General features: G+C 54.8%; 8 protein-coding genes across 9 annotated transcripts in view; 2 read left to right on the top strand and 6 right to left on the bottom strand.

Annotated features, from left to right (window-relative positions):
- SLC25A41 (solute carrier family 25 member 41) overlaps nt 1-571 on the bottom strand; it is an 8,943-nt gene extending 8,372 nt beyond the window's left edge. Inside the window, exon 1 of the mRNA XM_004619477.2 lies at nt 396-571. The gene's annotated coding sequence lies outside the window, so the exon portion shown is untranslated. The remainder of the gene's footprint in view (nt 1-395) is intronic.
- A 2,239-nt stretch (nt 572-2,810) lies between these two features.
- Nucleotides 2,811-16,289, bottom strand: SLC25A23 (solute carrier family 25 member 23). 2 transcript variants are annotated; one of them, XM_055127060.1, is made up of 10 exons: nt 15,972-16,289; nt 13,976-14,099; nt 12,330-12,417; nt 11,752-11,863; nt 11,469-11,627; nt 11,006-11,158; nt 10,784-10,891; nt 9,338-9,505; nt 6,706-6,856; nt 2,811-4,703 (listed from the first exon to the last, which is right to left on the bottom strand). In XM_055127060.1, the coding sequence occupies exons 1-10, from the start codon at nt 16,125-16,127 to the stop codon at nt 4,519-4,521; spliced, it is 1,404 nt and encodes a 467-aa protein (XP_054983035.1). In that variant the 5' UTR covers nt 16,128-16,289; the 3' UTR covers nt 2,811-4,518. The 2 variants fall into 2 exon arrangements, with proteins under 2 accessions (XP_054983035.1, XP_054983036.1); XM_055127061.1 differs by lacking the exon at nt 13,976-14,099 and having other exon boundaries at nt 15,972-16,110.
- A 4,039-nt stretch (nt 16,290-20,328) lies between these two features.
- CRB3 (crumbs cell polarity complex component 3) lies at nt 20,329-25,562 on the top strand. Its single transcript, XM_004619475.2, has 5 exons — nt 20,329-20,435; nt 20,715-20,906; nt 22,655-22,728; nt 24,537-24,680; nt 25,022-25,562. The coding sequence occupies exons 2-5, from the start codon at nt 20,825-20,827 to the stop codon at nt 25,091-25,093; spliced, it is 372 nt and encodes a 123-aa protein (XP_004619532.1). The 5' UTR covers nt 20,329-20,435; nt 20,715-20,824; the 3' UTR covers nt 25,094-25,562.
- A 36-nt stretch (nt 25,563-25,598) lies between these two features.
- DENND1C (DENN domain containing 1C) lies at nt 25,599-39,858 on the bottom strand. Its single transcript, XM_055127618.1, has 22 exons — nt 39,743-39,858; nt 38,255-38,452; nt 38,099-38,148; nt 37,575-37,694; nt 37,424-37,493; nt 37,160-37,240; nt 36,994-37,059; nt 36,822-36,875; nt 36,473-36,583; nt 34,184-34,284; nt 34,043-34,088; nt 33,841-33,942; nt 33,625-33,750; nt 32,070-32,174; nt 29,736-29,826; nt 29,621-29,661; nt 29,445-29,516; nt 28,350-28,394; nt 28,168-28,275; nt 27,619-27,689; nt 26,879-27,086; nt 25,599-26,799 (listed from the first exon to the last, which is right to left on the bottom strand). Exons 3-22 carry the CDS (start codon nt 38,140-38,142, stop codon nt 26,206-26,208), a joined length of 2,256 nt encoding a protein of 751 aa, XP_054983593.1. The 5' UTR covers nt 38,143-38,148; nt 38,255-38,452; nt 39,743-39,858; the 3' UTR covers nt 25,599-26,205.
- A 1,685-nt stretch (nt 39,859-41,543) lies between these two features.
- Nucleotides 41,544-48,891, bottom strand: TUBB4A (tubulin beta 4A class IVa). The gene is made up of 4 exons (XM_004619395.2): nt 48,714-48,891; nt 47,967-48,075; nt 47,714-47,824; nt 41,544-42,973 (listed from the first exon to the last, which is right to left on the bottom strand). Exons 1-4 carry the CDS (start codon nt 48,768-48,770, stop codon nt 41,916-41,918), a joined length of 1,335 nt encoding a protein of 444 aa, XP_004619452.1. The 5' UTR covers nt 48,771-48,891; the 3' UTR covers nt 41,544-41,915.
- Nucleotides 48,892-65,786: 16,895 nt separating this feature from the next.
- TNFSF9 (TNF superfamily member 9) lies at nt 65,787-70,551 on the top strand. The gene is made up of 3 exons (XM_055125501.1): nt 65,787-67,342; nt 68,302-68,332; nt 69,714-70,551. The coding sequence occupies exons 1-3, from the start codon at nt 67,109-67,111 to the stop codon at nt 70,169-70,171; spliced, it is 723 nt and encodes a 240-aa protein (XP_054981476.1). The 5' UTR covers nt 65,787-67,108; the 3' UTR covers nt 70,172-70,551.
- A 5,605-nt stretch (nt 70,552-76,156) lies between these two features.
- CD70 (CD70 molecule) lies at nt 76,157-78,706 on the bottom strand. Its single transcript, XM_004619473.1, has 3 exons — nt 78,563-78,706; nt 77,774-77,813; nt 76,157-76,548 (listed from the first exon to the last, which is right to left on the bottom strand). The coding sequence occupies exons 1-3, from the start codon at nt 78,704-78,706 to the stop codon at nt 76,157-76,159; spliced, it is 576 nt and encodes a 191-aa protein (XP_004619530.1).
- An 18,290-nt stretch (nt 78,707-96,996) lies between these two features.
- On the bottom strand, nt 96,997-101,879 carry TNFSF14 (TNF superfamily member 14). The gene is made up of 4 exons (XM_004619472.2): nt 101,580-101,879; nt 100,210-100,249; nt 99,893-99,937; nt 96,997-97,415 (listed from the first exon to the last, which is right to left on the bottom strand). Exons 1-4 carry the CDS (start codon nt 101,781-101,783, stop codon nt 96,997-96,999), a joined length of 708 nt encoding a protein of 235 aa, XP_004619529.1. The 5' UTR covers nt 101,784-101,879.
- Between the last annotated feature and the right edge of the window lie 6,594 nt (nt 101,880-108,473).

Genomic DNA, 108,473 nt, shown 5'->3' on the forward strand with positions numbered 1-108,473 from the left:
TGAACCCCTGGGAGCTGGAGTGATAGCACAGTGGATAGGGCGTTTGCCTTGCACACAGCCGACCTGGATTCGATTCCCAGCATCCCATATGGTCTCCTGAGCACCGCCAGGGGTAATTCCTGAGTGCAGAGCCAGGAATAACCCCTGTGCATCGCCAGGTGTGACCCAAAAAGCAAAAAAAAAAAAAAAAAAAAAGAATCCCTGATAATTCCTGTTTTTTTTTTTTGTTTTTTTTTGGGGGGGGACACACCCAGCCATGCTCAGGGCTAACTCCTGCTCTGTGTTCATGGATTCTCCTGATGGGGCTTGAGGGATTGAACCTGTATCAGCTGTGTGCAAGACACGTGCCCTTCCTGCTGTGCTATTCCTCCGACCCCACCCATGATAGTTCTTACCTTGGGAACTTACAGTTTGACCTCTCTGAATGTCATCAAGGAAACTGGAAGTTGGACGGTTTGGGGGCCACTCTGACTCTGTGCTTGAGGGGGTATCTCTGGGCAGTGATTAGGGGGAACCCATGAGGTGTCCGGATTGACCTGGAATCAGCTGTGTACAAGGCAAGTGCTTTATTTATTTACTCCCTTCCTCCCCCCCCCCGCTTTTGGGGGGGACCCTATGGGATGCTGGGGATTGAACTCGGGTCAGCCACATGCAAGGCAAAAGCCCTCCGCGCTGTAGTATCACTCCAGCCCTATTTACTTTTTTCGCTTTTCGGGTCACATCTGGCGATGTTCAGGGGTTACTCCTGGCTCTGCACTCAGCACTTACTCCTGGAGGTGCTTGGGGGACCTACAGGGTGCCGGGGATCAAACCTGGGTCAGCTGTGTGCAAGACCCTACCCTCTGGACTATCACTCTGCCCCCAAGCAAGTGTTTTAATCCCCTGTATTATCTCTCTTTTTTTTTTTTTTTGCTTTTTGGGTCACACCCAGCAATGCACAGGGGTCATTCCTGGCTCATGCACTCAGGAATCACCTCTGGCGGTGCTCAGGGGACCATATGGGATGCTGGGATTTGAACCCGGGTCGGATGCGTGCAAGGCAAACACCCTACCCACTGTGCTATCACTCCAGCCCCCCCTGTATTATCTCTTCATCACTGTATCACTGTCACTGTCATCCCATTGCTCATCGATTTGCTCGAGCGGGCACCAGTAACATCTCCATGGTGAGACTTGATGTTACTGTTTTTGGCATATCGAATCCACCACGGGTAGCTTGCCAGGCTCTGCTGTGCGGGCTGGATACTCTCGGTAGCTTGCCGGGCTCTCTGAGAGGGACAGAGGAATCAAACCCGGGTCGGCCGCGAGAAAGGCAAACACCCTACCCACTGTGCTATCGCTCCAGCCCAGCAAATATTATCTCTTCATATTTATTTATTTATTTATCGGCTTTTGGGGTCACACCCAGCGATGCTCAGGGCTTACCCCTGGATCTTCACTCCTGAAGTGGTGGTGCTTGGGGGACCCTATGGGGTGCCGGGGAATCAAACCTGGGTTGGCTGCGGGCAAGGCAAACCACCCTTCTCTCTGTAGTATCACCCAGGCCAGAGAATAAATCTTGTAGGGCCCTTCATAGAGGCTGGTCGGCCTTCGGGGAGAGTATTCTGGGTGCCCTGGGTGGTTCCGGCGTCAGTTCCTAAATCCTAAAATGGGGAAGCAGATGCGATCTCATGGTTTTGGGGTTTGGGAAGCCACACCTGGCCCTACTCAGGCCATTACTCGGGCCGTGCCCAGCTCTGCAGCTCTGGGGTGCAGGGAAGGGGGAAGCCCCCCACACGGCACGTGCTCATCTATACCCCCTTTAGCTGCAGCTGAGTGCATCCCTGGCCCGTGCCCTGGGCCACCCCAATCGCTCCCCACTCTACTGGGCACATCCCGCTATCCCTTCTAATCCCACTCTCATCCCTACCGTCTGCTTTTTCCGCCCAGCGGCCACCAGAGGGCGCGCTGAGCTCCCGCGTCAGGCCCCGCCCCCCGCTATTGGCAGCCCTGGGGGCGCCCTTCTCCTTCAGGGCAAAGTGCAAAGTTCTCCCTCTGCCCTCTTGGACGGGCACACCGTGGTCTCTCCTCCTCTCTCGATCCCGTCCGCCTCCCGCTCTAGCCTTCTCTCTCTGCTTCTCTCATTTGATGGGCTTTGTCCTGCCTCCGGACCTTTGCACAGGCCAGACCCTCTACCTGGAAATGTTCCCACCGCCCATCACCACGTTCCCATGGCTCCATCCTGCACCGCCTTGTCTGTAAACTTGTATTCAAACGCCACTTTCTCCACGAGGCCTTCCCTGACCCCCAGTTAAATTTTAAACTCTGTGGCCGCAGGGGCAGAGATTCCGACTGGGTAGACCTGGGGCCCTGGGTTCCATCACCAGCAAAATAAACTTTTTTAAAAAAACTCTCGCTGGTGATATTTCTTTTTTGTTTGTTTGTGGGCCACACCGGCAGTGCTCAGGAATCACGCATGGCTGGGGGACCCTATGCAATGCTGGGGATTGAACCGGGATTGGCCGCATACAAGGCAAGCGTACTATCACGCTGGATGCAATTTGGCTAATTTTTAATTTTCTTTTTGTGGGGGGGGGTTAAACCCGGCAATGCTCAGAGGTCACTCCTGGCTCTGCATTCGGGAATTGCTCCCGGTGGTGCTCGGGGGACCCTATGGCATGCTGGGGATCGAACCGGGGTCGTTGTGTACAAGGCAAGCCTTGCTCAATGTTCCCTTCTGCTCCCCCTACAGCGGGGGACACAGGCTTGGGAGGGCGTCGTTTACGGAGGCTCCCACACCCAACTCCCCCTTCAGTCAGCACCACAAGGAACAAGCTTAGAAAAATGTATTTCTTTTGATCTCTTAGTTTGAAATAACACACACAGGGGCGAGGTGGAGGGGTGGGGGAAGTCTTGGGGGGGGTCCTCCAGTCTCCCAAACATTCAGCTCCTCTTCTGTGGCCTTTTAATGGGGCTCCCCCCCCAGATGTAAGAAACGGGTCCCCCAGTGATCCTAAGCTCAGGATCCAACTCTAAAGTGCAAAATGGATCAGGATGGGGGTGAGGGGTGGGGGGTGGGGAGGCAGGGTGCTGGGGGGTGGAGCAGGTGTGGGGGGGTACTTCTCTCATAGAAAAATAGGCCTGGAGTTAAGGGGGGGCATTTGGCTTGTGCGTGCCTGTGTTTACATTGTTGGGAGCTTGGGGTGACTGGGAGGTGGTCTGGACCCTCTTGATCCTGGCACCTGGGGGGGAGCCGGCAGTGCTGGGCGGGGGGGAGGGGGTTCCCCTCCACAAATCATCTCAGAGGACTTCCCCGCTGGTCCCAAAGAATGGGCGGCACCCGAATCCTTCAGAGGGACCCAGGCTGTAAGGTGGGGAGGGGGCGGGGAACTCTTATCCCCTCCACTAAAAAATTGTGAATTGGGGGGAGCTGCTTTTACACAGCGCCGGGAGGCAGGGGGTCACCTGGGGACCCGCGCCCTGTCCCCTGGAATGTCTGGAGGACGAGGAGGCCAGCACCCGGCTTCCCTGCAGGCCCCTTAGGACCTGGGGGTGCGCCTCACTATGGCGGTGGGTGTGCTGGGGGGACGCTCTGTGGGTTGGATTCATTGGGATCTAGGTGTGGGGTCTGCGTGCGTGGGATCCGGTGCCGGGTGGGGGAGGTGATCGATCAGGGTGGGAACCAGGGGTTGGATGGGAAATCCGGTGCCTGGAAACGTCCCTGTTGGCCTCCTTGGCGGTGAGGCCCCGAGAGCTACCAGGATCCACGAGCTCTGTTACTGGACTCTTCTTGTAGTGGTTTTAGGAGCCAGGAGCCAGTGGGTTGGTACCTGGCAACCTGGGATCCAGTGGGCTGAAATCCGGGGATCTGGGATCATGGGATCCGGGACCCAGTGGGTTGGGACCGGGGGATCTGGGATCTAGTGGGTCAGGAAGAGGATTGGAATGTAGGGATCTGGTGATTTGTAGCGGAAGGCTCCAGGAAGCAGTGTCAAGGCAAAGGACTCTGGGGATCCAGTGGGCGAGGTCAGGGGATCTGGGATCCAGTGTCATGGGGGAGGGACACCCCCAGATCTAGGCATTGCATTGATCCAGTGACTGAGGTCTCTTGAGCGTCCAAAATCCAGTGGCTGAGCTTGGAAATCCAAGGGCGGGAAGCATGAGGGAATCTAGAATCCACCAGTGGGGTGGGGATCTGGGATCTAGGGTGGCATGAAGACACCGGATGGAGGTGTGGGGCTGCTGGGCGCTTGGCTACGAGAGGCGGTGTGCTCCTGTGGTGAGGGTCTCGGGACCCCTGAGAGGGTTTGGGTGGTTAAGACACGGTCATCTGGGACCCGCTGGGCAGGGCAGGGCGACGTGAGATCCAGGGGCTGGAATGTGAAGACGCAGGTGCCCCTCGCTGGCCTGCGGGGATCCTGCCGGCTGAGTGTGTGTGCGTGTGTGTGTGTGTGTGTGTGTGTGTGGAGGGGGGGGGCGCTGGGGCTCCCCTGGTCGTGCAGTGACTGGGGTGGGCGGCGGGGGTCAGGCTCCGGTCCCTCACCTGGACGTGACCCCCAGCGCCTGCTTCATGTTCTCGTAGACCACGTAGGAGATGCTCACGGCCGGGATGACCTTCATGAAGTTGGGGGCAATGCCCCGGTAGAGGCCCCGCACGCCCTCCTGGGCCAGGATGTGGCGCAGCAGCCCCAGCATGGATGACTGCGGGGCGCCCTCAACGGAAGCTGCAGGGAGCGGGGGCGGGGCGGAGGTCCGGTCAGGTCCAAGGTCCCCGCACCCGAGACCTCATTTCCCGCTCAGCCCCCACCGCCCACGCCGAGGCTGGCCCAGGGGATCTCCGCAGTGGGAAGGCGTGAGCTGGTGAGACTAACATAGGCACCTGCTGATCAGTCACTCTTTTTTTTTTTTTCCTTTTTGGGTCCCATTCCTGACTCTGTGCTCAGGAATTACTCTCGGCGGTGCTCTGTGCTCAGAATTACTCTCATCTGGGGCACTAGATGGGATGCCGGGGATTGAACACGGGTCAGTCGTGTGCAAGGCAAACACCCTCCCCGCTGGACTATCGCTCCGGCCTGGATCAGTCACTGTTTATGGCCTTGAACTTGGCTACTCACCTTTCTCCCAGTGGGAACGGCGGGGTTTGGAAGGAGCAGAGGACAAGCAGGCAGGCACGAGTGGCGCATGCATGCGTGCGTGCGTGCGTGCGTGTGTGTGTGTGTGTGTGTGTGTACACATGCGCGCCCGTGCACGCGCATAAAGTGATTTTTTCCTTCCTGGAATCAGACTCCATCCTCTTCTCCAGCTCATCCCTGTCCATACTGAAGTTCACGCTTGGGGGAATCCCTGGGGGCTCGGGGATGTCTCCTCTTCCACCCCACCCTATAAAACCAGACCTTTCTTCCTTCTTTCTTTCTTTCTTTCTTTCTTTCTTTCTTTCTTTCTTTCTTTCTTTCTTTCTTTCTTTCTTTCTTTCTTTCTTTCTTTCTTTCTTTTTTTAAACCTAGTGATACTCAGGGGTTACTCCTGGTTCTGCACTCAGGAATTATTCCCGGCAGTGCTCAGGGGAATGTATAGGATGATGCTGGGGATCAAACCGGTGTCAGCAAGGCAAACGCACCCAACCTGTTGTGCTATCATTCCGGCCCGACCTACATTTACTGTTCAACATTTCCACCCTTCCAAAACGAGAAAGGGGGGGAACCTTTAGTTTTTTTTTTTTTTTGCGGGTGGGGGTGGTGGTGAGAGCCCACAGCTGGAGATGCTCAGGAGGGTTATTCCTGGCTCTGTGCTCAGGGATCACTCCTGGCAGTGCTCAGCGGATCACATGGGATGCCAGGGAATGAACCCCAGAAGGCCACGTGCAAAGCAAGTGCCTTACCAACTGTACTATTGCTCTAGGCACCCCATCCCCTACCCACCTTCCTCCCTGCACCCACAAACTTCGCCAACTAAAAGCCAACATTTTGGAGAATCTTCAAAGAGATTCAGGTAAGAGGGGCTGGAGCGATAGCACAGCGGGGAGGGCGTTTGCCTTGCATGCTGCCGACCCGGGTTCGATTCCCAGCATCCCATAGGGTCCTCTGAGCACTGCCAGGAGTGATTCCTGAGTGCAGAGCCAGGAGTCACCCCTGTGCATCGCCGGGTGTGACCCAAAAAGCAAAAATAAATAAAAAGGAAAAAAAAAGAGATTCAGGGAAGAGGAAAAAAGGGAGGAAAAGAAATTCATAGGTGTGGGAGGGGCATGGAGCGACAGTATAGCAGGGAGGGCATTTGCCTTGCGGCCACCTGGGTTCAATCCCTGCATCCCATAGGGTACCCCAAGCAACCCCAGGAGTGAATCCTGAGTGCAGAGCCAGGAGACAGCATGAAACTAACACATAAAGAGGTTCAACGGGGCTGGAGCGATAGTACAGCGGGGAGGGCATTTGCCTTCCATGCAGCCGACCCAGGTTCGATTCCCAGCATCCCATAGGGTCCCCTGAGCACCGCCAGGGGGTAGTTCCTGAGTGCAGAGCCAGGAGTGACCCCTGTGCATCGCCGGGTGTGACCCAAATAAAAAAAAAAATGGGGGGTTCAAGTTGCCAGCCTGAAAGAGGGCCTGTGTGCTGTGACCAAGGGTCGCATGAAAGGGGACGGAAAGCCCCACTGTCCAACGCTGAAGCCTGGGGGTGGCCCTCACACCCCAACCTCACCCCCTCCAGGGTCCTCTGCTCCGCCCAGCCTCACCTTGCGCCTGCATCCGGGTACGGACCAGGGCCAGCGGGTAGCTGGCAATCTGACCACACGTGCTGGACACGGTGCCGCAGGCCAGCAGGACCAGGATCCCGGGGTTCGCAGACTCGTGGCTGTACTGCTGGAGCCAGTGATTCTTCAGGGTCTGGTGGGGCGGGGGGGGCATGAAGAAGGGAGGAAGGTTAGAGGGACATGTCGGGGCCCGAGCCGTAGGATAGTGGGGAGGGCATAGGCCTTGCTCGTGGCAGACCCGAGTTCAATCCCAGGAACCTCATTGGGTCCTCCGAGCACCGCCAGGAGTGATTCCCGAGTGCAAAGCCAGGAGTTAGCCCTGAGCATGGTGGCCTGGTGGCCGGGTGGGAGAGTGCAGCCGGGGAAAGTGCTGTCCTTGCACCAGGCGGATCGGGTTCGATCCCCAGCATCTCTCTGAGCCGTACCAGGAGTGATCCCTGAGCACAGAGCTGGGGGGTAAGGCTGTGTGGAGCCACCCCCAAACCAACCAGAAGAATTAGGAGCCTGGGTGGGCGCTGGCCTTGCATGTGGCCAACCCAGGTTCGATTCCTGGCATCCCATAGGGTCCTCTCTGAGCACTGCCCGGAGTAATTCCTGAGTGCAAAGCTAGGAGGAAGCCCTGAGCATGGCTGGATGTGACCCAAAAACCAAAACCAACAAACAAAGACCAAAACAGGAGCCTGGTTTCAGCAATGCACCTGCTAGTTGAGGGAGGGAGAGAGAGAGAGTGAGAGTGAGAGCGAGAAAGAGAGAGAGAGAGAGAGACAGACAGACAGACAGACAGACAGACAGACAGAGAGTGCAAGCTTAAGCTGCTGAGGTGTTGAGTGCAGGCTTTGCATGCAAGATACCCGGGTTCGGTCCCTGGTACCCTCCAGGATCCCTTGAGCCCCACCAGGAATAATTCCCGAGCACAGAACCAGGAGTAAAACCTGAACGCAGCTAGGTGTGGCCCCAAAACAACAAAACAAAAAGCCTTCCTCCCCCTCCTCTTCCTTCTCTCCTCTCCTCTCCACCTCTTTCTGACCTTTGCCTCCATGGGGCCTCTGCTTGGTTCATATCTGCTCCCCACAAACTGGAACTGAACAACTTGCTCTAATGTCATTTTTTTTTCTTTTTGGGTCACACCCGGCGATGCACAGAGGTTACTCCTGGTTCTACACTCAGGAATTACTCCTGGCGGTGCTCAGGGGACCATATGGGATGCTGGGATTCGAACCCGGGTTGGCCACATGCAAGGCAAACGCCCTACCCGCTATGCTATCGCTCCAGCCCCCTATTGTCATTTTTTTTTTCTTTTTGGGTCACACCCGGCGATGCACATGGGTTACTCCTGGCTCATGCACTCAGGAATTACTCCTGGCGGTGCTTGGGGGAACCTATGGGATGCTGGGAATCGAACCCAGGTCGGCCACGTGCAAGGCAGATGCTGTCCCCGCTGTGCTCTCGCTCCAGCCCCTCTAATGTAATTTTTTTTCTTTTTCTTTTTTCTTTTGTTTTCTCTAATGTAATTTTTGAAGCCCTCGCTACTCGCTACTCGCCCCCAGTGCCTCGGTCACAGTCAGGGACAACATATTCCTTGAACTTCTGAGAAACTGAGACAATTTTATTTGCTTCTTGACCAGCTTTCCTGTTCACTGCATGAGTGGGGGACTGTTCCCCCGTTGTTCTCCTTCCCCACTGTTCTCTGCAGCCCCTCTTCTTGAAGTTGTTTTTGGTTTTGCTTTTTGGGTCACACTCAGCGGTGCTCAGGGCTTCCTCCAGCTCTGCACTCAGGAATCACTCCTGGCAGTTCTCGGGGGACCCTATGGGATGCCGGGGATCGAATCCGGGTCTGCTGCCTGCAAGGCAAACACCCGCCCTGCTGTCCTAACGCTCAGGCATGAACAAATTGGTGCCAATTTTCTTTAGTTGTTTTTGTTTTGGGGCCACACCCGGTGATGCTCAGGGCTTCTTCCCAGCTCTGCACTCAACAGTCACTCTGGCGGGGCTCGGGGGACCCCATGGGACGCTGGGGATCTAACCTGGTTGACCACTTGCGCCTTCCCCACTGGACTCTCCCTCCTGCTTCCCCAGGAGTCAAAAAGTTCTGGGGTCGGAGCGATAGTCCAGTAGGGAGTGCATTTGCCTTGCACGACGTTGACCAGGGTTCAATTCCTGGCATCCTGTAGGGTCCCCACGCACCGGCAGGAGTAATTCCTGAATGCAGAGTCAGGAGTAAACCCTGAGCATCGCTGGGTGTGATGCTAAAAAAAAAAAAAAAAAAAAAAAAAAGTCCAGGGTGCTCCACGGTGCTTCTCCACCCTCCTGCGATGCCCCACCCCAACCCCCACTTAAACACGTTCTTCTGGGGCTGGAAAGATAGCACAGTGGGGTGGGCGTTTGCCTTGCACGCGGCCAACCCGGGATTGATTCCCAGTATCCCATAGGGTCCCCTGAGCACCGCCAGGAGTAATTCTTGAGTGCATGAACCAGGAGTAACCCCTGTGCATTGCCGGATGTGACCCAATAAAGAAAAAAACAAAAACTAAAAAACACCACGTTCTTCTGTTTCCACGTCTCAAGGACTGGAAGTGTCCCAAGCCAGAGGCGGGAGGGTGGGATAACCACTGACCTCATAGACGGCCAGGTCGATGCCCGCGTAGGGGACGATGCCCAGCATGTTGGGCAGGTAGCCGCGGTAGAAGGCGTGTGGGCCCTCGCGCTCCAGGATCCGCCGCGCACAGTCCAGGAGGCCCCGGTACTGGCCCGATCGGCGCAGGGTCAGCCGAGTCTTCAGCACCTGGGGAGAACCCGGGGAACCCCTGAATCAAAACTGCCTGCATGAGCACATTGGGAATACAGGGGTTTGGGAACACGGACTCGGGGGCAGGAGATAACGGGGAACAACTAGTCCCCACCCGATGGCCCCAAGCTGGGAAATGCTCTGAGCGTCCCCACGTGAGATTATGGCTCTGCCGGAAATGGGGGGGCGTGGAAGAACAACCTGGGTGGGGAGCATCTGGGGCACCCGAGACCATGTGATTCAGCCTGCTGGGACCCCCCATCGTGGATGCAGCTCCCTGGCTTTTGTTTGGGGGCCACACCCGGCAGTGCTCAGGGCTGACTCCTGGCTCTGCACCGGGCATCACTCCTGGTGGTACTCTGGGGTTCCTATGGCATGCTGGAGATTGTACTCGGGTCAGCTTCATGCAAGGCAAATGCCCTCCCCCGATGTCCGAATCCCTGAATTAAACACACACACACACACACACACACACACACACACTTTTGCCTTTTGAGACTGGAGCGATCGAACAGCAGGAAGGGCTCTTGCCTTGCATGCTGCCCACCCAGGTTTGGTCTCTGGCATCCCATGAGGGCCCCTGAGCTCACTAGGGGGCCTAGAAGTTGGCCTTGAGCATAGCTGGGTGTCGCCCCCAAACCAAAAAGAAATAGTGAAAATAAAAGCACACATTTGGGCAGGGAGATGGCTCACAGGGCTGCCAGTCCTGGCACCACATGGCCCCCGAGCAAGGTCAAGAGTGTCTCCCAAAGACTTCCAAAATAAACAATAAAGCACTTCTTCTAGAATCTTCTGCTCTCCCCAAACTCCATATCCAGATACAGTTACATGTATCAGAGCTGCATGTGGCAGCTATTGCTGCATCTCAGTATGTGCTACCTTTGCTCTGAGTTACAGAAACTAGAACCTTCAGCCTACATAATCCTCCAAAACGAAAGATTCCATGTTAAGGGTGTGGCCAAGACAGCAGAAGAACATCAAATGCCAATTCCAGAAAACATGCGAAAAAAATAAAGTCAGGAAGGAGGTATTCCTTCATCTGCTATTCCTTCTCAGCTACAAGGTGGATGCGATGACTGGTGTCCAGGCAGCTATTTTGGGCCTATGAGGTCACTTCTATGTTCTCTGAAGCCCACAGGAAGGAATTCCAGTTCTTTCTCCTTCCCCCCCAACCCAGAACCTGAAAACACTTGGCCCTCAAAAAAATTTGTACCAGGGACCAAGTATTCCCAAGAATCCCTTTCTGTCCAAGAGGTGGCTCCCTGCCAGGCTCACCTCCATGGGGTAAATGATGGTTTGGGCCGTGGCACCGGCCAGGGAACCCGCCACGAAGCGCTCCTGCACCCGGAGGGTCTCCTGCTGTCCACGGATGGTCCGCTTTATCTGAGGGAAGGCGGAGACACGCGAGTGGGCGGGGACTCGGGGCAGAGCCTAGTTGGGCCCGCCCCTGGGCGCGGTCTCTGCCTGACCACGCCCCACCCAGCGCCCCTGGGCTACCTGCTCATAGGCCATGAACTTGATGGCGGACTCTGGGGCGATCTTGAGCACGTTGATGCCGTTTCCTCGCCACAGGGAGCGCACGCCCCCTTCCTGGATCATGCTGCGGAGCCCCCCCAGGATGTTGAGCTTGTTGGTCTTGGAGGCATGAACCTGGGCAGGGAGACAAAGCATTATTTTCTAGGTTTCTGTGTTCTGCTATTTTTTTTTTGGGGGGGTGGGGGCTGCACCCCGCAATGCTCAGGGGCTGACTCCTGGCTCTGCACTCAGGGATCCCTCCTGGCGAGGCGCAGGGAGGGCAATGTGGGGTGCTGCGGATGGCACCCAGGCCTGCTGCCAGCGAGGCACAGGAAATGCCCTACCTGCTCCGCGTTTTTAAAATTGTAAATATATATATTTTTCAATTGGGGGGGAGGGGTCACTTTCTGCGAATAGAGGGACATGTCACTCCCGGACTCCTCACCTGCATGAAAACCTTGAGACGGTCCAGAGGCGCAGTGCCCGTTCGGGACACGGCCCCCGCCACCGCGCCGGACACCAGCTGCTTCCACCACATGCCTGTCATCTTCTCCTGCTCGGAAAACTCATCGGGGACCGTCAGGCACTCCCCGATGTCCAGCACCTGTGGACGGAGGGCGGGGCTGTGAAACCGTGGGGGAAGGGTGGGACAGGGAGCAGGGGGAGGGGAGGTGGCTCTGCTCCCCTCTTCCCCCATCCATCCCCGGCCCAGGGCACCCCCACCTCACCGTGGAATGTTTCCAGAAGTGGAGCACGTCTTCCACATTCTCCAGCGAATGCAACAAGAAGTGGTCCCTCCACTCCTGCCAATCAATGGTCATCGTCCCATCTCGGTCCATGCTGGGGGGAAGGCGGGGAAGCGCAGTGGGGAGACAGAATCAAGCCCTCGGGCAGGGCCTGGGTAGGTGCCTGTCTCTGCTGGGTTTGAAGGCTAAAGAGAAATGCCTCCCTTTGTTTGGGGGGGGGCGAAAAGGGGTGCTAGCGGTGCTTGGGACTATTCCTGGTTCTGTGCTCAGGAGCGCCCCTTGTTGGTGTTCGGGGGGCTAATCTTGGCGCTGTGCTAAGGAGCGCCCCCTAGCGGTGCTTGGGGGGATCCCATGAGGTGCTGGCGGATGGCTGCATGTAAGGCCAGCACCTTCAGCTCTGTACTATCTTCCGCCAGAGGCGCCTCCCTTTTACAGGGTGGGGGAAACAGGCGCATGGAGGCTCCAGTGAAGTCCAACTTCTCAACAACACCCACATGCCAGGGCTGGGTGGGAGTCCTAGGGCTGGGGGGTGAGGGACCCCCCCATGCCTTCTGACTCACCTGTGTAGAATTTTCTCAGCTTGCTCCAAGGTGATGGAAATGCCCAATGCTCGGAAGCTCTGCTGGATCTCAGAGACATCGATATGACCTGCAGAGGGGACAGGGCGAGGGGTCCCATGGCATGTGGAACAGGAGAGGAAAGATGGCTGATACGCGTTCAATCCCCAGCATCCCATTGGGTGGGTCCCCCAAGCACCACGAGGAGTAACTCCTGAGTGCAGAGCTAGCAGGAAGCCCTGAGCACTGCTGCTGTGACCCTTAAGCATCTCCAGGTATACCCCCCCACAATCATCATCATCATCATCATCTCATCATCATCATCATCATCCTGTAACATCTCCATCCGTCCTAGCCCTGAGATTTTAGAAGCCTCTCTTTACTTGTCCTTCCCAATGATGCTGCATTGGAGGCTCTTTCAGGGTCAGGGGAATGAGACCCACCATTGTTACTGGTTTTGGCATATAAATACACCACGGGGAATTTGCCAGGCTCTCCCATGCAGGCAGGAAACGCTCAGTAGCTTGCCAGGTTTCCCGAGAGGGAGAACTAGGCTATAAAATGTCATGCAACAATAACAACAAAAATAGACCCAGGATCCTGGGACTCAGATGAGGTGTACAGCAGAGAGGGGTCTCCTGTCACCCCCACTCTGGGCTCAGAGAGAAGGGGGTAGGACAATTCTCTTCCATGAAAGAATAAATGAGGGAATGGAGTGATAACATAAGAGGAAGGCATTTTCCAGCTTTGATCCCTGGCATCGCAAAAGATGCCCAAATCTCCTCCGGGAGTGATCCCTGAGCACAGAATCTGGACTCGGCCCTGAGCACCACCAGATGTGACCTGCAACCCTACCCTCCTCCCCGCCACACACACACACACACACACACACACACACACACACACAGAATAAATAAATCCAGGAGTATGGAAATGGGTTTCTATGCCTGGGGAATCAAGAAGTGATCAGAGGAGGTAGAACCACAGGACAGCGAGGAGGGCGCTGGTCTTGCACACGGCAGACCTGAGTTTGATCCCTGGCACCCCATGGGGTCTCTCAAGCCCTGCCAGAAGTGATCCCTGAGTGCAGAGCCAAGAGGAAGCCCTAAGCAGGGCTGCTGTGACCCCCAAACAAAAGATCGGTGCAATAAATAAATAAAAGAGGTCAGGGAGTGGGCATAGAAGATGCGATGGGAGAGGCTGGAGTGGTAGCACAGCAGGTAGGGCGTTTGCCCTTGCACGCTGCCAACCTGGGTTCGATGCCCAGTATCTTGTATAGTCCCCCGAGCACCGCCAGGAGTAATTCCTGAGTGCAGAGCCAGGAGTAACCCCTGTGCATCGCCGGGTGTGACCCAAAAAGCAAAAAAAAAAAAAAAAGAAGCTGTGATGGGAGAGAGGGGTGGGATGGAGGAGCAATGGAAGAAGGGGGCAGACCAAGATTAGGGGTCCCAGTCTGAAAGGAAAAAGCAGGTGGGCTGGAGCGGTTGGGCCTCGAACCACCTAAGGGGGTGATGAGGGCTCCTGAAATAGTCTCTGAGTCACCCGGGAGAAGCGGCCGTGCCCCTCCTCCTCACGCTGCCATTCCCAGTGCCACTGGGGGTGCGGTGGGGGTGGCGGGGAGCAGCCTGGAGCCCGGCCCCACGCCTTACCGTCCTGGTTGCGGTCCAGGCTGTGGAAGAGCAGAAGCAGGCGCTGCTCGCGCTCCTGCAGGTAGCTGATAAACTCCTCCAGGTCCAGCCCCACGTTGGCATCGCTGCCCTCTGCAGAGATGCCCTGGGGACAGGAAGGGGGCAGACACAGGGGTCTCCGTGACGAACGGTGGCGGGATACAGGACTTGCCCTGCACTACCCCAGAGCCCAGCGCTGGGAGAACAGGGATAGAGGCCCAAGGTCCCCAGGATGGTTGGAAGAGTGTGATGGGGAGGGCAAACTGAGGCTGCTCAAGGTCAGGGCCCACCTTCAAGGTCATAGGGCTTCGATCTCAAGTAGCTCCCACGCCTTGAAAACCTCTCTTTCTTTCCTTTCCTTCCTTCTTTCCATCTTTCTCACTTTCTCTTTCTCTCTCTTTCTCCCTTTCTCTTTCTTTCTTTCTTCTTTCTTTCTTTCTTTCTTTCTTTCTTTCTTTCTTTCTTTCTTTCTTTCTTTCTTTCTTTCTTTCTTTCTTTCTTTCTTGTATTTTCTATTTCTTTCCTTCTTCCTTCCTCCCTTCCTTCCTTCCCTCCTTCCTTCCTTCCCTCCCTCCCTCCCTCCTTCCTTCCCTCCCTCCCTCCTTCCTTCCTTCCTTCCTTCCTTCCTTCCTTCCTTCCTTCCTTCCTTCCTTCCTTCCTTCTTTCCTTCCCCCGCTTTCTTTTTGGAGGGTGACCCACATCTAGCTATGCTCAGGGCTGACTCCTGGCTCTGCGGTCAGGGATCCTTCCTAGTGGGGCTCAGGGAACCCTATGGGGTGCTAACGATCGAACCCGGTTGACCTCATGAGAGGCAAGCACCCTCCCCCCCCACCTATACTACGACTCTGATCCCTCTCTCTCCTTCTCTTTTGGGCCAGGGCCTCCCCCGGCACCCCCACACACAGTGCTCCCCTCTGAGCTGCAACATCCCCTGCTCTCTTGCGTGCTTCTCTCTTTTTTGGGAGGGAGGGGGCACACCTGGCAATGCTCAGGGCTTACTCCTGTTTCTGTGCTCATGGCTTACTTCCATCAGGGTTTGGGGGGCCCTCTGGGACCCCAAGGATAGAACTCGGCAAGTGCCTTTTCTGCTGTACTATCTCTCGCTATTCCTCTCTCCACTTTCTTCCCCCTCTCTCTTTAGGTTTTGAGTCACACCCAGTAGTGCTCAGGTCTTACTCCTGGCTCTGTGCTCAAGGATCACTCCTGGCAGGGCTTGGGGGACCCTATGGGATGTGGGGGATCGAACCCAGAGCCACGTGCAAGGCAAGCACCTTCCCAGCCGGCCTATCTTCCACCCCGCTCTCTCACCACCTATAAAATTTTGTTCGCCTGGAGGCGGTAACAGCCCAGGCCCAGGTGCCCTCCGATCCCCCGACAGGGACCAGCTCCAGCAGCCTCTGTTTTCCCATCTGGGAAATGGGAGGTGGAACACCCTGGGTGACCCTAGGAGAGGCCACCACGAGTAGAGGCCATCTCAGGCTGGACAGGCCCCAGGACTGGGTCCCTGGCAAAGGGCAGGTGGGGGCTGGGGGGTGGATTGTAAACAGGCTGAGGGCAGTCGGGAAACAGTGCCTCCCAGAGGGGGTGCAGGCTGGTCTGAAGCTGTGCAGAGTTCAACCGAAGGTGTGTCCAGTTCAGGACAGTGGACCCGGTTCCATGGCCTGGCGGACATCCCGGCGCGGGAGGCGGGGGCAGGAGCGAACGGGACCGGGTGTTGGCAGCCGAATTGCAGGCGAAGGGCTTGGGGTGGCAGGAATCTCTGGAGAGATTCCTTTGGGCTCAGACGCGGGTGCACAGGGCAAAAGGGGCCAGAGATGCCCCGGCTGGACACAAGTAGGAGCGTCCGGCCAGCCGTGCAGGGACGCTTCATTGAGGGGTTCGGGTTACAGAGCGCAGCGCTGGGCCCCAGCGCGGGGTGCCAGGTGGACTGGGTGGGGGTGGAGGGGCGGTCTGGGCTGGGGGTCCTGGAGGTGGGTACCTGTTGGGCGCCGCGGTCCGGGTCGCCCGCGCCCAGCCGGGCCAGCCCCTGGCGCAACTCGTGCATATCCACGCGGCCATCCTTGTTACTGTCCAGCTCCTCAAAGAGGCGACCCCAACGCTGCCGCCTCTCCGCGTCGCCCGGGCCCCCCCGCATGGCGCCCGCCCGCACAGGGGGGGAGGGGAGGCCCGGCCGCGGCGGCCTCAGCGGGGGCTTCGCGGCTCCCCCTCCCCCCCGGGGCCCCGCAGGGCCAGCACCGCGGCCACCGCCACCGCAGACTCCGTGCTGCCCGCCTGCCTCTGGCACCCGCAGGAGGCGGTGACTGGTAGCCGTCGCCGCCCGCGCCAGAACTTGCGTCTCCTCCCCCCACTCCCGCACACCTCGGCCAGCTTTGGAGGTGGGGGGCGGGGAAGGGGCCGGGGGCGGAGCTGGGGGTGTGGGGAGGGAGGTCAGGGATATTCCGGTATTGCACCTGCCGACGGGGGTGCAGGGTTCATTCCGGGGAGGAGACAGTTCCAAAGTGTTAGTTCTGGGGGGCTGGAGCGATCATACAGCGGGGAGGCCGCTTGCCTTGCACGCAGCTGACCCGGTTCAAGCCTTGGCACCTGTTAGGGTGCCCCGGAGCATTGCCAGGAGCGATGCCTGAATGCAGAGCCAAGCCTTGAGCATTGCCGGGTGTGGACCAACACTCCCTACACCCTTTAAAAAAAAAACGTCAGCTCTGGGTTCCGAGTTTCGCCTCGGGCTCTACGTGCCTCAATTCACCTCCGGAGGGTGGGGGCGAAGCAGGATGCCTGCCGCCAGGGATCGGATGTCATCTTTCCTTTTTTACTCGACCTCCACCCGTACGATTCCGTTCCAGGAACCCAAGTTCTCGCTCTCCCCAGAAAAGACTCAAGAACCAAGTCTGCACCATCTGCCCGCCCGCCCGCTTCACGGTCCCGGCTCGGCCACAGACGCAGAAGATCAAGATGCGGGGCTCAGCCTCCGCGCCTTCATCTCGCCCGCGCGCATCTTTTCAGACGGGGAAACGTAAAATCAACCAACGGCGCTGCGGCAAAGTCTGCTTCCTATTGGTCAGAGTCTCCTGGGCTGCGCCCGCTCGCCCCGCCTCTCCCGCCCACTGGGGCGGGGCTTCCTCGTTGACCCGAAGCTGCCTCGTGCCGCGCCGCCGAGAGGCGTGGCTCGGTGTCTTAAAGAGGCCGCAGCCTAATGCAGCGTCCTGACCGTCAGCTGTCTCCGTCTCTGCCCGAGCTTCTTAAGGTTCCCGGCCCGTCCGGGGACAAAGACCCAGTAGCTGAGCGCTGAATGGAGCAGGGCCCCAGCCTGTCGCGCAAGCTGCACCTGCTGAACGTCCCACCCACTAGTTTCGGACGCAGTTTCTCCTTTCACCATTAGGGGGAGGGGCACCCTCCCGCTTGACAGTAAATAATGACAAAAGCTAACGTTGATTCTGTGCGTGCACATGCCAGGCCTTTTACTCACCTCTCTCGTGCTTTTCTCGCCAGAACCCTATAAGGTAGGTGAGGGGAAAAGGAAGTTCAGCCACTCTGGCCGGTCGACGTGCCCTGTCGACGTGCCCCGTCGACGTGCCCCGTAAGAGGAAGAGCAAACAATCTGGACTTAAAAAAAAAAACACAACTTTTTAATCTTTAAAAATTTTGAGCCATACCCCACTATGTCCAGGGGTTCCTTCTGGATGTGCACTCAGGGATCACTCCTGGCTCGGGAGCCCTATGGGGTGCCGAGGACTGAGGTTGGCTGCGTGCAAGACAAGCAAAGGCCTTCCCCAGACTCTTATTTCTCCCGGCCCCATCCTAGGCTTCTTACCCCTTACTCTAGTTCAGAAGTGACCTATTCTCCCTACACCCAAAGTCCCCAGTGGATGTCATCTCACTATCACCATTCTTTATTCAATGAAACAGCTAGGCAGGCTCATTGTATGTTTATGCCACTTCTACTTAGACAGGTGTAACCCTCTAGGGGTATCCCAGACAAATGAGCCCCTTAAAGAGGAGCCCCTAGCAGATATTTTCATCCCCAGGGGATTTTTGCAGGTGCCTTACAACCTGAAAGCTGAGGAATTGGGACACAAGTGTTTGCCCACCTGCCCCAAACAGGTGCTGTCTCACAGGTGTCTGATTGGACAGATGTGTGTCTGTCCACATCGTGAGCCTGAAGTTCTCAAACACCCCCCCACACACCCCACACATCTCTCTGGCTCACAGTTTCTTCCTTCCTTCTTTCTTCCTTTCCTTCCTTCCTCTTTCTTTCTTTCTTTCTTTCTTTCTTTCTTTCTTTCTTTCTTTCTTTCTTTCTTTCTTTCTTTCTTTCTTTCTTTCTCTCTCTCTTTCTTTCTATCTCCTTCCTTTTTTTTTTTTTTGCTTCTTTGGGTCACACCCGGCGATGCTCAGGGGTTACTCCTGACTCTACACTCAAGAATTGCTCCTGGCGGTGGGCTGAAGTGATAGCACAGCAGGTAGGGTGTTTGCCTTGCATGTGCCGACCCGGGTTTGATTCCCAGCATCCCATATGGTCCCCTGAGCACTGCCAGGGTAATTCCTGAATGCAGAGCCAGGAGTGATTCCTGTGCATTGCCGAAGTGACCCAAAAAGCAAAAAAAAAAAAAAAAAAAGACTCCTGGCAGTGCTCAGGGGACCATGTAGGATGCTGGGAATCAAACCTGGGTTGGCCACATGCAAGGCAAACACCCTACCTGCTGGGCTATCACTCCAGCCCCACATCTCTCTCCTTTTTGAGCCATACCCAATTATACTTCTCAGGGCTGACTCCTGACTGGGCTCTCAGGAATCACTTCTGGGACTTAGGGAACCATGTGGAGTTCTGGGGATCAAAGCCAGGTCAGCCGCATGCAAGGCAAATGCCCTGTTCACTTGTACTATCTCTCCAGCCCATGGGTGAGTTTCTTGTGGAGAGGAAACTTGGGGCCACACCAGCAATGCTCAGCAGTTACCCCTGGCTCTGCACTCAATAATCACTCCTGTTGTGTTGAAATATTGAATGTAACCAAAGTAAACAGAATGTAAAATGAAACTTACTTATCAGTTACAAGGTAGGGGGTGGGGGGGCGGGATGGGAGGTGTACTGTGTGGGTTTTTTTTTTTTTGTGGTGGTATATGGGCACTGGTGAAGGGATGGTTGTTTCAGCATTGTATAACTGAGACCTAAGCCCGAAAGCATTGTAATCTTCCACACGGTGATTTAATAAAATAAAATAAAATTAAAAAAAAATAATCACTCCTGGTGGTCCTCAGGGGATCCTATGGGATGCTGGGGATGGAACCCAGGTCGGCATGTACAAGTCAAACGCCCTTTTCGCTGTATTATGCTTTGGCTCCCCATGTGTTGGTAAACCTATGTTCCTCCACCCATGGATACATTCTACAGATGTCCCCTCTCCTTCCTCAGCGGAGTCCCACACAGGGGTCCTTTAAGGCAGGTGTATGTCCTCTAGATGTTCCCAGTACATTCCCGCGCCAAAATCCTATTAGCAACATTCATTTCACAGGTCACTCAAGCAGATGCCTTTCCAAATCAGGGATCCCCAAGGGGCTGGAGCGATAGTACAGAAGGTTGGGCGCTTTCTTTGCAAGTGGCAGACCCGACTGGATGCCTGGTACCCCAATCTTTCCCCTAAGCCACTCCAGGAGGCAGCCCTGAGCACCCCAGTGAGGCCCCAAATCAAAACAAATCAAAACAAAACAAGCGAAGCAGGAATTACCCCGCCCCTCGCGTGAGCGCGCTGCAGTCCTCAGGAGTTCCTCCTAATGCTGTGTTCTGCACAGGTGCACAGATGTCTGCAGTCCAGGTGTGCACGCGTGTAGGCGCAGACTCCGTTTCATTCATCAGAGGTTCCCCATCGGATGACCGCCCCAAGGACCTGAGAACCTTCAGACACTAGAGTCTCAGGACCCACCTTCCCTAAAATCTCTTAAGTGGTGAGAGCGGTAGTCCAGAAGGTATTCGCTTGCCTTGCACGTTGCCACCTGGGTTTGATTCCCACCATCCCAGAGCCCCGCCAGGAGTGATGCCTGAGGGCAAAGCCAGGAGTAACCCCAGAGCATCGCGGGGTGTGTCCCCCACAACAAAACTAATAATAATAATAATAATAATAATAATAATAATAATATGCCACAGCGCTGCCCGCAACCCAGGTGGGCGGTCCCCCCTGCACCTGCGCGCCCCGCCCCTCGAGTCCCTGCCGCGGCCCGGGATTGGTTTCCCGTTACAGGTGCGCCGCGCCGGGCTCCGCCCTCTCTGCCGAGCTCAGGTGCATGAGCCGGAAGTGGCGCGCCCCTCCCAGGTAAGTGACTAAACTTTCCGGGTCACGTGAGCGGGCGGAGCGGCCGGAGTGGGACCGGGCGATCGGCGGCGGCGGCCCGGGCGGGTTCGAGCCAGGGGTCGATCTCGGGAACCGGAGCAAAGTCGAGCGTCCCGGGCCAGGTAGGGAGGCGGGCCCGCGGGGTTCCGCCCTGCGTCCCCTCCGCCTCCTCCACCTCCTCCTCCTCCTCCTCCTCTTTCCCTTTTTCAGTTTTTTTTTCCCTCCCCAGTCCTGGAACGCGCCGTCCGGCCGAGTTAATCTTTAATCTCTGACCTCGAGCGTTGGCGGCGGGGCGGGAATGCGGGGTGCCCTAGCCCGGATCGCCCCTCCCCTGGGCCTGCGCCCTGCTTGCAGCCCCCTCCCCCACGCCCGGGACTTTTCTTCCTTCTTGCCATCCCCAGGTGCCGGGGCGCAGGTACCCCCCAACCCCGACCGTCCCGCGATGCGGTAGGAGCGGCAAGCGCGCGCCCTGCCCGGTGCCCGGTGCCAGCCGCCGCCTGTCGCCGGGTCCATGGCGAGTCCCGGCTGGGGGTTGCTCCTGGCGTTCGGCCTCCCGCTGCTGCCCGCCCGATGGGGCGGGGTCTGGGTCCAAGGTAGGTACCGGTGCAGCGCTCCGGGCGAGGGGTGGGGTGGGGGGCGGCGGCGGGCGGGGCTTCGAGGCTAGGGGAGCGATCGGGACCTCAACTGGGGTCGCGGGGACCTCAGCTCTCCAGGGAACGGGTTTGGGGACGATCGGGTCGATGTTTAGGGACTTTGCCGGCGGGGAGGGGGGCGGAGACGGGAGAGGAATTGTGAGTTGAGTTTTGAAAGGGGAGGCTGGTCCGGGTTTTTGAGCTAAGGTGGGTCGGGCTGGTCCTAGGTGAGGACTGACTTGGAGCCGGCCGCCTGGGGGTGGGGGGTGGGGGGAAGGTATGAGTCAGAGCACTATCGGCCTCGAGGGACCCGCCCAGCTCCTTCTGGCTGGGAGTAGGTCTGGAGAGGTGTGGGGGAGGGCGGGGGAGGGTCGGGCTTCCAGACACTTCTAATAGCCCCCAACTTGGCTCTGTGCCCCAGTGGGACCTGGGAAGGGGGAAGGACAGAAGAAGAAAAAGAATTTTTTTTTTTTTTCGTTTTGGGTCAACCCGAGTTCGATTCCTCTGCCCCTCAGAGAGCCCGGCAAAGCCTGGCAAGCTCCCCGGGGGGTACTCGATATGCCAAAAGCAGTAACAAGTCTCACAATGGAGACGTTACTGGTGCCCGCTCTAGCAAATTGATGAACAACGGTATGACAGTGACAGTGCATTTTGGGTCACACCCAGCAATGCACAGGGGTTCCTCCTGGCTCTGCACTCAGGAATTACTCCTGGCAGTGCTTCGGGGGACCCTATGGGATGCTAGGAATCGAACCTGGGTCGGCCGCATGCAAAGTAGACGCCCTACCCGCTTGTACTATTCGCTTCAGCCCCGAGGGAAAAGAATTTTAAAAAATATAAAGAGAAGGCAAACCACCCATGGAGCTGGGGAGAGAGAGAGAGTACAGTGGGTTTAGGTTCTTGCTTTGTATGCAGCCACCGGAGTTTCGATTCCTGGCACCACACTGGGTCCCCTGAGCCCGCCAAGAAAGATTTCTGAGCACAGAGATAAGAGTCTGTTCTGAGCACTTACTCAGGGCCGCAGTGCAAAAGCAAACAAACTGAAAGGGCCAGAGAGATAGTACAGGGGTTAAGGTCACTTGGCTGCATGTGGCTCACCTGGGTTTTGATCCCTGGCATGCCACAGGATTCCCTGAGCCCCACCTGGTGTGGCCCCCAAGCCAAAAATAAATACACTTTAAAGAATAAATGCACTAGTACAGAGGGGAGGGCATTTTCCTTGCATATGGCTGGCCTGAGTTTAATCCCCGGCATCCTATCTGGTACCCCAAGCATTGCCAGGAGTAATTCCTCAGTGCAGAGCCAGTAGTAATCTCTGGGTGTGACCCAAAAAGCCAAAAAGAAGTTAAAAATAAACAGCTGGGCTCCCCCCAGCATGTCTGGAACCCACAATCTGTCCATTTGGAAGACTCAGACAGTTCTAAAGAGTGTGTTTGGGGGCTCCAAGGATAGCACAGCAGGTAGGTCGTTTGCCTTGCACGTGGCCGACCCAGGTTCGATTCCCAGCATCCCATAGGGTCCCCCGAGCACCACCAGGAGTGATTTCTGTGTGCAGAGCCAGGAGTAATCCCTGAGCATCACCGGGTGTGATCCAAAAACAAACAAACAAAACAAAACAAAACAAAAAGTGTGTTTGGGGGTTGTGGGGGAGGGGATTGTGGTGATGGGAAGGAGAAATGGGGTTTATTGATCTTCTCTGCCCTCCCCAGCACTGGAGCTTGTTACGAATGAGACCGGTAACAACACGACCAGCCAGCCAGAAGAACCTAGCTCTGGTGGCTTGGTGAGTTGGGGTTCTCTGGAAGTTGGGGTTCTCCTTCAGTTCTTCTAAGAGTAGACCGGTGGGGGGGCCAGAGCATCAGAGGTCAGTGTGGATGGGGTGGAGGTGGCTCATTGGAGACCCATATGTGTGTGACCCAAGTCCTAACGCAGCCAATGGGGGAACAAGACCCAGGGACCAAGAACCCAGGGGGCGGGGTGGGGTGTGGGGGCGGTGGTTGAGCTCGCATGGCAGGTGAGGGGGGGTTGTCAGGAGCCCGTGTGGGGGAGGCCAGGGGGAAGTGGGAACTGGGGAGCGGGTTCCAGACAGGGCAGGTGAGGGTGCTAGAACATAGAAGGGGGGCAACCCCAAACACAAAAACATTCATCCAAAATGATTTAGATACACAACTGTGTTTATTGCTGCATTTAGTACAATAGTGAAGATAGGAAAATAACCCAAGGGGCTGGAGCGATAGTACAGCAGTAGGGCGTTTGCCTTGCACGCGGCTGACCCCGGTTCTATTCCCAGCATTCCATATGGTCCCCGAGCACTGCCAGGAGTGATTCCTGAGTGCAGAGCCAAGAATAACCCCTGTGCATTGCTGGGTATGACTCAAAAAGGAAAGGAAGAAAGAAAGAAAGAAAGAAAGAAAGAAAGAAAGAAAGAAAGAAAGAAAGAAAGAAAGAAAGAAAGAAAGAAAGAGAGAGAGAAAGAAAGAAACCTAAATGCCTAGTTATCAATGGGTGGGTTGAGAAGTTGTGGTCTCTACATGCAGTGGAATACTATGCAGCCCTGAGAGGGGGGAAACCCAAATTTTGTAATATGTAGCACCCTGTATGGACCTAGAGGGAATCATGCTGAGTGAAGTCAGTCAGAGGAAAGGAGCAGATACAGAATATGCTTGCTCATAGGTGGGGCTTAAAGATACACAGCAAGAGGGTAACAAGGACCAAAGGATTAATCCATGCCACTGAGTTGAGACTTGAGAACCAGGTGGATCCACTGGTGAAGGGTGTGGAGTTGGAATTATATGCGTGAGAAACCATTATTAATAATATTGTGGGGGCCAGAACAATAGTACAGCAGGTAGGGTGTTTGCCTTGTACACAGCCAACCCGGGTTCGATCCCCAGCATCCCATAGGGTCCCCCAAGCACCACCAGGAGTGATTCCTGAGTGCAAAGCCAGGAGTCACCCTTAAGCATCGCTGGGTGTGATCCCAAAAGCAAAAATAATAATAATAATAGCAATAGTAATAGTAATAATGTGGGGCCAGAGTAATAGTTCAGTGGGGAGCGCACTCGCCTTGCAGGCAACTAACCCAGATTTGATCCCCAGCACTTTATAGGGTCTCCTGAGCCCCACCAGGAGTGATCTCTGAGCACAGAGCCAGGAGTCAGCCCTGAGCACCACTGGGGTGACCCCCTCCCCCTCAAAAAAAACAGTATCATAAGCCATAGAATCTCAATCAATTAAAGCAATGTTTTTCAAATGAATCTGGAGTGACAGTACAGCGGGGAAGGCATTTGCCTTGTATGCCACTGACCCGGATTGGATTCCCCCCGCATACCTATGGCCCCCTAAGCACTGACAGAATAATTCCTGAGCGCAGAGACAGCAGTCAGCCCTGAGCATCACTAGATGTGGCTCCAATTCCCCCCCCCCATAAATAAAAGTCAGGGATGTGTGTGCGTGTGCGTGTGCATGTGAGCGCGTCTGCGTGCGTGCGCAAGCGCGCATGCGTGCATGTGTGCCTGGCTATGGGGCAGTGTATTCCTAGCTGGGCGCTGTGTCCCTGCAGTTGCGTCACCCTTGTCCTCTCTCCCTCAGTCCAAGGAGGCCATCACCGCCATCATCGTCGTCTTCTCCCTCCTGGCCGCTCTGCTGGTGGCCGTGGGGCTGACACTGCTGGTGCGGAAACTTCGCGAGAAGCGGCAGACGGAGGGTACCTACCGGCCCAGCAGTGAGGAGCAGGTGGGTGCCCGTGCGCCCCCGCCCCCCAACCTCAAGCTGCCTCCCGAGGAGCGGCTCATCTGACAGCACGGGGGGGCCAGCCAAGCATCGCCGTGACCGCTGCCCCGGACTGCCCGGCGCCTGGACATCTGCCTCGGATGACCCCGGAGGACTTGGGAGGGCCTTGGGGCACCTCTCGGGCGGGCTCCGCCAAGCATGCCACCTCCGCTTGATTCCGCCTGCACTTTGGGGCGCCGGGGCTGGGGACCCCCCCTGTCCCCCTCGCTTGCCGCCCCCCCCCCCGTCCGTCTCGGATGTGGTTCTCAGGATCCGACAACACCCCCCTCTTCCTTTCCTTTCAGTTCTCGCACGCAGCCGAGGCCGGGGCTCCCCAGGACTCCAAGGAGAAGGTGCGGGGATGCCTGCCCATCTAGGTCCCCCCCTCCCAACGTGCACCCCCCTTCCCTGCTGTGGGACTTTAAGGGGAGGCGGACGCCTCTCTGCCCAATGCCTAAAGACGTAAGGGAAGAAGGTGCTTCACAGACCGGCCTCCAGGGGGCGCCGCCCTTAGCGATAAGCAGTTCCTCCGACGCCCGTGGGAATAAAATGTTTCGTGGAGTTGGTGGCGGGGCGGGATGCAGCTATTCTAGCGGGGGAAGCCACGGAGGGTCCCTCGGCTGTTGAGGCGTGAGCTGTAAAGCTCCAGGCGATCCCGGGGGCTCGGAGGGCTTCCTGAAAATGGGGGGACTTTTTTGCGGAGACCAAGAGCCAACTGGAAGTGGGGGACACTTCTCCAAAGAATAAGAATCGTGCTTCCATGTAACGCAAAAGATTACGCTTCCAGGACGGACGGTGGGAAGGGTCTCTGAGCCGACAGTGGCCCCCCTCCCGCCACAGATAAACTCACCGGAAAACACCGAGGTGGGGCAAGTCTTTTGTGTTTTTATTGAATATCCAATGTGATGGAGATACGGGGTCTCCTATGCATCCCAACTCTTCGTGTGTGTATGTGAATTGGGCCACACCCAACAGTGCTCGGGGCTGACTCCTGGCTCTGCTCAGAGATCACTCCTGGCAGGGCTCAGGGAACCCTCTGGTGCTGGGGATCAAACTTGGGAGGAGGGTGTCAGTTACATGCAAGGCAAATGCTTTCCCCACGGTCCTATCTCTGTAGTCCACCTCTAATTTATATTTTTTTTGGGGGGAAGGGTCACAGCTGATGGTGTTCAGAACTTACTCCTGTTTCTGAGCTCAGGGATCACTCCCGGCAGGGTTTGGGGGACCCTGTATGGTGCCAGGGACAGAATCTGGGTTGGCTACGTGGAAAGCAAGAGGCTTACTGTCCTATCACTCCAGCCCCCAACCCTGATTCTTCCTGTTTGTTGTGGGGTTACTCCGGGCAGTGCTCAGGGTTTTTTCCTGCCCCTGCACTCAGGGATCACTCCTGGCGGTGCTCAGGAGACTTCACAGGATGCCGGGGATCGAAACCTGTCGGCCGTGTGCCAAGCGAGCACCTGCTGCACCATCGCACCAACCCCCCCACCCCTTAACTTTCAAAACATTTTTTAAGCTCTGCCACTCTGGGGTGACCCCTGGTCTGGGTCTCCTGCCTGCCACTGGCAGTGGTACTCAGGAACTGGGGTGCTCTCTGCTCCTGCAGGGGTTGCGGGGGGCTGTGATCTACTTGCAGCACCCCAGAATACAGCTGGGTTCTCTCGGGAGAACCGGAATCCAAGGCCGGGGCATTCACGCTGGGCTCTATAGGGACCCCACGCTGGGGGCTCCCCGGGGGGCTGGGGGGCTGTTCCGGAGCCGTGCTGGGAGGGGAAGGGGGCCTCTCCTGGGCTCTGGGCTCATCGGCCATCTGCTGGGGAGGCGAGAGATGGAGGATGAGGGGCTGGGGCTCGGAGAGAGGGGGTTCAGGGGCCCCACAGCTGCGCGGCTCTGCTTCAACTCGGGCGGGTGGGCTTGAGGACATGGTTTCCGGGCTGGCTTCGACGGGCGGCTGGGCAGGGGTGGTGTCCTGAGGCGAGGCCGGTGGCGGACATGGCGAGTGGGCAGGCAGGCACGGGGGCTGCGATTTCGATGGGTCCTCGTCCTCATCCTCCAGCGACCACTGGGGACTTCCTGGGATGTCGGGCTGGACGGGGCAGTGGGAAGTGAGCACATGGCCGGCAGTGTGTGGCTGGGAAGGGGTGCAGCTGGGAGGGGCCCCTCACCAGGCTGGAGCAGCTGTCCAGAACCCCCAGGTGACAACAGTCCAAGCTCTGGCTGGGCCGGAGGCTGCCAGTCCTGGTTGCGCTGGTGCTGAGACTGTCCAGAATCTCACTCAGTAAATCCAGCTCCTCCCCGGACCCCAGGAAGCTGCCATCCAGTGTGTCCTCGTCCCTGGGGTCCTGGGCATCCTCGGGGTCCAGAGGGGGAGTCCTGCATGAGGAGGGGGAACCTCAGTCATCAAAGACACTCTCCAGCCTGCTGCTCCCGAGACTGCCCTCGGGGTCAGGACCACTCTCCCTCCCCATTAATTCTTTTTTTTTTTTTTTTTTTTGCTTTATGGGTCACAGCTGGCAATGCACAGGGGTTACTCCTGGTTCTGCACTCAGGAATCACCCCTGGCGGTGCTCAGAGGACCATATGGGATACTGGGAATCGAACCCAGGTCGGCACGTGTAAGGCAAACACTCTCCCCACTGTACTGCTCCAGCACCACATTAATTTTTTTTTCTTTTGGGTCACACCCAGAGATGCACAGAGGTTACTCCTGGCTCACACACTCAGGAATTACTCCTGGCGGTGCTCGGGAGTCCATATGGGATGCTGGGAATCGAACCCGGATCGTCCGCGTGCAAGGCAAACACCCTACCCGCTGCTCTATCGCTCCAGCACCTCCCCCCCACACCATTAATCCTTACCTCCCACCCTCCCACGTTTTTGCCCCTTCCCTGCCTTCCAGCCTTACCATTCCCTGAGGGGCCCCCCAGAAGGACCCTCTTGCAGCCGGAATCTCCTGCTGGGGCGCAGCGGCCGATTCTGCAAAAATCAAGTTCGGTTTGGGGCCACATCTGGCAGGACTCAGGGCCCCTGGCTCTTTGCTCAGGATTCACTCTTGGTGGGGCTTGTGGGAACCTGAGTGAGTGCAGTGTCCCCCACCAGGATCAGATTTGAGGGGCAGGGGGCTGCGGGGGTATCTCAAGAGTTATGAGAGGGGCTGGAGCGATAGGACAGCGGGGAGGGCATTTGCCTTCCATGTGGTCGGCCTGGGTTTGATCCCCAGCATCCCATAGGGGTCTCCCGAGCACCACCAGGAGTCATTTCTGAGTAGGGAGCCAGGAGTAATCCCTAAGTATTGCCAGGGATGACCCAAAAAGGGGAAAAAATTAAGTTATGAGGGTGAAGGGTTCTGGGCAAGAGGGAGGGAGCACTGGGTAATGTGAGCACTGAATTCTGGGCTGGGCACCAGAGACTGGGGAGTGGGTGAGAGTTGGGGTGCCTTGGGCTGGGGTCTTACGCGTCCAAAGTGCTGGGTGATGGGCAGACGTTGCTGCAGGCGGTCTGAGCGGCTGGCGGGGGTGGGGACCCTCAGGGAGCCCCCTCTCTGCATGCATGAGACTGCATCCTAGGAAAGTGGGGAGGGGGTGAACAGGGGCCCCTCTACCCGCCTCCCACCCGGCCCCAGGCCCTTGATCTTGCCTTGTACATAAGAAGGTTTTGCATGCCCTTCAAGCTGCTCTTGGCCTGGGGTTGAACAAAGAAACGAATGAGACTGGAGAGTGATTTTCTCCATCGACGTTCACGGCTGTATTTTGGGCAGATGCGCACAATTCCCTGTGCACCCCCTAAGGGGCCTATCTGAATTGCCACCCCTTCACTCACACATAAGAAAACCTGGAAAAAGGACTGGAGCAATAGCACAGAGGGTAGGGCGTTTGCCTTGCAAGCGGCCGACCTGGGTTCGATTCCCAGCATCCCATATGGTCCCCCCAAGCCCTGCCAGGAGTAATTCCTGAGTGCAGAGCCAGGAGTAACCCCTGAGCATCACTGGGTGTGACTCAAAAAGGAAAAAAAAAAAGAAAACCTGGAAGAAACTACATCGCCCCCATTACTCCCCTCCTCCCAAAATGCTAAGAGGCAGAAGCAACATGGTAAAATTGTATCTGCAGAACAGGAAGCGATAGGACAGCAGGTGGGGGGAGGGTGAGGAGGTAGGGGAGGACCTTGCATGCAACTGACCCAAAGGAGCCCTGCGAGGGGGCACCCTCCTGCCCCGAAACTAAACAAAACAGCAAAGAGTTTGAACAACTGGAGCTATAGAACTTTGGGCTCGGGAGCAAAGCCCAGTTTGGGGGCTCAGGAGCAAAACCGAAGGACAGAGGCTGACATGGAACAGCTAAGAAGGAGCAACAAGGTCCCCCCCCAACCCCACCTTGGCAGATTCCTGTAGGGAAGAAACAGTCCCCCATGAAGATGACCAATAGAAAGTCACCGTGGGAGGAGACTGGAGAGATAGCACGGTGGGTTCAGTGTTTGTCTTGCACACAATTGACCCGAATCAATCTCCGGCATCCCATAGGGTCGCCGAGGCACCACCAGGAATAATTCCTGAGTGCAGAGCCAGGGTAACCCCTGAGTATCACTGAATGTGAACCAAAAAAAGCAAAAAAAAAAAAAAGAAGAAGAAGAAAGAAAAGAAAAAAGACAATTCCTCCCAGTGTTTGTGGCTGCTCCTGGTTTGCCAGCCGGGGCCATCTGCTCTCTCCCCACCCCCGTCTCCGGTGACCCCCTCACCGTGCGGTACATGTTCTTGACGGCCGGCTGCGTCCTGCTCTTGACCGAATGCAGGAGGGCACCCCCACCTTTCTGGGGAGAGAGTAACACAGAGGAAAGGAATACTGCTTTCCCCCCCCCCAAAAAAAAATGCAAAGAAGCACAGAGATAAGTGCTCTAAGTGCTCAGTTTGTTACCTTTAGGCTGTCCGCCCAGAGCTGGTAGGAGCGCAGGATTCCTGGAGTGAGCGAGAAAAGATGGGTTGAGGAAGGAGCTTGGGGTGTGTGTGGGGTTCAGGGGTGCAGGGCTTACCCGAGGAAGCCCCGCTGCTGGTGATTTCCTGCTCGAAGAGGTCCGAGAAACCCTCTCCTGTATTCAGTTTCTCCAAGCGGCCTTCGATGAACTGGGGGCAGGTGGGGACAAGAATCAGAAAGTCCAGAACCCAGACTGTTATGACGAAACAGCGGGCAGACTGCTTACTTTGCATACAACCGACCTGGGTTCGATCTCCAGCATCCCATAAGGTCCCCTGAGGACCCCCCAGAGTAATTTCTGACTGCAGAGCCAGGAGGAATCCTGAGCATCGCAGGGTTTGGCTGAAACATCCCCTCGCCCCACCCCACCCCCAAAAGAAAAAGACAAATTGGAAAGTCAGTGTAGAACTGGTACAGAGATGGTTTTTTTTTTGTTTTTATTTGCTTTTTGGGTGACACCCAGCGATGCTCAGGGGTTACTCCTGGCTCTGTACTCAGGAATTACTCCTGGTGGTACTTGGGGGAACATATGCTGGGGATTGAACTCAGGTTGGCTGCATGCAAGGCAAACACCCTATCCTCTGTGCTATTGCTCCAGCCCCAGAACTGGTACAGAGATGTAAGTGCTTGTCTGGCATAGTGCCAACCGCAGTTCAATCCCTAGTACCATACTGGTTCCCTGGCACCACATTCTAGAGCACAGCCAGGAGTAGCCCCAAGTACCCACGGCTGTGATCCAGTTTGCCTTCCGCCCCACCACCAGCAGAATGAATGGAAAGTCAGGAGGATACAGAGTTCAGCCACTAATGCAGTGAAGGTGGCGGTCAGTGTGCATGGGTCTCCTGCCCCAACAGGCCCATAACTCTTTAGGATGGAAGAATTCTTTTTTTTTTTTTTTGGCTTTTTTGGGTCACACCCAGTGATGCTTAGGGTTTACTCTGGGCTTTGCCCTCAGGAATTATTCCAGGAATTATTCCTGGCAGTGCTGATATGGCTCCAGCCCGGGATGGAAGAATTTGCTTCCACCACCACAATATCCTCAGGGATGTGTGTGTGTGTGTGTTGGTTTGGTCACACCCTGTTGGTGCTCAGGGGCTACTCCCAGCTTGTTGCTGGGGCACTTACTCCCAGGATGGATTGGGGGCCTCTGGCATGTAAAGCACGTGGCTAGCTTGCTGCGTTATCTCTCCCGGTGCTGAGTGCATGCCAGACAAGATGTTAATCTGTAGGAGCTCAGATGGGGATTCTCACAGCTGATTGAATTCTTCCTCTCTTCCTCTGTCCTGCATGTTTGTGTGTGTGGTGTGTGTGTATGGTGCCCAATTTTTTTGTTTTGTAATTTTTGGGCCATCCCTGGCAGTGTTCAGGGCTGATTCCTACTTCTGTCCTGCTTCTGTACTCAGGGATCACTGAGTACAGAGTATAGGGTTCAGGGGACCATATGACACAGGGGATCGAACCAGGGTCAGCCGCATGCAAGGCAATCACCCTACCCACTGTACTATCTCTTTTTTTTTTTTTTTTTTTTGCTTTTTGGGTCACACCTGGCGATGCACAGGGGTTACTCCTGGCTCTGCACTCAGGAATTACCCCTGGCCATGCTCAGGGGACCATATGGGATGCTGGGATTTGAACCCGGGTCGGCCGCGTGCAAGGCAAACGCCCTACCCGCTGTGCTGACTGTACTATCTCTTTAGCCTCAATGTGGCCCAGTTTATTCTAACCCCACATTTTGGCTGCAGCTCTGCCTATAGGCTACAGACTCAGGGAGTTCCACCCTCCAGACTCACCCCTGTAGCACTGGCCCCGCCTCATTGGCCTAAGCCCCACCCACAGAGACCTAGATCTTTGCCTCGAAGCCCCACGGGAGTACTAGCTCCGCCTATCTGACCTAGCTGTACTCTTTTTTTTTCTTTTTGGGTCATACCCGGCGATGCACAGGGGTTACTCCTGGCTCTGCACTCAAGAATTACTCCTGGCGGTGCTTAGGGGACCATATGGGATGCTGGAAATCGAACCCGGGTCAGGCGCGTGCAAGGCAAACGCCCTACCCGTTGTGCTATTGCTCCCGCTCCCACTGGCTCCACTCCTAGAAGCCTGGGAAATCCACCCCTTGGCCTCAGCACTGCCCCTAGGGATGGGGAATCAACCCCCACTCCCTTTCTTCCCTCCCAGCATGCCCTCTGGGGGCCCAGGAGTCCACCACTCTGGCTCCCTTAGCTCTCAACCCAACCCTCTCACTCACCCTCTAGCCTTGTCCATCCAACTACAGCTCCGCCCACATGGCTCTAACCCCGCCCCTACAGCTCTAGCCCTGCCCCTCTAATATAGCTCCGCCCTCTTTCTGTAGCCCCGCCCATTAATCCCCCCGCCCCCCCCAGCTCCAGCACACCTGTTTGAACAGCTGCAGGTGCACAGCCCGCTGATGGAAGGCCTGTAGGGGTGACCCAGGTTTCTGGGCCAAGAAGGCATCTTCATTGAAGATCACAGGCTGCCCCTGGAAGAAGGTCCCGCATTCAGAGCTTCCTGCGGCTCTCCTGGACCCCAGCTGCGTCTCTCATTCCACCTTACAGCCATGTAGCAAAGGTTGTTTGTGCGCCTGTGGTGTGCCTGGTACTATGCAAGGCCTCGCAGGCTTGGGGGATGTTTGGGCCTTTAATAGATGCAGCGGGAGCCTTAGGCACGATGGTGGGCAGAGGGGGGTGGGCAGAACCTGACTTGGGGGTTCATAGGCTGGAATGTAGAAAGAGGCTGTATGGGAAGCAGATTCCTGACAAATTGTCAAGGAAGAGCAGAAAGAAACAACAAAGTGTTACAGAATAGAAACCCTTCCCCCGAGATTTTGTGGTCTAGCTGTACCCCAGATGGGAGTGGGGGTATTGAAAATTAGCTTATCGAGAGGCTGAAATGATAGTATAGCAGGTAGGGCATTTGCCTTACACACGGCCACCCCAGGTTTGATCCGCGGCATCCCATATGGTTCTTTGAGTAACGCCAGGAGTAATTCCTGAGTGCAGAGCCAGGAGTAATCCCTGATCATCACCGGGTGTGACCCCCAAAAAGCAAAAAAAAAAAAAAAAAGAAAAAAAAGAAAAGAAAAAAATGAAAGTTAGCAGACCGAGAGCCAGAGAGATAGTACAGAGGGCATGGTGCTTGCCTTGCACATAGTTTGCACCCTGTTTGATTCCCAGCATCCCATGTGGTCCCTGGTTTCTCCCAGCTCAGTTAGGATTCAGCCCTGAGCAGTGCTATGTGTCCCTTACCCGCCAAAAGAAGAAAAGAAAAGAGTCAGAAGGTCAGAGTCCTGGCCATGCCAGTAATCCACAGTGGGATTTTGAGTTCAGGGATCACTCCTGTACTTCAAGAATCACATACAATGCCAGGAATTGGAGCTGCGGTTGGCAGCATGCAAGGCAAGAACTTTAAACCCTGTACAACATCGGGGGCTGGAGCAATAGTATAGCAGGCAGGGCGTTTGCCTTGCACATGGCCAACCCCGGTTTGATCCCCAACATCCCATAGGGTCCTCCGAGCGCTGCCAGCAGTAATTCCTGAGTGCAGAGTCAGGGGTAACCCCTGAGCACCTCCGGGTATGACCCGCCCAAACAAAAAAGAACAAAAAAAGAAAAGCTCAAAACATACAAACAAAAAAACACCGACCCTATACAATCTCTACAGCTTGGGATACCATTTTTTTGTTTTACAGGGGTACGGGCACACTCCGAAGTTCTCAGGGATTACTCCTGGATCTGAGCTCAGGGATCAACCCTGGCGGTGCTCAGGGAACCGTATGGGGTGCTGGGGATTGAACCCAGATAGGCTGCGTGCAAGGCAAGCAAGCTCCCTACTTGCTGTGCTTTGGTCCCATCCATCATTTTTTTTTTTTTTCTTAATCTGAATCCTCCGGAAGCCCACAAGGGGGCGCGCCTGGCCCCTCCACTGCTCACCGGACTGCAGACCAGGGCCTCGCGGTACCCTCCGAAGAGCAGCGCCTGGGCTTTGAGGAACAGACGCGACACGCCTTCCCCGGGGGCCAGCGCGACCTTCCTTAGCCGCAGCCGCAGCAGGGACACCTGGAGGACAGACAGATGCCGAGGAGGGGGGTGCAGCTGGGCGTGAGCATCTATAGCTCCTAAACGAGTCTGGAGGGTCCGGCCACTGACCACATCCGGAGGTAGCGTCTGCACGTCGTCGAACGGCGTGTCCAAGGTATTGGCGTCCACGTTCATTATTACCACGTCCTCGAGGGCTTTGTCCCGCACTCTCTGCGTGGGGGAGTGGCGGGCACCGAGCCTAAGAATCTCTGGCTGGTGGGAGGCAGAGGGAAGGAACCCCCCTCCCTCCCCATCTGTCCCTTCGCCTCACCTCGGCGAGACTGGCGTGCACTCCAATGAGGTAGGGCATGGGCGCGCTGCGGACGCGGACGGGAGAGGGGACAGATCGATCAGGTGGGTGTTGTCTGGGTTTTCCCCCCAAGCTCTTCCCTGCAGGCACCCCGCGCCTCACCAGCAATAGTCCAGCAGATGGGGTGGCAGCGTGGGGATGAGCACGTGCTCCCAGTGCATGGGGTAGAGGAGAGCACAGGAAGCGTGGACGCATGATGTCAGCTGAGACAGGTGGGGGATCAGGAGTAAGAGCTTGGTCTCTGCCCCCCGCCCCGCCAACACCCGCACAGTCTGGGAGAGGGGGCTAGTTGGGACCTATCCTGCAGTGCTCTCGGGCTATCCTGGTTCTGGGCTCATGTGTGATCCCTGGTAGTGCTCTGGGATTGAACGGAGGTGCGCAGAGTGTAAGGCAAGCGACAAGCGACCCACTCCTTGTTCTATCTCTCGGATCCGGGACCCCAGTCCCAACATATGAAGGTCAAATATTTGGCTTTCTTTTTTTTTCTTTTTCTTTTTGGGTCACACCCAGCGATGCTCAGGGGTCACTCCTGGGTCTGCACTCAGGAATCACCCCTGACCGTGCTCGGGGAACCATATGGGATGCTGGGATTTGAACCCGGGTCGGCCGCGTGCAAGGCAAACGCCCTACCCGCTATGCTATCACTCCAGCCCCTCTTTCTTTTTTCTTTCTTTTTTTCTTTCTGGCCACACCTGGCGATGCTCAGGGGACCATATAGAATGCTGGGAACCGAAGCCGGGTTCGCCATGTGAAAGGCAAACGCCCTACCCGCTGTGCTCCAGCCCCGCAAATGACATTTTTAATGGTGTAAACCGGGACTCAGCAGAACCTCGGTTCTTCTAGGGAAAGGAACTAATACACAGGCCTGGGGATTGTCTTGCTCGCTAAGGTTACCCACCCCCAAAAGAGGCGGAGCTAGTAATGAGCCCGCCCCGACCACGCCCTTGGGGGGGGTGGGAGCAATGGCTGTATTGATTGGTCCCAACACAGAAGAGGCAAGGCTAAGATTGGGCCCGCCTATCCCCATTGGCTTTGCCCAAAGGAGGCGGAGCTATAAAGGCGCCCACCTTGGCACCACCCCCTGGACTAGATATTAGGCTCCAGGGCTCCCGCCCTTCTATTAGGGGCGGAGCTAGTAATTCATGCTACCCAATTGCTTCGTCCAGGGGGTGGCAGGGGGTGGAGCCAGTCTAGTTCTGGCCAATTGTGGTGGAATCTGGTCTTTTTCTTTTTTTTTCCCTAAAGGAAGGAGCTATAGCACAATCTGTCCTACGCTTCTTCTTCGTTTTGTTTTTGGTCACACTCAGCTATTCCCAAAAGGCTTTCCCTGGCTCTGCACTCAGGAATTACTCCTGGTAGTGCTTGGGGTACCATATGGGATGCCAGGGTCTGAACCTGGGTCGGCTGTGCGCAAGGCAAATACAAGGCAAACGCCCGACCCGCTGTACTGTTGCTCCACGCCCCTCCTTTTAAAAAACAAAACAAAACTTAACTTTTAAAAAACCAAACAAAACCTTTGACTGAATCACTGTGAGACATCCCTTACAAAGCTGTTCATGATTAGGGGGCTGGAACAATAGTACAGTGAGCCGGGCGTTTGCCTTGCACGCTGCCGACCTGGATTCAATTCCCAGCATCCCATATGATCCCCTGAGCACCGCCAGGAGTAATTCCTGAGTGCATGAGCCAGGAATAACCCCTGAGCAATGCCGGGTGTGACCCAAAAAGAAAAAAAAAAAGCTGTTCATGATTGGGTTTCAGTCATACAGTATTCCAACACCCAACCCTCCACCAGTGTACATTTCTCAGCACCAGTGTCTCCAGGTTCCCTCCCATCAACCCCCACCTCTCTCTCTCTCTCTCTCTCTCTCTCTCTCTCTCTCTCTCTCTCTCTCTCTCTCTCTCTCTCTCTCCTTTTGGGCATTGTGGCTTGCAATACTGATACTGAAAGGTAATCAAGTGTATCCCTCTACCTCCTTTTAACCCCCAGATCTTGTCCAGCGTGATCATTCCCAGCTATTATTGTCATACCAGTCTTTTCTCTATCTCACCTATCCTCCGCCCCCCACACACTTATAGTTAGATCCAATCACTGACCAGTCCTCCTAACCCCTGTTTTCCCTGGCCATGGATATTATCTTCTACTATAAATATTTTTTATATACCACAAAGGAATGCAGTCATTCTGTGTCTGTTCCTCTCCCATCCTGCAGTTCTAAGGCAGAGCCAGGCATCAACCCCGCCAGACTTTTCCCAGGGCGAAGTGAGAACTTTGCCTTTGGTGCTCATTGCTCTCAGGGTTTGGGGGGCAGTGAGGGAGGAGGCTTAGTCTAGGAATCAGACAGGTCACCCTGCCCCCCCACCCCCCGGACAGAGCCATCCCCTTCTCACCGTGCTCAGTTTGCTGGAGGTCACCAGGACCCTTCTCTCTGCTAGGAGCGCGGCGAACAGTCCCACGATGTTCTCATCCGTCACCGCCACCACCAGTTCCGTGAGGTTCCTCTGAGGACGAGAGCGCGCAATGTTCGTGTGCTGGTTTGGGGGGTTGGGCTGCACCCAGGCACTCAGGGGTGCAGAGATTCCACCCTGCTCTCCTGCATGAAAGAAACCCTCTCATCTCTCAGGCCCCACAGAGTGCGATGCTGATGGCGAGGGAACCCCAGGATTTGGCTTCCTCCTCTGGGTTCAGAGACCCCTCCCTTCCCTTTCCCCCTTCTACCCCTCCCACGCCCCTACTCACATTCTCGGGAATGGATGGCAGACCGGCGGAGTCTGGGGCCACGAAGCAGGAAAGCTGGTGAGAGTGGGGTGTGCAGAGATGGAGATGGGGTGTGCAGAGATGGTTCAGTTGGAGCTTGGTCCTACCACCCGGGGACCCTATTTCCTTGGTACCCCCCAGACTCGGTACTCACCGGTCTGCTATTCCCGGGGGCAGGGGGCAGGATGCAGTGAGTGCTGGAGACTGCTACTCCACTGCCCTGCGGCGGAAGAGAAGCAGGTTGTGGGGGGCTGACCCTTGGGGTCTGAGGTACAAACCTCCCCATTGGCCCAGACGGCCAGGGGTCGGAGGATGCTCACCAGCTTCAGCTCTGCGGAGGACTGGGGTCCTGATGGTGGTTTCTGCAGGATCTCAAGCAGCAATTCTTCAGCCTCAGGGACCTGTGTAAGGTTGGGGTGATGGAGGCTGAAGGTGGGCTGAGGAAGAGGGGGGGCTTGATTTCAGGCTTGGAGGTCCGGGATGTTGTGTCAGGCCTGGGGTGGCCTGCTGGGTGTGGGGGAGGGGGTTGGCTGGGGGCACTGGGGCCCCTCCGCACCCTCCAAGGAATAGGGGTGTGATCTCACTTGATCCTGCGCCAGGAGGTCCCCCACCATGTTTAGCAGCTTGTAGAACACCTCGAACCAAGGCCGGTGGCTGGGGCGAGAGGACACACATGCGTCCAAGGGTCCCAAGGTAGTGTGGGGGGGGTCCCTCCCTGCACCCCAGACTGCCCACCTGAGGATGCAGAGGCAACTCTGAGCTCCCGGCCGAAGGCGGCAGAAACCGAATCGACGGGTGCCCGTGAGGTCGGTGAGAGCGAAGGTGAAATGCTGGACGGCTGGGCTGGGGGGCTCCCTGCCAGTGGAAAAGGCTCCCGAGTCCCCAGACCCCCCACTATCGCCTGGAAAGGGGCCCACCATTCCTCCCAGGGCCCTGGGAGCAGAGACCACGAGGGGGTGCGAGACTGAAGGTCCAGGCCCTGGGTTTCTGGGCATCGGGGTACCTGGGTGCATGAATATTGGGGTCCCTGGGCATGTGGGTATCAGAGCACCTGGGTATGTGAGCACTGGGTCCCTGAATCTTGGGGTCTCTGGGTATGTATCTGGGTTTTGGGGTGCCTGTGTATTGGGGTTTTGGGTTCCCAGAGTATCTGGGTCTCGGGATGCTCGGGGCCAGGGTATCTGGCTGTTTGAATCTCAAGAGTTCCTTAGAGGTGCGATTCCCTGGCCCTGGGGGTTCTCCATGCCTCCCCCCCATACCTTTCCACGTCAAAGGGGAAGCAGAACTTGGGCACCATCTGCATGGCTTCCTGCGTGCGGAGAGAGACGATTCCTCTGCTCGGAGGCTGCTCCAGGCTCCCCCCCCCCCATCACCCCGGCCTCCAGCAAGGGGAAGCAAGCACCCAGCCTGCATACCTGGTCCCAGAAGTCCCGGGGAAACTGGTGAAGGATGGGGGGGTCTGCGGGGAGAGACGAGAAGGCCCCTCCGCTCAGGGCTCAGGGCCCAGCTCACCCTCCGGTGCTCCAAGCCCGCCAGCGCCCGACTCACCATCCTGCAGGGACGGGGGACGGGCCACTTCGAAGAACCAGTCGAACACGGCGGGGGGCTCCTCCCTGTGGGCACAGGACAGCTCTGGTGCAGAGGTGCTTCCACTGGGGGAGGGGTTAGCTGATGGTGGTGTGGGTGACACTTGGGCCCCTGAGCCCTGGTGGCGGTGGGTGCGAGAAGCGGTGGGGGCGACGGGGTGTTGGTTCTGGGTGTGCAGAGCTGAGTGTGAATGTGTCATTGTGTGAGCGTCTGGGTGTGGGATGGCATGTGTGAGAGTGGAGGCGTGTGAGGATGGAGGCATGTGTATGCAGGTGTTTGCATGCAGGTGTGTGTACGCAGGTGTATGCATACAGGTATGTATATGCAGGTGTGTGTATGCAGGTGTGTGTAGTTTTGTGTGTGCTGGTGTGTGTGTGCAGGTATGTGTGTGTATGCAGGTGTGCATGCAGATATGTGTAAGCAAGTGTGTGTGTGCAGGTGTGTGAATGCAGGTGCAAGTGCACTGGTGTGCGTTCTGTTTTCCATCCCATAAAAATCCCATACCTACCTGCGAGGCTGCAACTGTCCAGTACCTGCACTAGGCGGCCAGTGCCTGTGTGTGACCCAACAGCGTGAGCAGGCATGATCAACGTCCATGTTTGTGTGTGTGCCTGTATCTCTGTGTGAGATTTGGGGAGACAACAGGAGCTGACCCCTAGTGTCTGAAGAGGGCAGTCAGTGTGCCCGGTGCTCCTGTGAACCTTCTCTGGCCACCTCCGCCAGTACCCCCACCCGCAGAGCACTGGGGCTCAGAGTGAGCGAGGGGAGAGAGAGAGAGAGAGAGAGAGAGAGAGAGAGAGAGAGAGAGAGAGAGAAGAGAAAGAGAGAGAGAGAGAAAGAGAAAGAGAGAGAGGTTTGGGGGTGAGGGTGCCAGAGAGAGGAAATGAGCATTAACTGCAGATGGAACTGTTGCAAGTAATTGTTACCTTAGCAAAGACACACGGTCCTCAGAGGGGACCCCTAGTTCTCAGGCTCCTGCTGACCCACATCCCACACAACGACATGTGCACACAAGAGTTCCTCCTCCCTCCCCCCACCAGCTGCACACCCCCCACCCTCGGACTCCCGGAAGTGTGACCCCATCATCACGCCAAGATCTCACACTCTGAGTAGCAAACAGTCAGTCACTCAGAGCCTGGGAAGGAGCGATTAAGGCCCGGAGTGGTCAAGAGTCCCGCTGAGATTTTCCAGCCACCTGTCCCCAGAGACCCGCTGTCCCCACCCGGCCTGGTTCAGCCTGGCGCGCTGGTGCTCGCTTGGGGTCAGCCCTGGCCTGGGCAGCTCCGAGTAGGGCTGGGGAAGGGGCAGCTTCTTACTCAGCTCTGGATCCCATGGTCGCTGCAGGGCTGGCAGGAGGAGCCCTCTCTCTCCCCAGGGGTCCCGGGGGCTGTGCTCGGCCTGGGGCTGCGCCCTGAGCCGGCTCTGCTTCCTGTGTGGCTGAGAGAGGAAGTTTAGCGGGTGACGTCCCCGGAGGCAGGCCCCCGCCCCCACTCAGGGCACAGACCCAGGCGTCCTGCCTTGCCCCCAGGAGGGTGGGTTCAGCAGACGGTGCAGCCTCCAAGGCCGGACCCCCCTCCTTATCCTGCCAGGCTGGGCGACCTCTGCTCTCTGCCATCACCCCTTCATCCCACCCTCCAGCCCATGCCGGTCCCCCTGTGCGACAGGTCCCCCTGTGCGAGAGTTCAGGCCTGACCTCTACTGCTTCCTCTTCTTCAATGTTCTCTTTGGGTCCCTACCCTGCCGTGCGTGGATCCCCCACAGAACCACCAGAGGGCGCCTGGGAGTGGGGCTGTGGTGGTGTGTGTGTGTGTGTGTGGAGGGGGGCGCCTGGACCTCCCACAGACAGCAGCCGGAATGCACACACCTGCAGAGAGTGTCTGTCACACGGAGAGGCTCGAGCCACCCCTGGGAGCAGTGGTGGCGTCGAGAGTTAACAGCAGGTGGGCACGGCCCAGAGAGAGACAGCACAGTGGGAAACGCCAGCGACCCGGGTTCAATCCCCCGCATCCCACAGGGTTCCCTGAGTGCAGAGCCAGGAGTGGCCAGAAAACAAACCAAAGAAATAAACAGGCCCGGAAGGACAGTGTTTAAACAGTGATTTGGGGTCCCAAGGATAGGACATCAGCGGAAGGACAGTGTTTAAACAGTGATTTGGGGTCCCAAGGATAGGACATCAGGGAGGGCGCTTGCCTTGCTTGTGGCCAACATAGGCTTGACCTGGGGACCTCACAGGGTCCCCCAAGCACCACCAGGGGTGCTCCCTGAACTGGGAGCTAGGAGTGAGCTGTGAGCACAGCTGGGTGTAGCCCCCAAACTGAACCAAACCTGGGAGATAAGACAATGGCTAGGGGCCCAGAGCAGTAGTACAGCGGGTAGCGTGTTTGCTTTGCACGCGGTTGACCTGGGTTCGACCCCCGGCATCCTATATGGTCCTCTGAGCACCGCCAGGAGTAATTCCTGAGTGCGGAGGTGTGGAGTCAGGAGGAACCCCTGAGCATCGCCGGGTGTGACCAAAAAAGAAAAAAAAAAAAAGAGAGAGAGAGAGCATTGGGAGAATGTGTGTTTTTTTTTTTTTTTTTTTTTAAAAAAGGGCAGTGGGTAGGTCACTTGCCAGGCACGTAGCCAAACCAGGTTTGATTCCTGGCACTCCATAGGGTTCCCAGAGTCCCTCCAGGACTGATTCCTGGGTACAGATCCAGGGGTCAGCCCTGAATGTTATCCCCGGTACAGCCTAAAATTAAAAAACAATAATAATAAAAGGTTATGGGGAGCTGGAGTGATAGCACAGGGGGTAGGGCGTTTGCCTTGCACATGGCCAACCCGGGTTCGATTCCCAGCCTCCCATAAGGTCTCCTGAGCACCGCCAGGAGACATTCTTGAGTGCATGATCCAGAGTAACCCCTGTGCATTGCCGAGTGCGACCCAAAAAAAAGAGAAAGGTTATGAACCAATTTTTGGACTGCATTACATTTTTTTTAAGGTGCCATGCTTATGTGGAATACGGTAGCAGCAGGGCTAGGCCTGATTTGGGAACCTGGCTCCTTCCCACCCCCACGAGCAGCAGCCTCCCCGCCGCCACCTGCTTCCCACAGGGAGAGGAAAAATCCACACCAGAGACACGGGGCAGCGATGCATTTATTAGGGGGCAAAGCAGAGGAGGAGGCGGTTTCCTACCTAAAGCATCTATCCATGGGGATCAAACACGCGTTGCGGGGTGCGGGGAGAGGAGCTCAGGGTGGCCGAGAGCGAGGCCAAGCCAGGTGGGCAATGAAGGAAGGCCCGGAGGCGGGGGACTGGGAAGGAAATGGGGGGGAGGGGGTGTCTCCTATTCTGGGGGTGCGGGTTGGATCACAGAGGCCAGTGCATGGGGAATTCAAGAGGGGACTCAGCAGCTTCCGAGTGTGTGTGGGGGGGGCGCGTCTGAGCCATGGGGAAGGCCAGTGGGGGGTGCAGTGCAGGGGGGGTCTGGGAGGCAGCCCCCTCTCCCCTCTAAGCCACCTCCTCCTCGGCCTCCTCCTCGAACTCGCCCTCCTCGGCCGTGGCGTCCTGGTACTGCTGGTACTCGGACACCAGGTCGTTCATGTTGCTCTCGGCCTCGGTGAACTCCATCTCGTCCATGCCCTCGCCCGTGTACCAGTGCAGGAAGGCCTTGCGGCGGAACATGGCCGTGAACTGCTCCGAAATGCGCTTGAACAGCTCCTGGATGGCCGTGCTGTTGCCGATGAAGGTGGCTGCCATCTTCAGCCCCCGCGGGGGGATGTCGCACACGGCTGTCTTCACATTGTTGGGGATCCACTCGACGAAGTAGCTGCTGTTCTTGCTCTGCACGCTCAGCATCTGCTCGTCCACCTCCTTCATGGACATGCGGCCGCGGAAGACGGCGGCCACCGTTAGGTAGCGGCCGTGGCGCGGGTCGCACGCGGCCATCATGTTCTTGGCGTCGAACATCTGCTGGGTCAGTTCTGGCACCGTCAGGGCGCGGTACTGCTGGCTGCCCCGGCTGGTCAGGGGCGCGAAGCCCGGCATGAAGAAGTGCAGGCGCGGGAAGGGCACCATGTTCACGGCCAGCTTGCGCAGGTCGGCGTTGAGCTGGCCGGGGAAGCGCAGGCAGGTGGTCACGCCGCTCATGGTGGCCGACACCAGGTGGTTGAGGTCGCCGTAGGTGGGCGTGGTGAGCTTGAGGGTGCGGAAGCAGATGTCGTAGAGCGCCTCGTTGTCGATGCAGTACGTCTCGTCCGTGTTCTCCACCAGCTGGTGCACCGACAGGGTGGCGTTGTAGGGCTCCACCACCGTGTCCGACACCTTGGGCGACGGCACCACGCTGAAGGTGTTCATGATGCGGTCGGGGAACTCCTCGCGGATCTTGCTGATGAGCAGGGTGCCCATGCCCGAGCCCGTGCCCCCGCCCAGCGAGTGGGTCAGCTGGAAGCCCTGCAGGCAGTCGCAGCTCTCGGCCTCCTTTCTCACCACGTCCAGGACGGCGTCCACCAGCTCCGCGCCCTCCGTGTAGTGGCCCTTGGCCCAGTTGTTACCCGCTCCAGACTGGCCTGATGGGGGATTCAGGGTGAAAGAGGGGGGACCCAGTTACAGGGGGGTCCTCTTCCTCCACCCCACCCCTCCAGCCCAGCCCAGCCCTCAACAATGCGGGGAGGGGTTTGCATGTAGCCAACCTGGGGTTCTATTCCCAGCATTCCACAGAGTCCCCTGAGCACTGCCAGGAGTGATCCCTAAATGTGACCTCCCCCCACAAATATTATTCATATTATTATAAAACTCAGTAGCAATGTTATTTGTGAGGTGGTTTTTTTGTTATTGTTGTTGTTTTTCTTTTTGAGCCACACCCAGTGATGCTCAGGGGTTCCTCCTGGCTCTGCACTCAGGAATTACTCCGTCCGGTGCTCAGGGGACCCTATGGGATGCCGGGGATCAAACCTGGGTCAGCTGCCTGCAAGGCAAACACCCTACCCGCTGTGCTCTCTCTCTGGCCCCGCAACATGTGATTTGTTAATCATATGTGACAATCATATAAACATTGTAATTATGTTGCATAATTACAAAAAAAATGATGGTTATATAATGATATTGTTATTGTTACATAATACAAAAATATTAGCAGCGATATATTATTTGTATTAATTGCTCTTGCTGCTTAGGTCTAGTGCCCTGGTGGATGGTGGTGGTGGGGTGTCTATAAAACACCTTAGGCGTTGCACACCCATCTCCTCCCTAACTTTCTATTACAGGGGCTGGAGCGATAGCACAGTGGGTAGGGCAGTTGCCTTGCACCTGGCCAACCGGGGTGCAGTCCTGGCATCCCGTAAGGTCCCCTGAGCACCGCCAGGAGTGATTCCTGAGTGCGGAGTCAGGAGGAACCCCTGAGCATTGCTGGGTGTGATCCAAAAAGAAAAACAAAAAACAAAGAAACCTAATTTCCTGTTACAGCCCCATTAGCTGTTGTTCCTCTGCTCCCGGCCAGTTCCTGCTCCAGTATCTTTGCACTGGTTTTGAAGGCTCTCTGGAAAGAGCCCCGTATTTAGCTTCCCTGCTCACTTCCTTTAGTGGTGTTTTCCCATACCACTGCCTCCGCATCCCGGAGTTTTCCCAGTATGGTCAAACAATGGTTTGGCTATTTATCCATTTATTTGTTTTATTTTATTTTATTTTTTGCTTTTTGGGCCACACCTGGGCGATGCACAGGGGTTACTCCTGGCAGTGCTCGGGAGACCCTATGGGATGCCGGATATCAAACCCAGGTCGGCTGCGTGCAAAAACAAAACACCCTCCCCGCTGTACTATCGCTTCGCCAGTACAGCTTACTTGCTTTTTAAACAGCTAACATGCGCTCTCCAGTTTTGTTTTGGGGCCACACACAGCGATGCTCAGGGCTTACTCCTGGCTCTGTGCTCAGGGTTCACTCCTTACGATGCTTGGAGGACCCGATGGAGTTCTGGGGACCAAACCCGGGTCGCCCGTGTACAAGGCAAACGCTCTACCTGCTGGACTTTGGCTCTGGGTCCTTCTTGTTCATTTATTTGTTGTAACGAATCCCGTGCACTGTCTTATCACTTCACCGGGGAATTTAAGATCCGGGGCGTCTCAGGGTTAGTATTAGAATTGTTTAGATTTTTCTTCGTGAGGGGGGCACCCCCAGCGGTGCTCAGGGGACCCTATGGGATGCCGACGATCAAACCCGGGTCGGCAGCGTGCAAGGCCAGCGTCCTCCTCGCTGGATTATATGACCTCACCCCTAGCATGCCTCTGGCCCTGTCACCCCCCCCCTCCATCCCCCATCACCGGCTCCAGCCCTTGCCTCAGGCCTTGTCCTGGTAGCGGCCGCCAGAGGGCTCACGTGATCCCCGCCCCGCCCCGCGCCAGGCCCCGCCCTCCGCTGCCTGCAGCCGCCCAGGCTGGCCCTCTCCGGGTGAAATGTTCTGTCCTGCGAAATCTCTGGGCCACACTGGGGCCTCCAAGGTTATCCCACGATTCCCTCCTCCAGTGCTTCAGCCTGGAAAGTTCTGCAGTCATTTCCAGAGGCCCCATGGCGTGCGTTCCGTTAGCTTCCTTAAGCTTGGCACAGACCAGAGAGGGGAAATGACTGACCTAAGGTCACACAGCGAGCCCTGTCAAGCCCTAGAGTTCATACTGAGGTCAGGCAGAGATAGACAGCTAGCTCGCCTCAAGTAGAAACATCCAGAACATTCCTGATACCTGAGCAAAGGTGGGGGAGGGGGGTTATGAGGGCTCTAGAAGCCTCTCCCAGCAGATACTCAGCCAAAGGTCAAATGTAGGGCTTGAGAATAAGATACCAGGAGCCTTTAGGGCTATCCTCAAGAATAGTGGGAGAAGGGGTGAGGGACTCTCAGTATCAGAAAAAGAACTTAATTCTGGGGCATGCAGATCCTCATACTATCTCCCCAGCCCATGATGTTGCAAACAAATGACAAATCAGTTAATAATAATAATAAAAAAGAGCTGGAGTGATAACACAGCGGGTAGGGCATTTGCCTTGCACGTGCTCGACCTGGGTTCGATTCCCAGCATCCCATAATGCGTCCCCGTAGCACCACCAGGAGTAATTCCTGAGCCAGTAACCCCCATGTATCACCGGGTGTGACACACACACACACACACACACACACACAAATAAATAGAAAGAGGAGCTAGAGCAAGCTTCACAGAGGAACACAGGGGCTTTTGTTTTTGTTCTGAGGCCACACCCAGCTGTGCTCAGGGCTTCCTCCTGGCTCTGTGCTCAGGGACCCTAATGGGGTGCCAGAGATTAAACCCAGGTCCACCGCATGCAAGGCCAGTGCCCGCCCTGCTGCCATGACCTCTCCATGCATTCCTGGAGTTCAAGCTTTGGCGATGAAGGGGCCTGAGTTTGAGCCCCCCAGTACCACTGGGAGGGAACCCAAGGCACCCCTAATAGCATAAGCATGTGACTCTGACTTAATCATTGCATGCTGTTGTATATTTACTTGGATTTTTTTTTTTTTAAATATTTGGGTCACCCCTAGCCAACTACAGGGCTCTGCCTTCAGGGCTGTGCTGGGAGAGGGGAGGGGAGGGGAGGGCATGGGTGGGGTGGGACGGGAACCCTATAGGATACCAGGATCGAATCCTACCTGCGCCAGTTGCAGGCCTTACCTGCTATACTCTCATAGGGCCTCTGTTTTGTTTTGTCTTTTGGGGGGGGGCACACCCAGCAGTGCTCAGGGTGCTCCTGACGGTGCTCAGGACACGGGTCTGTCCCTCCAGCCCCCTCAATTTCGCTTTTGATCACCTCAATTGATCAAAGATGAAGAGCGAAGCTCGACAAGCAGAGGCATCCGTGCAGTGCCCCGGCTGACTCAGAAGACAGCCCTGTGGGGTGCAGGGTTTGATTTCTATTTTTTTTTTTGGGGGGGGGGTGTAGTTTTCAGGGTTGACTCCTGGCTCTGTGCTCAGGGATCGTTCCCAGCAGTGTTCGATGGACCCTATGGGATGCCGGGGACCGAACCCAGGTCCATCGGTGCAAGGTGAATGCCCTCCCTGACTGATCTGTTTGACCCCATCTCCCTGGAGCGGGATTTCCCCAGGGGATGCTGGGAAGGGGGAGGAGTGACCTGTTTTGCACCCGGAAGTAGCCTCAGGGAAGGCCTGAGGTCAGAGGTTCCCATCCAGAACAAGACCTGGATTCTCGATCGCTGCAGAAAAGAAAGTGTTACTTAAAAGTCGACCTTCTTGGGGCTGGAGCGGGTAGGGCGTTTGCCTTGCACGCGACTGACCCGGGTTCGATTCCCAGCATCCCATAGGGTCCCCGAGCACCGCCAGGAGTCATTCCTGAGTGCATGAGCCAGGAGTAACCCTTGAGCATAGCCGGGTGTAACCCTTGAACATAGCCGGGTGTGACCCAAAAATAAATAAATCTACCTTCTTCCTGCAATTGGGGTAGGCTTAGGTAATGGTGAGGAAAATTTGAAATATTGGCGGCCATGGTGCCATGGTGATGGGACTTGTGTTGGAAGGCTGAATGTCATAAATGATTGTGAACAACTTTATAAAAATAAAAGAAAAAAGAAATCTCTAAGGGAACAAGCAAAAATCACTCTCTCCCCTCATGCTCTCCCCTGGATTGGTCCTGATCCCCTCCTCAGGATCCGCTACTTCGGAAAAACGTAGAGGGTGGAGTTGCAGGGGTGGCATATAGTAGGTGCTCAGTAAGTGTCAAGTGCAGGATCTGAACTCAGGCAATCGAGTGCCTGTTCAATGCCGTTAAATTTTCAGTGCCTTGAGCAATAGTGCAGTGGATGTGGTTGGTGTTTGCCTTGCATGGGCCAACCTGGGTTTGATCCCCAGCATGCCAGAGGGTTCCCTGACATTCCCCCCCCCCCCCACACACACACAAAGAATCACCTTTAGGGACAGACAGAGAACAAGGATGCAGCTCAGGCCTATGAGGTTTGACTCCGCCCCCCCAGCGCCACAAACTAAATAAATAAAATTAAAAGACGCCTTTGCGTGAGGACGAGGGCTCAAAGGGCTACTGTGTGGCATATAGGAGGCCTTTGTTCGTCCTTCACTACCACATGGTCCCCTTGATCGCCCCAAAGAGTGACCCCATCAAGGATCACACTGGGGGGAGTCCTGAAGACTGCTGGGTGTAGCGCTCTCCCACCAAAATAATATATATTTATACAATTAAAAAAAAAAAAGGGAACCTCCTCCACGAAGCCTTCCTTGCTATCTCCCACCACCTCTCCACAACGTCACCACAACGTCCCTGATTGGAAGTGCAAGGAACTCACCAAACACAAAGTTATCAGGCCGAAAGATCTGGCCGAAGGGGCCCGAGCGCACGGAGTCCATGGTGCCCGGTTCCAGGTCCACCAGCACCGCTCTGGGGACATAATTTCCTCCTGCAGGGAAACAGATGGTGGAGGGCAGCTGGGGGTGGCGCAGGTGGGGGGGAGCGCCAGGAACCAGCTTCTTGCCCCCCCCACCCCGCAGGGCCCCCGTGGGGATGGGGCTGAAGGAGGGGCGGGGTGGGGGGGTGCCTACCCGTGGCCTCATTGTAGTACACGTTGATTCTCTCCAGCTGCAAGTCGCTGTCCCCATGGTAGGTGCCGGTGGGGTCGATGCCGTGCTCGTCACTGATCACCTCCCAGAACTGGAGAGGGGCGGGGAGTTAGGAACCCGGTACCCCGAGGGTGGGTGGCGGGGGAACCAGGCACCCCGGGCGCATCTTCCAGCGCGACCCACACTTTCCTAGCTCTCACCTGGCTCCCACCCCGCAAGCTGTCATCTGGGGTACGCGCGCGTGCGTGTGCGTGTGTGCGTGTGTGTGTGTGTGTGTGTTGGGGGGGTGGGCAGAGGACCCAACTGCATGGTGCTCTGGGAGGGCCAGGATGAGGCAGCAAAGCCGGGCTTGGCGGGGGCGGGGTGAAGCCGATTCCCTCCAGCGTTCCCACTCGCCCCCCACCCGACACCCCCGATGCTGGCGGACCGCGGGCCCGGCGCGTGCGGGGCAAGGGGGGGGCGCGCACGCGTGCGCGCGCGTGCGGGGCGGGCGGGGAGGGCCCCCCGCAGGCCAGCGGTGCGTCCAGCTGTGGCCGGCGGCTGCCAGGCGGAGCCCCACCCCCACCCCACCCCCAGCGACCTCTTTGTTCCCCGCCTCCCGGTGCTCCCCGAGCCGCCCCCCGGGGTGCGGTGCGGCCTCCAGGACCCCCCACCCTAATCCAGGATCCCCACCACCACCACCATCCTCCAAGCACCCAGTCCGGGCTGCACCCCCCGGCGCCCCCGCACCTTGGCCCCGATCTGGTTGCCGCACTGGCCGGCCTGCAGATGGACGATCTCGCGCATGGTGCTGGACGCGGGGCGCGGGGCGCGGGGTGCGGGGCTGCGGCGGGCGCGCGGGGGACGCTCGGTGGCGGCGGCGGCGGCGCACGGGTCCCCTGCACCCCCCTCTAGCCCGGGCGCCTCTTTATGAGCCGGCGGGACCCGCGTCACGGCCGGTCACCCGCCCGCTCCGCCCCCTGGACCCGCCCCGGGACGGAGGGCGCGGGGAGCGGGGGGAGGGCGCCCCGCTGCGGACGGGCGCGGGTCCTGGCTGGGGACCTGAGACCCCCCGCGTGCGCCGTCACCGTCCTTCCCGGACGCCCCCCGGTCCCCGCACGATCCAGGCGTGGAGGGGGCTCCCGCAGCCTGAGTCGTGCCGCCAGGCCCGCGGCCACCCCGCGCTGTGCGGACGTTGCGCACTTGGGAAAGTCGCCGGGCCGGTAAACAACCCCCGGGCCCTTCCCGGACACCCACCCCCACCCCCACCCCCGCGACTGGCCTCAGTTTCCCCATTCGCCAGCCTTCCCCCTCTCCATTCTACGTGGGTGTCATTCGCTAGCACCCTTGTGTTATTAAAGGGACCGACTCGCAGTGGGGAACCCCTCCGCGCTCCACGCACCCCCTTCCCACAGCCACCGCCCAGGGCGGTTCTTGCAGGATAGGGGCTTTTGAAGTACAGATCCCCCCCACACACACTCCACACACCCCATGTTTGCTCCGAGGTGGTGGCGGAGGGTCACGCGCCCCCCGCCCTCCCTCCGGGCGCCCCCTCCTGGGCTCCTGCTTGGCCGCGAGCCCCGGGCAGATGGACCGACCTCAGGCCTGGCCCGGGAGGGCGGCGTCAGCCTCAGGTCTGGTTTGTTGCGGGCGGGGGGACGGGGCGGGGGGGGGGGCGGGGAGGGGCGAAGGGGGCTTGTCTGGCTCTCGAGCCCCCAGCGCTACAGCCATCCCTCTCCCTGCTTCTCTGCCAGTTTTTGTGGGTTTGTTTTGGGGGCTCAACCCGCCTTTGCTCAAGGGCTGCTCTGGAAATAGCGCCACTTGTTTTGTTTTGGGGCCACACCCTGCGGTGCTCAGGGTTACTCGTGGATCTGTGCTCAGGGGTCCCACCAGGAAGGCCTGGGGCCCCTATGGAGTGCTGGGGATCGACCCCCGGAGGGTCAGCTGTGACTAGGACGCTGGCTCCCAGCCGAGATTTTTTTTTTTTTTTTTTGCTTCTTAGGTCACACGCCGCCATGCTCAGGGCTTACTCCTGGCTCTGCACTCAGGAATGACTCCTGGGGGTGCTCAGGGGGACCTATGGGATGCCAAGGATCGAACCTGGCAACGCCAGCGCTGGCCCCCCACCCCCACCCCCTGCTGTTCTATGGCTCCCACTCCCCAGCCCAGATTTAGAAGCATCTGCAGCCCCTGTAAGCAGCCACTCCTGACAGGGGAGCGATAGTATAGCGGGGCAGGTGTTTTTCTTCCACGCATCCGGGTTCCATCCCTGGCACCCCGAGTCCCACCAGGAGGGATCCCTGAGCACAGCGCCGGGAGTAATCCCAGAGCATTGCCATGAGTGACTGCAAAAACAGAAAATTAGGGGCTGAAGCCATAGCACAGCGGGTAGGGCGTTTGCCTCGCACGCAGCCGGCCGGGGTTTGATTCCCAGCATCCCATATGGTCCCCTGAGCACCGCCAGGAGTAATTCCTGAGTGCAGAGCCAGGAGTAATCCCTGAGCATCGCCAGGTGTGACCCAAAAAGAATAATAAAAAAAAAGAAAATTAAGAAAATCATTTTCAAAGGAGTGCTTAGTGTCTCCCCAAACTAGCTACCTGTTACTTGAATCTCTCTCCTTTTACTTATTTATTTTTTGGGGGTCACACCAGCAATAGTCAGAGCTTATTCCGGACTCTGCACTTGGGAATCACTTCTGGCAGGGCTCAGGGAACCCTAAGGGATGTCGGGGATCGAACCCGGGTCAGCTGCGCGCAAGGCAAATACCCTCCCCGCTCGTTGTGTTATTTTATTTTATTTTATTTTTTGCTTTTTTTGGTCACACCCGGTGTTGCACAGGGGTTACTCCTGGCTCATGCACTCAGGAATGACTCCTGGCGGTGCTCGGGGGACCATATGGGATGCTGGGATTCGAACCTGGGTCAGCCGCCTGCAAGACAAATGCCCTCCCCGCTGTGCTATTGCTCCAGCCCCTTGTGTTATTGTTTTGGTCCCTAGTCCTTGAGTCCCAACGCCTCTTTCTTGCAAGAGGGAGGCTGGGGGAGGAGGCCATAGATGCCCTCCAGACCCACTGGGGGCTCTTGCTCTGGGGCTGGGTCACACTCTCTGGGCTTGTAGCCGGCTGCTTCCCATCCAGAGACTCCGGAAGTTGCCACCTCTGTCCCCTGGCTTCTGGCTGTTGGAAAGGACTAGGTGGAGGATGTGATTGAGGGGTGAGGATGAGGTTGGCTCTAGGCCAGGGACCTCAAGATGACCCATGGCTCAGGGCTGGAAATAGTACAGCAGGGAGGGTGTTTGCCTTGCACAGGGCTGACCCGGGTTCGATCCCCGGCTTCCCATAGGGTCTCCTGAGCACTGCCAGAACTGATTGAAGAGTAAGCCCTGAGCATGCCTGGTGTCCCCCTGACCCCCCACCCCCAAATGAAAAGACCAGTGAATATCTTTTTTTTTTTTTTTGCTTTTTTAGGGGTCACACCTGTTGATGCACAGGGGTTACTCCTGGCTCATGGACTCAGGAATTACTCCTGGCGGTGCTGGAGGACCCTATGGGATGCCCAGGATCGAACTTAGGTCAGCCTCGTGCAAGGCAAACGCCCTACCCGCTGTGCTATCGCTCTGGCCCCAAGAACAGTGGATATCTTTTCAGAGTTTTCTTTTTCTCCTTTTTGGTTTTGGGCCACCCCCAGTAATGTTCAATATTGACTTATGGCTCTGCACTTAGGAATTCAAGCAGGTTTGGGAGACTCTATGGGATGCCGGGGATCGAACCTGGGTTAGCCACATGCAAGGCAAACAGCCCACCTCTTTTATTTGGGGGATGGGCACACCCAGCAATGCTCAGGGCTTGCTCCTGTCTCTGTGTTCACTTTTGGCAGTGCTCAGGGTACCCGCTGGGTGTTTGAGATCAAACTGGATTAAGCTGCATCCAAAGTAAGTGCCTCTTTATTTTTTTGGTATTTTTGGGCCACACCCAGCAATGGTCAGGGTTTCCCCCTGGCTCTATTCTTGGGGCTCACTCTTGACGGTGCTCAGGGAAAAATATGGGATGCGGGGATTGAACCCTGGGCAGCTGCTTTTCAAAGCAAACATCCTCCCTACTGTGCTATTGCTCCTGTCTCTGGCCCTGTAGTTTTCTTTGATGAATTTTATTTATTTATGTGGGAGAGGGCCACATTCGGTGTTGCGCAGAGCTTATTTCCGGTTTCTCTGCTCTGGGATTACTCCTGGTGGGCTTGGGGTACCATAGAGGGTGCTGGGGATCCAACCTGGGTCGGCTACGTCTTATTGGCTGTACTATCTCTCCATCTCCACTCTCAGCCAGAAAAGTCAGGGGCTCCCGTGTGCAATGTAGAGAACTTTCTCTTTCTCTGAGATTCATTTCCTCCCGGCCGCTGGGGGAATTTGTCTTTTATTCGTGGACACCCCCAGGCTGAGAGGCAAAAAAATTTCCCGGGCCCAGAGCGGCTGTAAACCCTGCTGTCACTCACAACTTCAGCAAAGTTCCTGCAGGAAGTGATGGTTACTTTGTTACTTGGGCTTAAGACAAAACAAAATAACAAACCCACCGGAAGGGAAGGCGCCCGGGCAGGGTCACCAATGTCAGGAGGGCGTGTGTGTGTCTGTGTCTGGGCTGGGTCCCTTGGGTCCCCTGGGACCATCCGTTCTATGCTGGGACAATAGCCCATGGGATACATTTTCCTTCCTTTCCTAGCGCCACTTCCTAACCTGCAGGTCTGATTCCTCCACTTCGCCGGTCCAGGGTGGACCCTTCCCAGCTGCGGCGGGGGGTGGGGGTGGGAAGGGTGGGGAGCGGGGATCCCTAAAGGTGCCGCTAGTCTCTGCTCTGGGGCGGAGAGGCTGAATGAGCCTTTGGAAGAGACAGGGACACATACAGCTTTGTGGGAGCCGTACCCGGCACTGCGGGCGCCCAGCGGAGTGGGGGACCTGGTGGACAATGGGGCATTCTCCAGCCTTCCCCTCCTCCCGACACTTACCCCCAGATGAGCGTGTGTCTCCTAAGAATAGGAGAGTTCTCTGGGAGATGGACCTGGTGGAGGCGTGGGGTGCGGGGAAGAACTGACATCAGCCGGGGCGCCCGTGGGGACTCCCGGGCTTTCTCCTTCAGCGTCTGCCTACTTTCCTGGAGGGACAATACCTTGGACCATGTGTATGGGTGTGGGTGGGGTGGGGAGTCCCAGAGTGTCCGGCACCCCGAATGGGATTAGATTCCTGCTGGGGCCGGCAAGGAATTGACAAAACCCTCTGTGGGCTGGGGTTCGGGAAGGGAACTATCCAAGGTTGGTGGGGGAACCGACGTTTCTTTTGCTCCATGACCCGGGAGCCCCACTTTCTTACTCCTGAGATAAGGCAGCTCTGGGGGGGGTGGAGTATTGATCAATACCTGATCACATATTGACCACCTTGGTAAGGCCTTGGAAGGAGTTGGGACGGAAGAGAAGGGCGCAGGAGGGCCCCCAGGTAAGTGAGAACAGAGAGGAAATTTGGACTAGGAAAGGGGGTTGCAGATTGCTGGGAAAAGGTGGAACCGACGCACTGGGAGGAACAATGATCTGAGAAAGATGGGGAAGTGGGTGGCGCCTCGAGAGAGTGACAGGAATTTGGGAGGAACTTAGGATCAACCTGGGTGTTGTTTGCGTGGGGGGCCTGCGGTCTAGGGCAGTGGGGGTGGGGGGGCTGAAAGAATGATAGGCAGGTAGGCGGGCCTGGAAAGTAGGCGTGGCCCCGGCCACTCTGCTGATTGGGAAGTAGGGAGAGTGGCAGGAAGGTGGGCGGGAGTGGCAGTGGGCGGGGCCTGGGAGTTGATAGACTGGGCAAGTGGGCGGGACTAGAGAGAAGGGCCCGTGGAGGGGCGGGGCGATGAGACGGGGTTCATCCCCGGTTAGTTGCAGGGGAGCCACGTTTCTCAGGCTCCTGCAGATCAAATTGAAGAATGTCCCCTTGGGCTGATGCTTTCCGTGACGGGCGTGCCAGCAGATCCTGGTCCGTGTGAGTGACAGGGCTGGTCCGCGGGGTCCTTCCCTCTGCGCCCTCGCCGCGCCTCATTGGTCGGGCACCGACCAATAGGAATCCTCCTCTGCGCTTCCTCTGTCTCCCTGGCTGCCGCGGGGATGCGCCGGTGGAGGGACGCGCTGTGGGCAGGATGCGCAGAGAGAGGGATGCGCTGAAGGAGGGATGCGCCGACGGAAGGATGCGCTGACGGATTGACGCGCTGGTTGAGGCATGCGCTGATGGCGGGATGCGGCGATGGAGGGATGCGCTGATGGAGGCATGCGCTGATGCTCTGATTCGCGGCGGCTGGCCGGGGTCCCCGGCTCCCTTTTCCTCACGTTCCGTTTCCATGTACAAGACCCACGCCTTTCTCCACCGCCAGGCTCTTTCCTTTTCATGGTTCCTTTACGTGCAGCCTTGAACGGAGGCGCCCGGTCCACCAGGGGGCGGCCATGGCTAAGGAAGGAACCCAGAGATGACGCCCCTAGGGAGGGAGGGACCGTTTTTTACCCCAAGGAGAGATGGGGTTCGCAGTAGAGGGCGCTGGATCTCAGGCCAGTGGGCCACACCGGGCGGTTCTCAGGGCTTACTCCTAGCTCTGCGCTCAGGGATCACTCGGGAGACCCCGTGGGGCTGCTGGGGATGGAACCCCAACAAATGCCCTACCCAGTGCACTATCCGGTCCACGTCAGGGTTTATTAAAGTCTCTCTAGGTGGTTTCCCTTCGTGCGCAGGAGCCCAGCCCGTGGATGTGTCTGCATGTGACTGAAGCTGATTGGCAGCTGCCCCTGTCAATCACCCATCCTTTTCTCCACGTCTCCATCTGACTTGGGTCTTGTTTGGGAATGGGGGTGACTACATGTCTATGGTTGTATATGCACTGAGCAGATTGTCTATGCCTTAATCACATGTTTCGTGTCCTCACGGCTAGCTTATATGGCTATGATTATGTGACCAGGATGTGTGTGTGTGTGTGCGTGGTGTGTGTGTGTGTGTGTGTGTGTCTTCACGTCTGTGTGTTGTGTTGTCTCTCTGTCATTGTGCATGGACCAATTGGGAATGATTTTTTAAAAAATAACATTTGGGGCCGGAGAGACAATATAGCAGGTAGGGCATTTGTACGCAGTGAACTCAGGCTCAGTCCCCAATACCACATACGGTCCCCTGAGCCTACCAAGATTCATACCCTGGGCCATACCCAGCAGTGCTCAGGGCATGCTCCTGGCTCTATGCTCAGGGATCACTCAGATATCACTCCTGGCTTTGTGCTAGGGGGACCATATGGTGTGTTGGGGATCGAACCTCAATGAGTCTCATGCCAGTCAAACGCCCTACCTGCTGTACTATCACGCCCTACCTGCTGTACTATCACTCCGGTGTGATATGTGATTTTATTTATTTATTTATTTATTTGGGTCACACACGGCCTTGCTCAGAGGTTACTCCTGGAGGTGCTCGGGGAACCATATGGGATGCTGGGAATCGAATCCTGGTAGGCCGCTTGCGTGCAAGGCAAGCGCCCTACCCCCCTCTACTATGTTCAACCCCACCCTCCCGTTTTGTTTATTTTTATTTTTGGGTCACTCCTGGCGGTGCTCAGGGGACCATATGGGATGCCGGGAACCGAGCCCGGGTTGGCCGCGTGCAAGGCAAATGCCTTGTCACGGGCAAGGCCAATCCGGCCCCTTTATTTATTTTTAAATTAGTTGTAGGTAGCCCTCCGGAAATCAGCTGGAACCTTCACGTGCAATTCCTGTGCGCCACATCACCTCGCCGGTAGGGGGCGTGAGGGTCTCACCTGCCTTGGGCCAATTCCGTCCCTTCCTGGGGTGCCTCAGCAGGGACTGACATCCTGGCCCAGCCTGAGAGGCCTTCCAGCAGAGTGGGTTGGCTCTCGGGGCGTGGGTGCGGGGGTCCTCGGAGGGTCTACCCCGGGCCCCCGTGTGCTTCCACCGTGTTTGGCAGGGAAACACCACTTCCTGCCTTTGATGTCACGGGGCCCAATTTTTCCCTTCTTTAGATGGTTCTTGGCGCTGGTTTCTGTCTGTGTGCGTGCACGCCGACCCCACTTCCGTGCTTAACCGTGAAAATAAAAAAAGAGCACGGTGCATGGAATATGCAAGTGGGTGCGAGGGTAGATTCGCTCACCTCGGAATCTCCCCTCCAATTCAGTTTTTGATGTCTTAAGAGAAAATACCCTATGCAAATAGACGCGGGCTTCGCTCTGTCAGAAAACCGCCAATGTGGACTCCCTGTTCTGCGCCGGTTGGATCGTTCTCTGCCGGGATGGCTGACCGAATTCTTGCTTTTTCCATGACCATTGTGAGTTATTTCCATTCTGAACACATTTGCGATTCCGGCACTCTGGGTCTCTCCCCACCACCCCCGCACGTTGGCCCCAATTCTGCCTTTGGTTATTCCCCCCAAAATGCTGTGAGATTCGTTGTATTAGTTTGTTTGTTTGGGGGCCACACCCGATGATGTTCAGGGCTGATGCCTGGCTCTGCACTCAGTAATTTCTCCTGATGGTGCTCGGGGGACCGTATGGGATGCAGGGGATCAAACCTGGGTCGCCAGCATGCAAGGCAAATAAGGCAAATGCCCTACCTGCTGTACTGTTGTTCTAGCCCCAGGAAGGCCTTCCTTTTTTTTTTTTTTTTTTTGCTTTTTGGGTCACACCTGGCGATGCACAGGGTTTACTCCTGCTCATGCACTCAGGAATCACTCCTGGAGGTGCTTGGGGGACCATATAGAATGCTGGGAATCGAACTCGGATTGGCTGCATGCAAGGCAAACGCCCTACCCGCTGTGCTATCGCACCAGCCCCAGGGAGGCCTTCCTTAAGAGGACCCAGAAAGAAGTCCATCTGGACAAGATCTTGGAACCTCTAAAGGAGTCTTAGCATAGGACCTGTCCCCAGAATCCTGACTCTGGTTGTGTTTTATTTATTTATTTATTTATTTATTTATTTATTTATTGCCACACCTGACAATGCTCAAGGAAATAACTCCTGGTGGTGCTTGGGGGACCCTATGGGATGCCAGAGATTGAACATAGGTCAACCACATCACGAGTCACGAATCACGAAATCTTGGTGATCGTTGATTTCTCGAGCGGGCTCAGTAACCTCTCCATTTGTCCTATCCCTGAGATTTTAGAAGCCTCTCTCCACTCGGTCTTCCCAATGATGCCGCATTGGAGGCTCTTTCAGGGTCAGGGGAATGAGATCCAGTTTGTTACTGGCTTTAGCATATGAATACACCATGGGAAGCTTGCTAGGCTGTCCCATGTGGGCAGGAAACTCTCAGTAGCTTGCGAGTTTCTCCCAGAGGGAGAAGTAGGTTATAAGATACTGCGCGGCCGCCTTTGCGCTTCTGGGAGCTTGCTTTTCAGTCTCTGGATGTTGGCCATTGATGGGATTACACACACCTGAGTTCCTCTGCCGGTACCTTCATGCGTGAGGCTTGTCTGAAACGTGTGGAGAGGGGCCTTGAGCATGGCTGTGGCTAGGTTCTGGTGGTCTTCGGCCGCCGGGAGCTCTGCTCGGGGCGGGGTGGGAAGCTGGAGCCCATCCCTTCCGAGGGGCCCCAGGGAAGACAGCCAGGCGCGTGGGCAAGAGAGTCTCTGCCTCTTCACATGCACAAGACAAACCCCCTACCCACTGTACTACCTTTCCAGCCCCATTGATCATGTTTTATTTCATTTTATTTTATTTTGTTTTGTTTTTTTGGGTCACACCCTGTGATGCACAGGGGTTACTCCTGGCTCATGCACTCAGGAATTACTCCTGGCGGTCCTTGGAAGACCTTATGGGATGCTGGGAATCGAACCAAGTCGGCCGCATGCAAGGCAAACACCCTACCCGCTGCCCCAGCCCCCCATTGATCATGTTTTAAACACAAGCATCCACTAAGCGAAATGACCCCTACAGAACCTCAGGTTTGAACCCACTTGGACCCCGGAGCTGAAGCTTCAGGAACAGAGAATCCTTCCTGATCCGGAGGCCAGATGGGGCTTACACTCACTCACACATTCACAACTTTCACACAAGGGGTTAAAACATCTTCACCCCTGGGACCAGAGTGACAGCGCAGCCTAGGTAGAACCAGCAGGGAGGTGTTTGCCTTGCACCAGGCCAACCCGAGAGCACTTTCAGGAGTAATTTCTTTCTTTCTCTCTTTTTTGGCTTTTGGGTCATACCTGACGATGCTCAGGGCTTCCTCCTGGCTCCCTGCTGCTCAGGGGACCATATGAGTTGCTGGGGATGGAACCTGGTTGGATGCCTGTAAGGCAAATGCCTTATCCCGCTGTACAATCTATAACGGCCAAATATCTGTTTTTGTTTTTGTGTTTTGGGGAAGTGCTTAGGGCTGACTCCTGGCTCTGCACTCAAGAATCACTCCTGGCGGGGCTTCAGGGGACCCTATGGGATGCCGGGGATCGAACCCAGGTTGGCCACGTGCAAGGCAACTGCCTTCCCTGCTGTACCCTGGCCTGGAGTAATTCCTGAGTGCAGAGCCAGGAGTTAGCCTGAGTACCGCCAGGTGTGGCCCCAAACCCCACCACTACCCCCCAAAATGGTGATTGGTGTGTCAGGTTGTTGGGCCTGCAGGAAAGTCCAAAGGGACCCCTGAACATCTCAGGGACCCTCCCCTGTTTGGAATTTCCATCCTTGGCAGCCTGACTGCAGACATCTGGTGGAGGTGATGACAGTCACTCTCTAGGGCCTGTGAAGAATGGAGAGAGTTTCACAAGGCACAAATGAGCCATGGATGAGTCATAATACTGCAGGGAGGGCGTTTGCCTTGCACACGGCCAACCCACGTTTGATCCCCAGCATCCCATAGGGTCCCCCAAGCACCGCCCGGAGTGATTTCTGAGTGTAGAGTCAGGAGGAATCCCTGAGCATTGCTGGATGTGTTCCCCCCACCCACAAAAAAAAAAAAAAAGAAAGAAAAAAAGACACAGCTGAGCACAACCTAGAAAGGTCAAGTTAGGAGTCTGTAGTTGGTTAGCTTTGGCGGGGGGGGGGCACACTTGGTGATGCTCAGGGCCGACTCCTGGCTCTGAACTCAGCCATCATGGGCCTGGAGCGATAGCACAGTGGGTAGGGCATTTGCTTTGCATTTGGCTAACCTGGGTTCAATCCCCAGCATCCTATAGGGTCCCCCAAGCACCGCCAGGAGTAATTCTTGAGTGCAGAGCCAGGAGTCACCCCTGAGCATCGCTGGGTGTGACCCAAAAAGAAAAACAAAACAAAAAAAGAACTCAGCAAACACTCCTTGTGGGGCTCAGGAAGACCCTACAGCACTGGTGCCAGAGATCAAACCCAGGCCAGCCGCATGCCAGGCAAATGCCTTCGCAACTGTTCTCTAACTCCAGCCTTAGGAGTCTTTATCAGTGGCCCAAAGGACTCATGACAAGGATTCACGGCTCCAGGGCCGGAGTGACAGTGGAGCAGGGAGGGTGCTTGCCTTGCATGCAGCTAACACAGGTTCAATTCCTGGCCTCCCCAAAGCATCCCCTGGCCCAAACCCCATCCCGCCCAGCCAGAAGTAACCCTGAGCATCTCTGGGTGTGGCCCAAACCAAATCACAGCACCAAGCACAGAGACGAGATTTTATTTATTTTTAAATTTTTTAATTCTTTTTTTTTGTTTTTTGGGTCACATACAGTGTTGCACAGGGGTTACTACTGGCTCATGGACTCAGGAATTACTCCTGGCGATGCTTGAGGGAACCATATGGGTTGCTGGGAATCGAACCCGGGTCGGCCATGTGCAAGGCAAATGCCCTACCCGCTGTGCTATCACTCCAGCCCCACAGAGATGAGATTTTAAAGGCAGCAATCACATCCTAGTCAGACGATGGGGTGGGAACTGCAAGATGGATACTCAGCAGAGCAAGTTCTGTAGCACTGTCCTCCAGTTGTTCATTGATTTGCTGGAGCGGGCACCAGTAACGTCTCCATTGTGAGACTTGTTGTTACTGTTTTTGGCATATTGAACACACCATGGGTAGCTTGCCAGGTTCTGCCGTATGGGCGGGATACTCTCAGTAGCTTGCTGGGCTCTCTGAGAGGGATGGAGGAATCAAACCTGGGTCGGCCACGTGCAAGGCAAACACCCTACCCGCTGTGCTATCGCTCCAGTTCTAGACAGTGACAATAAATTTATTTAAAAAATAAATTCACTGGGGGCTGGAGCAATAGCACAGCAGGTTGGGTGTTTGCCTTGCACATGGCCGACCCGGGTTCAATTCCCAGCATCCCATATGGTCCCCTGAGCACTGCCAGGGGTAATTCCTGAATGCAGAGCCAGGAGTGACCCCTGTGCATCACCAGGTGTGACCCAAAAAGCAAAAAAATAAAATAAAATAAAAATAAATTCACTGTATCCCTGTCACTGTCATCTCGTTGTTCATCCATTTGTGGGCTCCAGTAACATCTTCATTTGTCCCTGTCTCATGCTAGTGTAGCCCAATGGTGTCTGCTCACTCCAGGAACACGAAGAGCACATTGTTGTTACTGTTTTGGGCATATTAAATATGTCACAGGTAGCTTGCCAGGCTCTGCCGTGTGGGGAAAATAATAATAAAATAATAAAATAAAATAAAGAGGTTGTGTGGCCACATTCGCTCCAGGAAAAATTGCATTGCTCTCTTCCGGGAGCTTTGTTTTATAGTGTTTGGATCTTCAGCGGAGCAAGTTACAGAAGTAAAATAATTTTTTTAGTGGTTTCTTTGGGGGCCACACCTGGCTGGACTCAGGGCTGACTCCTGGCTCTGCACTTAGCTATCACTATCACTCCTGGTGGCGTTCAGGGAGACCCTATGGGATGCTGGGGATCAAACCTGGGTCAGCAGAGTGCAGGGCGAGCACCTCCCCATCGTCCTATCGCTTGGGCCCAGGTTGTTAATGGCTAAACTGGTTTATGGTTATAGATGGAGAATAATTGGCTTCTGAGGAACAAGCACAGGAAGGGTGTGGCCCCCAAACAAACAAACCGCTAAAAAATTTATTTTACTTCTGTAACTTTCTCTGCTGAAGATCCAGAGACTATAAAACAAAGCTTCCGGAAGAGAGCAATGCAATTTTTCCTGGAGCAAATGAGGCCAAGTGACCTCTTTATTTTATTTATTAATTTAATTTAATTTTTAATTTTACTTTAATTTTTTATTCTCTGTATCACTGTCATCCCATTGCTCATCGATTTGCTCGAACGGGCACCAGTAACGTCTCCATTATGAGACTTGTTGTTACTGCTTTTGGCATATTTGTGTTTTTTTTTTTTTTTTTTTGCTTTTTGGGTCACACCTGGCGATGCACAAGGGTCACTCCTGGCTCTGCACTCAGGAATTACCCCTGGCGGTGCTCAGGGGACCATATGGGATGCTGGGAATCGAACCCGGGTCGGCCGCGTGCAAGGCAAACGCCCTACCCGCTGTGCTATCACTCCAGCCCCCTGCTTTTGGCATATTGAATATGCCACAGGTAGCTTGCCAGGCTCTGCCGTGCAGGTGGGATACTCTCGGTAGCTTGCCGGGCTCTCCGAGAGGGACAGAGGAATTGAACCCAGGTTGGCCACATACAAGGCAAATGCCCTACCCGCTGTGCTATTGGTCCAGCCCTAAAAAAAAAAATTATTTTTTTTGCATATTCTGTATGCCAAAAACAGTAACAAGTCTCACAATGGAGACGTTACTGGTGCCCGCTCGAGCAAATTGATGAACAATGGGGACGACAGTGCTACTATTTTTTTTCCCCACACAGCAGAGCCTGACAAGCTACCTGTGATGTATTTGAAATGCCAAAAAACAGTAACAACAACATGCTCTTTGTGTGGTGATTCCAGATCACCACATAATTCATTTACAGGCTGGACTTGTGAATGGGTTATCCAGCACCCCTGAGGAATCAATGAAGAGGCATTTCCTTCCTGCTAACAGGCTAGGAGAGGAAAAAAAAAAAACCGATGTGTTCCTTCTGCTCGTTTTTTTTTTTTTTTCCTTTTTTTTCTTTTTGGGTCACACCCGGTGATGCTCAGGGGTTACTCCTGGCTCTGCACTCAGGAATTACCCCTGGCGGTGCTCAGGGGACCCTATGGGATGCTGGGAATTGAACCCGGGTCGGCCGCGTGCAAAGCAAATGCCCTACCCGCTGTGCTATTGCTCCAGCCCCTCTGCTCGTTTTTTGGGGGTGCTGACAATTTCAAGGCGAACTGAGTGGACACAGGCCAGCCCACAAGTGAACAAAAACATCTTGGCTTCTGGGATCAGTTGGGCAGTGAAGCGAATGTGCATCCAGAGTCACCGGCTCTATCTAGTGAAGCACACTTTCATCTGGGGACAGCTGAGAAGGTGTCATAGGGCCACAGATGTCTCTCTTTGCTTCGGGGCCACACCCGGAGGTACTCCAGGCTGACTCCTGGTTCTGTGCTCAGGGATCACTCATAGCAGGGATTGGAAGACCTTATAGTGTGCTCAAGATTGGACCAGGGTGGGCAAGAAAAGTGCCCCCTCCCTTCACCGCCACCCCCTCCCTTCACGACCACCCCTCCCCCACCCCATGCTATTGCTCTCACCTCTCTCAGTAATTTTGCATGTTGTTTCCTGGAGCTCAACTTTCCTCACACCCGCTCGTCTTTGGGGCCCTCTGATGCCAAGTGTGAGCTGGCATGCATGTTTCATTTCCTTTGTTTTTTTTTCTTTTTTCTTTGTTTTCGTTTTTTGAGGCCACACCCAGCGATGTTCAGAGGTTCCTCCTGGCTCTGCACTCAGAAATCACTCCTGGCATGCTTCAGGGTCTATTGGGGGGGTCGGTACTAGGGATCAAACCCGGGTCAACTACATGCAAGGCTAATGCCCTCCCTGCTGGACTATTGCTCCCACCTCTTACTTCCTTTATTCTAGCTCACGAGTTGTTCACACATTGTTGGGGGTAGGGGCAGACGCAGAGACAGTTTTCGTCTTGGCAGGAAAATTTCTCAGTCTGTTGGTTTTTGGTTTGTTTTGCAGCTGGATAGGGGTTTGGGACCACACCTAGCAGTGCTCAGGGCTTCCTCCTGGCTCTGCGCTCTGGAATCACTCCTGATGTGCTCTGGGCCCTGTTTTTTATTTTTTTTTTTGGGTCACACCCAGCGATGCACAGGGGTTACTCCTGGCTCTGCAGTCAGGAATTACTCCTGGCGGTGCTCAGGGGACCATATGGGATGCTGGGAATTGAACCCGGGTTGGCCACGTGCAAGGCAAATGCCCTACCCGCTGTGCTATTGCTCCAGGCACTGGGCCCTGTGGGATGCCGGGATCGAACCTGGGTCAGCCTGTATGCAAGGCAAACGCCTTCTCACTGTTTTCTTGCTCCAGTTCCGTACATGTTCTGTTCCTCCCATCTCAATGCAGCCCTTTGGGGAAAATGGGAGTTGAATCAACACTTTGATTTTACTCCACACCCGCCCCCTCCCCGCCATCCTCTTTTTCAGCCCGGGTGGCTATTGCGAGGGGAACAGCTGGAGAATTGTGTGTGGGGATGACAACAGGGAGTATGGGGTTGTGTTGGGGAAATTCTCTTGGACTTTTCACTGGGCGGCTTTGCACCCCAGGGCGAGTCTGACCATGGCCACTTCCAGATGGCTCTTTCACTTCAGGAGAGAAAATAGGAAGTGTGCTTTATCTTTATGCCGAGGGGCACTGGAGCCAACCTTGATGGGATGGGGGGGGGGTCAAGAACGAACGGGGGCTGCCAAGTGTCTCCGTGGGGGGGAGTGTACTTGGTCAAATTGGATCCCCAGCCTGGCATGCCCCCCTCCCCCACAGGCACCAGTCCTGCTGGTCTCCTGAGTACCCGAAGTCACCCCACTAGCACCCCTTGGGGGACCCCTGTAAGGAGAAAGAAAGGTCAGGCCAGAGCCATAGGACAGGGGAGAGGGCATTTGCCTGGCACACGGTCAACTGGGGTTCTTCGATTCCCGGCACGCCATAGGGTCCCCCAGTCCCCATCAGGGGTGGTTCCTGAGCACAGAGCCATGAGTCAGCCCTGAGCACAGCAGGGTGTGACCCAAAAACAAAGAAGAAAAAAAGGTTGATGTTGGGGTGCTCCAAGTCTGGGTCTTGGTTGTGGGGCTGCATGGGGGATAGAGTGGGGGGATCTCCATGGAGGGGACCCCGAGTCTCTAGGCTCAGTATTCAGCACTGGGAACCAAAACAAAGAATGAGAATGAAATCTTCAGTCTTCTATTATATATATATATATGTATATATATATTTTTTTAGAGGGGTGTTGGGTCACACCCAACAGTGCTCAGGGCTCTTCCTCCTGGCTCTGTGCTCAGGAATCACTCCTGGCGGGGATTGGGGGGACCCTATGGGGTGCCAGGGATTGAGCCGGGTTGCCCTAGTGCAACCAGCCCTGGATGACACCTTGTGGGGGAGGCGCACAGCTTTATATCAAGTTCCCTGGGTGGGTGCTGTGGGGGTCTGCATTAACCGCTTCATGGTTGGAAGGTACCAGAAGCTTTGCACACACAGTAAACAGCCCAGCCCAGAGCACGCTTTATTTGTGGCTACAGGAATTCCTCAGCAGAGGAGGGTTCCACCTGTGCCTTGGGTTTTATTTCATTCATGTTCTTGGTTTTGGGACCACACTCGGCGAGGCTTGGGTCTTGTGTGGTGATTGAAGCTGTAAGGCCAGCACCCTTCCCACGGTGCTGTCGTTCTGACCCCAAATAAATTGCGCAAGGCCAGTGACAAAGCAATGCGGACAATATGAATAGCAGTAGAAGAGTGTATCACTCAATCCTGTTTTTTTTTTAAGCCTTTTTTTTTTTCTTTTTGGGTCACACCGGGCGATGCACAGGAGTTACTCCTGACTCTGCACTTAGGAATCACTCCTGGCGGTGCTCAGGGGACCCTATGGGATGCTGGGAATCGAACCTGGGTTGGCTGCGTGCAAGGCAAATAAATGCCCTCTGCGCTGTATTATTGCTCCAGCCCCTTAAATCATTATTTTGCTTTTTTGGGTCACACTCAGTGATGCTCAGGGCTTCCTCCTGGCTCTGCACTCGGGAACTACTCCTGGCAGTGCTTGGGGGACCCTATGGGATGCCGAGGATTGAACCCGGGTGGGCATTTGCAAAGGCAAATACCCTCCTTGGCCCCTCAAACCTTTTTATTGGTTGGCTTATTGTTTGGGGGCCACACCTAGCAAGCTCCGGGCTTGCTCCTGGCAGGGCTCAGGGGCCCCATGGGTCAGATGCATGCAAAGCAGGCGTCCTCCCCCTTGTGCCACACCTCGGGCCCATGCTTTGGATTTTAGTCCAAACTACTGGTGAAGGGTCAGAGCTGATTGTCCCCCCTCCCTTATCCCCCCCACCTCTTCTATGTTCTCCAGGAAGCGGAAGCCTACAGAGAATGGAGTGGGGGTGGGGGAATGTCGCCCCCTGCAAGATGGGGACTTGGGGACTTGGGGAGTCCCCCCTTCCCTCACCCCTTCAATGAAGAGCTGCTTCGGCCAGAACCATGGGCTTTTCCAGGGAGGCCTGCCTGGGATCCCGAGCCTGGGGGGAGCTTCCTCTTTTAGGGGCTCTGTGGCTGTTTCACCTCCGCCCTCCGGCAGGGCTGAATCGCTGATGGGAAATTTGGTTTCCTCACGCTCATTTTGCTGGCCCGGCTTTGGGGATTTCTTGTGGACTCTCCAGCCCATGAGGTCCTGATGGGAACCTTGGAGTGGGTGGGGGGCAGGAGGATTTAGGGGAGCTCTGGGGGAGCCCCAGGCTGGGGGCTATGGAGTGACAGGTAGGTGGGGAAGGAGACAGAGAGGGTGGGAGAAAGTTTGAAAGAAACAGAGACAATCAAAGTTAGAGAATTAGAGACAGTGATCAAGAGAGTGAGAGAAAGAATCAGAATTAGAGAGAGCCTGGGGGCTGGAGCTATAGCACAGTGGGTAGGGCATTTGCCTGGCACGTGGCCGACCCGGGTTCGATTCCCAGCATCCCATATGGTCCTCTGAGAACCGCCAGGGGTGATTCCTGAGTGCAGAGCCAGGAGTAACCCCTGTGCATTGCCGGGTGTGACCCAAAAAGAAAAGAAAAGAAAAGAAAAGAAAAGAAAAGAAAAGAAAAGAAAACAGAATTAGAGAGAGCCAGAGAGAATTAGAAGTGGAGAGAGCGAGAGAGGGTTAGAAAGAGAGATTTGGAGAAGTCAGTGTTAGAGTAGGAGAACTAGTATTAGAATTAGAGGGAATTAGAGTTAGGATTTGGGAGAATCGGAGTTAGAATTAGAATTAGAGAGAGTGAGTTAGAGAGAGAATTAGAGTCAGGAGAGTGTTAGAAATAATTAGAAAGTCAGAGTGAGGATTAGGGACTGGAGGGATAGCACAGCGGGTAGGGCGGTTGCCTAGCACTTGGCCAACCCGGGTTTCGATTCCCAGCATCCCATAGGGTCCCCTGAGCACCGCCAGGGGTAATTCCTGAGTGCAGAGCCAGGAGTAACCCCTGTGCATTGCCGGGTGTGGCCCAAAAGCAAAAAAAAAAAAAAATCTCTCTCGGGGACCAGAGCCATGCACCAAGCCAGGTTCAATCCCTATCATCCCATAGAGTCCCCTGAGCACCGCCAGGAGTAATTCCTGAGTGCAGAGCCAGGAGTAACCCCTGAGCATCGCTGAGTGTGACCCAAAAAGCGAGAGAGAGAGAGAGAGAGAGAGAGAGAGACAGAGACAGAGACAGAGACAGAGAGAGACAGAGAGAGACAGAGAGAGACAGAGACAGAGACAGAGAGAATTAGAATTAGAGTTTGAGAGAGTCAGTTAGAATTAGAGGGTTAAAATCAGAGAGAATTAGAATTAGAGAGAGTTTGAGAATGAGTCATGAGTCAGAGAGAGAGAGAGAGAGAGAGAGAGAGAGGGAAGTGGGTGGAGAGAAGGGACGGGGAGAGAAGTGCGGTAACGGGGAGAGAGGGAAAGAGAAGGGGGGGACTGAGAGGCGGGAGAAGGTTCAGGGCGCCCCAAGAAAGGAAAGTGAGGTCAGTTCCCCGGCAGGGAGGGCGACACCCCCACAGCCGCGGGGATCCCCGCCCCGGAAGGCGCCGCTGCGGGGTGTATAAGGCGCGCGCGGCCGCCCCGCGGCTCAGTCCCGCCGCCGGCCATGCCCAGCGCCTCCGCTGTCCAGGACCCCGAGGCCCTGCACCCCGCGCCCCCGAGCCGCGCCTGCACCCCGCTGCTCTGGGCCCTGGGCTCGGCGCTGCTGCTGGTCACCGGCTCCTTCGCGGCCTTTGTCGCCTGGTGGGTGCTCAGGGCTCCGGATTCTCGGGGTGCCACCGCCCTGGAGGCCCCCCAGCTGCCGCCCGACCCCGGCGCTCGCTTCAGCGACCCCCCGCAGGTGAGAGGTTTCCCCCCATCGGTCCTACCCTGCACCCCCAAAGCGGGGTGAGGGAGCCCTGGCCCCATCAAGCACCCCAAACTCAATTGGCATTTTTTCCCTCCCCTTTCTTTTTTTTTCTTTAAAATGCAATTCGATTTTGCTTGTTTGGGGGAACGTGTTGGGGAGGGGGCAATCACTCAGCGGCGCCCCCACCCCACCCCCCAGCCTCAGGATCCAGAGGCACTTTTTTTTTTTTTTAAATGTGCTTTTGGGTCACACCAGCCGGTGCTCAGGGCTGATTCCTGGCTCAGTGCTCAAGGCTCACTCCTGGTGCTCCCAGGGATTGAACCCAGGCCAGCGCCCTCCCTCCCAGCTTCCTGTCACCCCAGCCCAGAGTCAGAGACCCTTTATCTGCCCCCAGAGAGGGGAATCCCTCTTTCTCCAAAACCGCTCCCCACCCAGAGCTCCTGCCCCCCTCCCATCTCCCCTTCCCTGCACCTCACCCTCCCAGGGTCTGAACTGGGTGGGGGGTTGCAACTTGAGTAAAAGATTTGGGGTGCAAGTTACTAATGTCACTTTTTTTTCACTTTTTGATTTTTTTCCATTTTTAAAAAAAATTTGGGGTCACACCTGGCAATGCTCAAGCTTTACTCTGACTCTGTGCTCAGGGATCACTCCTGACGATGCTCAAGGGACCCTCCGGGATTCCGGGGATCGAACCCGGGTCTGCAGTGAGCAAGGCAGTTGCCTTACCTGCTGTTGTAACGTTCTGGCCCTGAGTTTTGCTTTTTTGGGGGGCGTGGGTGGGGGTGGGTCACCTCTGGCTGTGCTCAGGGCTACTCCTGGCTCTGTGCTCAGGGATCGCTCCTGGCAGGGCTCTGGGAATCAGATGGGGTGCCGGGGAGGTGCTATGAGGGTGCAGGCTGCACACACTCACCTCTGGGGGTCCCTCACTTTCTGCCTTTGTTTTTCCACAGGACTCGTTCGGGCAGCTGGTGGCAAAAAATGGTGAGTGTCCTGTGTGATCTGGGGGGGCACGGGGTGGGGGTGGGTGAGTGGAGTCTGCTTCCCACCACATCTCTTCTTTCTGCGAGCTGGACCCCACCTCTGACCACCTCAGGGCCCCTGAGTGCCCAGTCCTCTGAACCCCAACCTCCAAGGGCTGGATCCCCTTCATCCCGGGCAGCCGCCTCCCCACCCGTCTGACCCTTCGGGGTGTCCCGGACTCATCACGGGAGCCCCCAAATCTCCTTCCAGGAGCCATAGGACAGCGGGGAGGGCGCTGGCCCTGCACACAGCACACTTGGGTTCAATCCCCCGCAACCCGTAGGGTCCCCCCGAGCCCCGCCAGGAGTCAGCCCTGAGTACCACAGGGTGTGACCCCAAAACAACAAAAACCAAAAGCAAGCAAACAAAAAAGGATGTCGCCTCCCTAGTCACTTCCGCCCGAGAGGCTCTGCCTCCTCTGGAAACTGACCCCCAGCGCCCCCAGATTCCCTTCCCTGTCCCTGCTGAACTCTCCCCCTCACTGTGGGACTCACCCCTTCCAGTTCTGGAAGCCCCCTTCCCTCCTCCCTTCTAAAACCTTCCCTTCCCCTTCCCTTCCCCCTCCTCCCTCCCCTTCCCCCCCTTCACTCCCCCTCCTTCCACCTCCCTCCCCTCCTTTCCCCCTCCTTCCCCTGCCCCTCCCCTTCCTTTCCTCCCCTTCCCCTGCCCCTCCCCTCCCCCTCGTCCCTCCCCTCCCTCTCCATCCACTTCCCTCCCCTCTCCCTCCTTCTCTTCCCCCTCCATCCTCTGCTCTTCCCCTCCCTTTCCCTCCCCTGCCCCTCCCCTTCCTTTTCTCCCCTTCCCCTCCTCCTCCCATCCCCCTTCCTCCCTTCCCTCCCTCTCCACTCACTTCCCTCCCCTCCTTTTCCTTCCCCTCTCCCTCCTTCTCTTCCCCCTCCATCCCCTGCCCCTGCCCTCCCTCTCCCTCTCCTGCCCCTCCCCTTCCTCTCCCTCCCCTTCCCTCCTCTCCCCTCCCATTTCCCTCCCCTTCTCTCCCCTTTCTTCTTTCCTTCCCCTTCCTTCTCTCCCCATTCTTCTTCCCCTTCCCCTTCCCACGAGCCCTCCCCCATCTCTGCCCTGTCCTTTTGGGAGCCCCCTGCCCCTACTTTCCTCAGCCCCTGCTGCGTGCCCCTCACAAAGCCCACCGCCCTCCTCCTTGCCTGGGGTCCCGCTTCCCAAGGCCTAGGGTGTGTGTGTGTGTGTGTGTGTGTGTGTGTGTGTGTGTGTGTCTGTGTGTGTCTGCGTGTGTGTCTGTGTGTCTCTGTGTGTGTCTGTGTCTGTGTGTTTGTGTGTCCTGACCCCAGCGCCCCGCCCCGCTCACCGTCTCCCTTCCCGCCCGCAGCCCAGCTGAGCGACGGTGCCCTGAGCTGGCACAGCGCCCCGGGGGTGGCCCACGTGCTGCTGGCGCGGGGCCTGAGCTACGACGCGGCGGCGCGGGAGCTGCAGGTGGCCCGGGCCGGCGTCTACTACGTGTTCGTGCAGCTGGCGCTGCGGCGCGTGGTGGCGGGGCGCGGGGCCGCGGGCTCCGTGGTGGCCGAGCTGCACCTGCAGCCCGCCGCGCCCGCGCCCGCGCCCCTGACCCTCACCGTGGACCTGCCGCCGCCCGCCGCCTCGGACTCGGCCGCCGCGTTCCGGGGAGTCCTGCTGCACCTGAGCGCGGGCCAGCGCCTGAGCCTGCACCTGCGGCCCTCGGCGGGCCTGAGCCCCACCTGGCAGCTGGACCAGGGCGCCACTGTCCTGGGTCTCTTCTGCGTGGCCCCGGACACAGCTGGAGGACTAGACTTGCAGCAGCCCACGTGACCCCAGCCAGTGTGGGGAGGCCACCCCCTGGTCACCAGACTGAATCCTGTTTTCCTTGGGGGCCCCTGAGGGAAGGGGCCTGGTAACTCTACCTCATCAGACTGGGCAAGGAAAAAAAAAAATCCCTGGGGACACCTCCTCCTGGAGGCCCACCCGAATTACTCTACCTCCTGCCCCAAGTGGAACTCTGGGTATTTATTCTGAGCAGGAGCTCAGCATATTTTAATATTAACGCATTCAATGTATTTATTGTATATCTGCTATTTGTTCCGGGTAGGGGACAGGAAGGACCCCACCCCCAGTCCTTATTTATGTTAATATATGAACCAATAAAAGACTCACCCAACTGTGCTCTCCCATGGAGGAGCTCTAGGGGAATGAGTCCCTGTAATTCTGCTGTGTGATCTTCATTACTCATTGTGGTGTTGTTTCTTGATTTCGGTTTGTTTGCTTTTGGGCCCCACCCTGCAGTGCTCTGAGCTTACTTCTGGCTCTGAAACCAGGAATCCCTCCTGGCAGTGCCCCAGGGACCCAATTGGGTGCTGGGGATCAAACCTGGGTCGGCAACATGAAGGGCAAACACCCTCCCCCACCTCTGTACTATTGCTCTGGCCTTTCAGTATTGTTATTGAGCACTGTGATAAGCACTTTTTATTTTACATTATTATTATTATTGTGTTGGAGCGATAGCACAGCGGCCGACCCAGGTTCGATTCCTCCCCCCTTCTCCGAGAGCCTGGCAAGCTACCGAGAGTATCTCGACCACAGGGCAGAGCCTGACAAGCTCCCCATGGCGTGTTCAATATGCCAAAAACAGTAAAACAGTAACAAGTCTCACAATGGAGACATTACTGGTGCCCGCTCGAGCAAATCGATGAACAACGGGATGACAGTGATACAGTGTAATGATGATGATGATGATGATTATGATTTTGTTTTTGTGCCATGTCCTGCAATGCTCAAAGGTTCCTCCTGGCTCTGCACTCAGGAATCACTCCTGGCAGTGCTCAGGGGACCCTCTAGGATCGAACCTGGCTCAGCAAGACAAACATCCTACCGGCTGGATTATTGGTCCAGCATTATTATTATTATTATTATTAGGCATATCCAATACGCACAGGTAGCTTGCCAGGCTCTGCCGTGTGGGCTCCATACTCTCGGTAGCTTGCCGGGCTCTCTGAGAGGGGCGGAGGAATCAAACTCAGGTTGGCCGCGTGAAAGATGAACGCCCAACCGCTGTGCTATTGGATATTGGATATGCCAAAAACAGTAACAATAAGTCTCTCAATGAGAGACGTTACTGGTGCCCACTCGAACAAATCCATGAGCAACAGGATGACAGTGACAGTGATTATTATTATTATTATTTTATTATTATTTTGCTTTTTAGTCACACCTGGTCAGGGAGCACTTCTGGTGAGACTTAGTGCACCTTAAAGGGTGCTGGGAATCAAACCTGTGTCAGCCGCATTGTAAGCCAGTGCCCTTCCCGCTGGATTATGGCTCAGGCCCGTGGTGAGACTCTTTACACGGACCAGACAGCGCTGCTTGTCTGGGCTGACTTGACTGATAACCTGCAGGAAGTGATTGATGACTGAGGGCTGGAGAAACAGTACAGCAGGGAGGGCGCTTGCCTTACACCGGGTTGACCCGGGTTCGATCCCCAGCACCTCATAGGGTCTTCTGAACACTGTCAGGAGTGATTTCTGAATGCAGAGCTAGGAGTCATCCCTGAACATCCCCAGTGTGGCCCAAAAACTAAAAGAAGAAGGAGACAAGGGAAAGAAAGTGAGTGAAGGGACAAAGCACCGCGATTAGAACCTGAGAGTGAGTCTTGTTGGCTGCTGCCTAAATAAAGTCCAGGCAGGCTCGAGGAAGTCTTTGTCTAGGGTTTTTTGTTTTTTTTTTTTTCTAACCGTTTATCTGATCAGGCCCAGACGTCAAGAGCAAAGGAAGTGAGAGCTTGTTCCATGTCATCGGAGCCTTGAAAGACAGTCTGCGGCCATGGGGTGAACCCGGGTGTCAGGACGGGGAAAGCCGACAGACTGTATGAGATCGTTATCCAAGAGTGGCGGATATTTAATTTAAATTTTTTTTTTTTTTTACAGAGATACTGTCTCGATGAATGTCACCTCGGTCTATATCCTGTGTGGTGGCAACTACAACACAATGCCTCCTCCCAGCGACCTCAGTGTCCCCTCTGTTCACAAATGCTTCTCACCCTCTTTTATTCCCCACAGATAATAAATACATTAATTTAACTTATTATTATTATTTGCTTTTTGGGTCACACCCGGCGATACACAGGGGTGACTCCTCACTCTGCACTCAGGAATTACTTCTGGCAGTGCTCGGGGAACCATCTGGGGTGCTGGGAATTGAACCCCAGGAAGCATATGACTTTGAGGGACTCCAGTTAGCCAAATACCTATCATTGGGGGCCATGAAAAACTAGAGTGTCTTACCGTAAATATATAATATACACTTATATATTAAATTTATATTAAATATAAATATTAAATATATATATATACTTGAGGGGACCCAACCTGGCAATGCTCAGGGGTTACTCCAGGTTTTGTGCTCAGGATCACTTCTGACAGTGCTTGGGGGACCCCATGGGGTGCCGGAGATCGAACCCCATTTGGCTGTTGCAAAGCAAATGCCCGACCAGCTGTACTATCATTTGGGCTCCTAAATATTTTATTTTCTAGGCTGAGTTATTTTCCAGGTTGCCAAGTGGCCTCTAAGACAAGTTCCTCACAACCCTCAAAATGCAATCTCTGGGGGCTGGAGTGTTAGCAGAGCAGGTAGGGCTTTTGCCTTGCACGCGGCTGACCCAGGTTCAATTCCCAGCATCCCATATTGGTCCCCTAAGCACTGCCAGGGTAATTCCTGAGTACAGAGTCAGGAATAACCCCTGTGCATTGCTGGGTGTGACCGAAAAAGCCAAAAAAAAAAAAAAAGCAATCTCTGGTTGGGGTTGGAGCAATAGCACAGCGGGTAGGGCGTTTGCCTTGCACGCAACCAACCAGGGTTCGATTTCCCAGCATCCCATAGGGTCCCCCGAGCACCGCCTGGAGTAATTCCTGAGTGCAGAGCCAGGAGTAACCCCTGAGCATCGACGGGTGTGACCCAAAAAGAAAAAAAAAAGTTCAATGTCTGGGTAGGGGAGGAGGTTCTCAGCCTCTGTCTTGGTGAGAACTGAGGGCAGGCCTGGACCTGCTGCTCTAGGGGAGGTGCCTGTTTGTCCCCTTCGTAAGTGAGATTCTCACCAGGACATTCAAATGGAAACAGTGATTGAGAAGATGGAAACGGTGCTGATGGCCAGAGATTTTTGCATACCGAGCGAGCACTTGTGTTCCACTCTCTCGAGCACTTGTGTTCCACTCTCGGCACTCACGGTCCCCTGGGACCCGACCCCATCACCCTCGGAGTGACCGCCGAGTAGGTTCCATGTAGCTCAACTGCTTCCTCCCCTCCCACCCTCACACCCATGGTAACGGATGTAAGCAAGGTGAGTGCAAAAGCGAAAGATATCATTGCTCTGATCTCAGACAATTGGCTCATTTCTTTCCTTTGTGGATTATAAATAGCCATGACAAGTTAGCAACCCGGGACAAAACCAATCTCTTAGAGAAACCCAGGACATCGCTTTGCCCTGGAGGACTTCTAAGGAGGAAGCGCTGGATGTAATTCCTGTCACTGCACACACACACACACACACACACACACACACACACACACCACTTCATGACCTCCACCACCAATTAAAACACAAAAGCCCAGTGGAGGAACTGGAGTGATAGCACAGAGAGTAGGGCGTTTGCTTTGCACGCGGCCAACTCGGGTTCGATTCCCAGCATCTCATAGGGTCCCCCAGCACAGCCAGGAGTGATTCCTGAGTGCAGAGCCAGGAGTAACCCCTGAGCATTGCCGGGTGTGACCCAAAAAGAAAAAAAAAACAAACATTGGAAATGGTCCTGGCACATTTGAGACTAGGGCGGGGTGTAGATTTTTTTTTTCTTTTTGGGTCACACCCGGCAATGCTCAGGGGTTACTCCTGGCTCTGCACTCAGGAATGACTCCTGTCAGTGCTTGGGGGACCCTATGGGATGCTGGGAATCGAACCCAGGTGGGCCGCGTGCAAGGCAAACACCCTACCCACTGTATTATCTCTCCAGGCCCCGCGGGGTGTAGATTTTGCATGGAAAAGCCCCAGCTTCAGTCTGTCACCCTGCAAGTACTTCTGGAAAATTCCCCTGAATCTCTTAGTCTCTTAAAAATGTGGGGGAATCTCAGAGAGAGCGGGAAGGAGGATGGAAGGAGAGGGTGGAGGGTGAGATGAAGCATAGGTCCGCGCAGCTGTGTGTATTGTTCACATTATTTTGCTTTGGGGCCACACCCAACAGTGCACAGGATTGACTCTTGGCTCTGTGCTCAGAGATCACTTCAAGCGGGGCTTTGGAGACCTTATGGGATGTCAGGGATCAAACCCAGGTCCCCCACATCCAAGGCAAGCGTCCTACCTGCGGGACTATCGCTCCAGCACCAACAACAGGATTTCTATCGTTTCACACTTCCTGTGTAGGCACTGCCCAGTCATGCACTAGCGTGTCAATATCCCTTCCTCACTGTTCCGGTCCCCTGCTCAGCCTGCAGCCTGCATCCTCACGTCTCTGGTCTCTTGGCAGAGAAGTCAATCTTGGTTTGCTTGTTTATTCACGGGCTACACCCAGCAGGGATGCTCACGGGCGGCTCATAGCTCTGTGCTCCGTCGTTGATCCCAGAGGTGTCAGGTGATCATTGGTGCTGGAAACGGAACCAGCCGCGGCTTCCTTCGTGCAAATCCTGTTGCACTGTTGCTTAGTGACTTGATGAGATTGCAGCCTCAAAAATCCCACTTTGACTGCTTTGCTTAGTCAAGGATGTTCCATTTGTCCTGACATCCATGCCAGTGTGTGTGCATCTGTGTGCAAGCCCTGTATGCGTGCGTGCTTGCATGCATGCATGCATGCATAATGTGTGCTTGCGTGCATGGGTGTGCATATGGCTGCCTGTGTGATTCTCCAGCAAGATGTAAAGTTTTTTTTTTCTCTTTTGGGTCACACCTGGCGATGCACAGGGATTACTCCTGGTTCTGCACTCAGGAGACTAGGGCCTTCAAGTCTCCTGCGGTGCTCAGGGGACCATATGGGATGCTGGGAATCGAACCCAGGTCAGCCGCGCGTGCAAGGAAAACGCCCTACCCGCTGTGCTATTGCTCCAGCCCAAGTGTGTTTTCAAGGCGGCTTCCTGCCACCTTATGATTGATGAGCTCCCTGGCCAATGGCGCTTGAGTCAGTCTACCCTGGCCCTGCCCCTCAACTAGAGGCGGGACCGGAAGTTCCCACCTTTTGACACTGTCTTCCAGCCTCTATGGAAGTCCCAAGAAAGTGGGTAAAATGGTAGAATTCTTTTTTTTTTTTTCTCTTTGGGTCACAGCTGGTGATGCTCAGGGGTTACTCCTGGCTCTGCACTCAGAATTACCCCTGGCGGTGCCTAGGGGACATCATGGGATCCTGGGAATCGAACCCGGGTCGGTCGCGTGCAAGGCAAACGCTCTACCCTCTGTGTTATTGCTCCAGACCCCCCCAAAAGTGGGTAGAATTCTGTTTCCAGAGGGCCAGAGCCATAGGACAGCAGGGAGGGTGCTTTCCTTGCACGTGGCCGACCAGGGTTTGATCCCCGGCCCCCCATCGAGTCCCCCAGGAGTGATCCCTGAATACAGAGCCAGGAGGAACCCCTGAGCAACTCCAGGTGACACCCTTACTCCCTCCCCCAGGAAACCCCCCCACAAACACCCCCAACAACAAGAGATGCGGGGCAAAGACCAAGCATGGACATCGTGAATACACATACGCATACATTTTAATAATAAACCATAAATAAAGAAGGGCACCCTTAGTTCCAACTCATCTGCGGGTGGAAGTGCAACTCTGGGCTTCACTGGTGCACCCAGTGGAGCCCAAAGAAACTCGCGTCCGAGTTGGCGGACGGCAGGAAGGGCAAGGTGAGGTTGCTGCAGAGCGTGTCCCCCTGGAGCAGGCGCGTCAGGCGCTGGGAGGCCACGAAACAGTCTCCGAGGAACGGGAGGCGCAGCAAGCTGATGGGCCGGGCGCCGGGGTTGCAGATGGCCACCACCAAGGTGGGCCCGGGGCGCGCGGCGGCCCGCGAGGAGGATGTGCAGTTGGCCAGGGTCACCTGGATGTGGAGCCTGTAAATGCCCGTCACCTGGATGTACACCTGCCCGCGGTCGTCCACTTGTAGCCCGTGCAGAAAGGCGCGCCCCAGGGCGGGGTTCCCGTGCCAGGGCAGCCGCGGGTCCAGCCGAGGGCCTGGGTGGGGGCGGGGTGTGAAAGCGTGAATTTTTTTTTCCATTTTTTTTCGAGGGGAGGCACACCCAGTGGTGCTAAGGGCTGATTCCTTTTATTTATTTTTTTCTTTTTGGGTCACACCTGGCGATGCTCAGGGGTTACTCCTGGCTCTGCACTCAGGAATCACTCCTGGCAGTGCTTGGGGGACCCTATGGGATGCTGGGAATTGAACCCGGGTTGGCTGCATTGCAAGGCAAACGCCCTCTCCGCTGTGCTATCGCTCCAGCCCCAAGTCTGATTCCTTTTATTATACTTTTTGTTTTTTTTGGGTCACACCCAGCAATGTGCAGGGGTTACTCCTGATTCTCCCCTCAGGAATCATCCTGGTGGTGCTTGAGGGACCCTATGGGATGCCGGGGATGTAACCCGGGTCAGCTTCATTGAAAGGCAAACACCCTCCTTTCTGTACTAACATTTTAGCTTGGGGCTGATTCCTGGCCCTGTGCTTAGGGATCACGTCTGGTGGAGCTTGCGAGACCCAGTGGGGGTGCCGAGGATCGAACTCAGGTCAGCTGCCTGCAAGGCAAGTGCCCTCCCCGCTGTACTAGCTCTCTGATAGCTCCAGGAAGATGATTTTCTATCACTATCTGGGGAAACTGCCGGTATGTCCCCTGCCTTGGTGGGGTATTGATACCCATTGGGTACCACTTGGTGGGAGATTGGTTTGGCCCACACACAGCTGCATTCAGGGCTTACTCCTGGCAGGCTCTATGTGGTTTTGGGATGGAACCCAGGTCAGCCACGTGCCAGGCAAACACCTTAAACCCTGTCCCAGCTTGGCTCTTCAGCTCTGAACTTCAACCAGTAAGTCCAAGGTACCATAACCTTGGACTTCCTGGGTTTTGGAAATAAGTAAGTCATGCATTCTGTAACATTCTCTCTCTCTCTCTCTCTCTCTCTCTCTCTCTCTCTCTCTCTCTCTCTCTCTCTCTCTCACACACACACACACACACACACACACACACACACTCTTATTTTTCTTTTTCGCTTTTTGGGTCACACCCAGCGATGCTCAGGGGTTACTCCTGGCTCTGCATTCAGGAATTACTCCTGGCAGTGTCGAAGGACCCTATGGGATGCCGGGAATTGAACTCGGGTCGACCGCGTGCAAGACAAATGCCCTCCCCACTGTACTACCGCTCCGGGCTCCCCCCACACATACCCACCCACCCACACACCCTCTTACCTGTATGATTTAGGTGGAGTTCGCCTATGGCTGTGTCCCCCTGGAAGAGAAGAACCCGCGGGTCAGGCACGGAAAACTTGCAAGCGCGCCCCCTTCTGGCCGGCGCTGCCGTAGCTCAGTTGTTCCCCCTCCTCCCCGCCTCACCCCACCCCAGCCCGGCCGACCCCGGTAAAGCCTCTTAAAGGGGAAGTGCCTCTTAAGGGGGAGCGGCACCGGCGGACTTTCATAAACGAACGTGTGGCTTTCCAGGACGCAGCTAGGGGGGTGGCAGCAGCCACTCCCTAGTGAGGAGGACCAGGACAGTCCACTCGTGGGCTGCCCCCTCCTCCATCCCTCGCCCCATCCCGGACCCCTCCCAGTTTGGTGAAGCCCCCAGCAGCCTCTGAGTCAGCGGTCGGGTGATGGGGGGAACACCAAAGCCGCGTCATTTCTCCACGTTCACCTCGGACGTACCTTTTTTCAGATGCGTCTTTCCCTGCCGAGATCCCCGGGCGGGATTCACCTGAGCGCCCCGCGGCTAGGGTGGGGGCGGGGGCGCAGTTTTCACTGCCACCCCTTTTCGCGTTTGGATTTTTATTAGCATCTTAAACGGACGTAAAAGTTTGGATTCTCGCTTCCTCGTCCCTAGCTCACCCACCCTCTCTTCCTAGAATTCTCGGTCTGGGATGCCCCGATGCTCCCAGCTCCGCGCGCCCTGGATTGCTCGTGTGCCCCAGCGTGCCAGGTAATAGCTGATTTCTTTGAGGGGCAGTTGGGGTCCGAGGGAGAGACCCTTCCCTGTCCACTTACCGTCGGTGCCGGCGACTTCTGGCCAAAGAAGTGGCCAAAGAGGAAGCAGCAGACGGCGACCAGCGGGAGCATCAGGATGACCACACGCACGACGGATGTCCAACGCGCGCGGGGCACAGCGTAACGTTCCCTGGCCACGGGCATTCGCGGGCGACGCTGCTCCAGCTCGAAACGGCCGGTCCGGGCGAGGGGGGCGGCGAGCAAATGGGACCCTGAGCGCCCGGGGTGGCACAGAACTCTGCGCCGTCCTGCAGTGCAAAGGACCTTTGGGCTTGTTTCAACCTGGTCCTAGAGTGTGTTTGGGGGGCGGCCCCACCCACCCGTGGGGATGTCCGACAAAGCGGGGAGGAGTCGGTTCCCTGCTGCTAAGGGAAATCCCCTGACCCCTGGGCCCCGGGCGAAGAATCAGTCCTCTGCCCTCATGCCCTCACGCCCTCACCATTCTATTATTATTATTATTATATATAGTTTTTGCTTTTTTGGATCACACCCAGCGATGCTCAGGGGTTACTCCTGGCTCTGCACTCAGGAATTACCCCTGGCAGAGCTGGGGGGACCCTATGGGATGCCGGGGATTGAACCCGGGTCAGATTCGTGTCAGGCAAATGCCCTACCCGCTGTGCTATCGCTCTGGCCCACCCTTCCTATTTTGAATATTCTCTTTCCCTCCTTATTCATAAATTAAATAGGAATTATCTAGCCCCTGAACGAATGACTGATCGAATGAATGAATGAATGAATGAATGAGTGCAACTCACCTGGGCACAATTAGACCAGCGGATCAGAAGCTGGTGACTCATCCTCACTGCCCAGTGGGGAGAGCGAAGCATGTCCTAAAAAATGGGGTGCCCCTTTTATCAGGGGTTCGTTCCTCTTCAGCTTCTCAGCCTCCCTGGTGGGGCCATACCTGAGGGAGGGGGGCAGGGGAGGAGAAGCAATAGAATGACTTTTTTTTTTGAGGAGGGAGAGGGGACCCCCACGGGGCTGTGCTCAGGGGTTACTGTGGACCATTTGCAGTGGTGGAAATCTAATGCAAGTCACCTGCATGCAAGTCAAGCACTCCACCTGCTGGGCTAACTCTCCAGCCCTCAGGGAAATATTCTGTTTTGTTTTGTTTTTTTTTTTTGGTCACACCAGCGATGCTCAGGGGTTCCTCCTGACTCTGCACTCAGGAATTACTCCTGGCGGTGCTCGGGGGACCCTATGGGATGCTGGGATTTGAACCCAGATTGGCTGCGTTGCAAGGCAAACGCCCTCCCCGCCGTGCTATTGCTCCAACCCTCAGGGAAAATTATTTGAAGGGCGGGGCTGGAGCACAGCACAGTGGGTAGGGCGTTTGCCTCGCAACGCAGCCAACCTGGGTTCGAATCCCAGCATCCTAAAGGGTCCCCTGAGCACCATCAGGAGTAATTCCTGAGTGCAAAGCCAGGAGTAACCCCTGAGCATCGCCGGGTGTGACCCAAAAAGCAAATAAATAAATAAATTTGAAGGGCTGGGGAGGTGGGGGAGGGGTGCAGGAAGGCCAGGTTTGATCCCCACAACCCTATGGTCTCCCAAGCATCACCAGGAGAGATGCAGAAAATGGTCAAGGTGCTTGGCTTGCCCAGGCCCATCTTGGTTCAGCCTCTTGCACTGCAGATGGTCCTCTGAGCCCCAAAGGAGGGATCCTTAAGCACAGGGCCAGGGGTAAGCTTGGAGCACTACCAGTTGTGACCAAAATTTCCCTTCACTTTTTTTTTCTTTTTGGGTCACACCCGGTGATGCACAGGGGTTACTCCTGGCTCATGCACTCAGGAATTGCTCCTGGCAGTGCTTGGGGATGCTGGGAATCAAACCCGGGTTGGCCGTGTGCAAGGCCAACACCCTACCCGCTGTGCTATCATTTTTTTGGCTTTTTGGGTCACACCCGACGATGCTCAGGGCTGACTCCTGGCTCTACACTCAGGAATCACTCCTGGCGGTGCTCAGGGAACCATATGGGATGCTGGGAATCGAACCCGGGTCGGCCGTGTGCAAGGCAAACGCCCTACCTGCTGTACTATTGCTCCAGCGCCCCCCACATTTTTTTTGTCACACCCAGCTATGCTCAGGGGTTACTCCTGGTTCTGCACTCCTGGCAATGCTTGGGGGAACTTATGGGGCTTGAACCCAGGTGAGCCACATGCAAGGTAAGTGCCCTTCAGGCTGTAACTATCTCCCCAGACTCCCCTCCAGTTTTTTTTTTTTCACTTTAAGAGAAGGGAAAACATTTCTTTATACTCCCTGGAGGCTTGTATATTTATTTTAGTTTGTTTTACTTTTTTTCTTTTTTTTTTTTTTTTGCTTTTTTGGTCACACCTGGCGATGTACAAGGGTTACCCCTGGCTCTGCACTCAGGAATCACTCCTGGCAGTGCTCAGGGAACCATATGGGATGCTGGGAATCGAACCCGGGTCGAGCGCATGCAAGGCAAACGCCCTACCCGCTGTGCTATCACTCCAGCCCCTGTTTTATTTTTTTTTTTTTTTTGCTTTTTGGGTCACACCCAGCGATGCTCAGGGGTTACTCCTGGCTTTGCACTCAGGAACTACTCCTGGCGGTGCTTGGGGGACCATATGGGATGCCGGGGATCGAACCCGGGTCGGCCGCGTGCAAGGCAAACGCCCTACCCGCTGTGCTATCGCTCCGGCCCCCAGCCCCTGTTTTACTTTTTTTAAAAAATATTTGAGTTGTTCATAATTGGGTATCAGTCATGCAATGTTCCAATACCCATTCCTTCATCAGTTACCAATGTCCTCAGTTTCATTTTATGGGTGGTTTTATTTTTTAACATTTATTTTATTTTATTTCATTTGCTTTTTGGGTCACACCCAGTGATGTTCAGGGGTTACTCCTGGCTATTCACTCAGGAATTACTCCTGGCGGTGCTGGGGGACCCTATGGGATGCTGGGAATCAAATCCGGGTTGGCCGCATGTAAGGCAAACACCCTACTGACTTCGCTATAGCTCTGGCCTTTTGGGTGGTTTTAAAACATTTTTTTGAGGGGGGGACACACCTGGCCATGCTCAGGGGTTTCTCCTGGTTCTACAGTCAGCCATCACTCCTGGCAGTGCTTGGGGGACCCTATGGGATGCTGGGGATCAAAGCTGAGTTGGTGGCGTGCAAGGCCAACACCTTACCCACTGGACTATAACTCTGGCTCGGTCCCCAGTTCCACTTTTTTTTTTTTTTTTTTTTTTTTTGCTTTTGGGTCACACCCGGCAATGCTCAGGGGTTACTCCTGGCTCTGTGCTCAGGAATTACTCCTGGCGGTGCTCGGGGGACCCTATGGGATGCTGGGAATCAAACCTGGGTTGGCCACATGCAAGGCAAACGCCCTACCCGCTGTGCTATCGCTCCAGCCGCCCCCCACACCCCCCCGCCCCAGTTCCACTTTTTTGTGGAGCAGGACGACGGGCACTGGAGCAGCAAACCCGACCTTGCAAAGCGGCCCTGAAGTGAAACCTCTCAAGAGGGAGTGGCGGCGCCAGGTGGCTGGCCTTGTGACAGGTGACAGGACCCCCAAGTCACAAGTCACGTACATCTGAAACGCAGAAACTGTCACGTACGCCTTTAGTAAGTCATCCTAACCGCAACATACAGCCATGAAGGGGATGGAACCTGGGGCAAAGCAGAGAGGAAAACGCGATGGGTCAATAGTGCTAAGCTCAATGTGATGGCAACTCCTGTAAACGAACATGCGCTATACAATAAAGTGAGCTGTGACCAACTGCTCCGTGGAGCGTTTCTTCGCGCACTCCTTAGCCCCACAACCAGGCTCCTGCCCAGACACGGTGCGGTGCGCAACGTGTCTGGGCATGTTGGGGATAACCGTCCCCCAACAACTTCCTAATGGCCTAATTTGCAAATGATATGTTAAGGAAGTCATCCTTGGTCATTGCTTTCCTCCCGCTGCTCATCTTGGTTGGGTCTGTTTGTTTTCAATTTGACTCTACCATTTTTTTTTTTGCGTTTTGGGTCACACCTGATGATGTACAGGGGTGACTCCTGGCTCTGCACTCAGAAATGACTCCTAACGGTGCTCGGGGGACCCTATGGGATGCTGGGAATCAAATCAGGTTGGCTGCGTGCAAGGCAAACGCCCTACCTGCTGTGCTATCGCTCCAGCCCCTGACTCTAACTTAAAGGGAAGAAAAAAGTCAAATGTATGTATCAGGACTAAAGGTTTCTTTTGCTGGTGTTCTTCATTTTTTTGGGTTTTGTTTTGGGGCCACACTGGCAGTGCTCAGGGCTTACTCCTGGCTCTGCATTCAGGATCACGCCTGGTGGTGGGGCTTGAGGTTTAGGATACCAGGGATCAAACCTGGTTTGCCCCAAGCTCCCTTCCACTGTGTTATCTCTCTGGCCCTCAAAACTTCTATTTTCTTTATTTTGCTTGTTTGTTTTTGGATCACATCCGGCGATGTACAGGGATTACTTTTGGCTCTGCACTCAGGAATTACTCCTGGCGGTGCTCGGGGGACCATATGGGATGCTGGGAATCGAACCCGGGTTGGCCTCGTGCAAGGCAAATGCCCTACCCGCTGTGCTATCGCTCCAGCCCCTGGGATTATTTTAAAAAAATAACAAAACTTCAGTAAAAGAAAATTTGTGAAAATTGTTTTTAGCAAAAATCTCACTCGAACCGCTGTGTGGAGAATAGCCTGTAGGGGGCGCAACTGGATTCAGGTTTCAGAGATGACAGGCTGTATAAATTAGACTTAAAGGCACAAATGCATTGATTGAAGGAGGGGCTGGAGCGATAGCATAGTGGTCGACCCGGGTTCAATTCCCAGCATCCCATATGGTCCCCTGAGCACCGCCAGGAGTAATTCCTGAGTGCAGAGCCAGGAGTGACCCCTGTGCATCGCCAGGTGTGACCCAAAAGGCAAAAAAAAAAAAAAAAAAAAGAGAAAAAAGCATTGAAGGAAAAGTCCAAAAGAAAAGGAATAATAATAACAATAATAAAAATAATAGGGCTAAATAGGAGGAAAAGTAGAGCATGGGAATCAATAATCCCAGGAGACACACATACACACACACAGGCACACAAAGAGAGACAGAAACTACAGAAATATTTCAGACATAGGCCAGAGAGAAATAGTATAGTGAGTAAGGCGCTTGCTCTGAACGCAACTGACCTAGGGTTCGATCCCTGGCATCTCATATCAGCCCTTGAGCACGGTCGGGAGTAATTCCAGAGTGCAAAGCCAGGGGCAACTCCTGAGCATTGCCAAATGTGGCCCAAAACAAAACAAAAGAAATATTTGAAGCATCAGTACAAAATAAATCCAACATGTCAGTTCCTGGAATGAATGTAGATGATTTTTTTTTTGCTTTTTTTGGTCACACCCAGTGATGCTCATGGCAGTGTTATCGCTCCAGCCCCGACTGTAAATGATTTCTGATTTTCCCTGCGTCATGCACAGGTAAACCAAAATAGTGACAGGACCCACCACATCACAGATGAATTCTTGAAATGTGGTAGTCTCAACTGAGGCACTATTCTCAATGGGGAATTCTTCCAAAATCATGAAGTTCAGAAATCAACAAAAATGAAAAATATCCTGTTAATAATTTTATACCAATTGCACTGCTAAGGGTAGAAATGATGAATGTGCTATAAAATGATTTTACCATTTATAAAACCCTTTCTACAATTACTTTTAGAACATCATTTTTTTTTGTCACACCCAGCAATGCTCAGGGGTTACTCCTGGCTCTGTGCTTAGGAATCACTCCTGGCAGTGCCCAGGGGACCATATGGGGTGCCGGGGATTGAACCTGGGCCAGCTGCATGCAAGGCAAATGCCCTTCTCACTATACTATCGCTCCAGCCCTCAGTTAGAACATTTATTCTGTTTATCTTATGTAGGAGTATTGCTACTTACTCAGCCACTGATTGAGCTGACTAAATTGGTCATGAACGCCACATGAGTTGTAGCACTGTAGCACTGTCGTCCCATTGTTCATCGATTTGCTCGAGCGGGCACCGTTGTCAGACTTGTTACTGTTTTAGCATGTATCAAATACGCCACAGGTAGCTTGCCAGGCTCTGCCATGCGGGCGGGATACTCTCGGTAGCTTGCTGGGCTCTCCAAGAGGGGCAGAGGAATCAAACCCAGGTTGGCTGCGTGCAAGGCAAACACCCTATCCGCTGTGCTATCGCTCCAGCCCCCACACGATTTAGAACATTTTAAAGGCAGCTACAACTCCCATGATATTGTTATTGGATAGCAATGGTTTAAATGATATTAAAGGGGCTGGAGCTATCGTACAGCGGGTAGGGCATTTGCCTTGCACGCAGCCAACCCGGGTTCAATCCCCAGCATTCCTCATGGTCCCCTGAGCACCGCCAGGAGTAATTCCTAAGTGCAGAGCCAGGAGGAACCCCTGAGCATCGCCGGATATGACCCCCCACCAAAAAAAAAAAAGAAAAAAAAGAAAAGGTAAATGTATTAAAATATGATCAGCCTGGGAAAAAAACCAAGCAATGTGCTCTTTGCATTTAAACATAAAGGATAAGACCAATTGCCAGAGGACGTAAATAACAAGGAAATAAATTTTATTTAACCCAATTAACCCTGATATTATCAGATGGCATTGCATTGTGAGATATAACTCAAGCTCTGTGGTGGAAACATAACCATTTAGTGGTTATAATATGACCACTAAATAACTGTGCATTTGGAAAATGTGATATCTGATATTTTTTGGCTTTTTGGGTCCCATCCAGTGATGCTCAGGGGTTTCTCCTGGCTCTGCACTCAGGAATTACTCCTGGCAGTGCTTGGGGGACCCTATGGGATTCTGGGAATCAAACCCGGGCTGGCCGAATGCAACGCAAACGCCCTATCTGCTGTGCTATTGCTCCAGTTCCTGGCTGCCTTCTACTTTATTTATTTATTTTTTTAATTTTTTTTTCTTTTTGGGTCACACCTGGCGATGCACAGGGGTTACTCCTGGCTCTGCACTCAGGAATTACCCCTGGCCATGCTCAGGGGACCACATGGGATGCTGGGATTTGAACCCGGGTCGGCCACTTGCAAGGCAAACGCCCTACCCGCTGTGCTATCTCTCCAGCCCCTGCCTTCTACTTTAAATTGCTCTGTATTTTAACATTTTAGGTAGCTCAACAGAATCACTTGTTCTTAATTTCTTCCTTTTTTTAAAATCTTTTTGGGTCACACCCAGCAACGCACAGGGGTTACTCCTGCCGGTGTTTGGGGGACCACATGGGATGCCGGGGTCCTCCTCCTTCTCCTTCTCCTCCTCCTTCTCCTCCTCCTTCTCGTCCTCTTCTTCCTCCTCCTCCTCTTCTATTTTCTTTGTGGGGGAGGTTTGGGCCACATCTGGATTTGCTCAGGGGTTACTCCTGACTCTTCACTCACGAATCATTCCTGGCAATGTTTGGGGAATCCTATGACATGATGGGGATCGACCCTGGGTCAGCCATGCACAAGGCAAGTAAGTGCCTTACCCACTGTACTATCTTTCTGGCCCCTGTGAAACTTGTTCTTGATTAAAAAACAGGAAGAAGGACTGGAGAGATAGTGATCAGAGCGCTTGCCTTGCATGCAGCTGACCTGGGTTTGATTCCTGGTATCCCTATGGTCCCCTGAGCCCCACCAGGAGAAATTCCTGAGTGCAGAGCCAGGAGCAAGCTCTGCACATGAATGAGTGTGTCCCCAAAACAAAAAAAAATTAATAAATAAAAAAGCAGGAAGAGAAGGGGACTTCCTTCATCTGATAAAGACTACCTAAAAAAAATACCCTATAGCAAATTCATCATTAATGGTGAGACATTAAAGCAGTCACTTACAGATACGAATCAAGGATGCCCATTTTAGGGACTTTTTAAAATGTCACTGTGATTACGAGAACCATCGATGGTGTTGTGTTTGTATGGGCAGATGCTAGATCTTGTGGTTTCAAACAAACAAACAAAAATCAAAGCCATGCCACTCGCAATAGCTACCAAACAATGTGAAACATGTAGAAAAGTTTCTATCATGTAAAGTGGTACGTGATACTGTAGAGAAAATAATGAAACATATGTAAATCATTCAAGAAGGAGCAATAGGACAGCAGGGAGGACATTTGCCTTGCACACAGCCAACCCAGGTTCGATTCCTACATCCCATAGGGTTCCTGAGTGCAGAGCCAGGAATGAGCCAGGAATGCCGGGTGTGGCCCCAAAAAGAAAAAAAAATCATTCAAGAAGCTTTAAGTGTTATACCACGTTCATGGATGGGAAGAATTGTCATGAAGTCATCCACACTCTCCATTGGCTGCTTCCCCACCACGCAACCAGCCTGGGTTTGATCCCTGGCATCCCATAGGGTCCCCCAAGCACCGCCAGGAGTAATTCCTAAGTGTAGAGTCAGGAGTAACCCCTGAGCATCACTGGGTGTGGCTCTAAACAAAACAAAGTGTTGCAAGGTTAACTATAGTTGCATCCACACATCAAAAGGGAGAGCAAGAAGGCAGGAGTGATAGTATAGCGGGGAGGGTATTTGCTTATATGTGGCCAACCTGGGTTTGATTCCTGGAATCCCATAGGGTCCCCCTAGCATCACCAGGAGTAATTCCTGAGTGTGGAGCCAGGAATAACTCCCGAGCATTGCCAGGTAACACCCAAAAAGCAAAAAAAAAAAAAAAAAAAAAAAAGGGAAGAACAAGATACAATTCCCACCCCCCCTTTTTAAAAAATTGAGACACTGTGAGATACAGTTACAAAGCTTTCATGTTTGAGTTTCAGTCATACAATGATCAAACACCCATCCCTCCATCACCAGTGTCTCCAGTACTCCAGTATCCCCCCCTTCTCAACCCTCCCCCTGCCTCTATGGCAGACAATCTCCCCCATACTCTCTCTCTACTTTTGGGCATTATGGTTTGCAATATAGATACTGAGAGGCTATTATGTTTGGTCCTCTACCTACTTTCAGCACACATCTTCCATCCTGAATAATTCCTCCAACCAGCATCGACTTAGTGATCCCTTTTCTATCCCAGCTGCCTTCTCCCCCAGCTCATGAAGCAGGCTTCCAACTAAGGAGCAATATTTCTGGCTCTTGTGTTTACTGTCTTTGGGTTTCAGTATCTTATTATATCATTTTATATTCCCCAAATGAGTGCAGTCATTCTATGTCTTTCTGACTCTTTCTGACTCGTTTCATTGAGCATGGTCCTCTCCATGACCTTCCACTTCTAAGCAAATTTCATGACTTCATCTTTCCTAACAGCTGCATAGTATTCCATGGTGTAGATGTACCAAAGTTCCTTTAACGGGTCGTCTGTTCTTGGGCAAGATGCAATTTATAAGGGAGCAAATGACCCTTTACCAATTCAGGGTCCAGAGCAAACCTTCTCCCAACTTTTCTCAGCCCAGATGTCGCCTGTGAATCCCGCAGCCACTACAGTGGTTGCCAGGGGCAAGACACACTCCCGCTGCCCCCCACAACCCTTATCAGCACAGGTGTGGACCCTCATTACCCGGAACCCGACAGCTGTGGCTCCTGATCAAATCCTCCACCCTCGGTGCATGGTGTTTTCTTAGACCTTTAACTACGGGCTGGGCCAGGCCATTGCATTCCTGACTTAAGCGATGTCTGAAAGAATGCTCACGACAGCTTTGGTCTAACCATTAGAGTCGTTGCGGGGGGGTGGGGGGGGTGGGGGGGGTGGGGAGGGGGCTGGCATGAGAAAGAGTGAAAGCGAGAAGAGGCCCGAACCTCACTCTTCCTAGCACAAGTCAGGAAGGTGCGAAGGTTTTGCCGCACCCAAGTGAAAGGAAACGACTTCATGATCTGTCTGGGCATGTAAAGCCGCAGAGAGCCTCAAAGCTTCCTGTGTCTCCACCCGGCCAAAGCTCAGCTTCCGGAGCCCGGAGCCCGGCTCAGGTGCTGCCAAGAATGCGGGACTTTTCAGACCCGTTTGTCAGCCCCAGCGGGAGTGGCTGGCTGAGGACTCCCACAGACAGATGCTGGGGGCTCTTTGTGGGCTCCCGGGAAGCCCGGCCTCGCCCCGGATCTTTCCTCAGCTACCAGAAACTTAAAAAAAAAATGTGGGGCTGGAGCGATAGCACAGTGTGTAGGGCATCTGCCTTGCACGTGGCCGACCCAGGTTTGATTCCTCCGCCCCTCTTGGAGAGCCCGGCAAGCTACCAAGAGTATCTTGCTCGCACGGCAGAACCTGGCAAACTATCTGTGGTGTATTCAATATACCAAAAACAGTAACAACAAGTCTCACAATGGAGATGTTACTGGTGCCCGCTCGAGCAAATCAATGAGCAATGGGATGACAGTGACAGTGACAGTGACTATAGAGCAATGTTCTTTGGTTTAACACAGAAAGACCATTGATGCTATGCTCCTAATATTGGGGAGTTGGTTGACTCTGAACTGTAACTTCTCCTGGGCATAATTACTTGGCCATAATTACTTAACTCAGGCTCCTGTTGCTGTAGTTTCTAACACCCCAAAAAGGAGGTCCCGCCATAGGACTGGGATGAACCTGGGGCAAGTGGCAAAGCTACTCAGCATTGGAATGGGACATTCTAGAAAGCATAAATGTATGGTGTTGATGCAAGCTATTACAACCTAAGAGAGAGGACCCCCATGGGGAAGGACAAACTGAACTGGTCTGAAGACTTAGTCTGGGATTTACGGTAAAAGCCTTGCTTGCTCTCAGAGCCCAGAAAACTAAGTGTTGGGATCCTTGTCTCTTACCGCATTTATCCAAACAACTGCAAGTATTGATAGCTTATACAACTAGAGGGAAAGATAAAAGCAGTGTAGATGTCCCTGGGAGACGGAGTGTCTTCTTGAGTTGATCTCCCCAAGAGAATTTCCTCTGCCAAATGTTTATCTCTGTCAATGACCAATCACACCTATGTCCTTACCTCAACCCCCCTTCAGATGTTCTATAAGTATGCTATCAACTCTGCATTAAAGGTGCCATTTTTCACCATCAGACTGTGATCTGATCTCCTCATCTCTCTGTCTCTCTGTTGGGGAGCCCTGGGGAGGTGGGGAGGCAGGGAGGCGGCTCTGGGCTACTGAACGCACACATGCGTGTCACAGCAGCAGCCCCTAAGATTTACTTTGTGAACTCACAAACCACAATGCAAAATAAATGTCTAACCCGTTGTACTATCACTGGGCCCATGAATGGTTAATTGTTACATCATGATTATTTATTTTGATTGTTGCACAGCGGGTAGGGTGTTTGCCTTGCACGCGGCCGACCTGGGTTCGATTCCTCCGTCCCTCTCAGAGAGCCTGGCAAGCTACCGAGAGTATCCTACCTGCACAGTAGAGCCTGGCAAGCTACCCATGGTGTATTCAATATTCCAAAAACAGTAACAACAAGTCTCAGAATGGAGACGTTACTGGTGTCCGCTTGAGCTAATCGATGAACAATGGGGGGACAGTACTAAAGTGCTTAATAGGACCTTATGGGGGCCTTACAGGGCATTATGAGGCTTTATAGGACCTTATGGACCTTATGGGGTTTATAAGGCCTTATGGGGCTTACCGGGGCCCCCTTGGAGGAGGGCGAGTTGAGTTTTTCTCCCTTCTCCAAGAAGAGCCCCAGCAGCCAAAAACCTCCAGAACCCAGCTGCAGCCATGCTCAAGGCCACTCTCCACACACTTGGATGAGCCTCACCCATAAAGGAACCGGCAGAGGAATCCAGGTATGTGGGACCCGTGACTGAGATCTCCAAGCCCACTCGGATTGGGACTGGGTCTCCTCCACCCAGATCCCCAGTTTTTCCAGTAGCTTGGCAATCACACCCACAAACTGCCCCTGGTGCCATGTAATCTCATCAACGGTCAAGACCCAGAGACTATAAAACAAAGCTCCCGGAAGAGAGCAATGCAGAATCTCGCATGGCAGAGTCTGGCAAGCTACCTGTGGTGCATTTGATATGCCAAAAACAGTAACAATAATGGGCCTCATTCCCCTGACCCTGAATGTGACAGGGACGAATGGAGATGTTATTGGTGCCTGCTTGAGCAAATCAATGAGCAACGGGAGGACAGTGATACAGTGAAACAGTGATATTTGGGCCACACCTGGCAGTGCTTGGGGTTTATTCCTGCCTCTGTGCTCAGGAATCACGCCTCGCAGGACTCAGGGGATCACATGTGGTGCCAGAGATTGGACCTGGGTTGACCTTGTGCAAAGCAAGTACCCAAGCCACTGTATATGTCTTTGTCCCCCATTGCTTCTTTTTTGGGGGGAGCACATCCAACTTTTCTCAGGCTTACTCCTGCCTCTGCACTCAGACATCACTCCTGGTGGGACTCAGGGAACCATATGGGATGCTGGGGTTTCCTCCTCCAGGTAGGCTGTGTGCAAGGCGAATGACCTACCCACTGGGTCCCGTTTTCTCTTTATGACTGCATAGTATTCCATTGAAAGACACTGGTGTTTACATTCAACAACACTTAGGCTTACAAAAAGAATATCTATTAATGACTCAAGAGCTCCAGGTGGTCGTGGGAGGTTGAGGTGGTGGTGGGGGTCCAGTAAAAACATCAGCTCATTCTCCACAGCCAGGAAGAACAGTTTCCTCCTGTTTTCCAGATGAGGAAACTTAAGTCCAGAGAAGCAAGGATGAACCTTAGCCAAGACCACCCCACCAGGAAACACCAGTGTTGGGATCTGAACCCAAAAGTTCAAAAGTTTCTCACTCTTCACGTGAATGTAGACACTGTGCGGGAGGCAGGGACCCACCCCCAGAGCCAGAAATGAAATGGCTCCATCATCATCATTCTCACTATTTTTTTTTAATTGAATCACCATGAGATACACAGTTACAAGCTCTCATGATTGGGTTTCAGTCATATAAGCTTCCAATCCAATAGCCATCCCTCCACCAGTGCACATTTCCCGCCACCAATGCCAGTCTCTCTCTCTCTCTCTCTCTCTCTCTCTCTCTCTCTCTCTCTCTCTCTCTCTCTCTCTCTCTCTCTCCTTTTGTGCATTATGGTTTGCAGTACTGAGAGGCCAGTGAGTCTTTCTTGGAGAGAGACAAAGAGTAAGCAGGGGCAGGGCTTCCTGTCTAGGGGATGCAGGCGGGGTGGGTGAGAAATCGGCAGACCTTGGAGCTCTGGAGGTGTAAGAGGAAATGGGGGTAGATGAGCTTCTCAGAAGTTGTAAAGTGGGGCAGTGACCTGGGCTGGAGCCCATCCGGCTCCTCTGCTTCACCTGAAACCCAGCAGGCACCTAAGTTTCCTGCCACTCCCATCTCTAGCCTTCCGGTGGCCCTCTCTGTCTCTTCTCGATCCTCCCCCTTTTTTTCTTTTTGTGTCACACCCGGCGATGCACAGGGGTTACTCCTGACTCTGCACTCAGGAATTACTCCTGGCGGTACTCAGGGAACCCCATGGGATGCTGGGAATCCAACCTGGTTGGCCATGAGCAAGGCAAAAGCCCTACCCGCTGTGCTATTGCTCCAGCCCTTCTCCCCTCTTTAACTTTCTTTCTTTTTTTGTGTGGGGGGGGCACATGCAGGGATGCTCAGGGCTTCCTCCTGGCTCTATGCTCAAGGATCATTCTTGGCAGTGCTCGGGGGACCATAAGGATGCCCGGGATCATACCCAGGTTGGCCATATGCAAGGCAAGTGTCCAACCCGCTGTCCTATAGCTCCAGCCCCCTCCTTCCCTTCCTACTCCCACTCCTGGTCCTTCCTTTATTCTCCTCCTCTTCCTCTCCGCCTCCTCTTCTTTCTTTCTCCTACTCATTCTCTCTCTCCCCCCTCTGTCTTCTTCTCCTCCTCCTCCTCTTCCTCCTCCTCCTCCTCCTCCTCCTTCTCCTCCACCTCCTTCTCTATACCTTTCCTTCTCTTCCTCCTTCTCCCCACCTTCTTCTTCTCCTGTGGGTCCATATCCTTCTTCTCCACCTTCTCTCACCTCCCCCTTTTCTGCCTTTTTCTCTTTTTACTCCTCTTCCTTTTCTTTCTCCTCTCTCCTCCTCCTCAAGTTAATCTTCAGCTTCCAAAGCTTTGCAAAACCTTCCCTCTGTGGGGCTGGAGCGATAGCACAGCAGGTAGGGCATTTGCCTTGCACACTGCCGACCTGGGTTCGATTCCCAGCATCGCATAGGGTCCCCTGAGCACCGCCAGGAGTAATTCCTGAGTGCAGAGCCAGGAGTAACCTCCATGCATTGCCAGGTGTGACCCAAAAAAGCAAAACAAGCAAAACAAAAAAAGCCCCAAAAAGCAAAACAAGCAAAACAAAAAAAGCCCCAACAACCTCTCCGTGCCTATTTCTTCACCTGTAAAACAAAAGGCAGCAGGATGCCCCCCTCCTGAGCCAGATGTCTTGTAAAGATATCAAGGGGGTCTGAGTGATAGTCCAGTGGGGAGGGCATTTGCCCTGCAGGGAGCCTTTTCATAAAAGCACAACCACTGTCCCAAGCCTCAGTTTCTGCCCACAGCCTCTAAAACAGAAAGATAAGTGCAAAGGAAATTCCCATGGGGGCTGGGCACTGGGTCTTCAGGGCCTGTCCCACCTCCCACGGTGTGCCCACACAGGGCAGAGAACACTCAGCGTGGGCACCCCCTCCACCCCTCACCCGCAAGCACCTTCGTTTCTGTTTGTCCATCACTATCTGTCTCAGTCCCTCACAGATGAGTCAGCCGAGGTGCTGGGTGGATGGAAAGTGCCCAAGCAATGTCATTTTCTTTGACTACTGAAGTATCAAGAAAACTTGTGAATCACACTCTTTTTTTTTTCCCTTTTTGGGTCACAGCTGGCGATGCACAGGGGTTACTCCTGGCTCATGCACTCAGGAATTACTCCTGGCAGTGCTCGGGGGAACCCTATGGGATGCTGGGAATTGAACTCGGGTTGGTTGCATGCAAGGCAAACACTCTACCCACTGTGCTATCGCTCCAGCTCCACGAATCTTACTCTTTTCCTTTCAGCTTCTACTGTCTTGCACTAGGGGGTCACACTTGCAGGTGGTGATGCCACCGAGGACCATACCGATAGGGCTGGGGAAGCACTGGGCATGGGGCACAGTACCCGGCATAGAATTGTGCTTTCGGGGCTGGAGAGATAGTCCAGGGATGAAGGCGCTTTTTTGGGGGGTGAAAGGGTCACACCCGGCGGTGCTCAGGGTTACTCCTGCCTCTGCACTCAGGAATTACTCCTAGTGGTGCTCAGGGGACCCTAAGGGAGGCCGGGGATCGAACCCAGGTTGGCCGCATACAAGGCAAACGTCCTTCCCGCTGGACTGTCGCTCCAGCCCTGAAGGCACTTTCTTTTTTTTCCTTTTTTCTTTTTATTTATTGTTTTGCTTTTTGGGTCACACCCAGCGATGCTCAGGGGTTCCTCCTGGCTCTGCACTCAGGAATTACTCCTGGCGGTGCTCAGGGGACCCTATGGGATTCTGGGAATCGAACCCAGGTTGGCCACGTGCAAGGCAAACACCCCATCCGCTGTGCTATCGCTCCAGCCCCTGAAGGCACTTTCTCTGCATGCAGCCAACCCTGGTTCAAGCCCTGGCACTGAGTCTGCTCCCCTGAGCCCCGATGGGAGTGATCTGTGAGCACAAAGATAGGAGTCATTCCTGAGCTCAGTGACTCTGTTTCCCACCCACCCACCCACCCCAAATGGCAGTCTCAGGAATGGGAGGCAGGTACCCTGCCACTGAACCCGAATCTCTCGGCCCAGTGGCTTGAATTTTGTCTGAGTAAGGGGTCTCATAACTGAGCAGCTCATCCCATGCCTGACCTTGACATCACTTTAGTTTTTTTCTTTTTGGGTCACACCTGGCAGTGCTCCGGGGTTCCTCCTGGCTCTGCACTCGGGAATCCCTCCTGGTGGTGCTCAGGGGACCCTATGGGATGCCAGAGATGGAATCTGGGGCGGCCGTGTGCAAGGCAAATGCCCTCCCTGCCAGATTATCACTCGGACCCCCTTGATATCTTTACAAGATCCCTGGCTCGGGATGGGGACACCAGAGAGGCGTTTCTCTGCTGTGTTTTGTTTTACAGGTGAAGAAGCTGAGGCACCAGGAGGTTGAGACTTCCTCAAGTTCACACCCCCTGGAAGGGGCAGAGTGGAAGGGGAACCCCTACTTCCTGCCTGCCGAACCCTCCCCCTCTCCCCTCCCCGCCAGCATCCTCGAATGACACAATGACGACAACCACAGTCTTGATGATACCGAGTGATTCACCCACCGCTCGAGGCTGATTCCTTTCTGCAGCTCTTTTGCAGAGCTCGGCTGAGGGCTCTGCACCTTGTCATCTGCACCCCTCGCCCTCTGCGCCCCCTCTGCCATGCCACCCAGGAGCCCAATGAAGGGGCATCTGAAATGCAGGCAGCTCTGTTTCACCCCCGGCGTCCTGCTCAAATGGGCCAAGCTGGGTTCAGTGGTGTCTTTTTTTTGTTTGTTTGTTTTTGGGTCACACCCGGCGATGCTCAGGGGTTCCCCCTGGCTCTGCAACTCAGGAATGACTCCTGGCAGTGCTCAGGGGACCCCATAGGATGCTGGGGATCGAACCTGGGTCAGTCGCGTGAAGGGAAACACCCTCCCTTTGTACTATGGCTCCAGCCCCGAATGCATTGTTATTTGTATAGCTAGATTCTTGCTGCCCTGCACCCCCCCCCAAGAACAATGACAAAAGGGACTCAGGTGTCAAACACTTGCCATTTATTTTTCCCACCACCAGTGGTCCAGGGGCCTGGGGGGTGGGGCATGGACCAAATCGGATTATCTCTCATTCCAGGATGTGTTGGGTCTTGGATGGGAGAGACCTCAGCTTCTGTGTGTGTGTGTGTGTGTGTGTGTGTGTGTGTGTGTGTATGTGTGTGTGTGTGTGTGTTTGGGTGTTACTCTCTAAGGGTGCCTGGAGCTGGGATGGGGGTTTGCGTGTGATTGTGCTCCGAGGGTTTGCGCTGTGCAAAAAAAAAAAAAAAAAAATCAGGTCTGTGGCTACAAAGCTACCTAAGAGATTCTCTGGGTGTGGGGGCCCTAAAGAGATCACAGAGGTTGGGCTCACGTCCGGGTCCGGCATGGACCGGATCCCATCCGATCCCCACACCACAGGGTCCCCCGAGGATCGCTGGGTGCAGCCCAGGAGAGCCCCAGAATAATCTCCAGGGTGGCCTAGGCAAAACCACATCCTCTGACCCTTGCGTTGAACCGTGGGGCCAGTTGGCTGAGAGAAGCAGGCAGGAGCCCTGCGCTTCCCGACACTCACCGGGGGCTTGAAGACCTCCCATCCCCACCCCAAAATAGATTCTCCGGGGCCAGAGCAATAGTGCAGCCGGCCGGGGTCCCCAATCCCTCAGAGCACAGAGCCAGGAGTCCCCAGCACCGCTGGCTGTGCCCCCTCCAAACAAACAGAAACCTAAAAAAGATTTTCTGGATTCGTAGATGTGACTCAGTGCCTTTCTCTTCTTCCTGGATCTTCCCTCCCTCGCTCTCGCCGCCTCCCCCGACCCTGCAACCCCTGCAACCCCTGTCATTCCCAGCTGAGTCATTTCCCAGGCCCTAGACTGTTCTAGACCGTCTGACTTGCAATCACGGTGTCCTGAAGGTGGTGGTGTGGTATGTGTGCGTGTGCGTGCACGTGTGTGTGTGTGTGTGTGTTTACGTGCCTGTGCTTAGCCAGGAGGGGACACACTGGGGCCACTGGAGCCCAGAAAGCAGCTGCCACGGGAAGATGTCCACCCCAGCAGGAAGCAGACCTGGGCTGGGGGCGGGGAGCTGGCCGGCTCCAGACCGCCTCTGCGCCCGCGCGTTGTTCGTTTTTGTGGCCGGCCCGAGGTGTGGCCCTAAGCTTGTGGGCGGAACTGGAGGGTATGACTCGATCCGTGGGTGGCGGAGGGCCTGACTCGTCCCAGGCTGAGTTCCTGGGGAGAGTCCCTGTCCCCGTCTTCACCGCCCCCCAGTCACCCCGCCTCCAGCCACACCGCGCAGGCACCCGGTCCACGGCTTTGCTCCTCTCCGCCGAGGACCGCGGCCCACTTGATTCTGCACTGAAAGCATAAATACCCACCCTTCACCCCTTCTTCCCGAACGTCGGGCAGATCAGCTTCACCCCCTCCTTTGGGGTGAAGGAACCGGCAGGCCCCCTCCCCACCTCCTCGCACCGGTCTTGGTCGCAGGCGTTTTAGCTCTTGTCCACGGCAGAGTCCACTCCGAGAGCGCGTGGCCGCGTGGCCGGTCCCTCCTGGGACCGCCCTCCCCCCTCACCCGAAAATTCTGCAGCTGCAGCGGCGTCTGCGTCCGTCCCTGGCGGCGCGTCCGGAGATCTGGGGCTGGCTGGCGAAGTTTCTCCCCCTCCTCCCCTCCCCAGGCCTCTGCCGGGTCCCCCCCTCGACCCCCGTCCCAGGTCCATCCGTGCACGCGCCCATCACCCCTCTCTGAGTCCTTCCTCCCGCCCTTCACACCATGAAGGCGCCGAAGTAGGACTCCAACTCATCCCGGACGAGAATCAAGTTGGAGTCCAGCATCCGAACCACCACCTGGTCCTGGGGCTCCAGGTAGACCAAGCCCCCCAGGAAGCTGCTGTCGAACCACATCTGCTCCTTGCTCTCCCCCTCGCACGGCGTGGTCCGCCCGGTCAGGATCTGCAGTTCCTCGGGGTAGCGGGGCGTGCGCAAGTAGAGGCCGAGGGCGTAGGAGAAGTCCCCCTCGGGGCAGCCCCGGCTGGCCAGCTGCACCTTGGAGTAGATGTAATAGTAGCCGGCCCGGCGGACGATCAGGGCGCCGTCCTGGTAGCGGAAGCCGCGAATGAACGCCATCCCGAACCTCGACTCCCACAGCAGGGGGCTTCGGTCGTCGGGCAGGCTGAAGTTGGAACCTGGGAGGGGCATGCATGGGTCAGCGGGGGAAGGTCAGTACATGCTTCAACTGTACCAGAGGAGACCCAGCCGCTCCCCTCTCTGAGAACACGCCCCCCACCCCCACACCTTCCCATCTCTCTGCTAGCCTGTTGGACAACTTTCCACAGATTTGTTCCTTTTATTTCTTTATTTTTGGTCCTGCCCGGTGAATGCTCAAGGGTTACTCCTGGCTCTGCGCTCAGGGATCACTCCTGTCAGTGCTCAGGGAACCCTATGGGATGCCGGGGACTGAACCTGAGTCAGCCATGTGCAAGGCAAGCGCCCTACCCATTGTACTATGGCTCCAGCTGCATCATTTCCTGTATTAAAAAATTCTTTCTAGGGGCTGGAGCGATAGCACAGCGGGGAGGGCGTTTGCCTTGCACACGGCTGACCTGGGTTTGATTCCCAGCATCCCATATGGTCGCCCGAGCACTGCCAGGAGTAACTCCCGAGTGCAGAGCCAGGAGTAACCCCTGTGCATCGCTGGGTGTGACCCAAAAAGAAAAAAAAATTCTTTCTATCTTTTCATAATAATAATCACTGTCACTGTCACTGTCATCCCGTTGCTCATCGATTTGCTCGAGCGGGCACCAGTAACATCTCTCATTATGAGATTTATTGTTACTGTTTTTGGCATATAGATTACACCATGGGTAGCTTGCCAGGCTCTGCCACGCGGGCGCAATACTCTTGGTAGCTTGCCAGGCTCTATCATTATAATATAATTTTTTTAAGTTTTGGGGCCACAGCTGGTGATGCTCAGGGCTGACTCTTGGCTCTACACTCAGGGATCATGCCTGGGGACCTGATGGGGTGCCGGGGATCGAACCTGGGTCAGTCTCTTGCAAAACAAGTGCTATTGCCCTGGCCCAATTTATTCCCTTTAGCCTTGCTTTGAAGGTGGGGAAACTGAGGCACAGAGCCACAAGCATCAGAATATCTGTAGATGGGGGATAAGGGGGTTGGCATGACTCAGTGGTTAGAAGGCCCAGACTGGGGGCTGGTGAGATGGTGTGGCAAGTAGAGAATTTGTTTGTTGGTGACTTCTGTGGTTTAAGTCCTGGCACCACACAGGGTTTCCTGAACACCTCTGGGAGTGGCCTCTGAGCACAGAACCAGGAGTAAGCCCCAAAGACTTACAGTATGGTCCCCAAACCCCAAAAATAAAGATATAACATTGGGGATAGAGGCAAGGGGAGGGTGGGATGGGGGGATACTGGGGACACTGGTGGTGGAGAATGTGCACTGGTGGAGGGATGGGTGTTTGATCATTGTATGACTGAAACTTGGGCTGGAGCAATAGCACAGTGGTTGGGCATTTGCCTTTCACGCGGCCGACCCGAATTTGATTCCTCCACCCCTCTCAGAGAGCCCAGAAAGCTACTGAGAGTATCAAGCCCGTGCGGCAGAGCCTGGCAAGCTGCCCGTGCGTATTGGATATGCCAGAAACAGTAACAATAAGTCTCTCAATGAGAGACGTTACTGGTGCTAGAACAAATTGATGAGCAACGGGATGACTGAAACTCAAATCTGAAAGCTTTGTAACTGGAGCTCACGGTGATTCAATAAAATTTTTTTAAATTGGGGATAAAAGAATATCTTGGAATTAAATTTCATTGCTTCTCTGTCTTTCAAAGGAGGCTTAAATGAAGCTTTTTTTTTTTTTTTTTTTGCTTTTGGGTCACACCCGGGGCAATGCTCAGGGTCTATTACTGGCTCTGCACTCAGAAATTACTCCTGGTGGTGCTGGGGAGACCATATGGGACGCTGGGGATCGAACCCAGGTCGGCCACATGCAAGGCAAACACCCTACCCGCTATGCTATCGCTCCAGCCCCATGAAGCTATTTCTTTAACATATTTGAAAAAATGAAATAAAAAAGACACAGGCTTTTCATGTGGGAGCCCGAGATCCATCTCCATCACCTCACAGTTCCCCGAGCACCACCACAGATGACTTCTGAGCACTCAGCCAGGAGTACCCCTAAGCCCTGCTAGGTGTGGCCACCCCAACCGAACACAAGTAAAAAGATAACCATACACAGCCTAGAGATGGCAAAACTGAGGGGACAGTGGCAAAGCTGGCTCTGGCAACCTGATTGGAGTCCGTGTGCCTCAGTTTCCCCTCTGTAAAGTGGAGGCAAGGATAGTAGCTGATGGAACCAGAGAAATAGTACAGGGCGGAGGGCAGCCTTGCACGTGGCTGACCTGGGTTCAATCGCTGGCACCACACAGAGAGCCTCTCAATCCCCACCAGGAGAGATTCTTGAGCACAGAATCAGGAGTAATCCCTGAGTACTGTCTGGCGTGGCCCCCCCATTTGCAGCCCCCCTGCCGCCCAGTGCAGGGACTGGGGGAACCCTTTGACCCGGCAACTCTGAATGAAGACGGAATGAATGGATGCTCTGACCTAGTCAGGGTACTCATTTTTTTTCTCCCCAGGTCACCCTTACCTGTAAGGTGTGCCATGGGCTTCTCCTCGGCGGCAGAATTTCGCTCTAGGGAGAGAGGGTCAAAGGTCAGAGGTGAAAGCAGTGGGGAGGGGGTAAGAGCCAGCTTCCCTGGGGGGTCAGTAAGTTGACCTCTTGGGGCAAACCGCACCCTTTCCGGAGGGACCCCAACTTCTGCTTCTCAGGGCCTGGGGGAGGGATAGCGAATGGGCCAGTTGTGCAAAACGGATTGAGCAATGCGCAGCGGGGGTGAGGGTAGCATAGGAACACTCCCTCCCCCCAAAATCTACCCCCTCAGGGGTACCAGGACGGTCACTCACTGTGGAGCAGCTGCCCGTCCGATCCCGTCGTCCCTTGGTCCTGGAAAATACACATTGAATAATCACTCAGGGCTGAGGGCCCCCTGCCCCCCCAGGCCCCACCCTCAGACATGGACCCAGCCCCCCCACCGTGGCATGGCACTCCCCCCGCCCCGCACCTCATCAGCACCCTCCCAACTGTCCAGTGCCTCAGTTTCCCCCTTGGCACATAGAAGCATGCTTAGGATTTCCCGAGTTCACTTGTGCAAAGTATATTCTTTTTCTTTTTTTTTTTCTTTTTGGGTCAAACCTGGCAATGCACAGGGGTTACTCCTGGCTCATTCACTCAGGAATCACTCCTGGAGGTGCTCCGGGGACCATATGGAATGTTGGGAATCGAACTCCGGTCAGCCGCATTCAAGGCAAACGCCCTACCCGCTGTGCTATCGCTCCAGCCCCAAGTATATTCTTCTACCAGACACCCAGGAGGCAACCTCCAAAGGTCATTTTGACTGCTACATAAGTCACAGTAAAGCTAGGAGGACGTCCGCGTGGCTGGACAGGGTGGGAGGGGGACACAAGGCTACGGGCACAGTCTCCAATGCTTCTGTGACATCTTCCAGACATCTTCCATGACTTATGCAGGACACATATTTTGGGGGGTGGGGGTGGGGAGTTGCTAGGGACGGGACTCAGGAACTCAAGGCTGTAGTTCTCTTACTGAGCTCCATTCCCTCGCCCAGCTCAGAGTGGAGCCCCGTGGGTCTGTCTACACGGGCGGAGAGACCCAGGAACCGAGGCACAACAGCACGGGTTGCCGATGGGCAAGGACGCGGCGAAGCCAGGTCACCGCCCGCGGAGTCGGTGACAAGCATGCAGCTAGACTATCGATAACGAGCCCGTATTATTGCAGTCGAGGACCAACAGGGGAACCGGGTTATCAACAACACACTTGCTGCGAGGAGATTGCAAACGAACAGTTTCCACCACGAGAGAATGGGATGGCGTCACCCCTCGCAACCCAAACACAGCAACTCCGCACGTGGCTCTATTTGTCAACTGCCTGTCAGTTACCCCCGCGGTGGGCGGGGAGGGACGCGAATGCCCGGTTCTAATCGGATGAGCGCTTGCAGTGGGCGGGTCTCCAGACCGCCACTGACTCTTACCTTACAGACCTGCTCTGGGCAGGGTTGTTGTTGTTTTTTTCTTTCATTTTTTTATTTTTTATTTTTTATTTTTAACAGAGGGGGACAATGAGCTCCCGGACGCTGGGTTGCTCTGGGTCCCGCCTCTGTGCACGCACAAGGAGCTTTGGTGACTCAGGACAGCCACCTGCTCTCTCCCCAAGCCGCCCCAAGTCCCCACCCTCCGGCAGGGGCCCCCTCACTCACCATTTCTTCCATTCGCCAGTGCAGCTGGAGCAAGAAGCAGCCCTGAATGACCAGCCCGGCCACCAGCAGCAGCAGCAGGAGGCCCAGGCCCAGCCGGGTGGCGCTGCACTGTACTTTCTGACCACCCGGCCCCAGTCTCCGGAAAGGGACGTCGGTCTGCCCGTCCACCACGAACACCGAGGGCCTCACGACAGCGTCTTCCATGCCTGCTCCGAGGATGCAAGGCTCCGGGGAGTGGGTGTGTTGGCACCAGCTGGCTGGGTCCTGCAGACCCCGGCGGGAGGAAACAGCGATTGCCCAACGGCGGGTGCCCCGGACTGGCGGTCGGTGAGCCCGGGGCCCCTTTAGAGCTGCGGTTCGGCCCCTCCCCTTCCCCCACTCCCTCTCTTCCTGTGCCCCCACCCCCACCCACCCCAGGCCCATCTCTCTTTCTCTCACGTGTTCTTACAATTTCCAGAGGCTTCTGAAGATGTGAGTCAGGTGGTGATGGGGCAGGGGATGGCCTGGTTTCCCCTCTGGGTGTGTCGTTTGTTCGTTCGTTCATTCATTCATTCATTCATTCATTCATTCATTCATTCATTCATTCATTCCAGTGGCCAGAATTTCTCCGTTGGGTCAGACACTGTTCTAAGTTACTTTGCTTTTTTTTTTCTTTTGGGGTCACACCCGGCAATGCACAGGGGTTACTCCTGGTTCATGCACTCAGAAATTACTCCTGGCGGTGCTTGGGGACCCTATGGGATGCTGGGAACCGAACCTGGGTCCGCCGCGTGCAAGGCAAACGCCCTACCCGCTGTACTATTGCTCCAGCCCCTGTACTAGATTACTTTGGGGTGAGAAAGGGGGGAGGTAGCAGGCGGGTATGCTGTGAGGAGAGAGAGGAAAGCCCTTAACTTAGGACACTTTTTTTTTGGGGGGGGGTCACACCCGGCGATGCACAGGGGTTACTTCTGGCTCTTCACTCAGGAATTACCCCTGGCGGTGCTCAGGGGACCATATGGGATGCTGGGAATCGAACCCGGGTCGGCCGTGTGCAAGGCAAACGCCCTACCTGCTGTGCTATCGTTCCGGCCTCAGGACACTTTTTTTTTTTTTTACAGTAACTCGTTTTTTTTTTTTTAATCATGTGTGAATCAAATTTTTGTTGGTTCTAATTTTTTAAAATTTTTTATTAGTGAATCACCGTGAGGGTACAGTTACAGATTTACACATTTTTGTGCTTGTGTTTCCGTCATACAATGTTCGAGAACCCATCCCTCCACCAGTGCCCATTCTCCACCACCGATGAAGCCAGTATTCCTTCTACCTCCCAATCCCATCCCCCCACCCCATCCCGCCTCTGTGGCAGGGCATTCCCTTTTGTTCTCTCTCTCCTTTGGGGTGTTGGGCACTCCTATTCTTTATTATTATTCTTTGTTTTGTTTCGGGACCACACCTGGCTGTGCTCAGGGTTTACTCCTGGCTCTGTACTCAAGAATCACTCCTGGCAGTGCTTGGGGGACCATGTGGGGTGCCAGGGATCAAACCCAGATCATGTGGGCTGCCAGGGATCAAACTCAGCTCATGTGGGGTGTCAGGGATCGAACCCAGGTCAGCCATGTGCAAGGCAAGTGCTTTACCTGCTGTTCTAATGCTCCAGTCCTATTATGATTCTTTTGAATTAATGAAGAGTCATTTTTTTTGGGGGGGGTGATCACACCCAGTGATATTCAGGGATTACATCTGACTCTACGCTCAGGGTTCACTCCTGGCGGGGCGTCAGGGACCCTATGGGATGCCAGAGATCAAATTTGTATTGACCATATGCAAGATAGCACCTTCCCTGCAGTACTATTGCCTTGACCCCTAAAGTGGTAATTTTTTTTTAATTAAAAAATCTTGTGGTATGGGGTTTGGGGGCACATTTGTGGGCAGCCACATATAAGGCAAGCACTATTTCTGTTACTGTTTTGCTTTTGGTTTGGGGGTCACGTGGTTTAATCCTGTCTCTATGCTCCGGGATCACTCTTGCCGCCCTCGGGGGCTCGATGGGGATGGAAGGCAGGTCTGCCTTCCCCTCTGGACTCTCTCAGGCCTGACACAGCTGCCTTAATTCTGGACCATCCCCACAGTCCCGTAGTTCAAGTTCTTTCAGTTGTGGTTTCATGGTCTGGGATGGTACTGAGACCGTCGTCTACAGCTCCAGGGCTACGGCATCAATCTCTCCACCCATGTTTCAAGATGCTTCCACCATTATCTCAGGAGCCCTTCCCTCCCCAGGTCCCAGGACCCCTCAGTTCACAGCTCTATGAGCCCTTATCTCAGGGTTTAGTCCCTTTCCCCCTTCCTTCCTTCCTTCCTTCCTTCCTTCCTTCCTTCCTTCCTTCCTTCCTTCCTTCCTTCCTTCCTTCCTTCCTTCCTTCCTTCCTTCCTTTCTTTCTTTCTCTCTTTCTCTCTTTCTCTCTTTCTTTCTTTCTTTCTTTCTTTCTTTCTTTCTTTCTTTCTTTCTTTCTTTCTTTCTTTCTTTCTTTCTTTCTTTCTTTCTTTCTTTCTTTCTTTCTTTGTTTCTCTCTTTCTTTCTTTCTTTCTTTCTCCACACCCAGCAGTGCTCAGGGCTTACTCCTGACTCTGCTCAGGCATCACTCTGGCTGTGCTTGGGGGTCCCTAAGGGATGCCAAGGATCGAACTCAGGTTGACCACGAAGCTCTGTAGCTGCTCTCTCCAGCCCCCAAGAACAGCGTCTCGGCTCAGCTGCTTTGGGGCACTGGAGTCATCCAGGCCGTGGCTAGAGCAGAGAAAGCTGCAGTGAATGTCAGTGCACTTGTGCCTTTTCAGATTCATTTTGCGGTTCCTGGGGGACCTGTCCAGGGGCAGGGTGGCGGGTCACGTGGGAGTTCTATTTGCAATGTTTTGGGAAGTCTCCAGACTGTTTACCCAAGAGGCTGAACCCGGCAACACTCCTACCAGCAGTGACTAGATTTCCTTGTCTGTACCACAGCCCCGCCAACACTGACTGTTTCCGAACTTTTTCGTAAAGATCATTTGGCTGGTGTGACAGTGAGAGAGAGCATCGCATATCACATTGTCATTTTGAGTTGCTGGGGGAGTTGTGTTTTTTTTTCAACTTTTTTTTTTTTTTTTTGCTTTTTGGGTCACACCTGGCAATACACAGGGGTTACTCCTGGCTCTGCATTCAGGAATCAGGCCTGGCGGGGCCCAGAGGACCATATGGGATGCTGGGAATCGAACCCGGGTCGGCGCATGCAAGGCAAAAACGCCCTACCCGCTGTACCATTGCTCCAGCCCCTCAACTTTTTAACTGAATCACTGTGAGATAGACCCTTACAAAGCTGTTCATGACTTGGATTTTAGTCATACAGTATTCCAACACCCATCCCTGCACCAGTGTCTATTTCCCTGCACTAGTGTCCCCAGGGTCCCTCCCATCAACACCCCTTCCCCCCCACAGCCTCTATGGCAGGCACTCTACTTCTCTCCATCTCTGTCTCTATCTCTGCCTCTCTCTCTCTCTCCTTTTGGACATTGTGGCTTTACAATATTGATCTTGAAATATTGTCAAGCATATCCCTTTACTACTTTTAACACTCGGTTCTTGTCCAGTGTGATCATTCCCAGCTATTATTGTCATACTGATCCCTTCTCTATCTTACCTACCCTCAGCCCCACACACACTTGTGGTTAGATCTGACCATTGAGCAGTCCTCCTAGCCCCTGTTTTCCCTGACCGTGGGTATTAGTCTTCTACTATATATATATTTTTTTACATAGCTGGGGAGTTCTTATTCTTGTGAGGTGGCAAAGACAAGGAAGGTATAAAATGAGATTACGAAAATAAAGGGTTCCTAGTTTTTTAGGATTTGGGGCCACACCTGATGATGCTCAGGGGTTACTCCTGGCTCTGCACTCAGGAATCACTCCTGGCAGTGCTCAGGGGACCCTATGGGGTGCTGAGAATCGAACCTGGGTCAGCCGTATGCAAGGCCAGCGCCCTTCTTGCTGTGCTATTGCTCTGATGCATTTTTACTTTATCTGGGTAAGGTTCAGAGAACACAGAGCTGACCCCACTCCAAAAAACAGCTCGGTGGTATTTGGTCCCAGAGGTGTGATATTGTGCAACTCTATCTCTTTCCAAGGCCATTTCGAGCCCCCCCCCCCGGGAAACCCAGCAATGGAGAAACAATCACTGACCCCTCCCCAGTCCCCAGCCCCTGGCAACTGCTGACGGGCTTCCCCATTCTATAGAGTTATGCATTCTGGGTGGGCCTTTCATGAACATGTATGCATGCATGCAAACCAAGCAAACACAGGGGTGTTGGAAAGATGTCACAGGCCAAGTCTCTTGCCTTGAGTGCAGCTGACCCTGGTTTGAACGGGGCACCCTATATGATTTCCCCCCCCTACCCCATCCCAGCACCACAAGAAGTGTTCCCTGAGCACAGAGACAGGAGGAAGGAAGGCGTGTGCACTCTCCAATAAAACCCAATGAACTAAACACAAGAACCTCAGCAAACTTTGCAAATTTGGGTTCTAGTGTCTCTGATTTCTAACCCTGCATCTAAATTTATTTATTTATTTATTGGTTTGGGGGCCACAGCTGGCAATGCTCAGGGATCACTCCTGGCAGGCTTGGGGGACCCCATGGGATGCTACAGATCGAACCCAGATCTGCCGCATGCAAGGCAAATGTTCAAATACCTGTGGGATTATTGCTCTGGCCTCGTCACAGAATAAAAGCTTAGGCTGGAATGCACAAACTGTGCCCATCCCAAGAGACCAGAGCATTGTAGGGTGAACATTTTCACTCTTGTTTTGTAAAGATCTTCATAATAGTCTTCACTGTTTTTTTTTTTCTTTTGCTTTTTGGGTCATACCTGGCAATGCACAGGAATCAGTCCTAGCTCTGCACTCAGGAATTACTCCTGGCGGTGCTCAGGGGACCATATGGGATGCTGGGAATCGAACTCGGATCGGCCACGTGCAAGGCAAACACCCTACCCACTGTGCTATCGCTCCAGCCCCAGTCTTCACTTTTTAATCTCTTAACCTTTTGTGATAGCACAGCGGGTAGGGCATTTGCCTTGCATGTGGCCGACCCAGGTTCGATTCCTCCATCCCTCTCAGAGAGCCCAGCAAGCTACTGAGAGTACCTCACCTGCACGGCAGAGCCTGGCAAGCTACCCATGGCATATTCGATATGCCAAAAACAGTAACAACAAGTCTCACAATGCAGATGTTACTGGTGCCCGCTCGAGCAAATCAATGAGCAACAGGATAACAGTGACAGTGACAGTGACAGTGGACCCTGTGTCTTTGCTCCCAGGTCTTTGCACTTACTATCCCTCCACCTGAATAGGTCTCCCCTGAAAACTGCTCAGCATCTCTGTCTGGAGTCAGGGGCCCTCACCTTAGAGGTGTAGGAGAACATTGGTTCGTCCTTTCTCCAATGCCACAAGGAGTTTAGGTTTCTTGGGTTACACCCATCACAGTGCTCCTGAGGCGCTCCCATTCATCTGTGTTTATCTTTAACCTCTCCTCTCTGCTCTGCTTCCCGTATCTGTGAATTACCTATAGCCCCTAATCAGACCCTGTGACTGGTAAGATCAGATCCTTCCAAGGATACTGGATTCTATATATATTTTTTTCTTTCCTTTTGGGTCACACCCAGCGATGCTCAGGGGTTATTCCTGGCTCATCACTCAGGAATCACTCTTGGCGGTGCTTGGGGGACAATATGGGGATGCCAGTCTCCCCGCTGTGCTGTCACTCTGGCCCCTGGATTCTATATTTGGGAGTGAAATATTGCTTTTCTCGTTCTCTTATGTCCTTTGCATAGTTTACTTTTTTTTCTTTTTTGCTTTTTGGGGTCACACCCAGCAATGCACAGGGGTATTTATGGCTCTGCACTCAGGAATCACTCCTGGCGGTGCTCAGGGGACCATATAGGATGCTGGGAATCGAACCTGGGTTGGCCACATGCAAGGCAAATGCCCTACTCGCTGTGCTATCGCTCCAGCCCCGCGTAGTTTACTTTAGAGCAATGTCCTTTTTGAATAGACACAGGAAGGTAGTTAATGCAGTGCTTTTGTAACTTGGGAGTTAATTGACTCCAAATAATATTTACTCCTGAGCATCTGTCATATCAACTCAACTTAAGCCTCAGCATTTGCCCTTAGTTCCTAGCACCCCAAAAGCAGGGTCGTGAGTGACTGGACAAGGACCCCACTAGGGTTAGGAAGGACTAATCTGGCCTGAGGACTAAGATCTATCTGTGAGATGTCCCCAGAAAAACCACCCTATAAGCTTACATATCTCTTATTGTGTCTATACAACATGACGAGGAAGATTTAAGAAGTTAATTTAAGAGGCTGGAGTGATAGCACAGTGGGTAGGGCATTTGGCTTGCACGCAGCCAATCCAGGTTTGATTCCCAGCATCCCATATGGTCCCCCAAGCACTTCCAGGAGTGATTCCTGAGTACATGAGCCAGGAGTGACCCCTGTGCATCACCGGGTGGAACCCAAAAGGCAAAAAAAAAAAAGAGCTTTCCCTGAAGGAAGGGTTTTCATATATGGATTGTGCCATCTCACCTAGGTGTCATTACTACCCCCAATCCTTGGCTTTGGTTCTGGGTTCGGGAGACTCGCAAGGGAAAAAGTAGGAGATGGAAATGGGGGGGGGCAGTGTGAGCCTGGAAGGGGGCGCCGAGTGAGACTGGACTAGACGCGCAGGGAGGATGGAATAAATGGTGGGACGGAGATTGGAATAAACTGCGACTGATCACCCACCAGCTTGGCGGCCCTGTTCCCTCCTCAAGTGTCTGTTGGTGGTGGCGGCAGGCTGGAGTGGGGAAGCGACTCATGGCCACGGAACACATGTGGTGAGAGCGCCACATTT

The sequence above is a fragment of the Sorex araneus genome, chromosome 2, assembly GCF_027595985.1.
Source record: "Sorex araneus isolate mSorAra2 chromosome 2, mSorAra2.pri, whole genome shotgun sequence".
In the NCBI taxonomy this organism is placed as follows: Eukaryota; Metazoa; Chordata; class Mammalia; order Eulipotyphla; family Soricidae; genus Sorex; species Sorex araneus.

Coding starts and splice junctions, on each gene's coding strand:
- SLC25A23 (XM_055127060.1), bottom strand. CDS start 16,127: ATGCGGGGGGGCCCGGGCGACGCGGAGAGGCGGCAGCGTTGGGGTCGC. Junction 11,864..12,329: donor GCTGAGAAAATTCTACACAG/GTGAGTCAGAAG, acceptor CCTTCCCCCCAG/CATGGACCGAGATGGGACGA. Junction 11,628..11,751: donor ACTTCTGGAAACATTCCACG/GTGAGGTGGGGG, acceptor CTCCGTCCACAG/GTGCTGGACATCGGGGAGTG.
- CRB3 (XM_004619475.2), top strand. CDS start 20,825: ATGGCGAGTCCCGGCTGGGGGTTGCTCCTGGCGTTCGGCCTCCCGCTG. Junction 22,729..24,536: donor AACCTAGCTCTGGTGGCTTG/GTGAGTTGGGGT, acceptor TCTCTCCCTCAG/TCCAAGGAGGCCATCACCGC. Junction 24,681..25,021: donor GGCCCAGCAGTGAGGAGCAG/GTGGGTGCCCGT, acceptor CTTTCCTTTCAG/TTCTCGCACGCAGCCGAGGC.
- DENND1C (XM_055127618.1), bottom strand. CDS start 38,142: ATGCAGATGGTGCCCAAGTTCTGCTTCCCCTTTGACGTGGAAAG. Junction 29,517..29,620: donor TCTGGGCGGACAGCCTAAAG/GTAACAAACTGA, acceptor CTCTCTCCCCAG/AAAGGTGGGGGTGCCCTCCT. Junction 27,087..27,618: donor GGGGGGCCCCTCAGGGAATG/GTAAGGCTGGAA, acceptor CTCCTCATGCAG/GACTCCCCCTCTGGACCCCG.
- TUBB4A (XM_004619395.2), bottom strand. CDS start 48,770: ATGCGCGAGATCGTCCATCTGCAGGCCGGCCAGTGCGGCAACCAGATC. Junction 48,076..48,713: donor GCAACCAGATCGGGGCCAAG/GTGCGGGGGCGC, acceptor GCCCCTCTCCAG/TTCTGGGAGGTGATCAGTGA. Junction 47,825..47,966: donor GTACTACAATGAGGCCACGG/GTAGGCACCCCC, acceptor GTTTCCCTGCAG/GAGGAAATTATGTCCCCAGA.
- TNFSF9 (XM_055125501.1), top strand. CDS start 67,109: ATGCCCAGCGCCTCCGCTGTCCAGGACCCCGAGGCCCTGCACCCCGCG. Junction 67,343..68,301: donor GCTTCAGCGACCCCCCGCAG/GTGAGAGGTTTC, acceptor GTTTTTCCACAG/GACTCGTTCGGGCAGCTGGT. Junction 68,333..69,713: donor GCAGCTGGTGGCAAAAAATG/GTGAGTGTCCTG, acceptor TCCCGCCCGCAG/CCCAGCTGAGCGACGGTGCC.
- CD70 (XM_004619473.1), bottom strand. CDS start 78,706: ATGCCCGTGGCCAGGGAACGTTACGCTGTGCCCCGCGCGCGTTGGACA. Junction 77,814..78,562: donor AGAAGTCGCCGGCACCGACG/GTAAGTGGACAG, acceptor CTTCTCTTCCAG/GGGGACACAGCCATAGGCGA. Junction 76,549..77,773: donor ACTCCACCTAAATCATACAG/GTAAGAGGGTGT, acceptor GCCCCCACCCAG/GCCCTCGGCTGGACCCGCGG.
- TNFSF14 (XM_004619472.2), bottom strand. CDS start 101,783: ATGGAAGACGCTGTCGTGAGGCCCTCGGTGTTCGTGGTGGACGGGCAG. Junction 100,250..101,579: donor ACTGGCGAATGGAAGAAATG/GTGAGTGAGGGG, acceptor TGTATTTTCCAG/GACCAAGGGACGACGGGATC. Junction 99,938..100,209: donor GGACGGGCAGCTGCTCCACA/GTGAGTGACCGT, acceptor CTCTCTCCCTAG/AGCGAAATTCTGCCGCCGAG.